Source organism: Pan paniscus, chromosome 11 (assembly GCF_029289425.2).
Source record: "Pan paniscus chromosome 11, NHGRI_mPanPan1-v2.0_pri, whole genome shotgun sequence".
NCBI lineage: Eukaryota > Metazoa > Chordata > Mammalia > Primates > Hominidae > Pan > Pan paniscus.
This window is the reverse complement of record NC_073260.2, coordinates 8,687,603-8,798,742: the sequence shown is the minus strand read 5'-3', so window position 1 is coordinate 8,798,742 and position 111,140 is coordinate 8,687,603. Positions and strand designations below refer to the sequence as shown.

At 48.5% G+C, this 111,140-nt stretch overlaps 1 protein-coding gene and 1 pseudogene across 5 annotated transcripts; both read left to right on the top strand.

Moving 5' to 3' along the window:
• Window positions 1–26,165: 26,165 nt before the first annotated feature.
• FUBP3 (far upstream element binding protein 3) lies at window positions 26,166–84,937 on the top strand. Of its 5 annotated transcripts, none has more exons than XM_003822374.4 (19): window positions 26,166–26,354; window positions 42,045–42,150; window positions 56,553–56,586; window positions 59,058–59,107; window positions 59,559–59,630; window positions 60,893–60,950; window positions 62,960–63,122; window positions 64,410–64,508; window positions 66,943–67,047; window positions 69,309–69,411; window positions 70,211–70,311; window positions 72,968–73,109; window positions 77,213–77,373; window positions 78,142–78,215; window positions 78,527–78,607; window positions 78,787–78,863; window positions 81,253–81,324; window positions 82,585–82,712; window positions 83,599–84,937. In XM_003822374.4, the coding sequence occupies exons 1-19, from the start codon at window positions 26,271–26,273 to the stop codon at window positions 83,605–83,607; spliced, it is 1,719 nt and encodes a 572-aa protein (XP_003822422.1). In that variant the 5' UTR covers window positions 26,166–26,270; the 3' UTR covers window positions 83,608–84,937. The 5 variants fall into 5 exon arrangements, with proteins under 5 accessions (XP_003822422.1, XP_063450210.1, XP_008974184.1 ...); XM_008975936.4 differs by having other exon boundaries at window positions 26,191–26,354; window positions 56,556–56,586; XM_055117574.2 differs by lacking the exon at window positions 26,166–26,354 and adding an exon at window positions 27,792–28,102.
• Window positions 84,938–95,603: 10,666 nt separating this feature from the next.
• On the top strand, window positions 95,604–101,632 carry LOC129398730 (large ribosomal subunit protein eL19-like; annotated as a pseudogene).
• Window positions 101,633–111,140: the final 9,508 nt, after the last annotated feature.

Sequence of the window (111,140 nt, the reverse complement as noted above, 5' to 3'; positions counted from 1 at the left end):
AGGCAGGGGATGCAGGGTTCAAACCCTGACCTCATCCCTGTGCAGCCTCTGTTTCACCCGACCCTACCAGCTTAGCCACCTCCGGAGGTTATCCACAAGATAGGTCCCATGCCTGCTCGGCAGGGGGTTCCTTCCCTTCTCTGCCTGGGCAGGCATGCATGGCCCACATGAGGGGCCAGCCCGAAATGCCAGCAAATTAGTGTCCCAGGAGTGACCCTCAATCAGTGAGAGGGAGGAGGTGGGCAGTTCTTAGGGGTGCCCCCACACAGTAGCTCAGAAGTCCCCCACAAAAACTGAGCCCTAGTTGCACCCTGTTCCAAGGACTATTGTAGCAACCATTTTACTATGCTTGCGGATTTACAGATCCAAAATTCAGACGGAGCACACAGGGGAACGCTTGGCTCTGCCCCGCAGTGTCTGAGAATCCAGCTGGGAATACTGGAATGGTTAGCGGGCAACTTCAATGCCTAGAGATAGAAAAAAACCCTGTGATGGCATCTTTCCCTGAATGCCAGGCACTAAGCTGGGATGGTCTGAATGCTCAGCTCAGCTGGGGCAGATGACTGAAATGCCCACACATGGCCTCGTCACGTAGCTTGGGCTTCCTCACTGCATGGCGGCCTCCAGTAGTCAGATTTCCAATAGGGCAGCTCAGGGGCCCCAGTGGACAAGGCAGGAAGCTGCATTGCCTTTTATGACCTCATCAGGGATGGAAGTTACACACTGTCACGTTTGCTTTGCTATATTGGCTGAAGTGTCACAAGTCCACCCAGATTCAATGGAAGGGGGTGTAGACTCTACCTCTTCATGGGAATTTGTGGCCATTTTAAAACTTCCCCCACCCCAGCTGCTGGCAGGGCATCCTTGATTGGCTCTCCTCCCCTCCTGGTCTCTCTGCCCCTCACCCACACTGCCTGCACCCAGGTGTTTGTCTCAGCCACTCACTAACTATGAGTCCCTAACCTCTCCCAGCCTTGGTTTCCTTAGCTATAAAATGGGGATACTAATGGTCCTGCCTCCCAGCGTCAGTGTGAGGAGTAACCGAGATGCGCACATGCAGTGTTTGTAGCTGAGTGCTTAGTATAGAGATTAGCCTTTTTTTTTCTTTTTTTTTTTTTTTTAAACAGAATCTTGCTCTGTCGCCCAAGCAGGCTGGAGTTCAGTGGTGGGATCTTGGCTCACAGCAACCTCCACCTTCCGAGTTCAAGCGATTCTCCTACCTCAGCCTCCGGAGTAGCTGGGACTATGGTGTGCGCTACCATGTCCCGCTAATTTTTGTATTTTTGGTAGAGATGGGGTTTCACCATGTTGGCCAGGCTGGTTTCAAACTCCTGACCTCAGGTGATTCGCCCACTTTGGCCTTCCAAAGTGCTGGGATTACAGGCATGAGTCACCATGCCCGGCTGGAGGTTTGCCATTTTTATGAACTATTTCCTCATAATTGTGGCTAAAGCCAGCTCTTGTATCCAGTAACTTCACTCCGAAAAATTGGTGGTGCTTCACTCACAGTCCTGGGTCCCAAATCTCTCTTATGCAGGCTGCCCACTCCCTTGAGGATGACAGCAACCCAGAGGGCAGCTAAGGTTACTACTGTTTAGGAATTTGGCAGGTGTGAGCAATTGCATTTTCAAATAACTGCAACAGCGTCTCCCTCCTATCCCACGGGCTTACCCACAAGGTGACTGATTCTCCTGCCATCAAAAAGCAATGTCTGTGTCCCCTCCTCTTGAATCAGAATGGGCTTTTGTTGTCTGTTGCAACCAATACAGGAAGACAGAGGTGATTTCCCAAGCAAGGTCCAAGAGGCAGGCAGTGTCTACCTTGCTGGCCAGACTATCTCTCTTGAAGAAGCCTTGAGCCACCATGTGAGCAGTCCAAGGCCCTGAGACTGCTGCGTGGTGAGGCCACAGGAAGAGGACCTCACATTCATAAAGACAGACAGAGGCTCACTTAGCCCCCGGTGGTCCCAGACGCCCCGCCAACAGCAGCTTCTGCCCGCCCCTGCTATTCCGGCTCCAGTATCTGATTGTAGCCCCACACACGAGATGCTCCCCTGCCAGAAACACCCAGCTAAACTCTCCCAAATTCCTCACCCACAAAGTAAGCATAATAGAATGCTTGTTTTATGGTGCTAAAGTTTGGGGTAATTTATTAGTAAGAGTAACCAGCTGGGTGCGGTGGCTCACACCTATAATCCCAGCACTTTAGGAGGACGAGGCAGGCGGATCACCCGAGATCAGGAGCTTGAGACCAGCCTGGTCAACATGGCGAAACCCCGTCTCTAATAAAAATACAAAAATTAGCCAGGCGTGGTGATGGGCGCCTGTAATCCCAGCTACTCTGGAGGCTGAGGCTGGAAAATCTCTTGAACCCAGGAGGCAGAGTTTGCAGTGAGCCAAGATGACGCCACTGCACTCCAGCCTGGGTGACAGAGTGAGATTTTGTCTCAAAAAAAAAAAAAAAATAGTAACCAGAGCACCAATTTAGGAAGCACCCTGTAGCAGGTAGCAGTGTAACTGGGCAACAAAACCTGTTCCCGCTTAGCTTGCCGCTCTCTCTCCTGAACCAGTCATGCCTGCAGGAACATCTCAAAGGTCGCCCTCCCATGCCAGCCTGGCACCTCAATGCTGTATGTTTCCTAAAAGCACAGCTTTAAGGCCTCCAAAGGGGTAAAGTGTGGTGGATTGGCAAAGTGCAGTGGCTCATGCCTATAATCCCAGTGCTTTGGGAAGCTGAGGCTGGAGGATCGCATGAGACCAGGGGTTCAAGACCAGCCTGGGCAACATAGCGAGATCCCGCTTCTATTTCAATTTTTAAATTGTTTAAGTGTGCTGGGTTATCTGACACTTCTGTGACCTCCTAATGAGAACTAAACACCAGGGATCAGCAACCTGGACCCCTTCACAAGGGTTTCCAAAGGGAATCCTTTGGCCCCATGGCACTTCTATTTATTTATTTAGAGATGGAGTCTTGCTCTGTCGCCCAGGCTGGAGTGCAGAGGCTCACTGCAACCTCCGCCTCCCAAGCTCAAGCAATTCTCCTGCCTCAGCCTCCGAGTAGCTGGGATTACAGGTGCGTGCCACCATGTCCAGCTAATTTTTGTATTTTTAGTAGAGATGGTGTTTCACCGTGTTGGCCAGGCTGGTCTCAAACTCCTGACCTCAAGTGATCTGCCTGCCTTGGCCTCCCAAAGTGCTGGGATTACAGGCGTGAGCCACCATGCCCGGCCCCCATGGCACTTCTGTGACATTGATGGGGAAAGTGCAGCAGAACTAGGCATGGCAGAATCCCTCTTGCCTCTCTTGAAGGATGATGACACCTGTCTGGGCCCTGATAGGGTTTCATCTGCCCTCATGGCACCTCCACCTACTCTGAAAATCCTCAGGTGGAGGCTGGGCACGGTGGTTCTTGCCTAAAATCCCAGTACTTTGGGAGGCTGGGGTGGGAGAATCGCTTGAGTACAGGAGTTTGAGGCCAGCCTGGACAACATGGGGAAACCCTGTCGCTACAAAAAAATACAATACTAGCTGGGTGTGGTGGTGCACGCCTGTAGTTCCAGCTACTCAGGAGGCTGATGCGGGAGGATTGCTGTACCCCAGAAGGTTGAGGGTGCAACGAGCCAAGATCACGCCACTGCACTCCAGCCTAGGTCCACAGAGTGAGGAAAAAAAAAAAAAAAACCTGTCCCAGCTGGGATGCGAGTGCCCTCCTGCTGAAGGCAGGAGTCAGGCCGAGGCAGCAACAGGAAGAGCAAGATAGAAGCTGCCTGGCCTCACTGTGGTCTCTGCCACTGAGTGGAAATATTTCCAGTTCGGTGGCTTAGTCCTTGCGACGCAGCCCTTGACCCTGTTGGTGATACCAATTCTCAAGCTGGTCTCAAACTCCTGAGCTAAAGCGATCCCCCAGCCTTTGCCTCTCAAAGTGCTAGGATTACAACCGTGAGCCACTGCTCCCAGTCCTGCCCCTACATATTATATACTGTATTTATACAGCAACATTTAACTAGAAAAAAGAAAATGCTATTAAGAAAATTGTCTGGGGATGGGTGCGGTGGCTCACACCTGTAATCCCAGCACTTTGGGAGGCCGAGGTGGGTGGATCACCTGACATCAGGAGTTCGAGACCAGCCTGGCCAACATGGTGAAATGCCGTCTCTACTAAAAATACAAAAATTAGCTGAGCGAGGTGGCGGGTGCCTGTAATCCCAGCTACTCATGATGCTGAGGCAGGAGAATCGCTTGAACCCGGGAGGCGGATGTTGCAGTGAGCTGAGGTCGTGCCATTGCACACCAGCCTGGGCAACAAGAGCAAAACTCCACCTTAAAAAGAAAATCATGGGCAGGCATGGTGGCACACACCATTCAGGAGGCTGAGGCAGGCAGATCACCTGAGGCCGGGAGTTCGAGACCAGCCTGGCCAACATGGTGAAACCCCGTCTCTACTAAAAAACACAAAAATTAGCAGGGCTTGGTGGTACAGACCTGTAATCTCAGCTACTCAGGAGGCTGAGGCAGGAGAATCACTTGAACCAGGGAGGCGGCGGTTGCAGTGAGCCAAGATTGTGCCACTGCACTCCAGCCTGGGCGACAGAGTGAAACTCTGTCAAAAAAAGAAAGAGAAAGAAAGGAAGGAAGGAAGGAAAAAGAGAGAGAAAGAAAGAGAAAAAATATAAAATCACCTGGGCACAGTGGCTCATGCCTGTAATCCTAGCCCTTTAGGAGTCCGAGGTGGGTGGATTGCTTGAGCCCAGGAGTTCAAGACCAGCCTAGGCAACATGGTGAAACCCCATCTCTACAAAAAATACAAAAATTAGTGTGGTGGTGCGAGCCTGTAGTCCCAGCTACTCGGGAGGCTGAGGCAGGAGGATCAACCACCTGAGCCTGGGAGGTGGAGGTTGCAGTGAGCCATGATTGGGCCACTGCACTCCAGCCTGGGTGACAGAGCAAGACCCTGTCTCAAAAAAAAAGAGAAAGAAAATCATGAGGAAGAGAACATATATTTACTATTCATTAAATGGAATCAGATCATCATAAAAGTCTTCATCCTTGTCTTCACGTTGAGTAGGCTAAGGAGGAGGGGAGGAAGGAAAGGGTTGCTCTGGTTGTCTCCTGGGTGGCAGAGGTGAAAGAAACTCCGCATCCCTGCGGACCTGCGCAGTTCAACCCATGGTGTTCAAGGCTCAGCTATTTTCACCCAGCTTTCGTATCCTCATTATGAACTAAAGATTAAACTCTTTTTAAAAATGGATGTTTAGGCTGGGCACAGTGGCTCATGGTTGTAATGCTAGCACTTTGGGAGGCTGACGTGGGTGAATTGCCTGAGCTCAGGAGTTTCAGACCAGCCTGGGCAACATGGTGAAACCCCATCTCTACTAAAAATACAAAAAATTAGCTGGGTGTGGTGGCACCCGCCTGTAGTCCCAGCTACTCAGGAGGCTGAGGCACGAGGATCTCTTGAACCCGGGAGGCGGAGGTTGCAGTGAACCGAGATCACGCCACTGCACTCCAGCCTGGGCAATGGAGCAAGACTTTGTCTCCAAAAAAAAAAAAGAAAAAAAAAAGATTTTTAATCACATAAATAATGCATAAAATATTACTACTTCTTTAAAAAAATTTTAAACATGATTTTAAACTTTTAAAAAAGACATTTTAAATATTTAAACATGACAGTCCTGTGACTGTCTGTTTTGCTCACTGTCTCATCCCCACATCCATTCCCAGCTCTCCAGAGGTTATCTCTGTTATTTTGTGGCAGCTGCCTCGGGTATTTTTCTACGTATTTGCATGCATATACACTTATCCTTTGAAATAAACAGTGTGGTTTGTGTGCATTTGATTTGTTTTCACACAAATAGATCGGACAGATCACATCATTCTACAACTTGCTTTTTTTACTCAATAACACATCTTGTAATTTACCAATGCCAGCAGGAAAAGAAGGAGGGAAGGACCTCAGATCTGAGAGAAGCTGGGCAGACAAACCTCAGGGGTGAAGGCCCTCATTGGACAAACTACTCGTTGGTCACTGGACACTTGTCTTCAGGACACTCCCCTGTGCTCTCCAGAGGCTTATCTGGTTTATCTCTCTTTTTTTTCCTTTTCTTTCTTTCTTTTTTTTTTCATCTTTACCACTTCTTCCAGGATAGTTTATCTTGGCAAACAAACCACAATCCGTTCTCTGCATGAAACATCTACAAGTCCCAGGTTCTAACATATGAAAACAGGTCAGGCACAGTGGCAGATGCCTGTAATCCCAGCACTTTGGGAGGCCAAGGTGGGCAGATCACTTGAGGTCAGGAGTTCGAGACCAGCCTGGCCAACATGGCAAAACCCCGTCTATACTAAAAATACAAAATTATCCGGGCACTGTGGCATGCGCCTGTAATCCCAGCATCTCGGGAGGCTGAGCCAGGAGAATCGCTTGAACCTGAGAGGCAAAGGCTGCAGTGAGCTGAGATTGTGCCACTGCACTCCAGCCTGGGTGACAGAGGAAGACTCGGTCTCAAGAAAAAAAAAAGGAAAGAAAACATCCTTCTCTTTCACTGAAGCATGAAGTGGACCGTGGCTAGTGGGAGGGGGCATCTCTGCGAGGCATGTTTATGAAAAGGCAGTGCAGGCCTGGGCCTGTCCTCAGCACTGGCCCTTGTCAAGGCCTGTTTCCTTGAGCCTGGAGTCCTTTGGGAGCTGTGAGAATCAAAAGAGAAACGGCACACCTGTACATTTACTCATCCTTTTAATTTAGGCAAGGATTCTTCATTCTTCAAGAGATGACAACAAATTTGGGCTTTTTTTTTCTTTTTTAAGACGGAGTCTTGCTCTGTCACCCAGGCTGGAGTGCAGTGGCACGATCTCGGCTCACTGCAACCTCCACCTCCCGGGTTCAAGCAATTCTTCTGCCTCAGCCTCCCAAGTAGCTGGGATTACAGGCATGCACCACCACGCCCGGCTAATTTTTGTATTTTTAGTAGAGACGGGGGTTTCTCCGTGTTGGTCAGGCTGGTCTCGAACTCCTGACCCCATCTTAAAAAAAAAAAAAAAGAAATCCCATAACCTCTGGATAGCAAATAGAGACTGTGGCCTGTGTTTGGACAGTCACTGTTCTAGAACCATTAGCATGGCCTTCTCTTTCCTAACCACCAACGAGGCCCCCAGCCCCAGTGAATTCAGGGCAATAGGCATTTCTTGTACCACTGCCACCCCAGTCACCCCAGTCTATTTTATTTTTCTCTTTTTCTTTTTTGAGACAAGATCTTGGTCTGTCACCCAGGCTGGAGTGCAGTGACACAATCATGGCTCACTGCTCAACCTCCCAGCCCCAAGTGATCCTTCCACCTCAGCCTTCCCAGTAGGTGAGACTACAGGCATGCACCACTGCACCTGGCAATTTTTTTTTTTTTTGACCGAGTTTCACTCTTGTTGCCCAGGCTGGAGTGCAATGGCGTGACCTTGGCTCACCGCAACCTCCGCTTCCTGGGTTCAAGCGATTCTCCTGCCTCAGCCTCCTGAGTAGCTGGGATTACAGGCATGCGCCACCACGCCAGGCTAATTTTGTATTTTCAGTAGAGACAGGGTTTCACCATGTTGGTCAGGCTGGTCTCGAACTCCCAACCTCAGGTGATCCGCCTACCTCAACCTCCCAAAGTGCTGGGATTACAGGCGTGAGCCACCGTGCCCGGCCTAATTTTTTAAATGTTTTGTAGAGATAAGGTTTCATTATGTTGCTCAGTCTGGTCTGGAACTCCTGGGCTCAAAGGATCCGCCCACCTCAGCCTCCCAAAGTGCTGGGATTATAGGCATGTGCCACTGCACCCGGCTTACCCCAGCCTATTTTTATCTTCTAACTCTTGTTGCTTTCCAGTCATAGACTCCTACTGCGGGCTTCTTTATGGCTTGCTTGTTATCTTGTATCCTTTGCAGTTTCACTTGCAGTCCTCTTCTGAGCTATCTTTTTCCTGATAGCATCTCCCCTTCTGGCGGATGGATTATCGAAGGCAAGGGCCGTTTCTAGGCCCTGGCCTTAATAACTCATTCACAGGAAGCGCCTTTGTTGGATGAATGGATGGACGGAAGTTTAGTGCAACAATCCCTAAGTAGTCTTTTTTTTTTTTTTTTTTTTTTTTTTTTGAGACAGAGTCTCGCTCTGTCACCCAGGCTGGAGTGCCATGGCTCAGTCTCAGCTCACTGCAACCTCTGCCTCCTGGATTCAAGCAATTCTCCTGCCTTAGCATCCTGAGTAGCTGGGATTACAGGCACGTGCCACTACGCCCGGCTAATTTTTGTATTTTTAGTACAGCCGGGGTTTCACCATATTGGTCAGGCTGGTCTCAGATTCCTGACCTTGTGATCCACCCGCATTTTTTTTTTTTTTTCGAGACAGAATTTCACTCTTGTTGTCCAGGCTGGAGTGCAGTGGTGCGATCTCAACTCACAGCAACCTCTGCCTCCTGGGTTCAAGCAATTCTCCTGCCTCAACCTCCCAAGTAGCTGGGATTACAGGCATGAACCACCATGCCCATCTAATTCTGTTTTTTTTTTTTTTGGTTTTTTTTTTTTTGAGATGGAGTATCACTCTGTCACCCAGGCTGGAGTGCAGTGGCACGATCTCGGCTCACTGCAGCCTCTGCCTCCCGGGTTCAAGCAATTCTCCTGCCTCAGCTTCCTGAGTAGCTGGGATTACAGGCACATGCCACCACGCCCGACTAATTTTTGTATTTTTAGTAGAGACAGGATTTCACAATGTTGGTCAGGCTGCTCTCAAACTCCTGACCTCAGGTGATCCAGCCACCTCGGCCTCCCAAAGTGCTGGGATTACAGGCATGAGCCACCGCCCCTTTTGTACTTTTAGTACAGATAGGGTTTTGCCATGTTTGCCAGGCTGGTCTGGAACTCCTGACCTCAGGTGATCCGCCCAACTCAGCCTCCAAAAGTGTTAGGATTACAGGCATGAGCCACCGCACCTGGCCTGCCTGGCCTATTTAGTAGCTTTAAGCCACTCCCAAGTGGCTACATCCCAACTTCCATAGGGATACAATCCACATTGTTTTTCGTTTTATGATTCCCCTCACACTTGTTCCCTCCTTTGACATTGCTTTATTGCCATCTCCAGTTATCTTCTCTTCCCAAAAGCCCAAAGCAACAATCAGGGATGGCTAAGGTAGCCGGGCTGGTCGTTTTTTTTTTTTTTTTTTTTTTTGAGACAAGGTCTAGTTGTCGCCCAGTGTATTAGTCTATTCTCAAGCTACTAATAAAGACATACCCAGGACAGGTGATTTATATATATATGAGGTTTAATGGACTCACAGTTTCAGATGGCTAGGGAGGGCTCACAATCATGGCAGAAGGTGAAGGAGGAGCAAAGTCACGTCTTACATGGTGGCAGGCAAGAGAGTGTGTGCAGGGAAACTGCCCTTTGTAAAACCATCAGATCTCACGAGACTCATTCACTATCATGAGAACAGCCTGGGAAAAACCACCTCCATGATTCAATTACCTCCCACCGGTTCCCTCTCATGACACTTGGGGATTATGGGAGCTACAGTTCAAGATGAGATTTGGGTGGGGACACAGCGAAACCATATCACCCAGACTGGGGTGCAGTGGTGCAGTTATGGTTCACTTCCACCTCAGCCTTCCCTGGCTCAGGTGATCCTTCCACCTCAGCCTCCCAAGTAGCTGGGACTACAGGTGTGCCACCATGCCTGGCTAATTTTTTTTTTCCCTTTGTAGAGACAGGGTTTTGCCACGTTGCCCAGGCTGGTCTCAAACTCCTAGGCTCAACTGATCCTCCCACCTTGGCCTCCCAAGGTGCTGGGATTATAGGCATGAGCCACCATGCCCAGCCATGGGTGGTCTTTTATGGGTCCTTTTTTAGTTTTTGTTTTTGTTTTGAGACAGAGTTTTGCTCTTGTGGCCCAGGCTGGAGTGCAATGGTGCAATCGTGGCTCACTGCAACCTCCACCTCCTGGGTTCAAGCGATTCTCTTACCTCAGCCTCCTGAGTAGCTGGGATTACAGGCATGCACCACCACACCCATTTTTGTACTTTTAGTAGAGACAGGGTTTCACCATGTTGGCCAGGCTGGTCTCAAACTCCCGACCTCAGGTGATTGCCTGCCTCGGCCTCCCAAATTGCTGGGATTACAGGCGTAAGCCACCGCGCCTGGCTGGGTCCTTTTTTTTCTACTCCTTCCTTGACTAACTCATCCCAGTTTTCTCAGGACTTTCCTGGTTTTAGCACTGTAAAGCTCCACACTCCAGGAATCTCTTCCTTCCTGAATGGCTGCTTACCCTACCTACTCCCCCAAGCCCCACCAATCTAATACATCACATGGAAGAGAAATTTTTTTCTTTTTTTGAGATGGACTTGTGCTTTTGTCACCCAGGTGGAGTGCAATGGCGCAATCTTGCCTCACTGCAACCTCCACCTCCCGGGTTCAAGAGATTCAGAAGAGAAACTTCTGTTGGTCCCTGTGGTAGACAGAATTCTAAGACGGCCCCCGGGTTCCTGTCCCCTCGTGTACACGCCCTGCATAACCCTCTCACCTAGAGTGTAGGTGAGATCTGTAAATATGATCGGATCTTGTTCCTGTGGTTAGGTTACTAATCAGTTGATTTTTTACTCCATCAAAAGAAAGATTCTTCTGGATGGGCCTGACCTAATCAGGTGAGCCTTTAAGAGAAGGTGAAGTGTCAGAGGGAGGCATTCACTCCTGCTGCTCCTGAACACCTGCTCCTATAAATTCTACAGCTGCAAGAAGGGAATTCTGCCAAAAAAAACACATAAGCTTGGACCCCAAGCCTCAGATGGAAACTCAGCCCCAGAAACACATTTATTTCAGCCTTGTGAGCCCCCAAGAAGAGAGTCCAGCTACACTCTGGCATGACTTATGACCTACAGAACTGTGAGATAATATACTTGTGTGGTTTTAAGCTGCTAAATTTGTGGTTGTTTGTTATGCAACAATAGAAAACTAATATGATATTATTAAGGGCAGCCTTCCATGTAAGAGAAAGCTATGTGACTATGGCTAGTTCCTCAGTGTGCCTGAGCCATTGTGAATAATGCCGACATCTCTCTCTCTCTCTCTCTCTTTCTCTCTCTCTCTCTGGGTAAGCCAGGCACGGTGGCTCACACTTGTAATCCCAGCACGCGAGAAGGCCAAGGCAGGAGGCTGAGGTGGAAGGATCACTTGAGTCCAGGAGGTCAGGGCTACAGTGAGCCATGATCACACCACTGCACTCCAGCCTGGGTGACAGAGTGAGACCTGTCTTAAAATAAATAAATAAATAAGCCAAGCTCAGTGGCTCACACTTGTAATCCCAGCACTTTGGGAGGCCAAAGTGGACAGATTGTTTGAGGCCAGGAGTTTGAGACCAGCTGGGCCAACATGGAGAAGAAACCCCGTCCAAAAATACAAAAATTAGCTGGGAGAATGTGGAGGTACAAACCTGTATTCCCAGCTTCTTGGGAGACTGAGGCACAAGAATTGTTTGAACCCAGGAGGCAGAGATTGCAGTGAACTGAGATCACGCCACTGTACTCCAGCTTGACTAATTCAAGACTCTGTCTCAAAATAATAATAATAATAATTTCTACCAGGATTCTGGATGCGTCACTTGATCACTGTGCCTGACTTTCTTTGTTATAAAATGGATCTGATGTTCACCTACTTCGCCTCACAAAGATGATGGAAAGGACAAGAGGATAAGAGAGAGAGTAATTCCGCACCTCAAAAGGAAAATGAACAAATACGAGTCCAATCCTTTCTTTTTGTGTAACTCTGTCATAGACACGGACCGTTTTGTCTGCTGGGTAAACACTGCATCAACACAGTGCATTTGGAGAGAATGGTTCCGTCCTTCCACTCCAACTTCATGGTTGATGGGGCTCCAACCTTGGCCACTCTTGATTGGTTTAGGGATGATACCTGACCTTTCTGAGCCAATCGGAATCTTGCCTTGTGATTCTAGAACTGAGATGGCAAAGTCAGTTTCTTTTCAGTAGCTGAAAATGAAGTCATGTAAACTCCTAAGTTCATCTGAGGCTAAGCAGGGCTGTTTGCTCCAATATTCCATCATCCAGGCTGAGGAACAAAAATAGCAGGTTGGCCACAGGAAAGAAGGATGAGGCCAAAAGAGGCACACAAGGCCGGGCGCCATGGCTCACGCCTGTAATCCTAGCACTTTGGAAGGCCAAGGCGGGTGGATCACCTGGGGTCAGGAGTTCGAGACCAGCATGGCCAACATGGTGAAACCCTGTGTCTACTAAAAATACAAAAATTAGCCAGTCTTGCTGGGGCGTGCTTGTAGTCCCAGCTACTCAGGAGGTTGAGGTGGGAGGATAGCTTGAACCTGGGAAGCAGAGGTTGCAGTGAGCTGAGATCGCGCCACTGTACTCCAGATTGGGTGACAGAACATGACCCCGTCTCAAAAAAAAAAAAGAAAAGAAAAAAAAAAAAGAGGCACATGAGATTTACCAAGGAGAGAGCTGAAGAGAGCAATTCCTGACTGGCCAGCCTTTCCCATGCACCAACCTCAGACTGTCTGTGGTATGCATTTCGCAAGCCCTCCCAGCATCACTCCAGCACGCCCCTAGCCTTCTTTCCACTCCTCAAAATTCTATTTTATTTATATATTTATTTATTCATTTTGAGAAAGTGTCTTGCTCTGTTGCCCAGAGTGATCATGGTTCACCCTAGTCTCCATCTCCTGGGCTCAAGCAATCCTCCCATCGCAGCCTCTGGAGTGGCTGGTACTACAGGTGTGCACTACCACACCCAGCTACTTTTTTTTTTTTTAATTTTTTTTTAGAGATGGAGTCTCACTATGTTGCCCAAGCTGTTCTCAAACTCCTGGACTCAAGTGATCCTCCCACCTCAGGCTCCCAGGGTGCTGGGATTACAGGCATGAGCCACTGTACCCGGCCAAAGTTTTATTTCCTGGGGTGAATACATTTTTCATTGTGGTAAAATATAAATAACATAAAATTGGCCGAGTGCAGTGGCTCATGCCTGTAATCCCAGTACTTTGAGTGGCCAAGGCGGGTGGATCACGTGAGGTCAGGAGTTCAAGACCAGCCTGGCCAACATGGTAAAACCCTATCTCTACTAAAAATACGAAATTAGCTGGGCATGGTGGCACACACCTGTAATCCCAGCTACTTGGGAAGCTGAGGCAGGAGAATTGCTTGAATCCAGGGGGTGGAGCTTGCAGTGACCCAAGATCATGCCATTGCACTCCAGCCTGGGCAACAAAAGTTGAAACTCTGTCTCAAAAAAAAAAAAAAAAAAAAATCCGCCAGTGCAGTGGTTCACGCCTGTAATCCCAGCACTTTGGGAGGCCAAGGCGAGAGGATCGCAAGGTCAGGAATTCGAGACTAGCCTGGCCAATGTGGTGAAACCCCGTCTCTACTAAAAATACAAAAATTAGCTGGGCATGGTGGTAGGTGCCTCTAATCCCAGCTACTTGGGAGGCTGAGGCAAGAGAATTGCTTCAACCAGGGAGGTGGAGGTTGCAGTGAGCCTAGATCGCGCCATTGCACTCCATCCTGGGCGACAGAGTGAGACTCTAACTCAAAAAAAAAAAAAAAAATCGACTGGGCATAGTGGTGGGCACCTGTAGTCCCAGCTACTCGGGAGGCTGAGGGAGGAGAATCGCTAGAACCCAGGAAGCCTGGTCAACAGAGCAAGACTCTATCTCAATAATCATCATCATCATAATAACAACATAAAATTTATCATTGTAACCATTTTTAAGTGTACAATTCATTGGCATTGTTATGCAACCATCGCCACCATCCATCTCCAGAATTTTTTATCATCACAAACAGGAACTCTCTACCATGAAACAATGACTTACCATTTCCTCCCTTCTCCCAGTGCCTGGTAACCTCTATTCTACCTTCTGTCCCTGTGAATTGGACTACTCCAGGTACTTCGTATAAGTGGAATCATGCAACACTTGTTTATTGTGTCTGGCTTAATTTATTTAGCATAATGTTTTCAAGATGCACCCATGTTATAGCATGTGTATATCAGAATTTCATTCCTTAAGGCCAAATAACATTCCATTGTATCTATATGCCACATTTTATTTATCTGTTCATCTGTTGATGGACATTTGAATTATTTCTACATTTTACCAAATGTGAATAATGCCGCTATGAACATTGGTGTGAGACAAATCCCTTGTTGTTGTTGTTGTTGTTGTTGTCGAGACAGAGTCTCGCTCTGTCATCCAGGCATGAGTGCGGTGGTGTGATCTTGACTCACTGCAACCTCTGCCTCCCAGATTCAAATGATTCTCCTGCCTCAGCCTCCCGAGTAGCTGGGATTACAGGCACCCGCCACCATGTCCAACTAATTTTTGTATTTTTTTTTTCTTTTTTAAGTAGAGATGGGGTTTCGCCATGTTGGCCAGGCTGGTCTTGAACTCCTGACCTCAGGTGATCCACCTGCCTTGCCCTCCCAAAGTACTGGGATTACAGGCACAAGCCACCACACCCAGCCCTGATCCCTTTGTCAATCAGCGATAATTTTTGTTTCAGATGATCATAAGATTTCTATCTAATACAGGAAATGAGAAACTGTAACCCCGAAAGGCAGATGACCTCCTGCCTTCCCAGAATGAATAATCCAACCCTGATGTGTCCCCAGACCCATCTGGAATTCTGAATGGGGAAATCTAGGTAGGAATGAAGTCTGGGAACTGGAAAATGAAGGATACTTTTTGTACGATTCCACCAGGGGCCTGGTAGTCAAGAGAATGAGAGTAATAATTTAAGATAGTGGGGTTTGGCACGTACAAGCTATTTAGCAAGCAGGCATTATGGAATAAACACACAAGCAGAAGCTCAAAGAGAAGAAATGTTCAAAACATGACATTGTTTTCATCTTTTTAGCCTCAGAACGTGGTAAATGCATTCACACATGATTTGTTTTTGTCTACATTCACTAAGCATCTAATATATGTCTACCAGGACGGCGACTGTCGTGCTAAGCACACCAGAAATGACCTCTGACATTTTGTAACATCCAGTCTAGCAGGGGCTGCCTCATAGTAAGTGTTCAGTATGTGTGTGTGTGTTTGTTTATTTGTTTGTTTGTTTCGAAAAAGGGGCTGGCTCTGTTGGCCAGGCTGGAGTGCAGTGGCGTGATCTTGGCTCTCTGCAACCTCCACCTCCTGGGCTGAAGCGATCCTCCCACCTCAGCTTCCCAAGTAGCTGGGATTACAGGTGCGCACCACCACACCTGGCTATCAATACATATTTTGCATGAAATATTTAGTAATCATTTCTGTATGCTTCCTGGCATTTAATATGCAGCCAGTTTTTGACAAATGTCATGCTTGAACAAGTTTCTCACAATCCGAAGTGAAAAGTCTCCCAGATCATACACAAAACAAAACCAAAATACAATAGCTGGGGCTGGTCGATCTGAAGGGGATATACCCAATCTTGCAAGGGTTTCTTTGGCTGAGTTTTTCCCACAAGCCAGTGAGCTTCGTATTCACAGGCATAACCCCGCCTGAGGCACCTGTCAGCCACCACCATTACTTGCTGCAATAAAGGTATAGATGAATGCTCTCAGACTTTTTGAGGGTAGATTTGAGAGACCACCTAGAGGCCTAAGGTAGAAAATCAGGCCATATCATATGGTCAGAATTGATCCTATTTATAATAGCCAGTTAAATATATGTGAGTAACTCTTCTGTGTAAAGACCTCATTACAATGAAAGTATCTCCAGGCAATCACAAGGATGAGGGGAAAACAAAATATTAAAAATGAAAGTAAAAATATTAAAGGTTTAAAAGCTACAGTATCAGCCAGGCACGGTGGCTCACACCTCTTATCCCAGCACTTTGGGAGGCCAAGGCAGGCAGATCACTTGAGGTCAGGAGTTTGAAACCAGCCTCGCCAACGTGGTGAAACCCTGTCTCCACTAAAAATATACAAAAGTTAGCTGGGCATGGTGGTGCACACCTATAATCCCAGCTACTCGGGAGGCTGAGGCAGGAGAATTGCTTGAACCAGGGAGGCAGAGGTTGCAGTGAGCCGAGATTGGGTCACTGCACTCCAGCCTGGGACACAGGGCGACTCCGTTTCAAACAAACAAACAAACAAGAAACTACAGTATTAAAGTGCATGGGAGGGAGAGCAACAGCTGACAAGAAGTACTAATACAGATGCATGGCTCACGCCTATAATCCCAGCACTTTCGGAGGCCAAGGCAGGAGGATCACTTGAGCTCAGGAATTCAAGACCAGCCCAGGCAACATGGCAAGACCCTCATCTCTATGAAAAAACATTATTAAAAAACAATTTCTGGCCGGGCGCGGTGGCTCACACCTGTAATCCCAGCACTTTGGGAGGCCGAGGCTGGCGGATCACGAGGTCAGGAGATTGAGACCATCCTGGCTAACACGGTGAAACCCCGTCTCTACTAAAAATACCAAAAATTAGCCAGGCGTGGTGGCGGGTGCCTGTAGTCCCAGCTACTCGGGAGGCTGAGGCAGGAGAATGGCATGAACCCGGGAGGCAGAGCTTGCAGTGAGCAGAGATTGCACTACTGCACTCCAGCCTGGGGGACATAGCGAGACTCCGTCTCAAAAAAAAAAAAAAAATTTCTATGCCGGGTGCAGTGGCTCATGCCTGTAATCCCAGCACTTTGGGAGACCAAGGCAAGTGGATCACTTGAGGTTGAGAGTTCGAGACCAGCCTGGCCAACATGTTGAAACCCCATCTCTACTGAAAGTACAAAAGTTAGCCAGGAACTGTGGCAGGTGCCTGTAATCCCAGCTACTCAGGAAGCTGAGGCTGGAGAATCGCTTGAACCTGGGAGGCAGAGAGTGCAGTGAGCTGAGATCACATGACTTCACTCCAGCCTGGGCAACAGAGCGAGACTCTATCTCAAAAAAAAAAACAATCCTAGAAGGCACAAATCACAAATTGGATGGCAGAGTAGCCATAAAGCAGAGCAGAAGCCAAGAATCTTTGCAGGCCGGACATGATGACTCACACCTGTAATCCTAGCACTTTGGGAGGCCGAGGCGAAAGACACTTGAGCCCAGGAGTTTGAGACCAGGCTGGAAAACATGGCGAGACTTTATTGCTACCGAAATTTAAAAAATCAGCTGAGCATGGTGGCCTGCACCTGTGCTCCCAGCTACTCAGGAGGATGAGGTGGGAGGGGGATTTCCTGAGCTCAGGATGCCAAGGCTGCAGTGAGCTGTGTCCACATCACTGCACTCCAGCCTGGGCGACAGTGAGACCTGTGTCAAAAAAAAAAAAAAAAAGGGCTGGGTGAGGTGGCTCACTCCTGTAATCCCAGCACTTGGGGAGGCCGAGGCGGGCAGATGGTTTGAGGTCAGGAGTTCGAGACAAGCCTGGATAACACGGTGAAACCCCATCTCTACTAAAAATACAAAAATTAGCTGGGTGTGGTGGCAGGCGCCTGTAATCCCAGCTACTTGGCAAGCAGAGGCGGGAGAATCGCTTAAACCCAGGAGGCTGCAGTGAGCCAAGATGGCACCACTGCACTCCAGCCTCGGTGACAAGAGTGAAACTCCATCTCAAAAAAAGAAAAAAATTCAGGAAATCGACCCAAAAAGGCTACTAGAACTAATAAGTGAGTTTAGCAAGTTTTAGGGATAAAAGTTCTATCTAAAAAGCAATTAGGCTGGGTGTGGTGGCTCATGCCTATAATCCAGCATTTTAGGAGGCTCAAGCAGGATAATTGGTTGAGCCCATGAGTTTGAGACCAGCCTGGGCAATATAGTGAGACCCTGTCTCTACTAAAAAATAAAAAACTAACCATTGCATGGTGACATGGGGCTGTAGTCCCAGCCACTCTGGAAGCTGAGATGGGAGGATTACTTGAGCCGGGGAGGTTGAGGCTATCGTGAGCTGTGTTTGCACTACTGCACTCCAGGCTGGGTGACAGAGCGAGACTCTGTCTCAAAACCAAAAACAAAACAATTAATTTCTGTACATCAGTAATAAATAATTGAAAATCAAAATGTTAAAACATATCATTTACAACAGCACCAAAAGCCATGAAATATTTATGTATAAATCCAACAAAATATGTGCAGGATCTGTACGCTAAAATCTATAAAACACTGGGCCAGAAATTAAAGACCAAAATTAATAGAGTGATATATAATGTTAATAGATTGGAAGACACACTATTGTTAAGATGTCAGTTTTCTCCAAATTGATCTATAGATTCATGATTTCAATCAAAATCCCAACAGATATTTATTTATTTATTTATTTATTTATTTTAGAGAACAAGTCTCGCTCTGTCGCCCAGGCTGGAGTGCAGTGGTGTGATCTCGGCTCACTGCAACCTCCGCCTCCCAGGTTCAAGCGATTCTCCTGCCTTGGCGTCCGAGGTAGCTGGGATTACAGGCTCACCCCACCACGATCTGCTAATTTTTGTATTTTTAGTAGAGATGGAGTTTCGCCATGTTGGTTGGCCAAGCTGGTCTCGAACCCCTGACCTCAGGTGATCCACCTGCCTCAGCCTCCCAAAGTGCTGGGATTACAGGCATGAGTCACCACACCCCGCCTAGATTTTTTTTTTTTTTAAGATATCAACAAGATAATTCTAAAATTTATTTGCTAAGACAAAGGAACTTGAGTAGCCAAAACAATTTTGAAAAAGAAGAACAAAGTTGAAGGACTTACACTACCTGATTTTAAGATTTACTGTAATGCTACAGTAATCAAGACAGTATGGTGTTGGGGAAAAGATAGCTACATATGTCAATGGAACAGTATAGAGAGTCCAGAAATAGACCTACACGTTTGTGGCTAATTCATTTTTTTTTTTTAATGAAGGTACAAAGGCAATTCAATGAAGAAAGAATAGTCCCTTTTACAATTGGTACTGAAGCAATCAGACACCCTTATGATAACAAAATGAAGCCAGGTGTGGTGGCTTATGCCTGTAATCCCAGCACTTTGGGAGGCTGAGGCGGGAGGACTGCTTGAACTCAGGAGTTCAAGACCAGCCTGGGCAAGATGGTGAGACCTCATTTCTACTAAAAAAAGGAAAAAAAAATAGCCAGGTGTAGTGGTGCATGCCTGTACTCCCAGCTACTGGGTAGGCTGAGATGGGAGGATTGCTTGAGCCCCAGAGATTGAGGCTGCAGTGAGCCATGTTTGTGCCACTGCACTCCAGCCTGGACAACAGAGCAAGACCCTGTCTCAAAACAACAACAACAACAACAAAGAATCTTGACCCCTACCTCACACTTGATGCAAAAGTTAACTCAAAATGGATCATAGGCCTAAATGTAAAACCTAAAACTATAAAACTTCTAGAAGAAAACATAGGAGAAAATCTTTGTGACCTTAGGCTAGACAGTTCTCTTATTAGGTAAGATACCAAAAGTACAATCCATAAAACAAAACATTGATAAATTGGGCATCATTGAAATGAAGAACTTCTTCTATTCAAAAGACAAAATAACAGAAAGACAAGCCACAGACTGAAAGAAAATATTTGCAAATCACGTATTTTATAAAAGACTTGTATACAGTATATAAAGAACCTTCAACGTCCCCAAATTTTTTAAAAACCCAGCTTCTAAAATGGGCAAAACTTTTGAACAGACAGTTCATCAGAGAACATCTACAAATGGCAAATAAATTAGCAGAGTTGTTTGCTGAAACCAAAGCAAAACAAAATATCAAATGGCAAATAAGCATAGAAAAAGATATTCAACTTCATTAGTTATTAATTAAATGCAAATTCAGGCCAGGTGCGGTGGCTCACGCCTATAATCCAAGCACTTTGGGAGGCCGAGGCAGGTGGATCACCTGAGGTCAGGAGTTCGAGATCAGCCTGATCAACCTGGTGAAACCCTGTCTCTACAAAAAAATACACACACACACAAAATTAGCCAGGCGTGGTGGCACGTGCCTGTAATCCCAGCTACTTGGGAGGCCGAGGTAGGAGAACTGTGCGAACCTGGGATGCAGAGGTTGCAGTGAGCTGAGATTTTGCCATTGCACTCCAGCCTTGGCAACAAGAGTGAAACTCTGTCTTGGAAAAATAAATAAATAATAAATAAATAAATGAACTTCAAACCACAGTGAGATGCTACAACACACCTATTAGAATGGCTAAAGTTGGCCAGGCGTGGTAGCTCACGCCTGTAATCCCAGCACTTTGGGAGGCCGAGGTGGGCAGGTCACGAGGTCAGGAGTTCGGGACCAGCCTGGCCAATATGGTGAAACCTCGTCTCTACTAAAAATACAAAAATTAGCCGGGCATGGTGGCACACGCCTGTAGTCCTAGCTACTCAGGAGGCTGAGGCAGACGAATCACTTGAACCCAGGAGGCGGAGGTTGTAGTGAGCCAAGATCGCGCCACTGCACTCCAGCCTGGGTGACAGAACGAGACCCTGTCTCAAAAAAAAAAAAAAAAAAAAAAAGGCTAAAGTTTAAAATGCTGACCAGACTCAAATGTTGTCAAGTAGGTAAAGAAACTGGAAAACTGGAATGTTCACATGTTGCTTACAAGAATGAAAAAAACTGAAAAATGGTACAAGCACTTTGTTGTTTCTGTTTGTTTTGTTTTGTTTTTTAGAGACAGGGTCTCACGATGTTGCCCAGGCTGGTCTCAAACTCCTGAGCTCAAGGGATCTTCCCTCCTTGGCCTCCCAAAGTGCTGGGATTACAGGCGTGAGCCACCATGCCCAGCAATAAAACTGTTTAAAGAAATATTGGAGCCAGGCGAGGTGGCTCATGCCTGTAATCTTAGCACTTTGGGAGGCTAAGGTGGATGGATCATCTGAGGTCAGGGGTTGGAGACCAGCCTGGCCAACATGGCAAAACCCCGTCTCTACTAAAAATACAAAAATTAGACATGCATGGTGGTGCATGCCTATAATCTTAGCTACTTGGGAGGCTGAGGTAGTAGAATCATTTGAACCCAGAAGGAGGAGGTTGCAGTGTGCCAAGATTGCACCACTGCACTCCAGCCTGGGTGACAGAGTGAGACTCAATCTCAAAAAAAAAAAAAAAAAAAGTATGTGTATATATATGTATGTATATATATGTATATATGTATATGAGATGCTAGAAGACAATAAGAGATGCCTTCGGTCTTCTAAAGGAGAATTATTTACAATCCAGAGCTCTATAACTAGCTACATCATTAATTTTGAGGGGCCAGCTGAGTTGGCTCATGCCTATAATCCCAGCACTTTGGGAGGCCAAGACAGAAGGATTGCCTGAGCCCAGGAGTTCAAGACCAGCCTGGGCAACATAGTAAGGCCCTGTCTCTATTAAAAAATAATGTTTTTTTTAAAAGTGTGAAGGCCGAATAGATTGTTTTGGAAAAGTGTGGTACCAAAAAATTTACTAGCCAAATTTACTAAGTTTCTTTGAACTTACTTGAGAGTGTAGCACTACTCTATGGTACCAGCAGGGTGGTACGAGGCCAAAGGTGGAATCGGGGAGATATACAGTCACATTCCTGTCAACAATGGACAGCATATTTGACGGTGGTTCCATGAAATTATAACACTGGGCCGAGCGTGGTGGCTCACACCTGTAATCCCAGCACTTTGGGAGGCCAAGAAGCGTGGATCACCTGAGGTTAGGAGTTCAAGACTAGCCTGGCCAACATGGCGAAATCCCATCTGTATTACAAATACAAAAATTAGCTGGGTGTGGTGGTGGGCGCCTGTAATCCCAGCTACCTGGGAGGCTGAGGTAGAGACAATTGCTTGAAGCCGGGAGGTGGAGGTTGCAGCGAGCCACAATCATGCCACTGCGCTCCAGCCTGGAAGACAGAGCAAGACTCGGTCCAAAAAAAAAAAAAAAAGATTATAACACTGTATTTTTACTGTATCTTTTCTATGTTTAGATACACGAATACCTACCACTGTGTTACAACTGCCTACAGTAGTCCATATAGTACCATGCTGTACAGGTTTGTGACCTAAGAGCAATAGCCTACCCCATATAGCCTAGTATAGTAGGCTATACTATCTTGGGTTGTGTAAGTATGCTTTGAGATGTTCACACAACGATCCATTTCTCAGAACATAGTCCCATCACTAAGTGACAATTACATATATACATATACATATGCATTCCCTATTAAAGGTAGATTCTAATTTACCCTCTGATGCTAAGACAAAGAGCACTATTCCAATCATTGGATCACTCCTATTGCTCCAAGGCATGCCTGTATCCCTCAGTCAGTGTTGGAGAGTCTTAATAATTCTATTTTTAAATTTTCAGATTTCATGCTGACATGCTCCTTAGTCTGCACTTGAAATTCCAGTGGACACTTGACATTGGAACAGGTCTGCTCTGGGGACCTGTGAAAATCTCTAAATGGAGAATTCTCTCACTCACGATTTATCGCTATAAGCTATTTCTGCCTCAGAGATATAAACAACGCAGATCTTGGGATGGCAAGGCAAAGCTTCCCCAAATTACAAATGACCAGATGCTGAGGGTCTTTAGGGTAGTTAACGAATTCTGGAAACCACCCACGTTATATCCTTTAAAATCTACTGTACAACATTCTCCATGCTTATTTTTTTCTCTTGATTTATTTGAAAAATCATGTTACTATTCAAACATATTTGCTGTTTCTCCCTGGAGATGGACTATATTTCTCTGCCACTTGATCAGTGCTTGGCCACGGCTTGCTTTGGCCAATTAAATGTGAGCAGAAGTGCCATATGCCACTCACTTCTAGGCAAAAGCTTTAAAAGCCAATGTATGCTTCATACTTCTGCATCCTATTGACAACAGGCAAACATTCTTCAACCAATAAAACATGAACAAAAGTAGTGCCTAGCATTTGAGGCAGAAGTTTTAAAAACCAGTTCGTGCTTTGTCACTCACTTCTTCCTCTGCCCTGATAAAGTTTAATGTTCCAGACAGAGGCTGCTATCAGCCTTGGCTGAAGAGTAAACAGGACACGTAGTGGAGGCAACACCATGTTCATGTATCCAGTGAGAAATAACCTGTATTGTTGTAAGCTACTGAGGTTTTAAGGCTTGTTACTGTAGCATAACCTAGACTCTCCTCATTGATACAGTTTCATTTTAGCGTGGCTTCTAGTTGGTAGTATCTAGAGGCATTGCAATGTTATGAATAGGAATGGTTTGCAAAACTAGTCACAACCACAGTATGTGGATTTTTCTTTTCTTTTTCTTTCTTTTTTTTTTTAGACTGAGTCTTGCTCTGTTGCCCAGGCTGGAGTGCAGTGGCACGATCTTGGCTCACTGCAACCTCCACCTCCCAGGTTCAAGTGATTCTCCCACCTCAGCCTCCCGAGTAGCTGGGATTACAGGCACCTGCTACCATGCCTGGCTAATTTTGTGTGCGTGTATTTTTTTGTAGAGACAGGGTTTCACTATGTTGGCCAGGCTGGTCTTGAACTCCTGACCTCAGGTGATCCGCCTGTGAGCCACTGAACCCAGCTTTTTTTTTTTTTTTTTTTCCGAGACAAGGTTTTGTTCTTCTTGCCAGGCTGGAGTGCAATGGCACATTCTCAGCTCACTGCAACCTCCGCCTCCTGGGTTCAAGCGATTCTCCTGTCTCAGCCTCCCAAGTAGCTGGGATTACAGGTACCCTCCACCACGCCTTGCTACTTTTTGTATTTTTAGTAGAGATGGGGTTTCACTATGTTGGTCAGGCTGGTCTTGAACTCCTGACATCGGGTAATCTGCCCGCCTCAGCCTCCCAAAGTGCTGGGATTACAGGTGTTAGCCACCACACCCGGCCAAATTTTTCTTTTTTAACCTCTAAGAATCTTTCCCTGTCTTCTTTGGACAAGATCATCTCATTCATTCATTTCACAAATACTGAGAGCCAACCAAATGCCAGGCATTGGTGCTAGGTGGTAGGGAGAGCAATTAACAAGACAAACATAGACCTGATGTCAGCAGAGGCTTTATTCTAGTGGAAAAGGCAGACAATAAATATATAACTGCATGATGATTTAAAAGCAACTGTGATAAGTGCTATAACAAGATGATGAAGTCTAGGGTGTTAGTAGAACAATTAACAGTGGACATGACAAGCTCAGGGTTATCTTCATCTTCTGTGCCCCCAAATATAAGTGACCTGCTCAAAGTTACTCAACCAGTAAAAGAGGGGAAAACAAAACTCTGTCTTCCTACTTAGGGATTCTCTGGTCTTTGGACCAAACCTTGGAATATAACTTACATTTGGGCCAATAGCCTTGTTTTCCCTATTTATACTCATAGGGGAAGCCAGCTGGAATATGCATGAATCAACATTCTAACCTCAGAGATATATTTCTAAAATTCAAAACAGAAGTTATCACTGATACTTGGTTCAGCTGAACGACTGTGTTCATGAAAGTTGATACCACTGCCATTCCTTGATTTTTACAAGCATAGCAAACTTAAAACGCTCAACACACCCAGAATGGGCAATAAATGGATGTGTTGGCATGGTCCTCCTCGTGCTGGCACTTCAACAACACAGCAAGCTATGTACTTTTGAACAGGGGTTGGAACATTTTTCCTGAAAGCGATCTTCAATCTTGCAATTTTGCCAAATTCTTTTATTTTGCCATAATCTATGAATTATTCTACTTGGCATTATTGAATGCAAAATAAGTTTACTAAGCACCTACTATGTGCCACACCCTAGGGATACAGGGAAAAATAAGTCTCTGCTCTAAAGTAACTCACAGTCTAGGAAAGAAGTCATTAACAAATAAATAACTATGCTTTGGTTATTGGTCAAGTATTCCTCATACTTCTTTAGAATGCCCAAAGCTCTCTTGGCATAATGACACAGTGAGGGGTGAGGGTGGGGTCATCAAGGAAAGTTATATGGGACTTTTTTCCCCAAGAAAGGGTCTTGCTCTGTCACCCACGCTGTACTGCAGTGGCGTGATCATAGCTCACTGCAGCCTTGACCTCCAGGGCTCAGGTGATCCTCCCACTCCAGCCTCCCAAGTAGCTGGGACTACAGGTGTTTGCCACCACGCCCAGCTAATTATATTTTTTGTACAGACGGGGTCTCACTATGCTGCCTAGGCTGGTCTTGAACTTCTGGGCTCAAGAGTTCTGCCTGCCTTGGCCTCCCAAACTGCTAAGATTACAGGCGTGAGCTACCGCACCCGGCCCATATTGGATTTTATTTATTTCCTTTTCTTGGTGCTCATCTTCCTTCACAACTTCAAGATGGGCATAAGATGTTTGACAACATGGTTCTTCATTAAGTCCAACTCCTTATCATAATAGGGCTTGGGAAATATTAAACATGAGGGCAATCGTGCTAACACAAAAATGGGCGCCCCCTAAACCTTGTTACTTGTTTGCTCACTTATAAGAAGAGCCAACTCAAAGGCTCAACTGAATTCTAGCACTAAGATTCCTTCCTTGCTGTAGAAGATCTGTACCTGGTCACTTCCATTAAAGTTACATAGGCGTTCCAAGAAGCCTCCTGCAATACAGTTGTGACTCAGCCGGTATGGGAGTAATGACGGTCCTGTGGTATTTCCTGCACCCCCAGAGTCCCAGAGTTTGTTAAGGACCGTGTAAGAGGACACCACGCTGGCTTTTCAGTGGGCGCGTCCCTCCTGGGGGCATCACCAGACAACCCCAGGCGGAAGTGGCGGTGGCCCATCCTCATGCAAACTGCAGTGTAAGAACTGGGGCCCGGGACTCCTCGCAAATGTGGGACACTGACATTCTGTGATGCTGTCCCAATGCCCTTTCAAAGCGCTCAGCCCCCAAATTCCCAACCAACAGCCATTTCAGGGAGGGGCTGCCCAGGACCAAGCTTTTGATGAACTACGACTGTTCGGGGTGCCGTCTTGGGAGATCGGGGTGCCGTCTTGGGAGAGCCACGTCAGTCCCTCTGAGATTCCAAACGGCCGACAGCGGACACCTCGGGACCACATCCGAGCCTCGGGGACCTGTCAAGACGCCATCGACGGACCTGGACCAAATCCCGCCCGGGAAGGGAGGGGTCGCGACCGGACCCTGGAGACCGACGGCTGCCTGGCGATCTGAGCCCACCCCGGCGCTGCCGTCCCGCCCCCACTTCCGATCGGTCGAAGGTCACGTGCCCTGACCCCGCCCCGCAGACGCGGCTCCTCCAGCTGCGAGCGTCCCGGCTTTCCCTTCCGCCGGAAGTAGGGCGACTTTCCTTTTCCGGCTACGGGTCCCCAAGCGGAGCGGGAGGCCGGACCGGGGAGCCGAGCGGCGGCGTCGGCGGCGTCGGCGGCGGGGGCGACGGCGGCGGGGGCGGTAATGGCGGAGCTGGTGCAGGGGCAGAGCGCTCCTGTGGGGATGAAGGCCGAGGGCTTCGTGGATGCCCTGCACCGGGTCCGGCAGGTACGGGCGCAGCCGGCTGGCAGGAGCATGAGATCCCGAGGCGGGGCCTGGCGGGCGGGGAAGAGGGGTTCGGGCCTGGGGGGCGGGAGGCAGCCTGAACCGACGTCTCAGCCGGGCCGGGCCGTTCCGTGGGGTTCCTACAGCCGGGAGGAGCCGGGGGGATAAGGCGCCACTGCGAGGCCCAGGCCCGGTCTGTCGGGCGGGTCTCCCAGGTGCCTGAAGTCGCTGGGAAAGGGTTTGCTTAGAGCGTCTGGCCCCATCGTGCCCCAGCGGCCAGCCTGGACCCACAGTGTAGCTAGCGCGGGGTTCTGAACCTCGCGAGGGGAGGGGTCCGGGAAGCCCACGGGGAGGATCTGGGTGTAGACATAAAGCAGCTGTCTCACGCCCAGTAGCTTGTTAAAACTTGGGGAACGTCGTCTTTAGACTTTCTGTTGAGTAGAAGGAACTCGAGGGCATCTTATATGTGAGGGTGCTCTTTGGAGAGGTGAGAGAGGGAGGTGTTACATGTGTGGGGGTGGTCCCCAAGATGTAGAAATTTCTCATGGCAGGCTTGCCTCTACTGGGGAGAATGATATGGCCTCATTTCGACATTGAAACTTTACTGTCTGACAATGTCGTGCGTTTTGTCAGAGTTAAATCAACTGGGTTTTAGAAGGCTCCAGGCTTCCCCAGAGAGTGAATATGGGACCTGCCAAAAATACTTACTGGCTTCTGGCATGGTACTTAGAACAGAACGTGTTCTTCATTTGTATCTAAAACTTTCTTACAAGTCAGCCCTAACACTTCAGCTTCCTCGGTTAAGTGTCTTATGTCCTCCTCTCTTCTTATGTAATTGTAAGCGCACTGATACTTTAAAAGTTGGGCTATAACTAATTACTGCTTGATTCCCAACAGAAAGCCACAGGAGTCATTGTATTAGAAGAAGGTCTTCACTTGGGCGCTTGAAGATATGGTCTTTACATCTCTTTCCAGTATTCCAGGGGAGGGAACCCTACCTGTTTCCCTGATACTGACTTTTCATGTTATATATTGATGCTCCTATAGACATTATATTGGATCCCAGAACTTTCCAAACCTGTGGTTCCACCTAAAATTTTATCTGATGAATTGTTACTTTACTGCCTAGGTGCCAACCAGTACAGTAGTGAGTATCCATCTTACTTAGACTTCAGATCCACCCATGGCTGTAATGGATGAACATGCCACCCAGCTCCCCTTCCACCACTCTGCTTGCTGGCGTGTTACAGTGCTCTCCTCTACAGTACAGGGTCCTGAACCTTGTTTCTCACTGGCTACTAATATGTAATGGCTTTCGCTCTGTGCTGATGTGTGACAGTCACCTTGTTGGCCTTCTATGTCCGGGAAGAATTATAGTCACTGCCCTAAAGGGCTCAGATCCTCAGTTTGCAGAAGGCCTGTAGTTGAACATAAAGTGAATTTTGAACCATTGAGAAGACATTCCGCTTCTCTTGAGCCAGTGGTTGAACTCATATTCTTGGACAACCTGCTCCAGAGGGAGACCCTCTGGTAAATGCTGACCTAATGTGGATTGTTGAAGCAGTGGTGTTTACTACTAGCAGTGAAAACTTCATTGGAATTGTTCTCAGCTCTGAAATGCACCATTGACTGGAGCAGTAATAAGCCCAATGGAGACAGGGCTGTAAGTGTGTTCCTTCTGAATGTTAACAGCTGGAGGTCCATACTATCTCCAAGGATTTGATGGCCTTTAAAAACTAAAGAAAAACCAGGTTGGTGGGTAATTTTAGGTTTATTGTATATAGATTTGCATTGGGCAAGAACGGAATGTTAGAAATCTGTAATACTGTATGCTGATGGTAAACTTACTCTAAGGATCTCATTTGGGTATCTGGAAGGTGATAGTTCTGTTTCTTTGTTATATACACAGCATGTTACAGAGATGTGATTTTTCTCCCCATTAAACAGAACTAAAAGACAGTATATTTATTTAAATGCAAAGCTTTTTCCCCTTTTATGTCTCCTCATAAACTCCAGAGACAGTCTGGAAGGCCCTCTTAAATTTGTCAAAGAGCAGTAAAGTGTCTCATGCTCAGTTTTTCTAGCAGATCGTAATAGTCTCAGTTGACCCTGCTGGGATTTGAACCTGCAGTTTCTATTAAGTTTGGTGTGTGAAGTCCAACACCTTACCAACTAGGCTTTCCCTCTGACATCTTGAAGCCTCCGTGTATATCCTTTGGACTCTGCAGCAAAGTGCATCAGTTGTTAGTTTACTCTGAGCATGGTATTCTTAGATTGAAAAGAAGTCTCTGAAGATGTCAAATAAAATGTAAACATTTTCTCCAGCAGTGTGAAGTCTAGTGAGTTAATGTTTGGCACAAGCAGGTAATTTACATCCATTCTATAGGGTAGTAGAAATGTGATCTGGGCAAGTCACAGTGGCTCATGCTTGTAATCTCAGCACTTTGGGAGGCTGAGGTAGGAGGATGGCTTGAGCTCAGGGGTTTGATACCAGCCTGGGCAACATAGCGAGACCTTGTCTCTACTAAAAATTAAAAAAATTAGCTGGATGTGGTGGCCCACCCCTGCAGTCTCAGCTGTTTGGGAGGCTGAAGCAAGAGGCTAGCTTGAGCATGGAGATCAAGGCTGCAGTGAGCTGTGATTGCTCCGCTGCATTCCAGCCTGAGTGACAGAGTGAGACACTGTCTCAAAAAAAAAAAAGAAAGAAAAAGAAAGAAATGTGATCTCATTCAGTTCCATGGATGAAGATCTAAAAACTACTGGATATTAAAAAACAAATGTCTACTTTTCCCAAGTCATTGGCTGGTTAGCAGAAGTAGTGTTTCTTCAACTAGTTCAGATAAGACAAAATCCTGAGTAGTTCATCCTGTTCCACAGCCGTCCTCTGCACTTCTATACTGACTGTCTGCCTAGCTTACAAGGGGACCTCTGGATGAGTAGATCCAAGTCTGGTTTATGTTGTTCCATTCTCCTAAAAATATTTTTAAATGTTCCTAGAAAGTCTACCATTGATAATTTAGTAGCACCTGTCATCACCCGTGAGCAATCCTTTGTTAGGATAGTGTGATGCCACAGTGCATTATAGGTTGACAGCAGCCTTCCACAAGCTGGACCAGCTAGCTGTTTGCCAGTCATCGCCTAAATAGAAATTGTTCTCCGAGAAACTACTAATACTTTTTAGGACTTTAAAAAGCATTAGATCTGTTTTGATCTAGATAGACCCACTCAATGCCTCTGGATTGTATAACTACAGCATATAATGTTGATACAGAATGCAGTCTAAATGGTGCTTTATAGAGTTCGTTCGGCATCACGGTAGCACTACACTTAAATGAGTGTGACCAAGCCATTGTAGAATCAGTAGAAAGTAACCTTTTGACAGATTTTTAGGCCCGAACCTCTTCTTCACTGGCACCTATTTTGGGGAAATGTTGATTGGTGTGGGGCCTCAGAAGTTCCACAGTCCTCCTGAAAATCTCTCCCAGTGCTGCTGTTTCACAGTTTAAGCCTGAGCAGTAGGTAATTTGGGATGTGTGTTGTATACCCTGGGCTGATTTAGAACTTTAATGCTTTAAGATTCTGACTTCTTAGAACAAGCACTAGGTTTCCTTTTAAGAGAACACTGTACATCTACCATTAAAAGAAAAAGCCTCCATTCATTGGCCAATGGGTTCGCCCTGCGAGGCTCATTTAACACATGGTTTTGACTCCCGGCTCAGTCAAGTGTGCTGAACACTCAAGAGATCTAAGTGGTACTCCACTGAGACTGTCTTGTACATGTCCAGTGATTGAATAGCTCAAGTCAGCATTTCACAAGGGACTAACTCCTGCCTGTACACTCATTTTAGCTTTCATAAACACTTGAAGGAAACTAGTGTCTGCAGGAAATCCACGGGCTGCTCCTGTAGCTTTACATTGTTGGGACCCAGTAGAGTACCTGGCGGAGTGAGTCTTCCTTAAAGGGTTTTGGTGATGTCACTGAGTGTGTGTGCGCCACCACATGTTAATGGAAGTGCTGAACTTCATACTGGGTATTGGAAAGTAGATAGTAAATAAACTATATATTCCACTGTATGTCTCTAAGGCTTTTCTCATTTGCAGGTGAGAACATTTATAATGTGATAATTTATCATATAATATAATTATTTTGGGGTAGAGACAGGGTCTCACTATGTTGCCCAGGCTGGTCTCGAACTCCTGGCCTCAAGCAATCCTCCCACCTCAGTCTTTCAAAGTGCTGGGATGGGTGTGAGGCACCGTGCCCCCATGCCTGGCTGTCTTTATTTTAAACTCTGATAGCCCATGTGTATTACCAAACTTTGGTTTCTTCTGAAGTACCAGTTATTTCATAAATAGAAATTTACTTAGACCACAGTTCTCAAACTTGTGGCCTGTGAGCTATAGAAGACTTACTATGGGCCTGCAGGCATGCTTTGTTTGACCCACCCAGCACCAACACTTAAAAACTAGAGTGATTTTTGGCTGGGCACGGTGGCTCACACCCGTAATCCCAGCACTTTGGGAGGCCGAGGTGGGCGGATCACTTGAACTCAGGAGTTCGAGACCAGTCTGGTCAACGTGGCGAAACCCCATCTCTGCTAAAAATACAAAAATTAGCTGGGCGTGGTGGCAGGTGCCTGTAATCCCAGCTACTCAGGAAGCTGAGGTGGGAGAACAGCTTGAACCTGGGAGGCAGAGGTTGCAGTGAGCCGAGATCGCGCCATTGCATTCAAGCCTGAGTGAAAAGAGCAAAACTTTGTCTCAAAAAACAAAAGAAACTAGAGTGATTTTGCATTAAAAAAAAGAGCAAGATTTCGGGCTGGGCATGGTGGCTAATGCCTGTAATCCCAGCACTTTGGGAGGCTGACGCAGGTGGATCACTTGAGGTCAGGAGTTTGAGACCAGCCTGGCCAACATGGCAAAACCCCGTCTCTACTAAAAATACAAAAATTAGCTGGGCGTGGTGGCACATGTCTGTAATCCCAGCTACTCTGGAGGCTGAGGCAGGAGAATTGCTTAAACCCAGGAGGTGGAGGTTGCAGTGAGCCGGGATGGTGCCACTGCACTCCAGCCTGGGCAACAGAGCAAGCCTCCATCTCAAAAAAAGTTTCGGTCAGGCACTGTGGCTCATGCCTGTAATCCCAGCACTTTGGGAGGCCGAGGCCGGGAGATCACTTGAGGTCAGGATGAGACCAACCTGGCCAACATGGTGAAACCCTGCCTCCACTTAAAATACAAAAATGAGTCAGGCGTGGTGGCACGCACCTGTAATCCCAGCTACTCGAGAGGCTGAACCACGATAATTGCTTGAACCTGGGAGACAGAGGTTGCAGTGAGTGGAGATTGCATCGTTGCACTCCAGCCTGGGCGACAAAGTGAGACTCTCTCTCAAAAGAAAAAAAAAAGATTTCTGGTTTCCCTAGAAAAGATTTGGCCACACTGCTCCCACAGCCTGCACAGCGATAATCAGCAGGAGCTGAGTAGCTGCTGCGTTTTTGACATGAGGCATTCACACTCTCCGGGTTGTCTTCATTCCTGCCATCTTGCTATTGTTTTATACTGTTCTTTGGGATGCCTAATTGACAGTTTTTTACTTATCTTTTTGTAAATTGTGAGTCAGTCGTCTCTGGTTTTTATTTGAAATTTCTAATGGAAAGCTCTGGATTGAGAGTTAGGAGGTCTGAGTTGCCTGTAAGCCGATGCATGACCTTGGGCTGGGTTGGGCTTTCCTAGCATTTGATCTATAGGCTGTTTAAAGATCTTCCGTGGAAAAGAGATCATGGGCAGTTAAGTTTGGGGAATGCAGGATTAAATAAAGGTGAATTGGCTTCTTTGCTGTAGGACTTCTCAGAACCTTTAACATGCTTATGTGCATTAACTCCTACAGGGTTTAGGGTGTGTTTTGTAAATGTCCTGAAGTTAGATCACTTCGTGCCCTCTTTCCATGGAACCAAATCACATTCTGTGCATCAAACGTCAGGAAATGTGGAGCTAGATAATTTCAGCAGTCCCTTCAAACCCTTAGACATTCAGAGCGTCCATCTAACTGGATCTGGAAAAAGCTCACCATGTTATTTTGGTTCTTGTGCTTTCTTATGTTATATCTGCTGTCTATTCATACTCCCTTCTCTCTCCTCCTCTTCTGTGTAGTCTTTATTCTGATAACTTTATCTTAGAATCATCCTAATTGAAAATGTTCTGCATTTGGAGTTTTATTATAAAGATTTTGTTTGTTGGTTTTGGGTTTTCTTGAGACAAGGTCTTGCTACGTTGTCCAGGCTGGAATGCAGTGGCACGATCACAGCTCAGTGCAGCCTGGATCTCCTGGGCTCAAGGGATCCTCACACCTCAGCCTCCCAAGTAGCTGGCATGCACCGCCACTCCCAGCCTACATTTTTATTCTAATACCAGATGGTTACAAATCACTTGCAAGACTGAGTAGTGTGATTGGAAGTAGTGATTTGATTTAGATTACTTACCATTAATTGAAGATCTGCTGAGTCCAAGGCCCCTTGCTGGATGCTGGGCCAGTGCAAAGATAAGTAAGACAAGTTTGTAAGTGGTTTTATCTTATTGAGGAATTCAGTCTTTACAACCATCAGGTAAGATAGGACCAGGGCTATTAATTCTCTCTCTCTCTTTTTTTTATAAATTGAGACAGGATCTCTCTGTGTCACCCAGGCTGGAGCGCAGTGGCGCAGTCTCAGCTCACTGCAACCTCTGCCTCTCAGGCTCAAGCAATCCTCCTTCCTCAGCCTCCCCAGTAGCTGCGACCACACCCAGCTAATAAGGGCTATTAATTCTCATTTTATATTTGAAAATAATGAGCCAGAGGGAGATAAAGCAGTTTTCTCAGAGGTACACATAGTTAATATATGCAGCAGTTCTTGGACCCATGCCCTCTGCATTTTAGGAAGGACTTGGTTCCTTAGCAGAGGTAGTTGGGTGGTTTTTCATCTCAATGAGGTGGCTGAAGCAGCAATCTTTTTTTTTTTTTTTTTCAGACGGAGTCTCGCTCTGTCACCCAGGCTGGAGTGCAGTGATGTGATCTCAGCTCACTGCAAGCTCAGCCTCCCAGGTTCACACCATTCTCCTGCTCAGCCTCCTGAGTAGCTGGGACTACAGGTGCCTGCCACCACACCTGGCTGATTTTTTGTATTTTTAGTGACGACGGGGTTTCACCGTGCTAGCCAGAATGGTCTCAAACTCCTGACCTTGTGATCCACCTGCCTCGGCCTCCCAAAGTGCTAGGATTACAGGCGTGAGCCACCGCACCTGGCGTTTTTTTTTTTTTTTTTTTTTTTTGAGATGGAGTCTCACTCTGTCACCAGGCTGGAAGGCAGTGACATGATCTCAGCTCACTGCAACCTCCGCCTCCTGAGTTCAAGTGATTCTCCTGCCTCAGCCTCCCAAGTAGCTGGGACTGCAGGCGTGCACCATCACGCCTAGCTAATTTTTGTATTTTCTGTAGAGATGCGGTTTCACCATGTTGGCCATGATGGTCTCAATCTCCTGACCTCATGATTCACCTGCCTTGGCCTCCCAAAGTGCTGGGATTACAGGTGTGAGCCACCGAGCCCAGCCTGTCAGTCTTTAAACAGATCACTGGAGGATTGTTGGTGGAATTCAATGGAATGGAAGGGGAAAGCTAATGGGAGTGTCACATTTAGGGCCTTTGGTGGGAGTGACCCACCTGGAACAGTATTTCAGCATAGAGCCTCACCTGATCATCTTAGCATTCTGCCTACAGGTGGGCCTCTCCATACCCACTTTAAATGTAGCAGGTGTTTAATGAGCACCTTCTCTGTGCCAAGCATTTTGCTATGCATTAGGAAAGTTCTTTAACTTTTTCAGAACGTGGACCTTTCTGAGACTCTTGAAACTTTGAACCACTCCCTAGAAATATTTAAATAGTTTGGGATGTAATTTTGGGAAGTCATGAATTCTCTAAAACTAAACCCTGGGGCTCCTAATTAAGGACTCTTTGTCTTAAGGGTACCAAGATGATGGAGACAGATCCAGTCCTCAGCTCTCATAGTGGGGAGACAGTGTAACCAACATAACATACTCGGTGAGAGTATGCTATTTAGATGTAGTTTGTAAGGTGATTTGCAAACACAAATGTGGGAGTATTTAATTCTGCCTAAGCATAGGAGAGATGAGGTTGTCAGGAAAACCTCCCAAGAAGAGCTGCATCTTATTCAATTGTCATAGAATTCTTTATTTCAATTACTGCAAGTAAGCAGGGCAGGATCAGCCGGGGCTCCATCTCTGATGACAACAATAGTTCTCATTCATCGAGCCCATGTTGTGCTGGGTGCCAGGCAAGGATTCTTATATATGTTCTTTCATTTGATGGTCACAAAACTCCCGGGGAGTGGCATTGTGATGTGATTATTAAGAGACAAACTTGAGCTTCAGACAGTATGAGTTCAAGTTCTGGTTCTGCCACTTAACTAGTTTGGCTTTGGACAAGTTATTTAACTTCTTTCAGTCTTAGTTTTCTCATCTGTAATGCAGAAATAGTTGATGATAGTAATAATTTTAAAAACAATAGTGTTAGAAATTAGGAGGTTACCCTGTTTGGTGGGGTGGGTAGTGACTGAAGGGGGCATGAGGCAGACTTCTGGGGTCCTGGTGATGTTTCTTGATCTAGGTGCTAGTTACATAGGTATTTTAGTGTCCGAAAGGTCAGTGAGCTATAAACTTATGATCCATGTATTTTTCTGTGTCATTGTTCTGCAATAAGAGGTTAAAATAGCAAGCATTTCTGGTTCCTTACTGTGCACCCGGCATTGTTTCTAGTGCTTTACATTTGTTATCTTGTTATCCCTGTGGATACAATTCCAGGCAGACTGGTTCCAAGTCCCACGGTAAGGAGAATAGTAGCTACTTTAGAAGGTCACTGTGACAATTAAATGAGGGCACTGTCAGGCACTTAGTAGGCAGTATGTTTGATGCACTGTCTTCTTTGTAACATTAGGTAGTGGGATGCAGGACTGGGACCTGCCCCTGCGGCCCATGACTCCAAACCTGTCTTAGGAACTTGTTCTTTGCCACAGGGCTACTCCCCTGGCTGCATACTGTTTCCTCCCACTGTGGGGAGTAGAGTCTTGCAGTCCAACCTACCTTTCTCCCAGGCAGGACCTCTCTGGGTGGCTGTGCCGCGCAGGCTCTGGGGAAGCAAGTTGGGTCCCACACCCTCGATGCTGGTGTGAGCCTTCACCTCTGCTTGCTGTATCCATGCCAATCAACAGGATCCCTGTTGAGTAGCAGGGACACGTATGTGGATGGCATTCAGGTGGCTTTGCCTGTTTCTAATTGGTATAGAGTTCTAGTAAGTATGAAGTTGTGGGGCTATGTGCAACTTTTTATTTGGATTTATAAGGTGACCTACTTTGGTTATGAAACTTGTCAGAGAATTTTAGTCTTGAAAATGTGTACTGGGAATAATTAATTGTCATGTTTTCTAACTTTAGTGATTTGTGTACCACCTTTATGATTTTTGCCATATCATTGAACCTTCAATACATTATTTAATATTCTTAAATTTAGATTATTTATTTATTTATTTATTTATTTATTTTGAGATGGAGTCTCGCTCTTGTCCCCAGGCTGGAGTGCAATGGCTCGATCTCGGCTCATTGCAAGCTCCACCTCCTGGGTTCAAGCAATTCTTCTGCCTCAGCCTCCTGAGTAGCTGGGATTATTGGCATGCACCACTATGCCCAGCTAATTTTTGTATTTTTAATAGAGGCGGGGTTTCACCATGTTGGCCAGGCTGGTCTTGAACTCCTGAGCTCAAGTGATCCACCAGCCTTGGCCTCCCAAAGTGCTGGGATTACAGGCATGAACCCCTGCACCCAGCCAGATTTATTTTAAATATGTATGTATGTGTGTGTGTGTATATATATATATATATAATTTTTTTTTTTAAGAGACAGGGTCTTGTACCTGCACAGGCTATGGTGTGGTGGCTTAACCATAGCTCACTGTAACTTTGAACTCCTGGGCTCAAGGGATCCTCCTGCCTCAGCCTCCCAAGAAGCTAAGGCTACAGGCTCACGCCACCACACTCAGCTAGGTTTTTTTGTTTTTGTTTTTGTAGAGATAAAGCCTCACTATGTTGCCCAGGCTGATGTCAAACTTTGGGCTCAAACGATCCTTCTACCTCAGCCTTCCAAGTGCTGGGATTACAGATATGAGCCACCACACCCGGCCTATTTAATTTTTTTTTTTTTTTTTTTTTTTGCCTGTGACATACCCCCAAGGAGATCCTGAGAACACATGCCCCTAAAATGTTTTTCAAAAGGGAACTAAGTCAGTATCATAAGTGGAAAACTTTGTCATGCATAGAAGGTAATTGTGAGAACAATGGAACTTTAAAAACATTCATCCGTGTACCTCCCAAGATCACCTTGTGCATTTTTCTTGGGAAAACACTGGTTTAGTTTGCCTCTGCGTTTTACAGGTGAAGACACCAAGGAGCAAGGCTCTTAAAGGTCTTGCCCAAGGTCACATGCGGGAAGAACTGGCTGGAAAATCAGGACTGTTGACTGATTCCTGGTCCAGTACTCTCCTTCTCTGAGTTTCCACTAACTACTGGTAGTTAAGTGTCTGTGACGTTGATTTGTTTTTCATTTATCACTGTGCTTAAAATAGCATGGGTAGTGAGATAACCCATTTGCCTCCCCCTGAAAAGGGGGAAAATAACTTGTGTGGTAGAAAATTGGTAGCAGAGTCCTCTCAGGGTCACGCTTGCAGATAAGGAGGAGAGTGGCCTTGGTTTTGTGGACCATCCTGGCTTTTATCTCCTGGCCTACAGCATTATGAACTGAGGACTGTACCTCACTTCCCTTAAGTAACTACTGTTTAAAATGATCAATTATGTGAGGAATTGCTTGGGCTCTGTGCACTGGAAGTCAGGCTTTATTTAGTCCTTGGGAACTGAGATATGTTTAAGAAAATATTAAGTGGAGGGAAGGGAGCAGCCAAGTGGTCAGAGAATTTTAGTCTTGAAAATGTGCACTGAGAATAATTAATTGAAAATAGGAAATTAATGTTTTCTAACTTTAATGATTTGTGTACCTCCTTTATGGTTTTTGCCATATCATTGAATCTTCGACATACCATTTACTTGGACTCCAGAGTCAGGAAGACCTGGGTTTGAATACTGTTTCTGCCACTTTTTATTTATTTATTTATTTATTTATTTATTTATTTTTATTTTTTTATTTTTGGTAAACTGAAAGCAAGTTTATTAAGAAAGGAATAAAATAGAGCAGGCTGTTTCTGCCGCTTATAAGATGGGTGACTTTGGGCAGGTCACTCCATGTCTGAGCCCCAGTTTTTATTGTCTTAAAACGGAAATAATAAGGCCGGGCACGGTGGCTCACGCCTGTAATCCCAGCATTTTGGGAGGCTGAGGTGGGCGGATCACGAGGGCAGGAGCTTGAGACCAGCCTGGCCAACATGGTGAAACCCCATCTCTACTAAAAATACAAAAATTATCCGGGCGTGGTGGCGCATGCCTGTAACCCCAGCTACTCGGGAGGCTGAGGCAGGAGAATCTCTTGAATCCAGGAGGCAGAGGTTGCAGTGAGCCAAGAACCTCCTAGAGAATCATGGTGAGGAATAAATGAGATAGCATATTTAAAGTGGTTTTAGCAGAGTAGCACGCATTACAGTTTAATTCTATTAGGCATTTAAAATCATTTTTTGGAACAAGGTAGTATGTGGAAGAATGAAGGAGTATATTGCTGCTTTACAGAATAATGTAACATAGTCTACACCATAGTATAAATGTAATTTATACATTGTAATGTTGAACTCATACCCAGCATTTGTTTAACCAGGGTTCAAATGCAGTTTCCTCACTTCAGAGCTGTATCTCAACTGTTATTCTGTACTACTTCTCTCATAGTGGAAATTTCCCAAATTGTAGGTAATGAAGTGAGCATGAATTAAGAAGAAACCTGAAAGGCTCAGTCACATTTTGGAAGAACACTTGTTGATTTAATCTAAATTAGGAATAGGAAGCTGTCGAAACAACTTTTATCATGGCGGCTTTGGAGGAAAAAATGACATGAAACTACTACATATGTTAGAAGGCAGGCCAAGGACTCAGGAATGCAGTTTAGCTACTTTAGAAGGAAGAGAAAAGGGCCAGGCGCAGTGGCTTACGCCTGTAATCTCAGCACTTTGGGAGGCCGAAGCAGGTGGATCACCTGAGGTCAGGAGTTCGAGACCAGCCTGCCCAACATGGTGAAACTCCATCTCTACTAAAAATATAAAAATGAGCTAGGCATGGTGGCACATGCCTGGAATCCCAGCTACTCAAGAGGCTGACGCAGGAGAATTGCTTGAACCCAGGAGACGGAGGTTGCAGTGAGCCAAGATTGCGCCACCGCACTCCAGCCTGGGCAACACAGCAAGACTCCATCTCAAAAATAAAATGAGGAAGGTAAAAGATCTGGAAGCCCAGAGGCATCATTTAAAGGGAACCGGGATAATTTCATATAGAGCTTGTCTTTTTGTTTTGTTTTGTTTTTGAGTCAAGAGTCTCACTCTGAGATGAGTGTGGCTGTGTTCTAACAAAACTCTAATTACAAAGGCAAGTGGTTCACCAGTGGTAGATTGCCAAGCCCTGGCCTAGGCTACAGTAATATCTCCTAAGGCTGAGTCTGGCTTAGACTATCTTTTCCTTCCTTCCTTCTTCCTATCTTGTCTCCTAGCAGTCAAGGGGATCTTGTTTGTTGTTTTCTGTTGTTGTTTTAAAGAGATGGGGTCTCAGTCCATCTTCCAGCTGGAGTTCAGTGGCTCGATCGTAGCTCACTGTAACCTCAAACCCCAGCTCAAGCAGTCCTCCTGCCTCAGCCTCCTGAGTAGCCGGGACTACAGGAATGCACCACCACGCACAGCTACTTTTTTATTTTTTGTAGAGATGGGGGTCTTGCTGTGTTGCCCAGGCTGGTCTAGAACTCCTGGCCTCAAGCAGTCATCCCGCTTTGACCTCCCAAAGTGCTGGAGTTACCTTTGCTAGCCACCATGCTTTTGGCTGGGGTGTTTTAGAAGCAGAAATCAGCATGTTACTCTCCTGCTTAAGACTTGCAGTAGCTGCCCATCAGCCTTCCTATAAAGTCCAAGCTCCTCACCATGACCTGAAAGGGTCCAGTGTGAACTACCCACCTTTGGAACATATCTAGTTCCTTCCATGCTGGCAAGATTGACTTCTTTTCCAGGCTCATACCTACCAAGCTTGCTCCTGCCTCAGGGCCTTTGTACAAGTTCCTCTGCCTAGAACATGCTTTCTCAGATTTTTATGTAGCCAGCTCCTCATCATCACGTAGGACTCAGATGTCACTCCTCACAATGGCCTGCCCATTCACCCCATTTAAAGCAGCTTCCTAAGCACGCTCTGTGTGACATTATCGTCTCTTACTGTGGTAATGCTTATCACCTGCTGAAATGATCAGTTTATTGATTACCTGGTTTACCTTTAACTTCCCCCAGCTGCTGACTCTTAAGTGCCAGGCCTGGTGGTTCTCCTTCACCACAAAAGCTCCAGTGCCTCAAAAAGCCCATCACACAGTAGGTACTTAACATTTGTTGGGTGAATTGCCTTGTTTTACAACCCTAGTATTTGTGGTGTGTTCAAGTATTCCTCTGCCTTCAGGAATCTTATTATCTTTTCAAAAACTATGAAATATATGGTATTACCCTGGGGCATCATGCAGAGAGGAGGGAGACTTGCCTCAACATCACAGAACTCGTAAATGTAAGGGATGATGTCTGCTGTTTAAATCCTGTATTTGGTTTTCAGTATCATGATTGTCTTTGGTTGTTTATTTGTTTCAGGTAATTTCTGTTGGTCCCAATAGGTGTGAGACTTCTGGGAACATTTGGACTAGCTCAGAACTACCACTGAAGACTTTGCTCTGGGGCACAGCTTTGCTAGCTGCCCCCGATAGACCCCTGTTTATTAACTTTAACTGAGGGACTAACATCAAGAGCAGTTGCTGTAAATATTCCTTTGGTTAAATGAAAGAGTTGCTTTATTATGAAGATCACATATAATTTCCTGCTGAGAACAAAGTAGATAAGTAAGAAGTTCTGCATACCATTTGTTTCTGGGGGGAAATTTTTAACAGCTATGTTCTGTCCTTTCACTGATAATAAACATTAAAAGTTGAAATAGCTCTTAGAGATCATCTCCCTTTCTCTGCTGCAGGAATCCTTCTGAGATTGTCTGGACACTTCCAGTAAAGACAAGCTTATGTTACATCTCTATAGATCACACATCAGTTTATAGACATTAAAGTTTATAGGATGGGTGTATTCCTAAAGAATTGTCAGGCTGGGTACCATGACTCACACCTTTGAGCCATGGGATTAGCCAAAGTGCTAATTCCAGCACTTTGGGAGACTGAGGCAGGAGGATTGCTTGAGCTCAGGAGTTCGAGACCAGCCTGGGCAACGTATTGAGTCCTCATCTCTATTAAAAATTAAAAAAATAGGCCAGGCGCTGTGGCTCACGCTTGTAATCCCAGCACTTTGGGAGGCCGAGGCAGGCAGATCACCTGAGGTCAGGAGTTCGAGACCAGCCTGGCCAACGTGGTGAAATCCTGTCTCTACTAAAAATAAAAAAATTAGCCGGGCGTGGTGGTGCATGCCTGTAATCCCAGCTACTCAGGAGGCTGAGGCAGGAGAATCGCTTGAACCCAGGAGGCAGAGGTTACAGTGAGCTGAGATCGTGCCATTGCACTCCAGCCTGGGCAACAAGAGCAAAACTCCATATCAAAAAAAAAATAATAAATTTTAAAAAATTTAGCTGGACATGGTGGTGCGTACTTGTAGTCTCAGCTGCTTGGGAGGCTGAGGCGGGAGGATGACTTGAGCTTGGAAAATTGAGGGTACAGTGAACAATGATCACATCACTGCACTCCAGCCTGGATGACAGAGTGAGACCCGTTTGTCACATTTGAGCACATGAGGCCTTTCAAATATTCTTGGGGAATTTGTTGCATAAGCGAACCCTGTGAGAAAAGTTAAACTTTTTGAAGAAAGTTCTTCAATTGTTGGCTTGCTTTTATTTTTTTTTTCTTCTTAAGATGGGATGTGCCTGTATATTAAGTGGTGACTTAAAAATACTAATTTGCGGCCGGGCGCAGTGGCTCACGCCTATAATCCCAGCACTTTGAGAGGCCAAGGGGGGCAGATCACCCGAGGTTGGGCGTTCGAGGCCAGCCTGACCAACATGGAGAAACCCTGTCTCTACTGAAAATACAAAATTAGCTGGGCGTGGTGGCGCATGCCTGTAATCCCAGCTACTTGGGAAGTCGAGACAGGAGAATCGCTTGAACCCGGGAGGCAAAGGTTGCGGTGAGCCAAGATCATGCCATTGCACTCCAGCCTGGGCAACAAGAGCGAAACTCCATCTCAGAAAAAAAAAAAAAAGGATACTAATTTGCTGGTAGAGACACATTTTTGAAAGTACTAAAGACAAGTTATTATTAAGACCAAAAGAAAACTCACTTAACAGTGAAAAGTATTTGTGCTCTTGCGGTGCTGCCTTCCATTGATCAAGGTCAGGGGAGAAATGGGATAATAGCCCTTTAAAGAGGACACTTGTCTTTCTCCCTCAGATAGAGCCATGGTTTGTTACTGAGTGTTTAAATCTGATTCTCTCTGTAGATTGCTGCTAAAATTGATTCAATTCCTCACTTGAATAATTCCACACCTCTAGTGGACCCCTCAGTATATGGATACGGAGTACAAAAACGGCCCTTGGATGATGGAGGTAAGTTGCCAGAAATATCTTTGCCTTTCAGGTGGTAGTGAACCTGCCAGTTAAGTTTGAATTTGTCAGCCATTACCTTAACGACTCTCTGAAGTGTCACTCTGTTGAGAAGAAAGGTTGAAGGGAAGTATTTAGGATGATTTTTCTCAGCAGTTCTTCAGCATTTGAGTTCCTATTTGCCTTGATAATACAGAAATCTTTTCGCTGGGCTCTGAGATAAAGACTTGGCCCCTGAGCATCAGCTTGGAAGTAATTTGACCTATTTGAGAATTTTGTTTGATTTAGCCTAACTCCGTTCTTCAGTGCGCATGGGAATTGAAGTTCCCACTTTCTCCACAGAAAAGCTACGATTTGGTGCGTGGCTCTAGGGAAGCTGTGGCTACATCTTGACCTTAAAGAAAGAGAAGAATGGTAACCTTTCTACAGTCTAGCTGCCAGCTTTTTCACCATTCCCATTTATGTCAGGCTTTTTCTAGAAGCATCCCTTTTCTTTAATTCGTTTATTTGTTGTTTTGTTGGCTGGTTTATATACCCTACTCCATCCCAAAAAGAATTTGAGAACACTTAGAAGTGCCAATCCCCAGTACTCTGGCAGAGTATCTATCAGATGTGTTTCTGTAGAGAGCTTGGACATCTTTATCATATTTTGTCTCCTGTTACTATAGAAGAGATAGTGAAGTACACTAGATTGACATGAATTTGCATGTAGTCGAGTGAGTCGGTGTCTTCTCTGTGTTCTTTTTCTGTCGCTATGTACCCAATCATTTATGTTTGTACATATTTCTGTGATGTATTATTATGTGAAAAATGAAGATGTAGAACAGTATGTATTATATAATCTTTTCTCCCAAAAGTGCATGTTTTTATTTACATAGAAAAATATAATTTGCCATGACTCATTTCTCTGGTCTCTAGGAATTCTTGTTTTTTTTTTAATCCCCCCTTAGCGATGGGATCACACTCTGCTCAGGCTAGAGTGCAGTGGCGCTGTTGAACTCCTGGGCTCGAGTGATCCTCCCACCTCGGCTTCCCAAGTAGCTGGGACTACAGGCATGAGCCACCATGCCTCCTAGTACGTTTTTAAATCCTCCAGTTCATAGACGTGTTTGCAAATCTCAATGTCCTGAATAAACCGTATGTTAAGGTTCTTTTTAGTTAACTTAAGAGTTGAAGTATTTTATTTTATTTTATTTGTAATTTTTGTGAGTGCATAGGTGTATGTATTTATGGGGTACATGAGATGTTTTGATGCAGGCCTGCAATGTGAAATAAGCACCTCGTGGAAAATGGGGGTATCCATCCCCTCAAGCATTTATCTTTTGAGTTACAAACAATCCAGTTACTCTCTTTATTTTAAAATGTACAATTAAGTTATTGTTGGCTATAGTCACCCTGTTGTGCTATCAAATAGTAGGTCTTATTCGTACCCATTAACCCCCCTCCCCCCCGAGTCCCCTTAGCCCCCTACTACCCTTCCCAGCCTCTGGTAACCATCCTTCTACTCTCTATGTCCATGAGGTCAACTGTTTTGATTTTTATATTGCATAAATAAGTGAGAACATGTAATTTTTGTCTTTCTCCGCCTGGCTTATTTCACTTAACATAATGATCTCCAGCTCCATCCATGTTGTTGCAAATGACTGGATCTCATTCTTTTTTATGGCTGAGTTGAAGTGTTTTTAAATAGACCCAAATAACACCTCCAAAAAGTTCTAGAGGACTGAACTTTAACCTCGTAAAGGTTAAAGAACCCTGCTTCAAGGGAAAGTTAGAAAGTTCATGTTGCTAAAGAAGTGATCTGGTAGCCTCTGTCAAAGAAAACCCAAGCCAAACCAAACAAACAGCTACACAGCCTTTGGAAATCTTTATTGCTAAGAAAAATGTGCCAGAATTCCGGCTGCTTGGTCTGCCTCTGCTTTTCTAAACTTTTCATCACACCATCAGCAAGACTGTGAGCCTAGAAGGTGGCCAGGTAAACATGAACATCACTTCCCTTCACAGGATCTGCTTATTCACATTCTTTGTCTCTTAAGAGAGTGGCCCAGTGACCTTACCCCTACCAGAAGACAACTGACAAAAAGGGGCTGTGGCAGTCCCCAGACGCTGAGATCAACACAGAACTCAAATTCTACACGTGGAGAACAGCTTGGAGAAAAAAACAGTATGTGTAATCCTGTTATTTAAACAGTGCTCAACAGAAGACACGATTAATTTTATCGAGCTGTAATACAGAATGTAAGAAGCCTGAGGGAAATTCCTTGTTCTTCAAATACAGCCTGTTGTTACCTAAGACCAGGTGTTCAAGGAGGATGAGAGATTCAGCACGACACAGAAACTTTCCTTCTTGCTATAGGAGGGCTTCATATTTAGAGGGAAGAAAAAGATAAACCATGGTCATTTTCTGTTTGTGAAGACTTATTCCCCAAAAGGTAGACATGGAAAAAAATATGGTTATCAAAACAAGTAAGTGAAAATACGCAATATAATAATGAACCCGAGGTTTTAAGTGAGATTCTGGACCTACTGGGTGATCTTTGGCCAAGTCAGCTAACATCTGCCTGTGACCCAGTTCTCTTTATCAATACTGATAATCTCTTTATTAGTGCTAATTTCTTTCAAATGTACGTGCAATGGACTAATGGGAGAAAAATGTCTGCAAAATGCTAGAGGGTTTCATTTGCAAATATTTAGGTATTCCTTATGCAGAGGACGCAGCAGATACCTGCTCACTGCAAGCACAAGTTTTAACCCTTCCGCGCCAGGCAGTGGGTGAAAAAAACAAGGCCGAATTGTGAAATTGTTGTGAAAGGCTGAATGAGTTGTGAAATATATTGATCTCAATTTCTGGAAACACTGGGCCAAAGAGACACTGTCCGTTAGTGAGGTGTGTGCACAGAGGCAGACAACTTAGTTTTGTTTTTACGTTGCTGTCTCAAGAGGAACCAAAGTATGATTGCCTCGAAAAGGTAAAGAGGTTACTTTGCATTACAGCTTTCTGCTAAGGCAAAAATGCAGTTAATGCAATCATCCCTATTTGGCCTAGGGAATCACTAACACCAGTCAAATATAAAAAGATCACAGCATACTATTTTGGATAAGTAGTTTAAATGGTTATCTTAGTTCCAGTGGCCCTGGGGTGGATTTTCTGTTTTATGGTCATAAACACTTTGTAAATACACAAGAATTTTTACAATCAAGTGAGTGCCATCCCCTTAAAATCTTCAGTGTGAGTCTAAAGAATTTTCCCCCAAAGGCTCCCACATCTAAAAACAGTGGCCATCTCCTCTTAGAATTCCTAGAGATGCCCAGCATGGTGGCTCACACCTGTAATCCCAGCTACCCAGGAGGCCGAGGTGGTGGGAAAGCTTGAGCCCAGACATTCGAGGCCAGCCTGGGCAACATAGCAAAACCGTATTTCCGAAAAATAAATAAGGCCGCGCACTGTGGCTCACGCCTGTAATCCCAGCACTTTGGGAGGCCAAGGCAGGCAAATCACGAGGTTAGGAGATTGAGACCATCCTGGCTAACACGATGAAACCCCGTCTCTACTAAAAATACAAAAAATTAGCTGGATGTCATGGCACGCGCCTGTAGTCCCAGCTACTTGGGAGGCTGAGGCAGGAGAATCACTTGAACCTGGGAGACGGAGGTTGCAGTGAGCCAAGATCGCACCACTGCACTCCAGCCTGGGCAACAGAGTGAGACTCCATCTCAAAAAATACATATATACATATATAGATACACATATATACACACACATATACACATATATATAAGTATATGTGTGTGTGTGTGTGTGTGTGTATCTATATATGTAAAGTTTTTTTTAATATGCTAGGCAGTGGAACAAGGGAAAGGATTTGTTCCTGATATAGAAAGGGATTTGGGTTAGTTGTGTTTCAGAGAGTGGCAGTTTTGAGCCACTTGTCAGAACGCTGTTCATGAGTCTGCTTAGAACCCAGAGCAGAATTTAGAGCTTAGTTTGAAAGCTTGCCTGAATGCCTCTCCCTGGGAAGAGCAGTCACCAGTCACTCCACCGCCCTCCAGCTTTGGATCAGGCCATTTTAACCTTTACTGTCTTCAGTCTTGACACCCACATGTTCCAGCAGTCTTTGATATGCATCCTTGGCACCCCACCAGTTCAGGAATCTGCCTTCTGGTCTCAGTTGTGGCACCTTTTTCATCCAGTACTTCTCTCATGCTTCAGCTGGAGCCTCTCCCTGCAGTCAGTCCAACCAGTTTCATTCCTCCAGTAACCAGGGAGGTGCAGATCTTCCAGCCTGGCCATTGCCTGCCCTCCCGCTTGGCTCCTCCCGTGCACCTCCTGTGCTCCTCCTGTGCAGCAGCCTGGCTGCCTGTCTCCTCTCTCCCCTCACCCAGCTCTTAACCTGCCCAACTCCTGCTCAGCCAACTTCTTCCTAGAAACCTGTCCTCTTCCTTATCTTTTGACTTTCTTCAGGGCTTAGCCCACATGCCACCTAGCCTCTTGGTCTTCTCTCTACCTTTTCCTTCCTTCCTTCCTTCCTTCCTTCCTTCCTTCCTTCCTTCCTTCCTTCCTTCCTCCCTCCCTCCCTCCCTCCCTCCCTTTTTCCCCCTCTTTTCCCTTTTTCACACACCCACCTGACCAGTGAATATTAAGTCATATCCTTCTCTGAATTTCTAAAGCAGTGTATTTGCCCTCTGCTCAGGGCAGACCTTCCTTCCGCGGTTACTGGGTCCCGCTGTGCACCTCTCCTAGCAGAGCCTACGTGATGTGGCCATAGAGACTGGCTTCATTTCCCATGGACTCTTCATGCTTAAGTTCTCCCATGTTTTTCATGCTCAAGTTCTCCCGTGTTTCCTACGATTTGCATTTTTAAATTTTGGGAAAAGTAAGTTCCAAATTTAAGACAATAGTATTAGCTAAGTGATTTAGAAGTGCGAATTTAAATCTAAATTAGAGGTTGGCAAGCTTTTCTTTCTTTTTTTTTAAAGACAGGGTCTCACTCTTGCTGAGGCTGGAGTGCAGTGGGGCAGTCATGGTTCACTGCAGCCTCTATCCCCCAGGCTCAGGTGATCCTCCCACCTCAGCCTCCTGGGTAGCTGGGACTGCACTGCACCTGGCAACAAGCTTTTTTATAAAGGACCTGATAGTAAGCATTTTAGGGGCCAGGCATGGTGGCTTATGCCTATAATCCCAGCACTTTGGGAGGCTGAGGTGGGAGGATTGCTTGCATCCAGGAGTTTGAGACCAGCCTGGGCAATATAGCAAGACCCCGTCTCTACAAAAAAATGAAAAAAGATTAGCTGGGTGTGGTGGTGATGCCTGCAGCCCCAGCTACTCAGGAGGCTGAGGTGGGAGGATTGCCTGAGCCTGGGAGGTCAAGACCACAGTAAGCAGTGATCGCACCACTGCACTCAGCTTGGGTGACATAGTGATCTCAGAACAAACAAAAATAAATTTAAGCTTGCAGGCTATGTATCCCACCTACTAAGCTACGCTATTGGAGTTCAAAAACAGCTGTAGCATCTACATAAAGAGCATGGCTGTGAGCCAATAAGATATTTCACCGAAACAGGCAGCTGGCCCTCAAGCTTAATTTGCCAGCCCTCAACTAAAATCAGCCTCATCAGTTGATGAAAACATTTTCTTCATCTTTAGTTAGGGAAGTGTATAGAGAGTACCCCTCCCCCAGTTTCTTTAAACAAGTCTCCCGTCTCATGGTTCACTGTCCAACTGCCCTAACCACCTGAAACAAGTGCTTTCTCATGTTGGCCCAGAGCTGATGGACAGACAGAGAAGTCACTTCCCATTTGCGCCTCTGTATCTCTCCTGATCAAAGATCAGAGCCTTTCCAGTTTTCTTCCTCAGGAGCATTTTTAGGAGCTTTTTTAGTTGAACTAAGCAGGCCTCATCCTCGCCCTGCATTCTGTGTAGTGGGTGGCACCAAAACCAGGACTTCAGGAGAGTACAGCACTGTCCTCACCACTGGGGTGGCGGGGGTAAGGCCATGCAAGGGGCTTTGAAACTATGCCTGCCTCTTCACTCAAAGACTCGTCTTTGCTATTTATGTAGCACCTTTTTTTTTGTCCTTTTTATTCTTTTTACTTCATGACCTGCTGAAGAACAGCACCTTTTATAGTACCACACTTTCTACTTTTGATAATACAGTTGTTCCCCATTTATTCATGACTTCGTTTTCCACGGTTTCAGTTACCCACGGTCAACCACTGCCGAAATTATTAAATGGAAATTTTAGAAATAATTCCTAATTTTTTTTTTTTGTTTTTGAGATGGAGTCTTGCTCTGTCACCCAGGCGGGAGTGTAGTGGTGTGATCTTGGCTCACTGCAACCTCTGCCTCCCAGGTTCAAGTGATTCTCCTGCCTCAGCCTCCCAATTAGCTGGGATTACAGGCGTGCGCCACCACAACTAGCTAATTTTTGTATTTTTAGTAGAGATGGGGTTTCACCATGTTGGCCAGGCTGGTCTTGAACTCCTGACCTCGTGATCCACCTGCCTCTGCCTCCCAGAGGGCTGGGATTACAGGCGTGAGCCACCGCACCCAGCCAATTCCTAATTTTTAAATTGTACACCATTCTGAGTAGCATATGTATCCACACTGTATACACTACCCACTCACCAATGTATAGGAAAAAATGTAGCGTATACAGGGTTCGGTACTCTCCATGGCTTCAGCCACCTACCAGGGGTCTTGGAACATATCCCTCATGGATGAGGCGGAACTGCTGTATTCTTACGGGGTAAAGGACGAATTCTTGGGCGTTCTGTCAAATGAATTATTTGCAGGAAGAGTGAAATAGACTATTTCTATGATCCTTTCCAAGCTTTGTTTCAGTACTTGTGGCATAGGGCAAGGACAGAAAAGGAAGACAGGAAGGAGGAAAAGACGTTTGAAAATCCCAGACCTCAAGGAGAGACAGGAGATAGGAGGTACAAGTGCTAGCGGTGGTGAGAGCCATGATGCCCGGACCCCTGCCTGTGACCTGCACCCCAGGCAGGTGCTGAGGCCACCAGTCTCCACTCTGGAAAGGGGAAAGTGAATCTCAGAGGTGTTGATACTTTCCCTGAATGGGGGATGATGACAGATATTGGAGGGATGAAAAGCCAAGACCAAAACCTAGTTCCTGAGAGTAGGAGGGATTAGGAGGAAGGTTTGCCTTTTGTGAAGAGGGAAGAGGTAAAGTGAGGCTGGGATGTGGTTGGGCAGTCATCATCAAGGGCAGATGAAGGCTTTCCGGGGCGGTGGACATGGGCAGGCTTCCCAGGTTCCTTTTTCAGCTCCTTACCTCCTGTCTGCCCTCTTCCCTAAAATGGGCCTTTCTGAGAGTCACGTCTGCCCCTGAAGGTTATGTCCTTCCTGCCACGCCCCTTCTCCCGTTCCCCGCTTTTGGTGTACAGTGGGCGGTCACCTGGGGTGGAAAAATCCCCAAGCAGTGGGGCCAGGCAAGAATTCTGAATGGAGAATCCCAAGGTAACAAAGGGTAGAGCCTTGGTAAGAAACAGTGAAGGGAGGCTGGGCATGGTGGCTCACGCCTGTAATCCCAGCACTTTGGGAGGCTGAAGCGGGAGGATCACCTGAGGTCAGGAGTTCAAGACCAGCCTGGCCAACATGGTGAAACCCAGTCTCTACTAAAAATACAAAAATTAGCTGGATGTGGTGGCGTGCACCTGTAGTCCCAGCTCTTCGGGAGGCTGAGGTGGGAGAATGGCCTGAACCCGGGAGGCAGAGGTTGCAGTGAGCTGAAACCGTGTCACTGCACTCCAGCCTGGGCGACAGAGCAAGACTCTGTCTCCAAAAAAAAAAAAAACAACAAAGAAATAGTGAAGGGGACAGGGTCTGATTTTATCCAGTTGACAACTCCTGGCACAGGCTCTGTGCCCTACCCCCCTACCTCAGCCACCTGCATTTGTTTCTTCCTCCCTCCCTTCACCCATCTATGCATTTTAGGATTATAATTCAGAAGTGAGATGATACTCACATGGGTACATACATATGTGTAAGTTGGAAAAAGGCAGTGAGATTTTTCCCCTTGGCAAAGCATCATGTGACTGGTTGGTGGACAGTTGGCTTAGCCAGCTAGGTAAAATAGTAGACATTTTCCACAAAAATGAATGAGCTAAACCTGCAGCATCAATGTTGTGACAAAAATATAACTCGAGCTCATGTACAATGCCTGTTACATTCTTCGCAGCTGTTAATAGGGAAGAAAAGTAGTTGCCAAATTAAAAGAGGATTCATAGGTTTCCAGAGTTCAACTTGATGGTAGAACCTCTCTCGAATACAGTTTGGGAGTGTCACAAAACTAAACATGCACTTACGCACAGTCCACAACTGCACTGTTGGGCATTTATCCCCAAGAAAGGAAAATGTTCACACAAGAGCCTGTTCACATAGCAGCTTTATTCATAATAGTCCCAAACTGAAAACAGCCCACGTGTCCTTCAACTGATGAATGGTTCTGCTTGCGATACAGCCAGCCATACCGTGGAATATCACTCAGCGGTAAAACGGAACAAATGCTGAGTACATCCAGCAACTTGGATCAATCTCCAGGGAATTATGCCGAGTGCCAGAAACCAATCCCAAAAAACTACATACTGCATGATCCCCTTTAGGTAACCTTTTGGGAACGGAGAACAGATTAGTGGTTGCCAGTGGTTAGGGATTGAGTCGGAGGAGAGGGGGTCACCTAAGATCACAGCTAGAAGGGAACCTGAAGCTTAAACTCCTTATTGTTGTAGATAAGGAAACCAGTGTCTGAAGAAGTAAGTGGTTTGACCAAGGCCAGATAGATACATGATAAGTGACAGAAGGGAGGTTGGACCTGGGTCTCTGTCTCATGTGCCATAATAGTATAGTACTTAAACATGTGGACTTCAGAGTCTGATAGATCAAGGTTTGAACCCCAGCTTTGCTAGTCGTTAGCTGTTTGACCTTGGGCAAGTTCCTTAACGTCTCTGAGCCTGTGTTTCCTCATCTGTACAATGGACCTGATGATACCTGCCTCATCAGATTATCATGAGGGTTATATCATGTTATTTTCAAGCTTTAAGAAATACTACTCCCGGGCCTGGCACGGTTGCTCATGCTTGTAATCCCCTTTGGGAGGCCAAGGCAGACAGATCACGAGGTCAGGAGATTGAAACCATCCTGGCCAGCAAGGTGAAACCCCGCCTCCACTAAAATACAAAAAATTAGCTGGGCATGGTGGTGCGCGCCTTTAGTCCCAGCTACTTGGGAGGCTGAGGCAGGGGAATCGCTTGAACCCAGGAGGTGGAGATTGCAGTGAGCCGAGATCATGCCACTGCACTCCAGCCTGGCGACAGAGCAAGACTCTGTCTCAAACAAAAAAAAAAAAAAAAAAGAAATACCACTCCCAATGTGAGAAAAACTGTTTCCATCAGAACTAGTTAGTACAGACATATTAAAACACATATGTGACTGAAATGAAAGTTTTATGAAATACATTACTCTTATTATATATGGTACATTCTGTTTTCTATTTCATTTTTTTTAATAAAGCTGGTTGTGACCCCCTATATTGATTTCATGACACTGGCATAAATGAAAGTAAAGCTTAGGGCTACGAATATACTATCATAGAATTCTTTTTCCTCTTAGGCTCTTGAGGAGAAGGTGCAGGGCCCAACACGTCCCTGGAGGCTAGGGTAGGCCCCCTCATCTGTTGCCTTCTGCCTTCCCTGCTAGACTCTAAGCTCCCTGAGGGCAAAGGTGGCTTTGTTGACTGTTGTATCCTCAGGTCCTGTCACAGTGCGCAGCACCTGGAAGGCACTGACTTGTGAGATGAAGAATGATCAAGAGAGTTAATAGCACAAAATTAAACAGTGATAAGTGTTGAAACCCACAAAATTAAAGGACAGGGGAAGATGAAGGGGTACAGAGTTTGCATGGGCACAGGCCCCTCGCCTGCATGCCCCTCTGAGGGCTTGGGTGCAGTGTGATCGCACCTTCCTCTTCAGTAAGATGGGAATGGCAGTGACAGTAGCTGCCTCAAAGGTGGGTTCTTGTAGGACCAAGTGGGTTCACGCAGGTGAGGTGCCCAGGAAAGCACCTAGTGTGGCTGGGGGTGGTGGTCTTTCCACTCACAGAAGCTTACAGTAGACTACAAGTAAGAGTGATGTGATTGGCTGGGCACGGTGGCTCACACCTGTAATCCCAGCACTTTGGGAGGCCAAGGCAGGCGGATCACCTGATGTCAGGAGTTTGAGACCAGCTTGGCCAACATGGTAAAACCCCATCTCTACTAAAAGTACAAAAATTAGCCAGGCATGGCGGCACACACCTGTAATCCTGGCTACTTGGTAGGCTGAAGCAGGAGAATCGCACGAACCCGGGAGGCGGAGGTTGCAGTGAGCTGAGATCGCGCCACTGCACTCCAGCCTGGGAGACAGAGCGAGACTCTGTCTCAAACAACAACAACAAAAAAGAGTGACATTATTGAGATAAACTTGAATTTACTTTCACTTTTTAAAAAATAATTTGCAAAATTAATAAATTCTGCTTGCCAAAGGACTTTCAGCTGAACTCAGCATGTCAGTGTTTTGTGGCCCTGGAGCAAGAGTTGCTGCCTAGAACACAGGAAGCCTTTGTAGTGTCCCTGGGGGAAAAGCTTTCTAAAAACGCCCTGAATCCTCACCGCTAAGTGTGTGTTACTGACCTGAGCTGGGGCTTGGAAAGCCATTGGTCAGTCAGAGGAGACTGCAAATCCAAAGAAGAGGCAGAGGAGGGAGGATTGTTTTCAAAATCTAAAAAGGAAGATTTGGGTTATTTGTTTTTACAGTTATAAAAACTGGTATTCCTCTCTCCCCACCCCCCCCAACAGACTCACTCACCTGCCTCTGGCCAGTGGTTCCGTGTGGGTGCCAGCCCGTGCTGGCTGTGCTGTCGTGAAGGAGGAATTGGCATTTTTGTTCCTTGTGCTGGGGTGGGAGTGGGGGTGTAACTATTAAAGCTGATATGGCTGGGTGCGGTGGCTCACGCCTGTAATCCCAGCACTTTGGGAGGCTAAAGTGGGCGGATCACCTGAGGTCGGGAGTTCGAGACCAGCCTGACCAACATGGAGAAACCCCGTCTCTACTAAAAATACAAAATTAGCTGGGCGTAGTGTCGCATGCCTGTAATCCCAGCTACTCGGGAAGCTGAGGCAGGAGAATCGCTTGAACCCAGGAGGCAGAGGTTGTGGTAAGCCGAGATCACGCCTTTGCACTCCAGCCTGGGCAACAAGAGCGAGACTCTGTCTCAGGAAAAAAAAAAAGCTGATGTGTATTGCAAAGTTGCATGTATTTCCCAGTGCAGTTTTGTTTCTTTTGGAGGAGAAAAAAAAAATGAAATCTTGTTTTTCTTTACTAATAGGGAAAAATGTGTCTGATCACCTTTTTTTGTGTTATTGTTTGTTTGATTGATTGATTTTTGAGATTGTTTTGCTCTGTCACCCAGGCTGGAGTGCAATGACACGATCCCAGCTCCCTGCAACTTCCACCTCCCCGGTTCATTGTGCATCAGCCTCCCAAGTAGCTGGGATTACAGATGTGCACCACCACACCCAGCTAATTTGTGTATTTTTTTTTTTTTTTACTAGAGACAGGGTTTTGCCATGTTGGCCAGGCAGGTCTCGAACTCCTGGCCTCAAGTTATCTGCCTGCCTTGGCCTCCCAAAGTGCTGGGATTACAGGCATGAGTGACAGCACCTGACCTGACCTCCTTTTTTTTTTTTTTTTTAAGATTATTATTAAAATTGGCAGAGTATTACTCTTCAGAAAGAATTTATGATATCGTAGGATGACTCACAGCCCAGGCAGTTCGTATTATATAGTGCACAAGGGAAACGAGAACTACACCTGTATATGCTGGAATTGCTCCAACGGGACCTTTGGAAGCAAGAAGATGCATTGTCAACCAGCACACACCATTAGTGGAAACAGGACTGATTTTACCCAGCATTTTTCCTTTTTTACAGGAAAATGAGTGTAGTTCCATTCAATTGAATATGGTAGGTGTTCCCATCTGCCTCCTTAGTGTGACCCCTCCTCATTGCGAAGACTGAGGAGAGGTTCCTGTTCCTGGAGTTGGACATAGAAGTTGGCCATATGAGTACCCAGCGCCCCTGATCTAACTGCTGGTTTTCATTTTTAGGCAGCAAATGGGAATGTTCCGAAGGGAATGAAACTGCAATCACATGTTTCAGCCTTGGGTGGACTCCAGCATTTGCATGGAGGAGGGAGATGATTTATCCTTCCTAAGCATCTGCCAGCTCGGAGTTGACTGTGGACTTGAACCTGATTTCCTCTCAGTGATGCGGCTCTCAGCAGCCCATCTATCTGTGGGATGATAGTGTGAACATTTTCATCTCTGGTCATTATGAGTGCCTCCACCGTGGCTGGCAGGAATGGTGTCATGTGCGTGGCACCTGTAACACATACTTTGCCAACAAAAAGGAATTGCCATTTTTGTGATGAGCACAAAATTTCAAATGGCTTTTGAACAGGAGCCCTCTGAATATTCTTGTGAATCTCAGGAAGTTCTTTATGGTAGCACTGCCCTTTGTTTCTGTGGCTTTTCTGGCTGAGACAGAAATTTCTGAAGATCATCGGCCCTTTGACATCCTTTACCAAACAACGCAGTGGACCAGAACCCACGGTGCGGCCTCATTCCCCCAGCTGAGGAATGCTGAGCACCTCTCCTCTGTGTTCTCATCATTTCAAGACATTTTAGTTCTTCTGGCTTCAGTAGATTCTTTACCCACTAAGAGGGGAATTCTGATAGCAATCAGGGAAGCTGAGCTTGACCCATAAATAGGAACAGCTAACCAAGCTCACAGGTACTCTGTCGTTGACATTCTCCTTTGGTGTGTTTCTTTTCCTCCCCACTGCCCTATGTGGCCAACATACCTCCCTCAGGAATGTCTCAGCCCCAACATTATTCAGGGGCTGAGTGTGTGGTGAGGATTTCTTTCCTGACCTGGTGATTGTCCAGTTTTCATGCAGAATGGGAATTGTGAACACTACCTGTTCCAAGCAAGAATGTTTGTTATATTCAAACAGATAGGCAAAGAGAAAATTTTAAGAGTCAATAAAAAACAATTCTCTTATCCCTGAGATAAGCAGATTAATAGTGTCTAGTGTCAATATTTTGGCTGTAGACCATTATCTTGTTATTGATCCAGAAGAAATATGGTATTGACTCAGTAGCTTCGTTTGCTTTTTGCTAGCATTGTTTTGCTTTGCTTTTTCTTCTTTTTAAATGTCATGGTCTGCTTTTTTCCCTTTGTCTCTTTACTGTCCAGTCGGAGAATGACAGCAGTGAGTTTGAGCACAAGCAGAGCAGTTGGCTCCCTGTTCTGATTCAGATGGAGTTCAGTTGTCAAACCATTTCATTCTCTGTCCTCAAGTGGGTGTAATCGATCCTTTGCGACTTAGCTCATGTCCTTAGAATAACTTTCCCCAAAGACGTATTTCTGAATGCCCTTTTTAGCATCTTGTAAGGTGCATTTGGTTCTTTGTGATATGTTTAGGATTTGTATTTTTTCATTGTCTGCTGACTGTGTTTCCTGAGCTGCATTTTCCAAAAGAGAAACACTACAGAATCATTTTTGCTGATGGCTGGTGAAGGAGAGACACTCATCAATAGCTGAAAGAGGAGAAACTGGAACAAAAAGTGTAGCTAAAGTGGTTTTGTGGGAATGTGATTACAGAGTTGGTTTTAATAATAAGAGGCTGTTTGGCACCGTTGTCTTTGTGAAATGGGCTTGAAAGGCAGTTGCTCATTCTTAGTGTCCGCTGCACATGGACTGCTCTGGTGGGTCCGTGACGAGGCCTGTGGAGGTGGGAGGCTGGATCCTCTCCTTCAGATGCTTATGCTCTTGGGGGTGGGGGGGCCGGCGAGGGGGGCACCAGGGGGCGTCTCCTCCCCCGTGGCCAGGAGGAGCATATGTGCGTGTTCCTCATGACTACAGCTGCTGTGGAGCAGTCCTTAACAATGCATCCAAGGAGGGTAAATCTCCTCATTTGTTTTTAAAAGAGAAAGAAGGATCTCTTTCCACCTTTACATTGAGTTTGGATCCAGAGCAGGAGGGAGGTAGGAAGTTAGAGGGATTTAGGCTAGCAGGATTTTCTCCCAGGCCTCACAGCATGTGGACACACAGATCAATTTCTTATCCTGTGTTCAGCTGGACACTGGGTTACAGACTGTGTTGATCAAGATGTCCCCTCCTGTTTCATATCATATAACGCATTCATTTCAGCCACTGAGCCTAAATTACTGTTTGCTTTCTTTCTGCCTTTCTTTTCCACCCCACCCGAAATGGTAAGAATGGTAAGGATGAAGTTAGTTTATCCGTGCTAATGCTTTGATTTTTTTTTTCTCTTTCTCTTTGCCACAGTAGGTAACCAGTTAGGGGCCTTGGTACATCAAAGGTAAGCAGTGGGTTACGTTTTATTATTTATTGATCATTTCTAATTGTTTATTGATCCACCATCTGTACTAGAGTGCTAGAAAGTCAGAGGTTGAGAGTGTGAAAAAGCATGGGTTAGGCTTCTTTAAGACTCGAGTTTTTTGCTAGCCATTTCCAAGATAGTGTCAGCTCAGGGATAAACTAATACAAGGCATTAAAAATCAGCCATTATTGCAGTAACTTAAAATACTTGTAGAAGATTGGAGTTGCTCTTTCTACCAATGTACATTTAATTTAAAAGGAGAGAATGAGATTTTCCCACCTGGTTTTGTGGTGGTGCCAGTATTTTATTAATCCTTAACCCCTTCACCTGAGAAGAGACACCTCGAAGTGTGAGGGTCAGACACTCACAAGAGAATGCTTTGGGTGCCCAGGGAGTATGGGTGGGTGGCTAGTGCATGGTGAGGAGGCCAGAAGCCAGGGTTCCATCCTTCCGAAGTGGTAGGGACTTGCCAGAGAGCCTCAGCCCAGCTGATTCTCTGTTTCTGTGTCCCCTCATAGCCTTCTGTCAAACGTAGAAGATTTAGAGAGATACAGAAAGAGCCCTGAGTTTTACAAAGGCCAATCTGTAAGATGGGGTATGTGTGGTCATAGTGTATCGCCCTTCAAACAGGGAAAAATATACAAGAAACTGCCACAGTTTCTCTTCTGGAAGGATGAATTTTGTGCTATGTATCTGTTCCTGTAACATATCCTTAACCTTCTATCAGCAAAACAATTCTGTCATCTTGTATTCTGCCTAGGTGTTTGGGAGTTTCTAGAAATTACCGGTCATCAGTTAAACAAAAGTTTTATCCTGGGGTTTTTTGTTGTTGTTGTTGTTGTTATTGTTGTTTCTTTGTTTGCTTTGTTTTGTTTGTTGATGAATTGAAAAATTTAAATGAGGTGATCGTTGGTATCAAATGCTGACTTTCCTATCAAGCCATAACTAGTCAGGATTTTCTTTCCCAAGGTGTTTCTATTTTGTACCTTGGACAAGTTTCAGCCTTGCATTTAGATTAGAACGTTTTCTTCCTGGAAACCCAGAGCAGTTCGTCTTGGAATGTTTCTTCCTCAGAGTTGGCTGAAGTGTTCCTTAGGGCCAAGGGCTGCCTGGGCCTCGTTACATTTTGTATTGCAGTAGTGTTGAAGCCCCTCTAGTCAATTCCCAGGTAATATTTTCTGAGAGTAGACAGAATAGACAGCTCATGCTACACATGGTGTGAGCAGCAGCCTCCTGGCCACACGCACAAGAGCCCTGTCATCCCTCGTAACAGGGTCAGGAAGCACATCCTGACAGGGACCTGGCTTCTGCTGCAGGACGCGTTGGGACAGCAGGGCTTGGCATTCACATCCACGGTGTTACTGATTAGGAAGCTGGGAATGAATTGCCTGATTTGGGGAGAACACATATATCGCAAGAGGTGGAGAGAATCCCGTCTTGTTCATAAGCTTGAGGGTGTAAACTCCCTCAAGGAGGGAGGGAGAAGACTGTTTGTTCCCATCAAAATGATACAGTGGCAAGTGCTATTTATGCTATTGCATTTCTTTTAAGTGATGCACTTTCCCTAAAAATATGCACTTATTCAATCCTTTCTGTGATGGGTAAAAACCCAGCTGCGTGAGAGATGTTTAAAAATGCTTGCCTTTTTTTTTTTTAAACTACTTGCATTTAGCATCCTCCCAAGGTAAATGTTGAGATTTAATTGCTTTCTGGGGTGTTGGGCAAATTGGACATTGTCCACAATACACTGTATGGCAGATTTGAAGGTTTGTTGAAAAAAGCCAGTGCAGTAGTAGTTTAAAAAAAAAAAAAAGGCACATAATGGATGGGATAGCATTTAACAGAAGTACCTTGCAGAGTAAGTGAGGTAATTATTCTGTTCTGGTCAACACTGATTACGCCTCCATCGGATACTGGTTCCATTTTGGGCGTCTCACCGTTAAAAACATCCATAAATTAGAAGGGAGGCCAGAAAACAATAAAAAGATTGGGAAACAAGGGATGTTGAAGAAAAGTTGGATATCTCTTCATCTAGAGAGGACTCCGCAATAGAAGTCTAAACATCTCCCAAAACCCTGGAGGACCTTTCAGTGACCTGGGATTGATGGCCCGTTGGTTAGAGAGCACCTAACCAGGCAGAATGAGGCAACACTGAGAGGTGCTGTATGAAGAAAAGGCAGCCGTTAGAGGAGGTGATGGTTTCATGAAAACCCTGACGTTTCTTCCTCTGACACAAGGAGATGAAAGGCTTAGATCTTTGGAAGGAGTGATTGACCAGAGGGTTCATTACGTGACACTCTTTGTAGGTGGTGGTGGATTTGTTGGCCAAATTGGCCTGATGTATTTTAAGCTTTTATCATGCAACATTGCCAGTATGGGCAGTTTGGGGACCTAAAATGGCTGCAAAAGTCTGTATTCTGTATTTTTTCCAAAATGTTCTTTGTTTTTAGGACGGTAATAACGGAAGAATTCAAAGTGCCTGACAAAATGGTTGGATTTAGTAAGTATCCACGTTGTCTAGTTTTTCCCTGATTCCTGTCTCTTCTTTTTCTCTCTTTTTTTCTGAGCTGCTTTGCCAGGATGTTCTTTTTGTTTTAATCTCTCTTGTGAGTATCACCTGTAGTAGAATGCTTTGCACATGCCATTCCCCACAGCTCTGAAATGCTGCAGGTCTCTTCAGGCTGAGGGAGAAACCAGAGCACTGGACTGTGGATGTCCCTCCCTTCCCCACCTCTCCCCACCTCAGCTCAGATCCCCTCTGCCTGTAGGCTGTTTCACAAGGGCTTTCTGCTGCCATCATGCCCAAAGAGTGGAGATGGGCTCACGGGGGCCAACTCGATGTGTAGTATTGTGAGCCAAGCGTCACAGTTTGTGGAATTAATTCAGTCATTCATGCGTGGTGAAAATATGGAATAGGGGCGTGTATTCTGACCCTGTTCAATTTGTTTCAGTTATCGGCAGGGGAGGTGAGCAGATTTCACGGATTCAAGCAGAATCTGGTTGCAAAATTCAGATTGCTTCAGGTAAGGGCTTTTTAAAAATAGATATCAATTTTATAGAAATTAGTATTTTGCAAAACTTTCCAGATTCGGTACTTTGCTTGTTGCTTGGGTAAGTATATGCGATTAGTGTTTTCCTTGCACTTTGGGAGTTGGACTCCTAAATGAGAACCAGAAGGATCAGAGCAAAGGTGGGCCCGGAGATAAGGCCTCCTATCTGGCTTCTAGGGTAAACCCTCCCTCAGCTCTGTGGCCAGACATGGCCCCTTCCCAAACACCTGCCACTCTAGGACCTATGTTTTCTGCACCAGAATGTTATGCCAGACATAGTGGCATAGTGGGGCCTGTAGGAATCCTATGGCTTTGGGGTCACTCCTTGACTACATGCATCAGGGGAGGCTCCCATGGATGAGACTGTCCCTTCCCTTTGTGGGAAGAGGATAGCTGGGGGTCCTGGCTGAATTAGCACTCACTGAACATGTTTTATGACCTTTCCTAGCTGGGTCCATTTTGACCATGCAATATGGAGAGAGATGGAGTGAAGAACAATTTTTTATTTTATTTATGGTTTTGTCATCTAATTTGAGCTTGACCTCTTTCCATTGGAAAGGAAGGGGTTTGAAGGACATTTGACTAGAAAAATGTCCTTTTAAAAGATACTTATTACAGTGTCTTGAAGGCAGTAACTCCTGTTAGCTATTTCTCTTTCATTTTTTTTGAGGAAGGATTTTAAGAAGCAAATTTTTTCAGGAACAAAATGAGGCATCACGTGTGGTGTTAGAAAGTAACGTGTTTCTCTCGTTAAATGGCCCAGTTCCACATAGATGTCACTGATCTCTTGGGACATTCATGCAGTAACTGGTATGGTCCTGATGTGCGTGTCATGAAGTTCCTTCCTAGAGTACTAGTTTACTTGCCGTGTGCAGACAAATGACCATTAAACTACAAATGGAGAAACTGAGGAACAGCACGATAAAGTGACTGAAACAATTACTAGCATGTGAGTGGGTCAGAAGTGAAGCTGAGATGGGTAATCAGGACCAACTCACAGACCTCTGTCATGTCCTTCTAGCTTCCCCTGTGGGACTTGTTTCTACTTCGAGAATCTAGGGTGGAGCTGCCAGCTTAATATTCTGTCCACAAGTGGAAGCAAACTGTCTTTTTCTGGGAGCCTGGGCCTCTGCAGGGCTGGCGTAGGAAGCAGCCCTAGAGAGAGCCTTACAGAGGCAGAGGTGCATGTGCCCGGTGCCCACCAACACCCCTCATCTTCTTGATTCTTCTTATAGAGAGTTCTGGGATTCCAGAGAGGCCCTGTGTACTTACCGGAACCCCAGAAAGTATTGAGTAAGTTTATTTTATTTACTTTTTCTTTCACTCTTCTTCCTCCTTCCCCAAATGGGGAGAAATGGAAGGGCAACACTGTTACTGAACACTGAGTCTGTGCTGCAGTCTGGCCACACAGGTAGATAATTCCACAGGAAAAGAATCTGGGAGGTTACTGTGCCAGGGGTTTTTGTTACCTTAAATACACGAGATATCACATTTGTTCTAAACCCCACAGCTGTCATAACATCTACTTCAAACCAGGGTCTCAGGAGTGTACATTCACCCCACCTGAATGCTCTAATCAACTTACTTCTTCCTTGTTAACACCTCCTTTACCTGAGCAGGTCTGGATTAGTAAGCCAGTCACTTGGTGAGCTACTGAGAATCCTGGTACCAGGTCTTTTGGCTGGAGGCTGATCCCGTTACCCTTCTGATATTTGTGAACCAAATGAATCAACTCTTCGTGACTTTGCTCTACTCAGAGGGCCGTACGGACTGGCCAGAGGATGTCTTGACTTTTGGCGCCCTTGCAACAGCCTTAAGACTAACATTGCTTTCCTACCCTGTTACTCACATACTCAGAACCTTATACCAGGTGCAGGTGTCATAAATCCAAGAATCTCCTGGGAAAGGGAAACATACTGACTTAGAGCCTGCTCACTGTCCTTCAATCTACGGAGCAGCACTGCATTTGGGGACAGGGGTGCTAAGATTATATCTGACTCAATAGGTAGGGTTGTTTTATTGTTTCCATTTCTCAGGGAGTCTAGATGAGCTTAAATTCTCTTGTTCTGCCATCACATTGCAAGCAGTGAACCATAATAAATATCGCTGGCAGGTGTGCATTACAGGGCAACTGGATGGTTTGCTGGAGTCAAAGCATTTTTCTTCCAACACAGGTTAATCTAGTACACAAGCAAAATATTAAAAAGCTGCTGTAACTGGGAAGATACACGAAGCTGATTCTGTACACAAAGGCTCAAGACTACAAAAGGCAACATCTATTTCCTGCCTTTCTCTTCTTTCTTCCTACTCTTCTAACCATTCCTGCTTCCTGTCTACCCAAGGAGCAGAGGCAGTGGGATTATAACTTTAGGAGGAAACAAATTTCATTGTCTTCAGTGAGCAGCACAGCTAGCCTGTTTAGTAGCTGAATTCTTCTCCATTAGAGAAACCAAAAAGCAGATTGTGTGTGGCAATTTAGAGAATCAATACGAGAAATAACAACCAGGAGAAATTCTGGTGCAGAAAAGGAAATTGGCACAGCAGATGACTTTGGTGGTCTGTGCTGTGCTGTCACAACATTGCAGTTGCCCTCCCCCGCTGCCCAAGAAACCAACACAAATAGCAGGACACGTGACACGCAGGGTCCCAACTTGGCTGCCATGGAAAGCCCAAAGCAGGTGTCTGTGAGTGCACAGCTGCATCCAGCACCGCCTCCCCCTTTCCCACCTCTTGGAACCAAACTGGGATTCATAGCCTTAGCTTAAAAGTCATAGAGCAGTGTTGTTGGTTATGAAGAAGAAGCGTGGAGTATGGGAGTTCAGACAGTGAGTACTAATCCTTGCTTGCTTTCTTCCCATCTTTCTCATTGCTGGCTCTCTCTCCTGCCTGCATTTATTTAACAAATGTATATATTGAGTCTACTCTGTGAGAAGGGTCATGTTGGATGGGGGAACAGAGAGATGTAAAGGGATGAAAGATGGTCTCTGCCTCCAGAGCAGCCGGCATCCTAATAGGAGATGACACCTTTGTGGAGACACAAGCATGAGCAGAGGGCAGGCTTGAAAGGGGCGGCAAGGCTCTGTGTCACAGCGTTGGTACTGTGGTGTGTGTTGCTTTTAAATTCCAGCCCGGTAGCGTGGCGGATGGCAGAGAGACCTCCGGGTTGTGGGGGCAGGAGCTGGAGCTGGATGGAGGGCTGCCCTGACTCCCGCAGGTTTTTCCCTCAGTGCTATTTCCCTGTCTTGCACACTTAGAGCCTCCATTTAATGCTGGTTCTCTTGTGGTTCTTTTCCCTCCCAAAGACAAGCCAAACGGCTCCTGGGACAGATTGTGGACCGCTGTCGAAATGGACCTGGCTTTCATAATGACATAGACAGCAACAGCACAATCCAGGAGATTCTCATTCCCGCATCTAAAGTGGGTCTGGTCATCGGCAGAGGAGGGGAAACAATCAAGCAGTTGCAGGTGTGTGAGCCCGGAGCACGGAGCACAGCGGCCGCTCGCAGCAGGTCTTCAGCTTCCTGGCCCAGGAGATCTGCTTACGGCTGGCATTCCCTGGCTGGGCTGGCTTTGTGCAGCATTGTGCTGAGGCTTCCTTCCTCCATTTGACAGACAGCTTCTGAACATACACCACGGCCACGTCTGATGCCAAATATGATGCCAAGTACTAGGGCAGGTGTGCCCTATCAGGGGCCCCAGTGAACTTTGAGCAGCCTTTTTGGCAGTGAGCTCTGTGAGGGCTGCTTTTATCATCATAGGACAGCATCTCAGATAAAAGTGCAGTATTTGGAGTCAGAGGCTCTGACCCAGCATTCTTCCTCCCTCATTGATTGATCTTAAATGTGCTCATTTACTTTTTGAAGGTTCAGGGTCTTTGTGTGTCAAAAGGGGCAAGTGCAGGCTTCACTGTTGTGATGGAGCTAAAATAATAGCCGTTCTTTTCTTTTTATGTAAGAGCCTGTTACTGAGTGAATGTTCCATGAGCATTAGCTGCTGTTAGTGCCAGAATCCCTCATCTGAGACTCTCGGGACCAAACGGGTTTCAGAATTTAACACTCCCAGCAAGTTCTGGGGTTGTACCCTGAAATCAGATGCATATTTCTGTAGCTAAATAGAATAATACTCACACTCAGAGAAAGGCAAAAAATACACTGACATGAGTTCAGTTTTGCTGCCAAATGAATTATAAGTAAACTTTCTTTCAGAAAAGGGATTTTGCAGTTGCGAGTAAAGGATTGTGGCGTCCCTTGCGTGCCATCTCATAACCTGGTCCTTGGGTCCTGGTTGTAAGGATGGTATCCTAATGTAGACTCAGGGAGTTTATCATTTGGGATCCCAGCCTCCCAGTTTTGGTCCGCCACTCATTAGCTCTGGACCTAGGGCCGTATGTGCTGAAGTAGAAAGATGGCAGGACTTGACTGTCAGTTCCACAGAAGTTCTAATCACATAATGTCAAATGGAGTGTGTGCCAAGTGCCTGGCATTCAGTGAAAGTAGCTCCTTAGTGCTTAGATGCTCCAGGGACTGGAATCATTTTAGGAGATGGTTTTACATCTCGCATTTGGACATGGTCTTACCCGACCTATATGTCTGCTGTCACAGAAGCCAGCTTCATGGCCCAGGTTGGAAGGCAGTCCCTGGTGGTAGGTGGGATGTGCGCTTATTGTGGGTGTGACTGGGTCCGATTTTGTGCTGCCCTGCATTTCATGCCCTGCATTATTCATGAGGCTGTGCTGGTGTGTGTTCCCCACAGGAGCGGACAGGGGTGAAGATGGTCATGATCCAGGATGGCCCATTGCCCACGGGAGCAGACAAGCCTCTTCGTATCACTGGAGATGCATTTAAAGTACAGGTAGGAAAGTGCCATGGGTTGGGTGAGTCCTGGCTGTTGGGGCTATCACTCGGTGGTACCCTAGAGCTTTTATCTTCCTCAAGTAATTGTGAAACTGGCAGCTCCGTTATTGAAGGTAAACTGTTCTCAACAAAGTTTGGTGATGAAAAGAATCTAGGTTTGTGCTGCCCAAAACCAGAGTCCTTAGCTACTTGTGGCTATTTAAATTCACTCAAATTAATAAAAACTGAGCTCCTCATTTACACCGGCTGTATCTCAAATGCCCAGTAACACCTGAGGCTGGTGGTGACTGTTTTGGACTGTGTGTGTGCAGAACATTCCGAGCTCTTGCTGGAGGCACGGCTCGGGACAGTTGGTTTTTTGTTTTGTTTCCCCCACGTCATCTTTCCAGGTGCAGTTTTGATTTGCTGACCTGGGGTCAGCTGAGATACAGGCTCTGCTTGGCGTTTACTTGCTCGTTCTCTTCTGGGCTTATTTTGCAAGCCCTTCAGCTAAGGTTGGAGGTGAGCACAGGGTGAGCACCAGAGCCACCCAAGTGCCTGGGCACCCTCAGAGCAAGTGTCCTGCACCCCGAGCTGCCAGGCGGGACAGCCCCGCTGGCTGGAAGCAGTAAGGGACTTGGTTTTCTATCCCCTGGGGTGGTCCTGTCCTTCCAACTCTTGCTAGTAGCGGGAATTCAACTGGGCGGAGGGTGTAGGGTTTTTGTCTGTCCTCAGTGAAACACAGATCTACTTTTTTCTGCCACCTGCAGCCTGTCTTGCCATTGCCACATTCAGAGTAGCTCCGGGGTGATGCTCCTTGGTGAGCCAGGCCACCATCAAGAATGGGTCTTCTCTGGGAGCATTGGGTTTTGATCAGTGAAAGTATCCAGTCCCTGGCAAAATATTGCCCCCAATTCTGAACCCTGTCCTTCAGCTAAGCTGGTCAAGGTACACCTGTAAAATAACAGCTTTAGAACAGGAGTGAGGGCAGTGGTGGGTATGGTTCTGCCTGGGGACTCCAGTCAGTGATACGGTTGTTCACTTCCATCGGGCCAGAGTCCCCATGCGCTGCCTCCTCCAGAGCTCCCAGCCTTCTCTCAGTGTGAACAGTTGGGCATTTAAGGAACCAGATTGCCTCTCGCCTTTCCCCACCCTGCTCAGCGTCCGGCCGTGGGCTCCAGTACTGTGATGGTGTTGGATCCAGGCCTGTGGGCGGCCACAGAGTGCCTGCCTCTTGGCTGCCCTCCCTCAGAGGCCTTCTTTTTCTATCACAGCCTTTGATGGTGTCTTTTGTAGGGAAAAACCCCAAGCAAAGAATATATCATTAATGTCCCATAAATTTGCAGGAAAATAATTTTAACTTAACGGGTTTTAGTGATTTTTAAATTTTAAAACTGTATATTTCATTTTTTTTTTTTTCATTTAGGAGATGGAGCCGGCTGTACTTAGGGCACCTATATATCTCTTCAACCTGCCTAACATTTTGCTGTATGTGTGTGCATGTGTGTGTGTTTCTTTACCATTGAAGTGGCAGATGTTATGACACTACCCCTAAATCCTTAAGCATGTGTCTCCTAAGAATAACCAGGCCTAAGAAAACTGTACTTCTGAAACATTATCTGGTATCCAGTACATGTCCAGATTTCTGCAAATGTCCTAAGGTTGTCCTAAGATTCAAATTGCTGACGGGTTTGTTTTGTTTCTTCCTAGACACAGTTCTCACATTCCCTTGAGTTGTAAGGTACAGTAGGTCTTTAGCGCAGATTCCTGTGTGGCTGGTACTGGCATGGGTTGGCCAACATGCAGTGATAGACTTGCCAAGTGTGTGTTTTGGGGAGAAGGACACTTGAATCTGCCTGGGATATAGTGACGTCCACAAGGAAGTCTCACCAGTAGGTTATAGAAATAAGATAGGCTTGCCCTTTTGTTGTTGTTGTTGTTGTTTGTTTAAAGCAATGTGTTTGGCTTTCAGCCTTTTCTTTTTAACTTACTGGAGTGCCTCTGTGTTGTAAATCCTTGGCAAAGTTCTCTGTCTCATGGACCTGCCCTCAGTGGGCGCTCTTAGACACCCCTTCCTGCTAGAAAGAAATGGCATCAAGAAACACCTAGGTCAATCCACTTTATTGATCAGAAAGAAAAAGATTTAAAAATGTAAAAACACCTAGGGGTGATAGGAATCCATTTCTGACCACACGCAGATGTGCTCACCCAACTGAGGCTTTTTATAGAAGGTGGACCCTTCCCCGTGTGGACATTTGGGCAGTGGAAAGAACACATCACTTAAGATACGATCCACACATCCCCCTACATGTCCCATAAGCAATAAGTGAATTGTCCTACAGCTGAGCGCCTTTAAACCCAAGTTAAGAGGGTTTGATCTTGAAATTTCACCTGGTGATGTATCTTTTTTTAGGAATTTTTTCTCATAATGCTTTTTGTTTGTGTTTATGCAGCAAGCAAGAGAAATGGTACTAGAGATTATCCGAGAAAAAGACCAAGCTGACTTTCGGGGTGTACGCGGCGATTTCAACTCTCGAATGGGAGGAGGCAGTATAGAGGTATGCTTACATTACAGGTTAGTAGGCAAATGTGAGATGAGGGCTAAAGTTGTAGGTCACACTTTTGTTAGCTCTTTAACCCTGAGCAAGTTAGTTAAGTTTTGTCTCAAAACCTTAAGAATTCTCTGGCTCCTTAGGGTGGGTGTGAGGGTGGACTGGAACAGCAGCAGCCTGCAGTGAGGGAGCTGGCTACACTTCAGGGCATGGGGCCATTTCCCTCGGTTTTGAAGCTTTGCTTTAGAGGGTAACCAGTTGCCCAGGTAAAAACCAAAGTTCAGGTTTTCTTGGTGATGTATGTCATGATTCTGTCAAACTTGGCAGCCTGTGTTTATTGATGAGGTTGCAATGGGGTCAGAATCTATCCTAGAGAATGAAATTTTGTTGTATGCGACAACATGGATGAACCTTACAAACAGTATGCTCAGTGCAATAAGACAGATACAGAACAAATACTGTACGATTCCACTTATCTGAGGCACCTAGAAGAGGCAGATGCATGCAGGCAGAAAGTAGCAAAAGCTGTCAGATGCTGGGGGAAGGAGGAGTATTGTTTAATGGATACAGAGTTGTTGGGGATGATGAAATGTTTTGGATATGGATGGTGGTGATGGTTACACAACATTGTGAATGTGTGTAATGTCATTGAATTGTGTACTTACAAGTGGTTAAATGATAAATATTATGTATATTTTAGCCACAATAAAAGAAAAATGAAGGAAAAAAATGCATTTTAAAGAACCACTAGGGCTACGCATGGTGGTTCACACCTGTAATCCCAGTGCTTTGAGAGGCTTAGGCAGGAGTACTGCTTGAGGCCAGGAGGTTGAGATCTGTCTGGGCAATATAGCCAGACACCACCTCTACCAAAACAACAAAAAAAAGTATTTTAAATTAGCCTAGTGTGGCACATTCCTATAGTCCCAGCTGTTCTAGAGGCTAAGGAGGGAGGCTCACTCCTCCCAGGAGATCGAGGCTGTAGTGCGCTACAGTTAACGCCACTGTAACCCAGCCTGGATAACAAGTCCAGCCCAGGTAACAGTGTGTATGGTGTGTTTATTGGAAGGCAAAATTACTGTTTTTCATCTTTTATCTATAAGGCTTATTCATTTTTATAACCATTTTGATCAAATCTCAAATTGGATGCATTTAACAGTTAAGAATGCAGTTCAGGCCGGGCATGGTGGCTCACGCCTGTAATCCCAGCACTTTGGGAGGCAGAGGCGGGTGGATCACAAGGTCAGGAGTTCAAGACCAGCCTGGCCAATGTGGTGAAACCCTGTCTGTACTAAAAATACAAAAATTAGCCGGGTGTGGTGACGCGTGCCTGTAGTCCCAGCTACTCAGGAGGCTGAGGCAAGAGAATGGCGTGAACCTGGGAGGCGGTGCTTGCAGTGAGCATAGATGGTGCCACTGTACTCCAGCCTGGGCGACAGAGCAAGACTCTGTCTCAAAAAAAAAGAAAAAAGAAAAAAAAAAGAACGCAGTTCAACCACAGTATTATTCCTAAAAGGGAAAAATGTCCTTTATTATATCATTTCCAAGAATGCACTATAATAAAAACTAAGTTGCGTGTTAAAAAAAAATGTGTCCTGGGCCGGGCGTGGTGGCTCGCGCCCATAATCCCAGCACTTTGGGAGGCTAAGACAGGCAGATCACTTGAGGTCAGGAATTCAAGACCAGCCTGGCCAACATGGTGAAACCCCATCTCTACTAAAAAATACAAAAATAAACTGGGCATGGTGGCGGGTGCCTGTAATCCTAGCTACTCAGGAGGCTGAGGCAGGGAGAACTGCTTGAACCTCAGGGGTGGAGGTTGCAGTGAGACAAGATCGTGCCACTGCAGGCTGGGCAACAGAGCGAGACTCCATCTCCAAAAAAAAAAAAAAAAAAAAAAAAGTGTCCTCGCCAGACACAGTGGCTCACGCCTGTAATCCCAGCCCTTTGGGAGGCCGAGGTGGGCAGATCACCTGAGGTCTGGAGTTCAAGACCAGCCTGGCCAGCAAGGTGAAATCTCATCTCTACTAAAAATACAAAAATTCGCCGAGCATAGTTGCCTGCGCCTGTTTTCTCAGCTACTTAGAGGCTGAGGTGGGAGAATCATTGGAACCCGGGAGGCGGAGGCTGCAGTGAGCTGAGATTGTGCCACTGCACTCCAGCCTGGGCAACAGAGCGAGACTCAGTCTCAAAAAAAAAAAAAAAGTGCCCTTTAAAAAGACAGGTTTGTGAAAAGTTCTGATGTGGTTTGGTTTCTCTGTGCCTAGGTATCTGTGCCTAGGTTTGCTGTGGGGATTGTAATAGGAAGAAACGGGGAAATGATCAAAAAGATCCAGAATGATGCCGGTGTGAGGATTCAGTTTAAACCAGGTGGGTATGATGATTTCAAAATCCTTAGTGTTAAAAAAAAAAAAAATCCTTAGTGTTAAAAGGATGATAAAACACCTTACAAAACAAGGGCTTGGCTATTGGTTCATGTGTATTCACCTTTCTCATCCTTGCAACATCCTGCTACCAGATGACCAATCTCAGTTTCTTCTCCCAGCCTTCTTTTCCCTCCCCGGATACATGTCGGTCACCTTTGATTTCCAGGCCTTTTTTCTTTTTTCTTCTTGGAGTATATGCATAGTATGTCATAAATGCATAGTATGTCAGCTTTTGATTTTGCCAAGTAAAATTTTAAAATATATATGTATAATTTTGATTTTATTAAATTGGAGATAATTTAAAACTACATACAAAGACAAAACACCTTAGAATAAAGGACAAATTTTTAAATTTTATAAATTTGCCTTAATGAGCAAAATTTTCGACGTGGTCTGAAAAGAGGAAAACATGGCAGGCTCTTCTCTGGAAGCTGTTGCCATAGCTCTGCTCTGACTCCCTTGGCTTTTTTAAAGTCAAGCTTTGTTTTAGTTCTTTAATGATACATTTTTTAAATGGCTGTAATTGCATAAGAATTGAGCATTGACCTAAAACATGCAAAACAATATAATGACACACATTTTCCTATCACCCACATCACTCCAAAAGAGTCCCTGCAGCTGGCAGTATTCCTGTTGCCCCTTTTGGCACCGCGGGTGAGAATATTGATTGGGAATCAGATTAATCCTTGTTTCCTTCTAACGTTGGGCTTTTTTCTAATCCTGTCTCTCACCTGGCTCCTCAGATGATGGGATTAGTCCAGAAAGAGCTGCCCAGGTCATGGGCCCTCCGGATCGGTGTCAGCATGCAGCGCATATCATCAGCGAGCTGATTCTTACAGCCCAGGTGGGTCCAGCTCTGCGGAGTGTGAGTGTTTGGGCTGCAGAAGTGGAAAGTGCTACCCGGGGCTCTCGGTGCAGCACCATAGAGCTGTCGCCCTGAGGCGTCTCAAGTCACATTATGGGAAACCAGCAGTTTCTCTACATCAGCCTCTTTCCTGCCTTCTTGGTATTTTTTTCTGCTCATTAATTATTCTGCCTTTATTTACCTCACCATCTAGATTGCCTTTACACAGTAAGTTTCTGGCTATTTAAACCATGTGGGGAAATACCATGGAGATTGGTCGCCAAGTTTCAAATAATCAAGTGTATTTAATGTTAATCTGTGTTAGTGAAATCCAGTCTTAGTGGTAGAAGACACTTCAGGGTCCTCCAAAGTCCTAAAGCTGCCTTCATGCACTTGATTTCATGCACATCTTTGGACTGTGAGCCAGCCTGTGTGACAGTGCTAGGAACCCCTGTAACTGATGGTAGGACTGAGGATACATTTGAGAATGACCAGAACGGAAGAATAAAGCAAGAGATTGGAAATTATAGTCCCAGCTCTGCCATCAGTCATGTGACCTTGGAGCTGCCTTTGAACCTCTGGGTCTGGTGTTCCCAGCAGCAGACTCAGGGTGCTTTGCACCAGGCAGTGCTCTCTATGTGATCCCCTAAGAGCCATCTGGTGGTTCTTACTCAAATTACAAATGTGTAGGCCCCCACCCCAGATCTACTGAATCAGCATTTCCAAGGGAGGGTCTTGGGTCTTCACTAGAGACCCAGGCAATTCTTAAGATTAGACAAGTTTATAAAACAGCCACTAAATCAAGCTTGTTCAGCCTGTGGGCTGCACGCAGCCCAGGAACAGCATTGAATGCAGCCCAACACAAATTCATAAACTTTCTTAAATTGTTACAAGATTTTGTGTGTGTGTGTGTGTGTGTGTGTGTGTGTGTGTGTGTGTGTGTGTGTTTTAAGCTCATCAGCTATCATTAGTGTTAGTGTATTTTATGGGTGGCCCAAGACAATTCTTCCAGTGTGGCCCAGGGAAGCCAAAAGATTGAACACCCCTGCTCTAAATGATCTCTAACATCCTTTTTTTGTAGCAAGAGTTTATGAACCTTGGCCAGGCACGGTGGCTCACTCTTGTACCCAGCATTTTGGGAGGCCGAGGCAAGCGGATCACCTGAGGTCAGGAGTTCGAGACCAGCCTGACCAACATGGTGAAACCCTGTCTCTGCTGAAAATACAAAATTAGCTGGACGTGGTGGCTCACGCCTGTAATCCTAGCACTTTGGGATGCCAAGGCAGGTGGATCACCTGAGGTCAGGAGTTCAAGACCAACATGGTGAGACCCGTCCCTACTAAAAATACAAAATTAGCCGGGCGTGGTGGTGCATGCCTATAGTTTCAGCTACTCAGGAGGCTGAGGCAGGAGAATTGCTTGAACCCAGGAAGCGGAGGTTGCAGTGAGCCAGGATCCTGCCATTGCATTCCAGCCTGGGCAACAAGAGCAAAACTCTGTCTCAAAAAAAGTTTATGAACCTTGCACTGCAGAGGCTGCGAGATGTTTGGGAGAAAACCTTTTCTTCGAGATCTGTGGCATACCCAGAAAGTTGACTGTGCGCTCGTGTGCGTGTGTGACATCCATTCTAAAATTGCCTTGTTTACTTGGCAGTTGTCTCATAAGAGCAGAGTGCAGGGGAAAAGCACTCCAATTGTCTCAGCTTTCTGCTGGTTTAGATTCTGGGTAAACGTTCACTTTACTCTTAATCAACATGAGCAGGTTTTGCCCACCATTTCTTCATGTGTTGAAAAGTCTATGCAGCTTCTCCCTTCCATGAAATAGCTCTTAGCTTGACCAGGTTCACCCTCCACATTTAAGAGAGTTTAAATACTGCAGCTCCAAAATGACTCCGCGGACAGCGGCTGGAATGAGACTTGCTGCCGTCTCAATGAAAGGGCTCTTCCTCTGTCCGCTGTTAGATTTAGGTTTTTCTCTCTGCTGGGTGAACAGTGGGAGAATGCTTCAGAGACTTCTCCAGCCCCACATGGGGAGGAGGCCTTGGCAGGTTCCCTCTGTTCCTCCCTTCTGAAGTATCCCTGAATGGTCACTCTTGAACCTGTTACTGCTGCTGCTGCTTGGGGGCACAACAGCCAAGAAGTTTTCTAAAACTGAGTAAAATCCATTTATCCTTCTTGCTGACTGGAGTGCCAGGTGTTGTGACTCATAGCAGTGCCTGGTTGGGGAGGGTCAGCAGGCTGTGCATATCTGACTTCCCATAGGCCCAGTATGTGTCTGCCGCAGGAAAGAGGGGCCTCAGCTGCAAGGGAGAAAGCAGTTCTTGATGCCTGTAGATCGGGGCCCAGTGAGGAAAGCTCCAGGGAGAAAGGCCGCTGGGCTTCAGCCTTGGCGTTTGTGTCTGCCTATTTCTGTTGGATACATTTGAGCTGTTTATGTAACCGCGTGTGTTCGTCTGCACAGGTCCTCCCCAGATACACCTGTGATGGGTGTTAATTCTGGCTTGAAAGAGCCCTTCAGAATGGGAAGTGTGGAAAGGTGCTAGGTTCTAATGGGTGGCATTGATTACATCCCGTCACTTAACCTCCTCCCTGGAAAAGAAAGGAGCAGTGGTGCTGTGGCAGTGGCAGAGGTCGCTGCAGCCCTGTGATCTTTCCAGGAAAGAGACGGCTTTGGAGGCCTGGCAGCAGCCAGAGGAAGAGGTCGTGGCCGTGGCGACTGGAGCGTGGGAGCCCCTGGTGGCATCCAGGAGATAACATACACGGTGCCAGCCGATAAGTGTGGCCTCGTCATAGGCAAAGGTAAGAGGCAGCTGGGGTTTCACATCCCCCCTCAGCTGTTTGGCTTGAGGGAAGGCAGGTCACGGGACCTCCAGAACCTTTGGTGAGGTCCCTTTGCTGCTGCAGGCTGGGGCTGCCCGGTCTGGAGGCAGTAGGCACCTTCTGCCGAAACCCTGCTTGGCATGGTTCTCTGAGGCTGCTGACGGGCCTGTTGTGAGGAGCAAAGTATATTATTTCTGGTGAGTATGAAGAGACAGCAGTAAAACTCCCTGCCTGTTGAGGGCAGCTTAGCTTGGTGAAAAGATACCTTGCGCAAGATGGGGGGCCTTTGTCAGTCGACTGATTGGTAATTAACTCACCTCCAAGGAACTTAGAGGGACGGTTGAGACAGTATCCTCAGTGAAAATTCCTTCTCGACAGTGTGTCACTTGTTTCCCTTACCAGGTTTGAGTATTTGGTCTTGATCCGCATAACGTGAAAATGGTTTTTATCCTTTCTGCATATTTACCGTGAGTCACGGACTCTCTGTGGAGGGAAATAAACATTGATTTGTTAGTTTTTTCTGGGCATTTTGGAGAACATTAGGAAGAAACCCTCATTCATGGCTACTGTAGCTCCTTCCTGTCCTTCACTGAGAACCAGGAGAGAGCAGCCACGTTTCTCAGCCATTGGCAGCAGTTCATCTTGGCTAGCCCTGGGACCCAGAAAGGCTACTGAGACCAGGGCCGAGGCTGTGGGGCCTTCCCAGTGTAGCAGCAGGGCTCGGCTTCCGTGGGGCTCTGAGCCAGGCCTCGCTGCCAGCGGGGGACTCCCGTTGTCACTGGGTTTCGTATTTGCCTTCATTAGATATTTGACAGCATGTGGAGAAAACAGTCGTCTCTCCAGAGTTTCTCAAATTTCTTTGATCACCAAATACCCCTTAGCTGCTTGAGGGGTGCTCGTATTGGATAGGCAGGACTTGGGGATGCTTCACCAGCAGAGACCTCCAGAGCTGGGCAGGTGGGAGCCCCCCCACACTCACCTCCCAGGAGCTGCCCTCGTCCCTGCTCATGGACACCGTGGGCTTATGCTCTTGCAAAATGCAAGAAACCGTGTTGTCTTTTAGACTGAACCACTCAGAGTTGGTAGGAACAATATGGGTTCGTGTTCATTTGCCGGCAGGTGTGCGGGCTGGTGAGTGTTTGGGGATATTGCAGGCTGCACCAGATGCTGCCAGAACTCCCACGCTACCCAGGCCGTCAGCCTGACCGCTGTGAGACTGCAGCTAGTTGATGCCTGTAGGTTGACGATTAGCTAGATCTAGATTTCTTGGCCTTTTGCAAACTATTTTGTCGGCGAAGTTTTCATTTGCTTGTGTCTCTAAACCCTGACTGAGCATTGTTGCTTCACCATGACAGGTTCTCATAGTGAGCCCTTGGTGCTCACAGAGCAGCCCCTCGTAGTTGGTCCTCCACAAAGTCATCCTGAGTGATTCCTAGAAAACAGTGATGAGAACGAAGCAGTAACTGGTCTGTGTCCCATGCTTGAATAGCAGCCTAAAGAAGCCTAATTAGCATCTCGGATATGGGAGGGTCTTCCTATGTCACACACACACACACACACACACACACACACACACACACACACACACACACACCTACCCCTACCCCTCAGGGCCCATGTGAGACATCTCTTTTCCTGGGCAAGGGAGAGAGGAGCCCCACGCAGCCAGGCCCATCTTTCCTTGGCCTCTGGCCTGGACAGACGCAGAGTCTCCCTGGCCCCTGCTGGATTTCCATGATAAACACAGCAACATTGACAGATAGCGCAGCCAGCCTGCTCTTGTCAGCCAGGCCTTTTAGCAGATTTGATTAATTGCTTTACGATTTCACGTCCAGCCAGGGGGCCACTGGTGGGGCACTTCTGCCCCCCATCAGGTAGAAGAATGGAGCGGGCTGCTGAATGAGTCTATAGACAGCCACCATGTGCCAAGCTAGTGACCTCATTTTGAAGGAAGATGAACTTAAATTAACTCCTTCTGGCCCCACGAGGTTTTGTGGCGCCTCCTCACCTTATTAGCATGTTCCCAAGGCCTGGGGATGAGGGGCCCAGTGGGGAGGGCCGGGGCCTCGGCTGTCTGGGGACTGCAGGATTCTCAGTCGCAGACACTCGTGTATTTGTGCTTTTGCCTCCAGACCAAGTGGATCTGGTTGGAGGCTGGTAGGGTTCCCTCGAGTCTTACGTGTGCCTGTGGAAATGGTCTCCATTTTGGTTTCTATTCTTTTTTATTTTTTTTTATTTTTTTGAGATGGAGTTTCGCTTTTGTTGCCCAGGCTGGAGTGCAGTGGCGTGATCTTGGCTCACTGCAACCTCCGCCTCTGGGGTTCAAGCGATTCTCCTGCCTCAGCCTCCCGGGTAGCTTAGATTACAGCCATGCGCCACCACACCTGGCTAATTTTGTATTTTTAGTAGAGACGGGGTTTCTTCCTGTTGGTCAGGCTGGTCTCGAACTCCCAACCTCAGGTGATCCACTCGCCTTGGCCTCCCAAAGTGCTGGGATTACAGGCGTGAGCCACCGCGCCTGGCCAAGTCTCTATTCTTTATTGCTCCCCAAAAAACATTGCCTAGGAGCCTGCTTTTCATGGTGCAGAGAAGATAAAATCCATGGCCTCCGAGTAAAGGGCAGAGGTAAAGGTCCCCTAGGAGGGGCTTGTACCGGCCCAGAGGAAATCAGAGCTGTGGGCGCTGGCCCGGTGTCCCCAGACAGGCGGGTCTGGCCAGGGTGGAAAATGCAGGGATGCTTCTCTGAAACTCCAGCAGGACCTTAAGGAAATCACAAGCACAACATTTGGTTTTGTTAGTTGGTTTTTAAATTTAAAACCATCCTAAACTTAACCAACGTCTTCTGCATGCGACCTTATCTGCATGTCATGTCTCCCGGCGTCTTTTCTCCCCCGTAAGGGCAGCCCCTGCTGCCTTCAGGAAGGACCACCTGCCTTTTTCATTCCTGGACCTCTGTAGAGTCCTGGCAAGACGCCCTTGTGTCTGCCTTTAGCGTCCCCTCCCTACTGGCCCGATAGGCTGTTGAGACAGGGCTTTTCTGGCAGTGGGTAGAGGGAAGCTTGGAGTGTTTGGAGGATTGTGGACGGTGTCTTGGTGAGGTGCCACATGGCATTTAGGGCCTGTTTTTTTGACTGTGGGCGTGGAGGAGGGGCCGACACTTTCCCTGGTCTTTGCTTTTGATCACCCAGGCTCGCTGCTGCCCTATACCAGCTTTGGAGCAGATTACCTTTTTCTCCACTTTTCCAAACTGTGCTCCAAGTTATCCTTGTATTCTGGCTCCTCCTAGCAACACTCCATCCCCCACAGAGTTGAGCAGAGCAGATCCGCAAGTTCTGTGAATTTCAGAAGAAGAATCCAACTATTGTTACGCTGCTGGAGCTTTTATTACGCAAATTTCATTAAGAGACTGAGACTCTCGCAGGTTTTTGAAAGAGACCAACTGAATTTTTGTTAGCCCCGCTCCACCCAGGTCTCTGTGACCTCCACCCCATCCTTGCACTGCCTGTCTAGACCGTCACCCCATGGAGGAGGCAGGGACTTGAGAAGTGACAGGGTGGGATACTGAAGGCCCGAGTGGGCTCCAGGCATGGTTGGGCCTGTGGTCATCTGTTTGGCCTATGGAGAAAGTTGCCCACAGCCAGGCTGAAGGCCCCATTGTCATGGAGGCGCCCTTGGCTCACCATTCTTGTGCTAAGAAGGGCAGTGCCATCCCTGGCTGGGCGGGAGCCCCACAGCTGGCCCCCAAGGGTGAGCTCCATGGTGTAGACCCACAGGCCTCAGCCCAGACCTGGTCTCTGGGCCACTCAGGACCTTCACATGGAGGTTTCACATGGCATCTGTGGCCTCAACTTGGCCTTGAGAGAAAGTCCAGCTTCACTCCAAACAGCTAGTTTTGCAAGTGAGAGAGCCCTGGGTTTAGTTGGAACCACTTTGGAGTAAATAGAGAGTACTTCTCTACTGTCAGGGCAAGTGCCGACGTGCACAAAATCCCCCCGAGTTGTCTTCTGGAGCCAAGTGCCCCAGAGCCTCAGGAGTTGCCGCAGTCTCTGCTTACTCTTCTGCCTGTGTTGTGCTGTCCACAGGGGGTGAGAACATCAAAAGCATCAACCAGCAGTCAGGGGCGCACGTGGAGCTTCAGAGGAACCCCCCTCCCAACAGCGACCCCAACCTGCGGAGATTCACCATCAGGGGGGTTCCCCAGCAGATCGAGGTGGCCAGGCAGCTCATAGATGAGAAAGTTGGCGTACGTACAGGGTCCTTCCCCCACCTGGCTTACTCATAGCTGTTTTCTTGTGGATGTCCAAGGTACCAGCTTTTCCCGCCACCTTGTGCTGCTTGTGCCTGTGGGTTCTCACATGACACGAGGGCAAGCCCCCTCCTGCTTTGCCGAAGGGGAGGGTCGGAGACCCAGGGAGTGCCAGAGCCAGGCCCAGAAGCAATGAAGGAAGCCTGGCAGGACTCACCAAGGCCGCAGCAGCCGAGGCCCCAGAGCCGTTCCCCTGCGGGCTTAGATGAGCGGCTGGGGCGGCAGCCTCCCCCCACGCTGCCCCGGGACTCCGCTGGCATTGCCCTGGCGGCCAGCCCAGCAGGCAGCTTTCATTGACTCTGGCTTTAGTTTCAGGCACCTCAAGGCAGATAAAGAAAGGGAGTGTTGATGGAGGACAGATGGGCCACTGCTCACCTCAATGGGGACGTAGAATGGCAGAAAGAGCCTTGGGCCAGCCTAAGTTGACGGGAGAGTCAAGCAGGTTGGTCCCTACCCCCAGGGTGATGCCAGGGCAGTTGTGGTGGTGCCAGGACTGGCTGTGTGGTGGTATTGGTCGCTGGAGGGTAGAAGCCATTTCTGCAGCGCAGCCTGCTGTGGGAAGGAAGGCTAGTGTGAGTGCGTAGGTGTCCTTACTTCACTCGACTCCATCCCCCCAAAAGCTGGGCTTTGCCTCGGGGTGGGCCTGGGCAGAGGAAAGAGGTGTGCAACCAACAGCGGGTGAGAGCTCCCTCTGTGCCCCCACAGGGGACCAATCTCGGAGCACCTGGAGCCTTCGGACAGAGTCCATTCAGCCAGCCACCTGCCCCACCTCATCAAAAGTGAGTCTCTTGCATCAGTCTTGCCTGGGAGAATTCACTCGCTCCCCAGAGATCCCCTGTCCTTTCCAGCTACTTCTAGGGAGTGCCAGCCAAGGCCTGAAGTTCTGGGCGTGGGCAGGACTCGTTTCTTTTCCTCTCACCAGCGGTCCCTCCGGCCTATCACTCACTGACCTCAGCGATGGGGTGGGAGCCTCTCAGAGGGCAGAGGGTCTTCTGTCCCGACCGCCCCCTCAGTGCCCTGGGGCTGCGGGGAGGGGACGAGCCCTCTGTTGTGAGGTGCTCAGTCTGTTGTTTCTTTTACCTTTTCCCAGTACCTTTCCTCCAAGGAGCTCCGGGTGCTTCCCAAACATGGCTGCCAAGGTGAACGGGAACCCCCACAGCACCCCTGTGAGGTAGGTGACCTGCTGTGACTCAGTTGGGGACAGACGGCACTAAGGTGGTCACTTGGCTGTTGCCGACAGGCAAGGGTCTGGTGATGCTTGGCTGGGGTGAGGGAGGTGAGCAGTGAAGAGGGAGACGACAGGGGTGACTTGCCCCCTATAGGAACGAGTGACCCTCTTGTCATCCACAGTGGTCCTCCGGCCTTTCTGACCCAGGGCTGGGGCAGCACCTACCAGGCGTGGCAGCAGCCCACACAGCAGGTCCCAAGTAAGTGACTCGGGGCGGGGAGTGCATGCCCTCCAGAAAGGTTGCGGCCCACAGAAGTCCTGGGGCCAAAACGCCCTCGTTCAACTCAGCCAGCAGGCCCAGGATGCCCCTCCCCAAATGACAAGGAGCCCTCTGGGTGGGGCTTGGGCCCTCCTGCAGGCCTGTACCAGGGGTTGCGCATGCTCAGAAAAAGGCCCCAAGGGAAACTGCACAAACCTCAGGCGGGCTGGGGACTCTGGGCTGGCCCTCTCTTGGCCCACCTGTCCTCAGAGTTCTGGGCCTCTGTCACTTTTGTTCCCTATGCATGGGTGGGGATGGGTTGAGCCAGCTTCTGCTCCTCCTCTTCTCCACCCCTTGAGGGGCTGGTTCCTGGCCCTCCAACTCCCTCCCCCTGCCTTGGGTGGCTGCCTTCCTCTCCCCTCTCAGGCTTCCATCTCCTGAACTTTTCAGAAGCAAACAGCTAGGGAATGACTTCTTCTGCATCCCGCCTCTCCAGGGAGACTGGTTGTGAAGGAGAAAGTCCTGGTGGGAGTCAAAGCCGCCGCCCTCTCTGTCCCCACAGACGCTTCAGGAACCACTGTTGGGTTTCAGAGCTGGTCTAGCCCCTCTGGCCTGGCCTTCACAAAGCAAAGCAGAACCCTTACCTTAGTACGATCCACGTTCTTTTGACCCATCTGGAGTTTCTGTCCTGTGTTGAGAAAGGCTTCTTCAGTGTCTGCAGATTCCCACAGCACCCAGGCCGCAGGCCCCGCCTCACAGCCTGGCTCGGAGGGCCTGACCCCCCTTTCTGGGGTTCTGCCACTTCAGCCTTACACGGAGTCCTGAGGCCAGTGCTGTGTGGCCTTAGGCACGCCCTGCCTTCTCTGGAGCTCCACTTTGCCACATGTAAAATCAAGGGTTTGGGTTTGAATTCTAAAGTACTTGCATGCTCTGAAATTGTATAGTTGTGTTTCTTCCCTTTTTTTCCCCAGTGTCTTATTATGAAACGTTTCAAATATCTTAGAACACTCTGCAGTGAGCACCCACAAGGCACCCAGATCCCACCATCCATCCCCTTTCCCTCTGCTCGCTTGGCCATAGGGGCTAACCCTGTTTCCTTTCCTCGGCTCCTCACCTGCTGTTCTAGTCTGAGATAATCCTCCAGGCAGCAAGGTGGCCAGGATTGACTCTGGGGACACTGAGGCCTGGGAGGCCTTCAGGGGAAACGGCCCCCTGGCGGGTGGAACGGGCAGAGGCCTGTGGGCTGAGGAAGGGAGAGTGCAGGAGGCACCCAGTGGTCTTGCCGCCGTTGGGCAGCCTTCATCTCCTGTTGTGGAGCTTGGCTTTTTTTGTTTATTCAGGGGTTTTGCAGTTAAGAACCGGTTTGGGTGGGTGAAATACTGTTTGGCAGCGAAGTCCTGCTTGCCGGCGCCCTCCGCGTCTGAGGGAAGAGTGTTTGCTGCCTGTGTCCCTCTTTCGCCCTGCCCCTGTGGGAGGAAGCGGGGCGTCTCCTTCCCTCCTTCCTCCCGCTGCTTGCTTCTTCCCCACGCTGCTCCTCAGTCTGCAGTAAAGTGAACTAGTGGAGAAAGCATTTGGCTGCATGCTCTCTGCAGTGGTTTGCCCTTCCTCCCTGCTTCAGGCTACAATCCTTACAGGAGACGAGACAGCGAAGGGGGTCTTTTGTGGGCCTTGGCAGGTGGACACCTGAGCCAGCCCCAGCCTGGGCAGAAGGAGAGGTCCTGACCCGCCACTTTGGTCAAGTCTTTGAACCCCCTCTTGTGCCTGGCAGGGTGCTGAGGCTCTGTTCCCCCATGCTGGCTGTTTCTCCGCGTCCCCCAGTCTTCACTGCCCACATAGCCTAGAGGGTGAACCCAGGGTCCTGCACAGAAGAGAAGGGCTGCACCACCCTAACACATGCACCCCCTTTCCCTCTGCCCTACCCCAGCTGGCCTGAGGCTGGACAGGGTCCAGGAGCCCACTGGTGCTGCCTACGCCTGCTCCACATGGCCCCTCCACTTCCCTTGGTCCAGAGGCACAGCCCCCAGGCCTTGAACAGAGGGCCACGCGAAGAGAGTGGTCAGCAGCCTCTGGAGTCTTTGTCCTTTGGAAGGCTGATTGGGGAGCCTCAGAACAGCAGTGGCTGTGGCCGTCAAGCTCGCGTCTCCATCTGAAGAGGGTCAGGCTAGCCTTGCTAGTTGCCTCGTGTGCCCAGCCCCACCCTTACAGTGATCTTAGTTACACCCCTTCCCCCAGCCCTGCCAGCTGCCACCTCCTTCCCAGGCAGGGCTGCGGAGCCGTGTGTGGCCAGGAGCGAGGTGGAGGAGTGCAGGGCAGGGCCTGCAGCTGGCGGGCTGGGGCCGAGGCTGTGAGGAGCCCGCAAGGCCTGACTGCTTTTGTGTTCTTCGCACAGGCCAGCAGAGCCAGCCGCAGAGCAGCCAGCCCAACTACAGCAAGGCCTGGGAAGACTATTACAAAAAACAGAGTGAGTGCCCAGCCCTCCTAACCTGTGGCAGCACAGTCCCCTCCAGCCCAGAGACTTCAGAGTCCAAGGCTCACTGTCACCTCTTTTTTCCCTAATGCCTTCCCTGTGTGGCTTGATCTCATTATTTGCCTTCGTCCTCCACCCTGTACCTGCCTGCTTCTTTCTGTCAGGCGTCTGGGCATAGTCAGTCAGTGACCACAGGCTGCCCTGCGACTCGGCACATCCCCTCCTCTTTATTCTCCCCCTGCTGGGCTCCAAAGGACTTGAGGTGGGCGTGGCACCTGGAAGTGTGGGCTCAGCTGGCGTCTGGTCTCCTTAGGGACTGAAAGATTCCGGCTGGGTGCCACCTGGCAGGCAAACAGACCAACCAGGCATCTTGTTCTCTGTCTTGGTGCTTCAGGGCAGATGAGGAGAGGTGGTGAGATTCAGGGAAGGAGGCCTTACCTGGGCATTGGAGCTGGGTGCTTAGTTTCTCTTCTTAAGTAGGCCCGTTTTCTAACTCCCAGAAATGAAACCAGCCTTCAGAGCAGGGCAAGGGACCCAACAAGCAAAAGGTCTCTGGGGAGTCACATAAAATCAGGACCAGACTCTCGGGATATATCCCACGATTACTAGACCGGAGGACTGAGGGCTTGTTTAAAGAGGTATCTCACGTGCCTTGTGTTTGGAGGATGTTTCTTGCTGGTTGGAAGAGATCGGGTTGAAGGCTACCAGAGAAATGGTCCCCCTGGTGTTGGCATCATCGCCAGGTTCATGGCCCTTCTAGGGGTTGGAGGTGGGGGTGTTGAGTCATGGTCACCAGAGTGCTGTAAGCTCAGCTGCCCAGTCTTCCCCAAATCCCAATTCCCAGACCCCTGGGCCTGTGTTGAAGCTGTTCACAGGATTTGGACACTATCACAGGCACCCAAGTTAGGTACTCCCCTTCTCCCCCACCCCCACCCCAGGATCCCCCCTTCTCTGTCTGTCACAGGGCCCTGGGAGCTGAAGGGGCAGGCAGGGAGATGCAGAGAATGCGCTTCCGCAGAGAGAAGGCAGGCGTGAGGATTGGTCTTCACAGGCATAGCAGGGGCCGGGCAACAAGAGGCTAACAGCACCTTTTGTAGCAAGCGCTCCTGCAACACCAGCCTCACCTCACTGCCTCCCAGACCTCCCTGCCTTCCAGCCGTCCGGAGGGAGAGCAGATGCCCAGGGCCTTTGGGAAGGGTCCTGCCCAGTGCACCTCTGCTCCCGATAACCTGTGTTTCCTCCTTTGTCAACCAGGTCACGCCGCCAGCGCTGCTCCTCAGGCCAGCTCCCCACCGGACTACACAATGGCCTGGGCAGAATATTACAGACAGCAGGTCGCTTTCTACGGACAGACGTTAGGGCAGGCGCAGGCCCACAGCCAGGTCTGTAGCTAATCACCAGCACCGCTGCCACTCCCTAGCCCCAAGCCCCTGCTCCCAAGCCTTCTGTGTTTCCTGACCCCAGGATGAGAGCGCTGGGCTAGGAGGAACCTCTGGGCGCCATAGCTCCTCAGCGAGGCTGCTTCTGCTGAGAGCCCGGCTCCAGCCCCTCTGTCCCTCCTCGCTCCGGAGAAAAAGAGTTTAGGCCAAGTGGGAGGATTGGGGGCGCAGCCCCTACAAGGAAGTGCCTGAACCTTCCTCAATCCAGGCCCCAGACCTCAGGGCTCATTAGTAGTCTCTCTCTTCCTCTAAGCCTCAGTTTCCGTAACTGTAAAGGAGCAAGTGCAGAGGGTGCGCTCCGGCGACTGCTCTCCAGGAGGGTGGAGTGGCCAGGCCGTCAGCCATGCCCGGGCAGCAGCAGGAAGCAGTGAGAGGGCAGGGGGGCAGAGCCCAGCTTTCCTCTCCTGTGCACAACCTAGAGGGTTCTGTTCAGAGGCCAAAAACGGATTTCTTATTAAAGAAGGGAAGACGTCCAAATGTTCCCACAGGGCGCATTTCCCACCTGATGCCAGTCAGGTCCTCATGGATAACATTTCAGTTACCTCCTGGCCCTGGACTCAGCTGGTTGGGCCTCTCACTGCCAAATTGGCCGTCTGGGTCTGGTCCTGGGGAAACAGGTGTCAGGGCTGGTGGTGACAGAGGAGAAGCGTGGCTCCCACTGTCCGCTCTTCCCTGCCCCAAGTCCCTAGTGGAGAGAGAAGCCCAAGAGCTCTTCAGCAGAGGTTTTGTCTGGCCCAGCTCCCGTGACGCGAGACCTGGGGGAGGTCACTGGCACACAGACCTGAGAACCTGCCATCGCAGACTAATTCCTCTTCCCTTCCGTCCACAGGAGCAGTAGGACAGCGTCCTCGTGGCCAACTCTCCCCTCAAAATCATTGTCAAAGAAAACCTATTTGTAACAGAGGTTTTTACATTTGCAAACCTTTTGATGAAGAACTGTTGTTTTGTTCTGTGAAACACTATATTTAGATTAACGGAATTTTTCTAAAACTCGGGAAAATTAGTTACTAAAAATTGCTGATCATTTTTGTTTCATTATTTTTGTTATTTCAAATGTATAAGCTCTGGGATTCTTTTTGGAGCAATACCTACAAAGTCAGGCACCAGAATGTGCCTCAGAGCTGTGACATTTCAACATGATGGTTTTGGTTTGGTTTTGTTTTGTGTCCTTTTTATTTGCAGTTTTTTCTGTTGCAACAGAAAGTGGCTTGGAAGTCTTAGGTGGTATGTAACAAATTCTTTTTAAAAATTTTAAAGCAGTATTTAAGTATTCTTAAATGTGTAAATTCATTTAATGTTTTACTTCTAATTTCTTGTATCTTGGCTGTCTGGTTTTATTGCATTTTTTAAAAAACTGAACTATTATGTATTGTAATGAATGATGTGAATTCTGAACTGAGACAGATAATTGTATTGCTGTCCAACAGGGGTTGGGAGGGGCATTTTGTAGGGTTTGTATAATTTCTAGAGTTCGAAAGGGGTAATATAAAAATGTGCTCGTGTGTTTAGCATACGTTTTTCTCATGTCTCCATTACCAGTTGCAATTGTGTATCTAAGACCTCCAAGCTTGTTTTTAAAACAAAACAAAAAACCTTTCTCTATTATCTCAGAAATATAAATACTGTTATTTTTAATATTAAGAAATTCAATATAACTTTTAACACACACTGTGGAACATTAAACCGTATAAAAATGTAGTTATAACTATTTTTAATTCCAAGGTGTTGTTTGCTTTTTTCTTTTAAATATTTTCTTAATATTTTGTCAGATTAACTAGATGAATAAATAAATCTAGTATTAACCGCATTATGAATTAAATAATTTTGATTTAATGAAAGGGATAATATGATTTCCAGTGTTTACTGTAGTGTATCTTGTACAGATAACATGTATTTTTAAAGGAAAAAAAACGGAATTGAAGCTATTTTTTCTTGCATTTCTAATTGACCTGAGGGACATTCCGTTTGAAATGTACTGAAGTTACAGTTTCTGGTTTTTTCTCCTTATTTTTCTTATAATGCTTGAAATGTCTAACTATTAAAAAAGACAATTGGAAAATGTTATGCATGGGGTTTTTAAGAAAACAAAGTGTTCTTTTTATTTGACTGACAATTCATTTTACACTCTATATAATAAAATCTCCACAAGGCATCTTGTGGGCAAAGTCTTTCTGGCCTGTTGCTTTCCATTCGCCGGTTCATCCCTCTGCCCCTGCCCGCGGCCGCCCGAGAGGGAAAGAGGATTCCTGCGGGCCTCGCCCGTCATCTTGCACCGCGTCCGCCCGCCTTCGTTGGTGCAGTCTAGATGTCTAGCTAGTTCCTTAAGCTAATTTTATGTTAATGGCTCTGTATGATTTGACAGCTTGACTTGAGAGCCGTGGTTGGGCTCAGCTCCCCTTCTCTGTCACAGTCAGGCATCTCTAAGTAAGAAGTCAGTATGGGAGTGTCATCGGATGGAGCTGGGAGATGCGTTGAAGGGCGTGCGGCAGGTCAGCAGACTTCTGCGACTGACTGGGCAGCCCCTTGCCCTCCGCCCGCTCCCCTTCCCTGCATGCCCATGCACACACATTCGCCTACAAATGTAGGTGGGCTGCCCCTAGGCGCGGTGTGCTTCCCTGACTGTTGCTGCCTGCATCCCCCACCTCCTTGTCCCCAGCCTCACCTGTGGCTCTGGTGGTGGTGCTTTCTCGCTCTTAGCCCCGTGCCCACGGTGGGACGCCAGATTGCCAGGAGGGCTGGGAAGCGTCAGCACACGTGCTCATTACGTCCTGTCCTTTCATGAAGAAACAAATGGGGCGTCCTTCCCCAGAGGTGTTAAGTTACAGTCCTGTGGTCTCAGGACTCGTGGCGACAGTGTGGGCCTCAGACTTGGAAGGGCATTAAGTAATAGCATCAGCCCTCGCCTTTTTTTTTTCCTTCTGTCCCATTGGTTGGGGTGACTGGCCTTGAGCAGTGTCTGCTTTCACGTCTGAGCGGGCCCTGCCTTCGCCCTCAGGCTTTCTGTGCGGGTCTCCTCTACTTACATGCAGAGACCTGTTTCCATCCTGAACAGGGCTTGCTGGGCTGTGCCTGGCCAATACTGGCCCCTTGTCTGTACTCCAAGCTTCTGACAGGAGGGGAAAAAAGCATCTGTGGCTCCTTCAGGCCGAAAAGGGGTGTGGAGAGCAGGCCATCTGCGGCCATGGCAGGCCTGTTGAGAGCCGGAAGACAAAAAGATGTGGCATTTTTAACTGCACCTCTAGAGAATCGAGTTTGACGTTGAGAAATTGAATAGTAAAAGGCACTTGGAAAGTGGGGGGAGGGGGCCGAGTGGGAGGAGGGCGTAAACGCTGATGACGGTAATGGGAATTCGGGAGAGGGCATTACAGAGAAGACTTCCTTCTAATTCATCTTCCAAGCTCTGTGCCAAAACAGCATTTGGCATGGTTCACAGGGAGCGATTGTGTGATAATGAACCCTAAGGTGTCCCTTAATTGAAGACTGAGCATTGTGGTTTGTGCCAAGAGTCATAAATGGCGCAGGCTTGCAGAGGATGCATTTTCTTAAATGTATCGGTAAGTACAGATTAGCGCTTGTCCCCAGTGAAATGCCCATACTATCAATTATGGAAATCTCTCTTTCTCTCTGATGCAATCTTTTATTGGGGGGAGGGGGTGTGGTACGACAGGAGGCGGGGGGGAAAGTTTGCAAGCATATGAAATTTGGCCTCTCATTAACATGGCGCCCAAGGAAGATGATTTTCATCAGCAGTCTGGTGTACTGGAAGGCTAAAGTGCTTGAAATGTACCAAGTTCAGCGGTTGTGTTCCATTAAGAAAGATGCATGGTCATCACTGTAAGGGCGGTCGGGGTCGGGGAGGCGGGGCGGGCGCTTGCCCAGTCTGTCTTCTGAATGCATGCCCCCCCCCACCCGCCACCGCCCATGCCTACTGGGTCTCTGCCAGCCTCCCAAGTTCAGGATTCATCAAGGACCCTGCTGAGCCGATCCCAGCCCCACCCAGAAGTTTGGGCTGGGGTTGAGGAGTTCTCAGCCAGCGGGCCTCAATCAGTACCCCTGGCCTCTCATCAGATAGGAGGCACCATCTTTCCAGGGTCACTCGAAAGTGGTGACCACCCATGATGTCCCAGAGCCCCCACAGTAGGGTCGGCTGGGGCACAGATGGCACAGTGCAGTGCCTGGTCCATGAGAACGTGGGTCACCCCAGAGCCGCAGCTTCTAGCTGGCTACAGCCCCACTCTCTCCCAGCCCCGCTTCTGGTCCACTAGGGCCCAGCTGGGGTTTTTTAAGATGGGCTGAAGCAAATGGGCCTTATAGATGCTTAGAGATTAATGGCCAGAAAGTGGCTTGACACTCAATTCCGCAGGGGGCTGCAGGCCCAGGGTCTGTGTCTCGGGTAGGGTGGAAGGGGAAGCAAAGACAACCCTCACTGCCCTTGAAACAATGGTCATCTTGGCTGTCCTTTGTCTTGAAGGTGTTTCCGTAGCATCTACCAAGGGGGTCCTGGCCCTTTCCGGGTACCTGCTTCCAAGGTGGTCTCTGCACCCTGGGAGGTAGAAAGGCCTAATCTCCCCATTTCACAGAAGAGGGCTCAGAGTCAAAGGCTGAGACCTGCCTTTATTCACACGGGCACGGAGGGGCCAGTTCTGTGCCAGGTTGTATGCTGCACTCCGGCTGGGGCTTCAGAGGAGAGCGTGACCACCGCCTTCTGGGGGCGCACTGTCTTTTGTAGTCACCACCAAGGGAGATGGTTAGCAGGATGGGAGAAGATCTTGAAAGTTAGGGTTGAGTACCAACTTGGCCAGCCCTGGAAGTGCACTACAGTCAATCATCATTTCAATTCCGTATTTGCAAATTCACCTACTCACTGAAATGTATTTGCAACCCCCAAATCTACCCCCACAGAGCATCTGCGGGTCATTCACGGTGAAAAACCTGAGTTACCGGATGCACGTGTTCCCAGCTGAGGTGGAAAAGGCGGCGCTCTGCCTTCTGGTTTCAGCTCTCGTGTCATAAATAAGCACTTTTCCTTGCAGTCTACTTAGTGCCACAGTTTTTGCATTTTGTGCCTTTTGTTTTTCTTTTTTGACAGTTTTACTGTCTAAAGTGGCCCCCAAGCATGGCACTAAAGGGCCATCTAGCATTCCTAAGCATAGGAAGGCTGAGGTGTAGCTGATGGAGGCAATATATGCGTTCTGCCTCTTGCAGGCCTGAGTTACAGTGCTGTTGGCCACGAGTTCAATGTTAATAGGTGAACAATATACATATTAAGTAAGGAGTATTTATTTTTATTTATTTTTTATTTTTGTTTATTTGTTGAGATGGAGTCTTGTTCTGTCACCCAGGCTGGAGTGCAGTGGCACGATCTCGGCTGACTATAAACTCCGCCTCCCACGTTCAAGCAATTCTCCTGCCTCAGACTCCTGAGTAGCTGGGATTACAGGCGCCCACCAACATGCCTAGCTAATTTCTTTGTATTTTTAGTAGAGATGTGGTTTCAGCGTGGTCAGACTGGTTTCAAACTCCTGACCTCAAATGATCCACCCATCTGGGCCTCCCAAACAGCTGGGATTACAGGCGTGAGCCACCGTGCCCGGCCAATGAGGGGTCTTTAAACAGAAACACACATAAAACAAGATTATGGAGTGCTGATGCATGCCTGTAGTTCCAGCTACTAGGGAGGCTGAGGGAGGAGGATCACTTGAGCCCAGGAGTTCAAGGCTGCAGTGAGCTATGTCCGTGCCTGGGAATAGCCACTGCATTCCAGCCTGAGCAACATAGCAAGACCCCATCTCTTAAAAAAATAAAAAGGCTGGGCGCAGTGGCTCATGCCTGTAATCCCAGCATTTTGGGAGACCGAGGTGGGCAGGTTGTCTGAGATCAGGAGTTTGAGACCAGCCTGGCCAACATGGTGAAATCCCGTCTCTACTAAAAAGACAAAAATTAGCTGGGTATGGTGGCGCACGCCTGTAATCCCAGCTACTCGGGAGGCTGAGGCAGGAGAATTGCTTGAACCTGGGAGACAGAGGTTGCAGTGAACCGAGATTGCACCACTGCACTCCAGCCTGGGCGACAGAGCGAGATTCCGTCTGAAAAAATAATAATAATAATAAAATAAAAAAGATTATCTATAGATTGGTGTGGACACTGGCTTGCAGGAACCTTGCCTTGTATTTCCCTTAGGAACAAGGGTTTAGTATTTGATGATTCAGTGTTTGCAGAGACTTTATACATCACTACCACGAACAACTAGAATCCACTGGCTCTTACTTTCCTATAAGGAAAATCCGACTCTTATCCCATTTTGGAGATGAGGAAATAGGGTTTTGCTTGTCTGTTTGTTTTTTCTGAGATGGAGTCTTGCTCCAGGCTGGAGTGCAGTGACACGATCTCGGCTCACTGCAACCTCTGCCTCCCGGGTTCAAGCAATTCTCCTGCCTCAGCCTCCTGAGTAGCTGGGATTACAGGTGCCCGCCACCACACCCAGCTAATTTTTGTATTTTTAGTAGAGACAGGGTTTCACCATGTTGACCAGGCTGGTCTCGAACTCCTGACCTCATGATCCACCCCGCCTCGGCCTCCCAAAGTGCGGGGATTACAGGCGTGAGCCACCACGCTCGGCCAAGGAAACAGGTTTAAATAGGTTCTGATCAGAGTCATACCATGGTTGTGCACATGTGACCTGAGAGGTAACCAGGACTATGCTCCCCATTTTACAGATGAGGGCTCAGAGAGGCTGGAACCTGTCCTTACTGACACAGGCACAGAGGGGCCAGTTCCATGGCAAGTTCGTGCTCCACTCTGCTGGGGTTTCAGTGGAGAGCTACACTCTTGCTGAGGCCTCCTCAAACCTTAGCCTGGCTGCAATACCGGCCTGCCTTGCCACACCCACACATGAGCAGAGCCAGGCACATGTGCAAGGAATGCCTCACGTGGTTCTAGTGGGGCCTGGCGAGTTCAGCCTACCTAAGGCAGCAGGGTGTGAGGCATGAAGGTGTGGACGCTTAAACTTGGGTCTGAGTCCTGCCTGCACCTCATATGATCTAACCTCTGGTATCCTAAGTGTGGGGCTAGTAGCCACCTGCCCGCCTGTGGGGCTATGATAGGAGTCAATGGCACACAAGTAAAGCGCTTCACACCTGGTTCTTAATGGGCACTCAAAAACTGGCAACCGGCCTGGTGCAGTGGCTCACATCTGTAATCCCAGCACTTTGGGAGACGGAGGCAGGAGGATCGCTTGAGCCAGGAGTTTGAGGCCAGCCTGGGCAATGGAGTGAGACCCCACCTCTACAAAAAAAAAAAAATTCTAATTAGCCAGGCATGATGGTGCATGCCTGTAGTCCCAACTACTTGGGAGGCCAAGGTGAGAGGATCCCTTGAATCCAGGAAGTCGAGGCTGCAGTAAGCTGTAATCATGCCACTGCACTCCAGCCTGGGTGACAGAGCAAGACCCTGTCTCAACAAACAAGCCAAAAAAAGCCGGGTGCAGTGGCTCTTGCCTGTAATCCCAGCACTTTGGGAGGCCAAGGTGTGTGGATTACCCAAGGTCAGGAGTTTGAGACCAGCCTGGTCAACATAGTGAAACCCTGTCTCTACCAAAAGTACAAAAAATGTGCAGGGTGTGGTGGCAGGCACCTGTAATCCCAGCTACTAGAGAGAGTCTGGGCAAAAGAGTCACTTGAATCCAGGAGGCAGAGGCTGCAGTGAGCTGAGATCGCACCACTGCACTCCAGCCTGGGTGACAGAGCTAGACTCCGTCTCAAAAAAAAAAAAAAAAAAAAAAATGCCGGGCGCGGTGGCTCACGCCTGTAATCCCAGCACTTTGGGAGGCCGAGGCGGGTGGATCACGAGGTCAGGAGTTGGAGACCATCCTGGCTAATATGGTGAAGCCCCATCTCTACTAAAAATACAAAAACTCAGCCGAGCGTGGTGGCGGGCGCCTGTAGTCCCAGCTACTGGGAGGCTGAAGCAGGAGAATGGCGTGAACCTGGGAGGCAGAGCTTGCAGTGAGCAGCGATCGCGCCACTGCACTCCAGCCAACAGAGCAAAACTCCGTCTCAAAAAAAAAGAGAGAAAGAAAAGAAAAGAAAGATTCTTCCCTAACTCCACTTCTTCAGTCAAGGGGAGAGAACGATCAACAATTTCCTTCAGGCAAAGGGAACCCACAGGCCTCACTTTTGTTCCCAACTTGGACAGATGACTTTCTGTGACTTGGATAGATCAGCTCTCTTGATCTGTTTTCTTTCCTTGGAATTGGACCACACAAGTGGTTTCCAAATTATGGTAGGTTGGTGTCAAGGATTTCATGGTTGTTTGATTCACATTTCGATAAAACATATTAAATATTAAATGCATTTAAACTTTTTTTTTTTTTTTGAGACAGAGTCTCACTTTGTTGCCCAGGCTGGATTGCAGTGGTGTGATCTCGGCTCACTGCAACCTCCGCCTTCCAGGTTCAAGCGATTCTCCGACCTCAGCCTCTCGAGTAGCTGGGACTACAGGCGTGAGCCACCACGTCGGCTAATTTTTGTATTTTTAGCAGAGTTGGCCAGGCTGGTCTCGAACTCCTGACCTCAGGTGATCTGCCTGCCTCAGCCTCCCAAAGTGCTGGGATTACAGGCGTGATCCACTGCACTCGGCCTTAAACATTTTTAAAAATTTGTAACCATAATGTTTTTTAAAAACACCATGCACTCAAGTACATTATATGCTGCACTTTTTTCCTTCCTTTTTTCCTTTTTTTTTTTTTTTTTTTTTTTAGAAGGAGTCTCTCTCTGTCATCCATGCTGGAGTACTGTGGCATGATCTCGGCTCACTGCAACCTTTGCCTCCCAGGTTCAAGCAATTCTCTTGCCTGAGCCTCCTGAGTAGCTGGAATTACAGGCGCCCACCACTATGCTGGGCTAATTTTTGTATTTTTAGTAGAGACGGGGTTGGCCAGGTTGGTCTCAAACTGGTTGGTCTCGAACTCCTGACTTCGTGATCCATCCACCTCGGCCTCCTGAAGTGCTTTGATTACAAGCTTGAGTCACCGCGCCTGGCCAAAGCTGTATTATTATTATTTTTATTTATTTATTTATTTTAATTTTTATTTTTTTGAGATGGAGTCTCGCTCTGTCGCCCAGGCTGGAGTGCAGTGGCACGATCTCGACTCACTGCAAGCTCCGCCCCCCGGGTTCATGCTATTCTTCTACCTTAGCCTCCTGAGTTGCTGGGACTACAGGCGCCCGCCACCACGCCCGGCTAATTTTTTGTATTTTTAGTAGAGACCGGGTTTCACCGTGTTAGCCAGGATGGTCTTGGTCTCCTGACCTTGTGATCCGCCCATCTCGGCCTCCCAACAAAACTGTCTTAATTATTGTACCTTTACAGTAAGTCCTTCAGCTTTGTTGTTCTTCAAGATTGTCTTGGCTACTCCCAGCCCTTTGCATTTCTATACAAATTTTAGAATCAGCTTGTCGATCTCCCAACCCCCATAAAAATATTTTAAATTTGCTGGGATTTTTACTGGGATTGCAATGAATCTATAGATCAATTTGGGAAGAATTGACAACCTAACAATGTTGTAGATTCTTTTGGATTTCCTGTGTTCACAGTCAGATCATTTATGAATAATGATGGTGTTATTTTTTTCGTTCCCAATCCTTATGCCATTTGTTCTTTGTATTGCTTGACTACTCTGGCCAAGACCTTCAGTATCTTGTTGATTGAAAGCCGTGAGAGTTGTCATTCTGGTCTTATTTGTAGCCTCAGTGTGTATGTTTGGTATACAGTTTATCTGATAAGGAGGTTTTCTTCTGTTTCTAGTTTGCCAAGAGTTTTGTCATGAATAGGTAATGAATTGTTTCAGTGCTTTCTTCTGCATCTGTAGAGATCATCTATGATTTATCTCCTTTTTCGCTTCAATGTAATGAATTACACTGATTGATTTTCAAATGTTAAACCAGCCTTGCATTCCTAGAATAAACCTCATAATGGTTGTAATGGATTATCTATTTTATTGATAGATACATGGATAGATAGATAGATAGATGATAGATAGATAGATGATAGGTAGATAGATAGATGATAGGTAGATAGATATAGTTGATAAGATATACATATTATATATATAATTGGTTTGGTTTACTAACTTTTTTATTAGGATTGTTATATATACATTCATGAAAACCATTGGTCTGTAATTTACCCCACATTTAATCAATCTGTATTAGTCTATTCTTACACTGCCACGAAGAACTACCTGAGACTGGGTAATCTACAAAGAAGAGAGGTTTAATTGACTCACAGTTCTGCAGGCTATACAGGAAGCATGACTGGGAAGCCTCAGGAAATTTATAATCATGGCAGAAGGCAAAGGGGAAGCAGGCACATCTTAGCATGGCAGAGCGGGAGAGAGAGAGCAAGGCAGGAAGTGCCACACACTTTCTTTCTTCTTTTTTTTTTTTTTTAGACGAGGTTTTGCTCTTGTTGCCCAGGCTGGAGTGCAGTGGCGCGATCTTGGCTCACTGCAAACTCCGCCTCCCGGGTTCAAGTGTTTATCCTGCCTCAGCCTCCCGAGTAGCTGGGATTACAGGCATGTGCCACCACGCCTGGCTAATTTTTGTATTTTTAGTAGAGACGGGGTTTCTCCATGTTGGCCAGGCTGGTCTCGAACTGCCGACCTTAGGTGATCCGCCCGCCTCGGCCTCCCAAAGTGCTGGGATTACAGGCGTAAGCCACTGCACCCGGCCCAAATGCCACACACTTTCAAACCATCAGATATCATGAGAATTCACTCACTATGATGAGAACAGCAAGGGGGAAATCCGCCCCCGTGATCCAGTCATCTCCCACCAGGCCCCTCCTCAAATTCAACATGAGATTTGGCCAGGACAAAAATCCAAACTATATCACCATCGAAGATGCATAACAGGTCAACTTGTGCTACTACCTTAACTCATTTCTGAGCAGGTGTGTCCTCATCGCGCACATTGCCATTGTGGAATGTTCTAACACTGGTCTTTGAAGTCATGCCTGTGGGCATTGGCTCTTGTGCCCAAAAGTTCATTTCTCAGTTCATTACGGAATTCCATGCTCAGATGCCAGGCAAGGTTCAGCAAACAGATGGTCTCGCCATGACCAGTGATGGTTCTCGTGCAGTTAAAACCCACAACTAGGCCGGGTGCGGCGGCTCGCACCTGTAATCCCAGCACTTTGGAAGGCCAAGGTGGATGGATCACCTGAGGTCAAGAGTTCAAGACCAGCCTGGCCAACATGATGAAATCCCATCTCTACTAAAAATACACACACAAAAAAAAATTAGCCTGGCGTGGTGGCACGCACCTGTAGTCCCAGCTACACGGGAGGCTGAGGCAGGAGAATCACTTGAACCTGGGAGGTGGAGGTTGCAGTGAGCCAAGACCGAGACCCTGCACTCCAGCCTGAGCTACAGAGGGAGACTCCATCTCAAAAAAATAAAATAAAATAAGTGCAGGCACGGTGGCTCACACCTGTAATCCCAGCACTTTGGGAGGCCGAGGTGGGTGGATCACCTGAGGTCAGGAGTTCAAGACCAACCTGACCAACATGGTAAAACCCCGTCTCTACTAAAAATTCAAAATTAGCCAGGCGTGGTGGCGGGTGCCTGTAATCCCAGTTACTCGGGAGGCTGAGGCAGGAGAATCGCTTGAACCCGGGAGGTGGAAGTTGTGGTGAGCCGAGATTGTGCCATTGGACTCCAGCCTGGGCATCAAGAGTGAAACTCCGTCTCAAAAAATAAAAAAATAAAAAATAAAATAAAATCCAACCAATAGTGTTGAGGCACCAGCTGTACCCAAGGCATTGTGCTCAGCCCTGAGGGATGGGGCAAAGTCACTTCTCCCTGCATGGAGCTGGTCTAGCAGAAGCACTTGTTTATATCTGGCAATGGTTAGTTAGCAATTCAACTTTATATTTTTTAATTTTATTTTTTAGTGATCCTCCTACCCCAGCCTCCCAGTAGTTGGAACTACAGGTGTACCATACCCAGCTTTTTTTTTTTTTTTTTTTTTTTTTGTAGAGACGAGGTCTCGCCATGTTACCCAAGCTAGTCTTGAACTCCTGGTCTCAAGCGATCTTCCCATCTTGGCCTCCAAAAGAGTTGGTATTACAGGTGTAAGCTACCATGCCCTACCTAGCAATTCAACTTTGAGACAAAAATTCCTCCTACACTTTTTTTTTTAAATCTTCTGAACCATTTTATTTTATTTTGTTTTATTTTATTTTATTAAGGAGTCTCACTCTGTCACCCAGGCTGGAGTGCAGTGGTGCGACCTTGGCTCACTGCAACCTCTGCCTCCCAGGTTCAAGCGATTCTCTTGTCTCAGCCTCCCGAGTAGCTGGGACTACAGACGCGTGCCACCACGTCCAGCCAATTTTGTATTTTTAGTAGAGACAGGGTTTCACCATGTTGGCCAGGATGGTCTCGATCTCTTGACCTCGTGATCCTGATTCAAACAAATAAGCAGTTGTCAATGATGACAGTTTTTGAACTGCTTACCTTGTTGTTTTGCATACACTGTAATAAAACTGGTTCAGGCTGGGCGCACTGGCTCACACCTGTAATCCCAACACTTTGGGAGGCTGAGGCAAGAGGATCACCTGAGCTCAGGAGTTTGAGATCAGCCTGGCCAACATGGTGAAACCCTGTCTCTACTAAAAATACAGAAATTAGCAGGGTGTGAGGCTGGGCATGGTGGCTCATGCCTGTACTCCCAGCACTTTGGGAGGCCGAGGCAGGCAGATCACTTGAGGTCAAGAGTTTGAGACCGGCCTGGCCAACATGGTGAAACCTCGTCTATACTAAAAATACAGAAATTTGCTGGGTGTGGTGGAGGATGCCTGTAATACCAGCTACTCAGGAGACTGTGGCAGGAGAATCACTTGAACCCGGGAGGCAGAGGTTGCAGTGAGCCGAGATAGCGCCACTGCACTCCAGTCTGGGCAACAGAGTGAAACTCCATCTCAAAAAAAAAAAAAAAAAAAAAAAACCTACAAAAATTAGCCAGGCGTAGGGGCACGCACCTGTAGTCCCGGCTACTCAGGAGGCTGAGGTGGGAGAATCACTTGAACCCAGGAGTTGGAGGTTGCAGTGAGCCGAGATCATGCCACTGCACTCCAGCCTGGGTGGACTGAGCGAGACTCCATCCAAAAAAAAAAGAAGAAGAAGAAGAAATAAATGCCACTTGCACTTGTATCCGATCTCTTTGGCTTTCTGCAGTTTGAATATATTGTGGCTGGGTGTGGATTCTGTGTGTGTGTTTTTTTATTTGTTTTGCTTTGTGTGTACGTGTGTGTGTGTGTGTGTGTGTGTGTGTGTGTGTGTGTGTGTGTGTTTCTGTTTCTGGTATTTTTGTTGTGATTATTTGTTGCTATTTATCCAGATTGGTGTTCTCTGAGTTTCCTGGACCTGTGCTTATCTGCCTGTCATTAATTTTTTTATTTTTTTATTTTTGTAAGGCAGAGTCTTGCTCTGTCACCCAGGCTGGAGTGCAATGGGCAACATGGCGAAACCCCATCTCTGCAAAAAGTACTACAAAATTAGCCGGGCGTGGTGGCGCGTGCTTGCAGTCCCAAATACTTGGGAGGCTAAAGTAGGAGGATTGCTTGAGCCTGGGAGGCCAAGGTTGCAATGAGCCGAGATCGTGCCACTGTACTCCAGCCTGAAAAACAAAACAAAACAAACAAAAAAAAACTTGAAAGTCACCACTTTCATTATTTCATTATTAAAATTAAAAAGAAAAAAAAAAACGGCCGGGCGCAGTGGCTCACACCTGTAATCCCAGCACTTTGGGAGGTCAAGGCGGGCGGATCACAAGGTCAGGAGATCGAGACCAGCCTGGCTAACACGGTGAAACTCCGTCTCTATTAAAAATACAAAAAAAATTAGCCGGGGGTGGTGGTGGGCGCCTGTTGTCCCAGCTACTCCGGAGGCTGAGGCAGGAGAATGGCGTGAACCTGGGAGGCGGAGCTTGCAGTGAGCCGAGATGGTGCCACTATACTCCAGCCTGGGCAACAGAGCGAGACTCCATCTCAAAAAAAAAAAAAAAATTAACTTGGACAAACTGAAAATCGATGACTTTTCTTGCAGTTGAAACTTTTCTTGAAGTTCTCTGAGGTTTCAGAGAACTGAGTTTGCAAAGGCAAAGCTCCACCCGAGTCAGGAGAGACAGGAGAACCTGGAGAATCCCAGCGACATCTGTGGACCAGGAGCAGAAGCCACGGGAGCCCTAAGTGGGAACACAGATGGGAACTCGGATGAATTGCTAGAGGCTGAGTGTGGACTGGCATCAGAGGGACAAAGTCCTAGAGTCTTCAGTCTAGGGGGTCCCCCACACTTTCATGGGTTTCCCTCCAGGAATCCCTCTTGATTCTGTTGAAGAAAGATCCTGGGCCGGGCACGATGGCTCGTGCCTGTAATCCCAGCACTTTGGGAGGCCAAGGCGGGCGGATCACGAGGTCAAGACATTGAGACCATCCTGACCAACATGGTGAAACCCCGTCTCTACTAAAAATACAAAAATTAGCTGGACATGCTGGTGCGCACCTGTAGTCCCAGCTACTCGGGAGGCTGAGGCAGGAGAATCGCTTGAACCCGGGAGGTGGAGCTTGCAGTGAGCCGAGATCACTCCAGCCTGAAGACAGAGCTAGACTCTGTCTCAAAAAAAAAAAAAAAAAAATCCCACAGGCTCTCGCTGGGGTGTGTGTAGAGATCCTTGTGAAACACTCAAAGCCTTCTAGCCAAGGCCCCATTCCAGGGGGAAGAGCTTTGCCAGAGCCTATCCCAGGTAGGGGAATGGAATTCTCCTTCCAGCCCCCTCCAGGCTTCGCAAAGAACAAGCACAGTGCTCAGGAGCCAGGCTGCAAGGAATTAGGTCGGGAAGGAACCTGAGCCAGAGAAGGTAGTAAGTGGCAGGGGGGAAAAGTGACACCCCTGCAGGGATACTTGTGAATGTCACAGCCCCAAGACCCAGGCCCAAGACAGGACTGACGACAGAATGTTCCCTCTCTCCCACACCTCACCACACCCACAGGCTGCGGTACAATCATGGGAGTCACAGGCGACAGAACTCAAGGCTCAGACCTCCCAAAGTCAGGAGGGAGACAACAATGAGGACAGTAGAAGACGTGGAGCCTCTGGCACCTGCAGCCGCAGCAAACACCTAACACTGCCCAGCTCCTAGAAAGAGGATAATACAGCCTCGGCCGGACGCAGTGGCTCACGCCTGAAATCGCAGCACTTTGGGAGGCCGAGGTGGGTGGTCGCTTGAGCCCAGGAGTTCAAGACCAGCCTGGGCAACATGGCGAAACCCCATCTCTACAAAAACTACAAAAAAAATTAGCTGAGTCTGGTGGCACGTGCCTGTAGTCCCAGCTACTCGGAAGGCTGAGGTAGGAGGATCACCTGAGTCTGGGAGTTAGAGGCTACAGTGAGCCTTGATCATGCCACTGCACCCCAGCCTGGGCACCACAGCAAGACCCTGTCTCAAAAAACTTAAATAAATAAATATAAAATATAAAAGAGCTTTCCTTTCGCTGCTGCAGCCGCAGCGATGAGTATGCTCACACTTCAGAAGAGGCTCATCTCTAGTGTCCTCCACTGTGGCGAGAAGAAGGTCTGGTTGGAACCGATGAGACCAGTGAAATCCCCGATGCCAACTCCCGTCAGCAGATCCGGAAGCTGATCAAAGATGGGCCGATCTTGCGTCACCGCAAGCCTGTGACGGTCCATTCCCGGGCTCAATGCTGGAAAAGCACCTTGGCCCGCCGGAAGGGCAGGCACTTGGGCATAGGTAAGCGGAGGGGTACAGCCAATGCCTGAATGCCAGAGAAGGTCACGTGGATGAGGAGAATGAGGATTCCGCGCCGGCTGCTCAGAATCTAACATTGATCACCACATGTATCACAGCCTGTACCTGAAGTTGAAGGGGAATGTGTTCAAACACAAGCGGATTCTCACGGAACACAGCCACAAGCTGAAGGCAGACAAAGCCCGCAAGAAGCCCCTGGCTGACCAGGCTGAGGCCCGCGGATCTAAGACCAAGGAAGCACGCAAGCTCCGTGAAGAGCACCTCCAAACCAAGAAGGAAGAGATCATCAAGACTTTGTCCCAGGAGGAAAAGGCCAAGAAATAAAAGCTCCCCCTTTGTCTGTACATAGTGGCCTCCGTTATTACATGGATCAGCCATTAAAATAAAACAAGCCTTTAAAATAAATAAATAAATATAAAATGAAATATACCCTCCTCACACTAAAGGCCTCTTGACCTTAGTTTCTGTTATCTGATACGGTGTGTCTGGATTTCAACAAAAAATTGCAAGGCATGCCAAAAGGCAAGAAAAAAACACAATCTCAGCTGGGCACCAAGGCTCACGCCTGTAATCCCAGCACTTTGGGAGGCCGAGGCGGGCAGATCACCTAGGTCAGGAGTTCGAGATCAGCCTGGCCAACATGATGAAGCCCCGTCTCTACTAAAAATACAACAATTAGCCAGGCATGGTGGCGCATGCCTGTAATCCCAGCTACTCGGGAGGCTGAGGCAGGAGAATCACTTGAACCCAGGAGATGGAGGTTGTGGTGAGCCAAGATCACGCCATTGCACTCCAGCCTGGGTGACAAGAGCAAAATTCCATCTCAAAAAAAAAAAACAAAAACATGTTTTTGAGACCTATCCTCCCCCATAAAAATCTGCGGCTGTGAAAGTGCAGTTCCTCCCTGTGTGGTGGGGGGGCTCTAAGCACCCCTCTAAGAGAGCTCTGGGGAACAAAAGGACATCCTGCCCAGCTAGACAACAAGAATGAGAGGGTTTTTCCCTCGAAATTCCATGGAAAGCAGGAGCTGGAGGCTGCAATGGGCTATGATGGCACCACCACTCACCAGCCTTCGTGACAGAGCCCGACCCTGTCTTAAAAACAAAATGAAACAAAACAAAACTTTTGCCAGACATAATGGCTCATGCCTGTAATCCCAGTACTTTGGGAGGCTGAAGAAGCAGGATCACTTGAGGCTAGGAGTTTGAGACCAGCCTGAGTAAAACAGGGAGACCCCAACACTACAAGAATAAGTTTAAAAATTAGCCGGGTGTGGTGGCATGTACTTGCGGTCACAGCTATTCAGGAGGCTGAGACTGGAAGATGGCTTGGGCCCGGAAGGTCAAGGCTGCACTGAGCCATGATCACACCACTGCACTCTAGCCTGGGTAATAGAGCGAGACCCTGTCTTTAAAAAAAGAAAAGACAACGTAGTGCCTATAGCTGATAATACCATATTGTACACTAAAAAATGTAAGAGAGCAGATGTCAAGTGTTCTTACCAGCATCCCCCCACCACCAGCCCCTGGCACACACACATGGGAGCAGGGGGAAGCTTTTGGAGGTGATGAATGTTTATTACTGTGATTGCAGTGATGGTTTCGGGGTGTATGCATATGTTCAAACTCAGCAAATTGTATGCATTAGATATGTGCAGCTTATTATATATTAATTACACCTCAATGAAGCTATTTTAAAAATAAAAATTAGGGCCAGGCACGGTGGCTCACACCTGTAATCCCAGCACTTTGGGAGGCCGAGGTGGGTGGATCACGCAGTCAGGAGATTGAGACCATCCTGGGTAACACCATGAAACCCCGTCTCTACTAAAAATGCAAAAAATGAGCCGGGTGTGGTGGCGAGCGCCTGTAGTCCCAGCTACTCAGGAGGCTGAGGCAGGAGAATGGCGTGAACCCGGGAGGCGGAGCTTGCAGTGAGCCGAGATGGTGCCACTGCACTCCAGCCTGGGTGACAGAGCGAGACTCCATCTCAAAAAATAAATAAATAAATAAATATAAAAATAAAAATTGAGCCAGGCGTGGTGGCTCACACCTGTAATCCCAGCACTTTGGGAGGCCAAGGTGGGTGGATCACTTGAGGTCAGGAGTTCAAGACCAGCCTGGCCAACATGGTGAAACCCCATCTCTACTAAAAATACAAAAATTAGCCAGGCGGGGTGGCAGGTGCCTGTAATCCCAGCTACTCATGAGGCTGAGGCAGGAGAATTGCTTGAACCCAGGAGGTGGGGGTTGCAATGAGCTGAGATCGTGCCACTGCACTCCAGCCTAGGTGACAGAGCAAGACTCTCTCTCAAACAAAAAAAAAGAAGAAGAAGAAGAAAAGAAAATTATTAAAATTAAAAAAAAAAAGAAAGCAAAAAGAAATCCCAGCCAGGCGCAGTGGCTCACGCCTGTCATCCCAGCACTTTGGGAGGCCAAGGCGGGAGGATCACCTGAGGTCAGGAGTTCAAGACCAGCCTGGCTAACATGGTGAAACCCCGTCTCTACTAAAAATACAAAAGTAGACGGGCATGGTAGCGCATGCCAGTAATCCCAGCTACTTCGGAGGCTGAGGCAGGAGAATCGCTTGAACCTGGGAGGCGGAGGTTCCAGTGAGCCGAGATCGCACCACTGCACTCCAGCTCAGGCAACAAAAGTGAAACTCTGTCTCAAAAAAGAAAAAAAAAAAAGAAAAAGAAATCCCAAGGGAAGGAGTCTAAAATTCTGGCAAGCGTCCCTCAGCATGGTGTGGGCACTGTCCACAGGAAACAACACCTCATGGCCAGAACCCAGCTGGTTCTTCTTTGGCCTCGGTGCGTGGACAGCACCAGCAAGGGGCAAGTTCCCAGTAGCTGCCGATGGAACTGACTCACCTTTAACTAAAGTCTCCAGTGACCAGGGGCTGCCAGGGCTGGGCTGGCCAAGCACCACCTGACTCGCCCTTGCTCCATGCCCCCAGCTCCAGGTCCAGCTTGATGCATTGTGGGTGTGCATTAAATATTTGCATAATTAAAATAAATACACGATGATCTGAGAGTCTGGCGTGTCCAGAAGGCTCTGGAATATTTGTGTCTTCTTGAACATTTGGAGCAGCAAAATTCCCCTTCGTTGTAACTACAACTAATTGAACTGGTCTTCAGATAAGTTTCTTCCCTAATTATCCAAGGTCTGACCCCAGACACAGAGGAGGGGACAGGTGGGAAGGAGTGAAGGGGGTGGGGAAGGGAATCTAGAATTAAACATCTCTGGCCGGGCGCAGTGCCTCACGCCTGTAATCCCAGCACTTTGGGAGGCTGAGGTGGGTGGATCACCTGAGGTCAGGAGTTCCAGACCAGCCTGGCCAACATGGTGAAACCCTGTCTCTACTAAAAATACAAAAATTAGCCAGGCATAGTGGTGTGCACCTGTAATCCCATCTACTCCAGAGGCTGAGGCAGGAGAATCGCTTGAACCTGGGAGGCGGAGGTTGCAGTCAGCCGAGATTGCGCCACTGCACTCCAGCCTGGGTGAGAGTGAGACTCCATCTCAAACAAACAAACAAACAATAGAATTAAACATCTCCTTCCAGGCCAGTGTAACACACATTTTCTGTCATCTCAACAGTTGTGAGCATTGGACTCCCATGGGGTCAGAGGGATAAGAAGATAGGACCCCTGAGGGTTTTATTCTCTGAGCTATGGAGAGGGGAAGGGCACAGGCTTAGAGAGCATTCAAGACTCTCGACAAGCCTCAGTTTCCTCCTCTGTAAAAGTAGGCAAATGCAAGGACACATCTCACAGAGTTGCTAGGAGCTGCCTGCATGTGAATGTGCTGGACCCAATGCTTCACTGGGAACAGAAAGGATCTCTTGAGGAGCAGGGCCATTGGTGCGTTGTCCTCCATGCTGTTGACGGTTTGGGAGCTGGGGTGGTGGGGATGATATGGGAGGTGCTGGGGAGGCACATCACAGGATGGACAGGCCAGAGGCTGGAAGCAGAGGCTGGGGGAGGCTGAGGCCCTGGCTGCAGGGAAGGGGAGGGAATGAAGTATCTTCAGTGGGTCCAACCCACTGCAGCGGGTCCCTCCAGCTCCGATCTGGGGTCTGAGGACACGTCCCGCTGTTTGTGTCTACTTAGTGGGGAGCATTTATGACTGGGCTTCACCATCTCTTTCCACATCCTGACTGGGCCCCCGGGTTCTGAGGATCTGGGCTGCCCTGGCCTTTTGGCAGTTTCTGGAGCTGCCATCCGCTTTGCTGGGATTCAGAGGCTCCCTCGTGCCACCCAGAGGAGGTAGGCAAGGCCGGAGCCCTCACTGTCCTTCCCTAACCTGTCCATGCCACTGTGGCTCCATCTACCCTGTCATTCACTCACGGGCTGAGCACTCGCTGTGTGCCAGGCCCTGGTGCTGGCCCGGGAGACCAAGGAAGATTCAGACCAGATGCCTGTCCTCCAGAAGCCCCAGTCCTGAGATGGGTCAGGAGGGACCACGGAGTTCATCTCTGCACACCTGGTGCCTAGTTTCTGTGCAGTAAACAAAAGCGGCTCCCTGCCCACTTGAACGGGCTCTCGGGGTTGGCAGACAGTACATGGATCCCCCGAGTCATTGTTCCTCTGGCTTGGACAGCCCTAGCTGGGAGGTTGTAGTTAAGGTCCCAGCCTGAACTCAGGCTGCCCGGATTTCAGTTTCACCTCTCCTCTTTGCTCACTGTGTGTGACCAGGGACATGTCAGTGAAACTCTGCCCCTTCCTCCTCCCAGCCTCTAATGTGATGGCAGGGCTGCAGCGGCCATCGTGTCACCACGAGAATAGAAGGAACCTCAGGCCTCACATCCTTGAACTGCTGAGCCAAGGTCATAGACACATACCCACCTCTGTACTCTGTTATGTGAAAAAATAAATCTCTTGTGACAGCAGCCATTGGGGTCAGGTCCACTTTTGCTTGGGGACAGAGGTGTTCCTGGCTGAGACACTTAACTTCCCTGTGGCTCAGTTTCCCTTTCTGTGAGTTACAGATAATGACAGCAGCTACCTCAGGGTGCAGGGCTGAGGATGGATTGAGATCCCCTGGGTGCCTAGCAAATGTTCATTATTTGATGACTGTTGTTCTTCATTCCAGCCACTCTTCGTAAGATACGGTTCACAGACTCCTTGGCGTCCTGGTCAACTTTCTTAGCATATGGTTTTGCTTTCAGTATCTCTTTATAGGTGATATTTGGTACCTACCTTTGTTCCTTCCATATTTCCCAAAGCCATGTAGCCATGTGGTGTTTGTTGCTGTTGTTTTTGTTTGTTTGTGTTGTTTTGTTTTGTAGACAGAATTTTGTTGTCACCCAGGCTGGAGTGCAGTGGCGTGATCTGAGCTCACTGCAGCCTCCGCCTCGTGGATTCAAGTGATTTTCCTGCCTCAGCCTCCCAAATAGCTGGGACTACAGGTGTGTGCCACCACACCTGGCTGATTTTTTGTATTTTTAATAGAGACAGGGTTTCGCCGTGTTGCCCAGGCTGGTCTCAACCTCCTGTGCTCAGGCAAGCCTGAACCCACCTCAGCTTTCCAAAGTGCTGGGATTATAGGCGTGAGCCACCACACCCGACCTACCATATGTTATCTTTTATTTTTATTTATTTATTTATTTTTATTTTTTTGAGACAGAGTCTTGCTCTGTCACCAGGATGGAGTGCAGTGGCGTGATCTTGGCTCACTGCAACCTCTGCCTCCCTGGTTCAAGCGATTCTCCTGCCTCAGCCTCCCAAGTAGCTGTGATTACAGGCACCCATCACCACGCCCAGCTAATTTTTGTATTTTTAGTAGAGACAGGGTTCTCCACATTGGCCAGGCTTGTCTCCAACTCCTGACCTCCAGTGATCCACCTGCCTTAGCCTTCCAAAGTGCTGGGATTACAGGTGTGAGCCACCTTGCCCGGCCATATGTTGTCCTTTAAATGTAAGGAAGGTGCCCACGTTTTTCGTAAGTCAAATGCATCCTGTCTCCTGTGAGCTTTTCATGCACTGTCTTTCATCCTTTACAAAAGACTTCCCAGTGGAGGTTCTATTTTTATCTCCATTTCACAGATAAACAAACTGAGGCTCACAGAGGACAAGTGGGTGCCTTGGCTCCTGACCAGTAGCTGCTGGAACCAGACTTGGACCCACATCTGCAGGTCTCTGGGGCCCTGGGCATTTCTTGATGGCCCCAGAGGACCTATTCACCTGGGGAGTGGTCTCTGGGGAGGGGACAGTAATAGGAGTGCCAGCCACAAGCACCTTTTCACCATTCACCCTGCAACTTGAGTGTGAGCTCATTCACCTGATACATCAGGCATCACAAACAGGCCTGGTTATTGTTCCCACTCTACAAATGAAGTTACAGCCATTTCAGCAGGAGCCCTCAGAGAAAGCTGTCAAGAGAGACCTCAGAGCCACCAGGGCGACCTAGGAGAAGCTCTGGCCTACCAGGGTGCACCGCTTGGAAGGTGGTCTGAGAAGGCAAGAACTGGGTCTGCCCTGGTCACTCGGTGCCCCCAGGGCCTTGTATGGGACCTGGTACATAGTAGGTGCTCAAAAAATGTTTGTTGAACAATGCAATGATTCCCCATGAGGCAGGAGATGGTCTGGATGGCAGCAGGTGGCCTCAGGGAGCAGCAGTCAGGGCACAGCCCCCTGACTCAACCCCCTGTCTGCTCTGGGGCAATGCAGGGAGGACATTTCAGGTGGAATTGAGTGCAAGGTTCTGGAAGGCAGGTGGCCTCAGGGAGCAGCAGTCAGGGCACAGTCCCCTGACTCCAACCCCCTGTCTGCTCTGGGGCAATGCAGGGAGGACATTTCAGGTGGAATTGAGTGCAAGGTTCTGGAAGGCAGGAGGTGGCTCAGGGAAGTTGTGGAGGAAGGGCTGGGTGTGGGGTGGGAAGGGACTCGGGCAGAAGAGGAGGTTGTGAATGGGTCAGAGAGGGCTCCTTCTGGCTGCCCCTAGACCCACCAGAGGGGCAGGCAACAGAGGAGGGTGAGCTGGAGGCTGGAGGGGCCAGGGAAGACGGACAGGGAGGGTGCCTGCCTCCCACAGACCCCAACCAGCCTGCCCTCTTCAACCTTTCCCTCCTGTTTTCCCCAGGACTCCTTTTGCCCTCACACTCCAGTCTCTCTGTAGCACCCTGTCGCTCCCTCTTGGTGATCCAGCTCTTGAAAGCCTCTCCAGGCCTCCAGCTCTTTCGGAAGCCCTGCCTCTCCCCCTCTGCTTCCTTCATCTCCGAGCCTTTGTACCCCTGCGTCTTTGTACCCCTGCGTCTCCGACTCGGCCTTTCATCTGCTCCCTCTACCTCGGCATCGCCTTGCCTCAGTCTCCCCCCACCCGTCTCGCCCACTCTGCTTCCAGAAGCCTGCGCCTCTGTCTCTCCCACCGCCCCGTCTCCTGGTGTCCCCGGCGTCTCTCCCATCGTTCCCGCCGCCTTGATCGGCCTGGGCTGTGGCGCTGGCATCGCTGGCCTGGGGACCGGGGTGTGGGCGATGGAAGGGGGTTCGAGAGGCGCAGGGGAGGGGCTTCCCCTCCTCCGCCCCTGGGCGCCTGGGGAGACTCGCGTGCCAGTCACCTGCCGGTCGGGGCGCCGGCTTCGCGCCTACGCACTCCACGTGGGCGCCCCGGGGCGCGCCTTTGTCTCTCCCGAGCCTTGAAAGCTAATTAGATTGGGCGGGGACAGGGGTGGGGTGGGAGAGGGGGCCGCTGTCCGCATTCACTGAGCCGAGGCCGCCACTCCGCCGGCAGCCCCGCGCAGGCCTGGCCCCGAGTCACGTCTGTTGAAACCGTTTTTTTTCGGCCTCGCCCCCACCCGCCTTGGCAGCCCGCCGCGCCTTTGTACGCGCCGGCGGGGGCGCCCTGGAGCCCTGAACCGTCTTACGGGGAACGGGGGTGGGGGGAGGGGAGCGGCGCGGGCCCCACGCGAGGAAGGAATTTCCTGGGCCACTGCGATAATGGGAAGAAAGATTGAGGCTCAGAAAGCCAGAGAGACGTGCGAGGAGGAAGCGGAGAGGGTGTGCGAAGCTGGAGAGGGAGTCGGAGCGCCAGCGAAAGAGGGGAGCGCTGGGGAAGGAGGAAGAGAAGGAGAGGGGGAGAAGAGAGACGCGGATGCTGGGCGCGCGACGGCAGCGGGCAGAGGAGGGGAGCGGCCGGGAACCTGCGCTCAGGGGAAGCCAGGACGGAGCGCAGCACCGGCAGGGGAGGGTTGCCGAGGGTCTGTGCCGAGGAGCCCGGGTGGGGGCGGCTGGACCGCGGGCCGCGGGACTCACAGACAGTGCGAGGCGGCGCGGGGGCCCCTCTCCCTATGCGGGGCTGGGGCGCAGGGGCTGGGCGGGGCGGGTGGGCGTCTGAGCGCGGCGCGGGCGCATTCTTCGCCTTTTCTTCCTCGGGCTCATTCCGGCCGATCGATACCTGCGCGGGACCTGCCCCCGCCGCTAATATCTTTTTAATGAGTTCGCCAGGCTTAAAGCGAGCGCGATCTGCCCTCCAGGGTGGATTTTCCCCCGGCAGATGTTTCGGGAGGAGGAGGCGCGCGGAGCTCCCGGGAGGGGGGACAAATCTCTCCCTCCGAGGGGCGAGAACAGGAGACTTTCTTCTAAAGTTCAAAAGAAAGACGGGCTTTCACTCGGCCCCCAAAAATGTATTTCTCGGCGGACAATGGGCTTCTTTCTGAGCCTCTGAGGGCCGGCGGGGCGGGCGGGGCGGGGACCCGTGCGCTTTGGCCCCGCCTGACCGACTCGCACCCCCCTCCCCCGCACCCAGACCGGGGCCCCAGAGCGAGGGCGCAGGAGCCGCGAAGCCGGCCGCCCCTCCGAGCGTCCCCCTGAAGCGCACTGTTGGGACCTGGCTGTCCCAGAGCTAAGCCCCGGCGCACCCGCGAGAACGAAAGCGTCGTGCGGGGCCCTGGGCTGTCCCACACGCCCCCGGTCTCATAGGTGCCTCAGCCGGGCCGAAGGGACGCGCGCTGGTGCCTCGAGGGGAGGCCGGACGGACCTCCGGGCTTGGGCCGCAGCCTCCTTCCCCTCGGCGCTCCGCCCTGCGCGGGGCAACAAGTAGAAATTAGCCAACCCCGGGCGGCTGCCGGGCCCTGAGACTGTCTTGCCCGCCCCGGCCCAGCCACCCCTCCGGGTCGCCCCTGCTCTTCTCCTCCACTTCCCCTTCAATGTCCCTCCGTGGGGCCGTCGGCCTGCCGCGGCGGCCCTCTCTCCACTCCCGTGGGCTCAGGGGAAGAGGGCACCCGGGCGGCGAGGATGACCTCCGAAGAGCCGCGGCAAATTGATTCGTTCCGCCCGGAGCCGGGGCCGCGTGAATGGGGGCCCGGGCGGCGGCGGCAGCGGAGATGAGGATAAAGATGTTCTCCCTGAAAGGGGGAGGGGGCGCGGAGCGGGAAGCGGGGCCATTCACTCCTGGCCCGGCCCCTTGGGAAGCCGCGCCAAAGAAAGGGGGCCGAGGCCTATTCAAGTCCTACGAGCCGCCCACAATGGACCGATATACTGGGGGCCTCTCTATTAACGCCCATGAATATTAAAGAGATCGCCAAGTGGCGGCCAGCGGGCGAGGGGGGCGACGGAGCCTGCGAGCTCCGGCCCGGCCGAGGGGAGGGGGCTTTTGCGCGAGCACATTCCACGCCTGGGCCCCGCGGAAAATGACAAAATAACACGGGTCATCCGCTGAGAAAGCCCGGACTGTTTCCCCTCGAAATCTCCTCCCGGGGAGATGCGAGCACAGGGTCTTGCTCCCTATTTCAATGCACCTTGAGACTGGGCGCTACCTACGGGCTCCTTTTTCCCCGGGCGGGGGTCCAGGTGGGTTTTGCCGCTAGACTAGAAGCACAAAATGTGAGCGCGGTGGAGATCTGGGCGCACCAGCTGGGAGGCCGTTCTGCGCTCCGCTTCTGCCCGGCTCCCAGCACTGCTCTCCGGGCTTGCGGGTCCGGAGGAGAGGAATGGGACTCCCTGGCCGCAGTCCGAGCCCGTGGTCACTGCGCCAGCGGAATCCAAGCCTCTAACTCTAAGCCGGGGTTCAGGACCCAAACGCTGCACCCCAGCACGGAGGATGCACAGACCTGAGGGCTTCCCGCAGTGGGACGTGGCCCTGGAGAGGGCAAAATCCTCGGGGTTGTCGTGGGGGAAAGTGATCTTACCCAAAGACAGACCAAGCAAAGAAACCTCAATTCACAAAGTCCAACTCAAACCATTGCACAGACAGGGACACTGAGGCCCAGAGAGGAAAGGGGCAGTCCACAGGACACACAGCAGTCCTTATCCCCCTTTGGTGTCCTGGAGGAACTGAGGTCGCTTTCGGGGCTTGGGAGCTGCCGCAGCGCTTGGCTCCTGGCAGCGCTCCCCGACGTCGTCTCCCTCGCTCCTAGCACTTTGTTCTCTCCACCTAGGTCTTCCCAGAAGCCAAGAAGTAGGCGCCGGTGAGGCTCCCCTGCAGGAGCCATCGGACTCCATACGCCCCCTCAGACTTGAGCTCTGGCCAGGGAGCCGATGCGACCCACAAGCTGCGTCGAAAAATGAGTGGAGGGTTCGGGGACCCTAACCCACCTCCCTCCTCAGCAGCGCTGCCCTCTGCTGGCGCCCTGCCCAACGGCCCTGCCTTCTGCCAGGTGTGGCCTTCCTTGGGCTCCAGCCTCCGGCGACCCGGGCGCAGGGTCTGAAGGCCAGCTACCGCCGCCTTCCTCCCTTTGCGTCCCAACGGAGACGGGGGGATGCCGGAGACTACTGGCAGGAACTGGGGACCAGGGGTCTGGAGTCTGGACGCCAGGTGTGAGACCCTCTTAGCCAAGGCGCGTCCGGGTGGTGGAGGGGCGTCTATGCCAACAGGCGTTTGGACAGGGTCTCGCTTATGGGAGGTCAGCTCGCTGTTCTTCCACCCAAGTCCTCCGCGCTGAGGAGAAGGTCTAGGGAGTCCACACAGTCCAGCGGAGACTAATCCGTGAGCCTGACCCACGCCGAGAGGGTCCAGGCACCTCTGTTAGCGGCATCTGAAATTGTAGCCTGGTGATGGGAGCCAGAAGTGCGGCAGGTGGGGTGAGCTCCCTCACCCAGCATGTCAGGGCCTGGGGTCCGAGGCTTGAGGCTGACACTGGGGAGCCGCGAAGCCTGCAGGAAGCGGGGCCTTCCGCTGGGCTCAGCAGCTACCTGCTTCGGGAGAGGGGATCGCTGGGCTCCGAGGTGCCTCGAAACCGCCGCAAAGCAAGTCTACTCCTGGGATGATGGGCAGGAGGAATAGAGGAGAGGAAGGGAAAGAAGAGAGAGGCAGAGGAGAAAGAAAGAACTAGGAGGCAAGAAGGAAGGGGCGCCGCAACGCCACCGGCTTCCCGAGGTTGCAGCTCAGCAAGGAGCCGGAAAGCCGAGCCGCAAGCCGAACCCGCACTGAGGCCTCTCGCGGAGCTGCCTGCAGTTTCTGAGGGACTTCGCTCTCAGGCACGCCTGCTCCCACCTAGGAAGGGTCTCGGGACCCCTTTCAATCCCCCCATATCCCGTAGGAAATTCTTTTCCCAGAGACAGGCTGCCAGTGCGATTCCTGTCCGCCCATCTCGACCCCCGACCTGGCCCCGCAAGGGCCGGGAGCCTGGCCGCCCATGGAGCTGTCTCAGGCCGGGACCAGCCCCAGCCCCGACGGCCGCTGCGGCCCCGCCTCGGCAGCCCCGTGAGCCCGCGGAGGAGTTTCGCACCCGACCGTGCACAGCGACCGAGTTGGCGCGGCCCGTATGAAGCGAAGCGCCGGCTTCAGCAGCGCAGTCTGAGCAGGGGATCCGCGTGGCAACTAGGGCTGCGCGCGAGCTCGGGGCGACTGTGGCGGCCCGGGGAGTGCAGGGCCGGAGAGGGAAGAGGACGCGGGCTCTGGCCAGGGAGGGAGAGCGGTGCAGGGCTGGGCCGGCCAGCCGGGGCAGCAAAGTAAAGGTGAACGCCGGGCTGGGCCAGGCCGGTGAACATGGATCAGGCCTGAGGGGAGTGCGGGGCCCGAAGCCAGGCGTCCCCTCTTGTCTAGCCTGGTCCCTGGAGTCCTAGAGAGCCTCGCCGCACCCCCTCCCCTTCTCCGTCCCCTCCTCTCCTCAGAGCCGGCTGAGCCTCCCTCCCTGCCCTGCGCTTCCCACGGGGAGAGAAGGAAAAACAGGAGGGGGAAGGAAGGACCAGGAAGGGGAGGGAGGAGTGGAGGGGCACTGTTTGGAGCGGTCCGCGCGCCCCCGCCCCTCGCGCTCTCGCGACGAAGGCTCCTCGAGCCCAGCCGGGTACAACAAGTCTGTCCTCCGACGTCAGGGGGTCATTAATAACCAATTAGGAGGGTCACTGCGGCTCCTATAAAGGCGCTGAGATTTTGCCAAGGGGAAGACGGCCCCGGCCGAGTGTGCGAGAGGCTAGCGCGCGTCTGAGAGCCCCTTGCTGCCGCTTCCCTGCAACCACCCGCCTCTCACCCACCCCGCACCCCCTGCACCCGCCTCCGCCTCCACCCGCGTCTCTCCACCCTCCGCGCCGCCTTTGCCATCTCTACAGATTTCACCATCTCTCTTCCTCTCTCCCCCTCGTTCACTTTCCTCCCAGTCGCCCCCT

What these genes read in the sequence shown, in the direction of transcription:
- FUBP3 (XM_003822374.4), top strand. Translation starts at nt 26,271, where the DNA reads ATGGCGGAGCTGGTGCAGGGGCAGAGCGCTCCTGTGGGGATGAAGGCC. An exon ending in CCCTGCACCGGGTCCGGCAG is followed by an intron (nt 26,355 to 42,044) that starts GTACGGGCGCAG and finishes TTCTCTCTGTAG; the next exon opens with ATTGCTGCTAAAATTGATTC. An exon ending in GAGATGCATTTAAAGTACAG is followed by an intron (nt 64,509 to 66,942) that starts GTAGGAAAGTGC and finishes GTGTTTATGCAG; the next exon opens with CAAGCAAGAGAAATGGTACT.